Source organism: Euprymna scolopes, chromosome 36 (genome assembly GCF_053919585.1).
Source record: "Euprymna scolopes isolate OS-2025 chromosome 36, ASM5391958v1, whole genome shotgun sequence".
Classification (NCBI taxonomy): domain Eukaryota; kingdom Metazoa; phylum Mollusca; class Cephalopoda; order Sepiida; family Sepiolidae; genus Euprymna; species Euprymna scolopes.
In genome coordinates this window covers 6,175,543-6,319,721 of record NC_136517.1, presented here as the reverse complement: position 1 = coordinate 6,319,721, position 144,179 = coordinate 6,175,543, and the positions used below count along the sequence as shown (strand labels likewise).

The following is a 144,179-nucleotide window of genomic DNA, read 5'->3' as shown; positions in this document are numbered from 1 at the left end:
AGATTCTCGAGTTCGACTGAAAGTTTCTCGAGTTCGACAGAAAGATTCTCGAGCTCGATAGAAAGATTCTCGAGCTCAGTAGAAAGATCCTCGTGTTCGACAGAAAGATGCCTGAGTTCGACTGAAAGATTCTCGAGTTCGACAGAAAGATTCTCGAGCTCGATAGAAAGATTCTCGAGTTCGACTGAAAGATTCTCGAGGTCGGCAGAAAGATTCTCGAGCTCGATAGAAAGATCCTCGAGTTCGATAGAAAGATTCTCGAGTTCGACTGAAAGATTCTCGAGCTCGACAGAAAGATTCTCGAGCTCGAAAGAAAGATTCTCGAGTTCGACAGAAAGATGCCTGAGTTCGACTAAAAGATTCTCGAGTTCGACAGAAAGATTCTCGAGCACGATAGAAAGATCCTCGAGTTCGATAGAAAGATTCTCGAGTTCGACTGAAAGATGCTCGAGCTCGACAGAAAGATTCTCTAGCTCGACAGAAAGATTCTCGAGTTCAACAGAAAGATACTCGAGGTCGACTGAAAGTTTCTCGAGTTCGACAGAAAGATTCTCGAGCTCGACAGAAAGATTCTCGAGTTCAACAGAAATATTCTCGAGGTCGGCTGAAAGATTCTCGAGCTTGACAGAAAGATTCTCGGGTGCAGCAAAAAGATTCTCGAGTTTGACAGAAAGATTCTCGAGTTCGACAGAAAGATTCTCGAGGTCGACTTAAAGAATCTCGAGTTCGACAGAAAGATTCTCGAGTTCGACTGGAAGTTTCTCGAGTTCGACAGAAAGTTTCCCGAATTCGACAGAAAGATTTTCGAGTTCGACAGAAATATTCTCGAGTTCAACTGAAAGATTCTCGAGTTCATCAGAAAGATTCTCGGGTGCAAGAAAAAGATTCTCGAGTTCGACAGAAAGATTCTCGAGTTACACAGAAACATTCCCTCGTTCGACAGAAAGATTCCCGAATTCGACAGAAACATTCCCGAGTTCGACAGAAGGATTCTCGAGCTCGACAGAAAGATTCTCGAGTTTTACAGAAAGAAATCTTGAGTTCAACAGAAAGATTCTCGAGTTCAACAGAAAGATTCCCGAGTTCGACAGAATGATTCCCGAATTCAAGAGAGATTCTTGAGTTCGGCAAAATACACCTTAAGTTGACTTATCGTAACACGAAAAATATTTAACGGTCAAGATTTTCAAGGTGTCAGCTTAACTTAAGGGGTTAACTATGATTTTAGCAGAAGTTTTGTTTGGAGCGATTCCATTCTCTCCATTCTTTTTTTTGTTTTGTTTTTGGGTTTTTTTAATAATTATTATTATTATTATTATTATTATTATTATTGTTGTTGTTGTTGTTGTTGTTGTTATTATTATTATTGTTATTATTGTTGTTATTATTATTATTATTGTTATTAATGTTGTTGTTGTTATTATTATTATTATTATTATTATTATTAATATTATTATTATTATTATTATTATTATTGTATATCTATTTCATGCAATAGCCCGACAGATCCTCATGCAAAATTACGCGTGGCAAAACTGTCATATATAGTTCATAACCAACTATATCTATTCTATTCTGTTCCAGATAAAGTTATTCTAAATTTTGACGCAATACACCTTCATCGTTACGAAAGCGTTGACCGTTCGAAATCGCAACTTGTGCTCGCATGTTTATAATTACGTAAGCGAATTATGAACGAGTATGAATAGCACTAGTTATGAAATGGCTTTCGACCTGAACATAATTGACTCGTATTATATCTGATGTTTTGTCTATCGTTTAATTGCCTCCAATGTGCGTCAAGAGATAAGAACGACGGATCGAACTGAATACGTCTTTCATTTCGCTTTCAATGCGAAATCGCTTTCTCGGCAAAGATCATCCAAATGCCCTTTGTTCGTATTTGTTTTGTATTGCTACAATCGACTAGCAGTAAGCACAGAGTGCAACAAAGAGACACCGATACTAAAATCTGTCTGAAACGATCACAATAGAAGAGAACAGATTTAGAAATTTTATTATTCTTGAGTCTTTATTTGTTTATTCGAAACGGCATTTAGCACATGTGTAGCGCACTTTTCTAGACCATCTCCAACCATTAATTATAAAAATACAAATTATCTCCCTTTAGTCACATTGATTTGCTTAAAGGGTCCACTGAAGATAAACAATAATGAGCGCATATCCAACTTGCGGCGGGTTTTTTATTTTTGTTTTTTGTTGTTGTTTTTTTGTTGTTTTTTTTTTTGTTTTTTGTTTCTTTTTTTTTTTTTAAATAGGCGACAAACGAGAGGATAGTCAAAAAGCAATTTAAAAGAGAGGACACCTTCACCGGTGTTTTGATTAGACGTCCGCAATGAATTTATACAAAGCGAAGACACTGAGAGAAACGATTACTTCTGAACCATGCAACAAGTGCTTTTAAAGGGAGTTGACGGTGGCTGAGTGACTAATGACACGAACTTACAACCTGAGTATGCCAATTCCAGTTCGTTCCCCAGGAATACTTTCACTTAGGATGTTGGCAATCTTCGTGCGGTCCATCCCGTAAGCACAAAGTCTTTGTAAATATTCTTCTAACAAGAAATATACCTGGGAAACAAAGTTTCATCCCTCTATTGCATATATTGACGGTGTGAAACTCTAAGAAAGCAACCCGTCATGGACGTGCATCGGAATCAGAGATGCGTCAAAGAATTCCTGCCAAAAGCGCGTTGAAAATGGTAGTAACTACGTAAAAGAATAAATTCTCGAGCACAAAAGGTTGCTCGTTTCAATGATAACACTTCCGTCTTCGTAGTTCTTCGACTTTTGGAGTTAAAACAAATAAAGAGGTTTTGCTTTCACAACGACTCTCATATTATGACACGAGACCTACCTTATTCTAGAATCCTTATTCCAATTTTTATCACAATCCATTACATGATTTTGATTCTAGAAAAATGTCTAAAATTTAAGGCTTATATAATATATATAAAAAGGGTCTTAAGAAGATATTTAAATCCAGGGAATTTTGCTTAACAGGTGTCTAAAAAAAATGTTCAAATCAAAAGTTGTACCCAAATTATGCCCGTTACAACTTTTTAACCAAAGACTTTGGCAAATATCTGATCACAAAACTTGAATGCATCTGAATTATTTCGAATGGCTTCTCATTTTTGGATAATTTTCATAAGACTAAATTTAACTAAATATAGTCCACATCACTCACCTTTGAACATAGCAGTTGTGTTCCAAAATTCATGATAATCCGTTAATCATTTTAAGAGTGAATCCTATATAGTGACGTATATAAACACGAGCAGGGTATGGTCCGGCATTGCCCGGGAGTAATATAAAATAATGATTTTACAATATGAGACATTCATACGTTTCATTCGATAAAGCAGTGACAATATTGTTAAATGGGAAAACGTTTTCATTGTTTTGTTGTTGTGGTTCTTGTTGTGGTTGTTGTTGTTGTGGTTGTTGTGGTTGTTGTTGTTGTGGTTGTTGTGGTTGTTGTGGTTGTTGTGGCGGTGCTCATCTTACTGATAACAATCACCTTTTCCATTTACCATTAAGCCTGGGAGAATATAATTTATGCACACTTGGCAGTCGGACTGACGTATAACCGCACTCTTTAATTGGTGTGTTTTTTCTTCTCTGTTAAATATATTTTGTTTCCACCAAATACAGAGTTGTGGCTTTCTTCGAGACACTTATGAGAATGTAACGTTGTCCGGGAATCAACACGTTGTATACTCAGTCGCAAAGCAGACAAAGAATAGAAAAGAAATTCAACTTGCTCTTTCTGGTTGCACAGCGACAGCTGACGATTCCAAAAATGGAAGTAGATGTTGGTAGGCCGGACATCATATCATCTGTTATTTTATCGACAAAACAATCGCAAAGTAATAAATTCCCGTACATGATCAGAAAAAAATGGCTAAACAAATCTCAGTGGATTATTTCTAAAGGAGACAACAGACATTAAAATCTTTGCTTTCAAGTGAAAACATCATAAACCCTTCAGTTTTATGCAAAACTTGTTGAATAAATGATTCGTTTTCTCTTTAAACTGTAAGTTACAGGGCGGGGAGAGAAGAATCCTGATTCGGTAGAAGGTTTTTGTAAATACCCCCCCCCGATAATATTGTTCCTTTCGAAAGCTTCTTCACATGCTTGAGAACAGCATGCAATTATTTTCTCCTTTTTCTACTTTCTCATCATTTTTTTCTAATTGGAGACGTGGCATCCTACCGGATACCATACATTCACTCGCTATCTCAGACATGCTAACTGAGAGATATTTTTATTTACAGATTTTGACCGTCCCTTTAAGTGCAATTGTTTGTATCTCTATTGCATTTGGTTCATCGGGTATATTTGCCAGGTAGTTTTTCTTTGTTTGTTTTGTTTTTTTGTTTTGTTTTTTTTTTTTTTTTCATGAATCCGGTTGCACCTCTAATTACTGGAATGATGAAAATCTTCCTAAGATTCCAGTTTCTTCTAATGTCATATCTAAGACCTTGGTATTTCGATATCTTTCGTTTTCAGCTCTGTTTTACCAGCAGTATTAGAGAGACCAACTTTTAATAAGGTTGCTTCTTTCCCTTTTTTATCTCCTATTTCACTGTATCAAGTGCAATAGGTCCGTTTTCTATGTACGTAGTTATAGGAATTGCATAGTGATAGTATTGGTGTATGACTTATTTCCAACTGTTCTTTCTGGTAAACATGTTCCCATAATTTGCTCCTACACTGGATATATTTACACACTCCATTTTGTTACGGTGTATAGTAGCCATCCAATCACCGAACATTACAACCGGATGTTAGAAGGCTTATACTCTCTACTTCTGTGCGATAGGACTTGCACTTGTGATTGCTGAGACCATTCGAACAGACACGTCGTAATATGAGCTAATCAATCGAAACAATTAGGAATCTATAATTCTCTTCTCCCTTTACCGCGTCCAAATATGAGATCCCAAAATAAAAAATACTATGAATATGAGAATTGATCTTGTTTACCTACGATAAAATGCGTTTTCGTAATGAGTTCGATTTCAGATTTCCGACAGTTCGATTCTCAATCATTCATCAATTATGATGATCAGAAGCGGCAAACATGACAGAAGAATTCGATACATGAAATCGATAATCGATAAAGACCACACTCAATATTCATCATCTAGCAGATAATATTTCATTGACCCCTAGAAGTATTCGAACGAATATCTCACATTGTTCGGTTGGATAGTTAAATAAGGGTTAATTTTTTAATAGCCCACCTGTTATCAAAGCTAAAACCAACTCAGAGTGTCGCTCAACTTTATATATTTTAATTTTGATATTTGTCCGACCATCTATTTCGTTGTCAGTGTGTGTTTCTCTTTTTTACCGAGCCTTGTAGGATTGTTTCAGCGAGCCCTTTAGATCGTCTAACGTTCACGTAACCAATTTATTTTTCGTTTTATTTTCTGACTGTGGTCAAGAGGTCAATGTAGGATTCAAATATTTAAGAAATCGTTTTCAGCATTTCTTTGCTGGTGACGGGATCACTATAGGAGACACGAAGTCTCAAAGTCGAGTCGCACTAAACTTTGCTGAATTTGCACTGAAGAATCTCCCCTCTTGTCATTGTTCCTGTTTTATGGAGAATATTTCGGGTGTAGTCCCTCTCATCAGTTGTTTCGCCATTCAGCCTAATATGTTAGCGCTGATTTCTTCTTCTTTTCTTCTTTTCGTCCTGACGGGGGGGGGGGTGATGAGCAGCAGCATCGTGCATTGATTTCGTATGAATCAGATTATTATTGTTATTATTTGTTATTATTATCATTATTATTTTTATTATTTTATTTTTTATTATTATTATTTTATTATTATTATTATTATTATTATTTTATTATATTATTTTATTATTATTATTTTATTATTATTATTATTATTATTTTATTATAATTATAATTATTTTTATTATAATTATTATAATTATTATTATTATAATTATTTTTATTATAATTATTATTATTATTATTATTATAACTATTATTATTATTATAATAACTATTATTATTATTATAATTATTATTATTATTATTTTTATTATTATTATTATTATTATTATAATTATTATTATCTTATTTTTATTATTATTATTATTTTATTTTTATTATAATTAGTTTTTTTTATTTTTATTATAATTATTATTATTATTATTTTTATTATAATTATTATTATTTCTTTTTATTATAATTTTTATTATTATATTTATTTTATCATAATTATTTTTTTATTATAATTATTATTTTTTTATTATGATTATTATTATTATTTTTATTTATTATTATTTTTATTTTTATTATAATTATTATTTTTATTTTTACTTTTATTATAATTATTATTATTATTATTATTTTATTATAATTATTTTTATTTTTTATTTTTATTATAATTATTTTTTTATTATAATTATTATTATTATTATTTGTATTATTATTATAAAATAATAAAAATATTAATAATAATAATAATAATAATAATAATAATAATAATACGTTCCCAGATCTCTTTCTAGTATGATTTTCTTTTAAGATATCGGGTACATACGGGAATTAATTGAAGGTTGTCAACATCTCTAAGTGAAAGTGTTTCTGTGGAACGAACTGGATTCGAACTTAGCACAAACAGATTATGAGTCCGTGTCGTTAACCAGTTAGCAACTGTCACTTCTATGGTGTTTGTTGAACTGAACTAAATGATGACTTATGTTCCTGAATGTTTGAAATGAACAAATAGAATATTATTTAAAAAAGATCAGTATCGTTCGAAATAATATGAGAGAAATTTCTAGTGTTAAGTTAACATGACAGATTAGGATACGTGGTGGTCAGTAAACTCGAGGTTTTAACGATACAACAAGACCAACAGTCAAGCTATGTCTAAAGGTAATGGTAGAGGGATGCAGAAAATTTGGTAAACCACTGAAAAAACTGCGTTTATCAATGATGGATCATATTGTATAGTATGTCTAGAAGGAATTTTGGAAACGTGCTGAACACGAGATAAACCATCTAGAAGATGATGCCCCATACGATATTATTTTATTGCTAGCAGGGTCCAAGCAAATTCCACGGATTGAGATATATATTTAATCAACAAATACGATTTGATAAAGTTGATATTTTCTGGATAACGCAAAAAAATCAGTTTTTGGATAGAAAAACAAATAATAAGCAAATATGAGCGTATAACATTCCTATGAAAATAGTGTCCGTTGTATTTTAAATGTAGAACTGACACAAATGAGATAAATTAATAAATACTATTAAAGACTCAAGAAGGAATTATGTGCTACATAGTTCAATACGAAAAATAAAATCACATTGAAAGAGACAATGGACGTGACGTAGATCACTGTTGAGCATGACGTCACGCTTGTTGATTTGAGAGAAAAATGTTTTGAGATGAGTGTGTCTATAGAAGTTGCACGGGACACATCGCCCTTAATGCTGAAATGAAACTTTGAAATCGCCAAGAGCAAAATGTCCTTCCTAAGACCCCTGTTCTTACTTCACTTTTTAGTGTTAAAAAGATGAGTTACATAATTAGCTGAGAGAAATTTAGCTTTAGTCACTTTTGTGCGAGTCAATTCTTCCGAAAATAAAAACTTAGAAACTCTTAGCGAACGTCCCTTGTTTCCAGGCGAAGAGAAGTTTTATTTGTCGAGCCGGACTGATGAGACGATCATATGAAAAGAATGTGAAGAAGAAGAAGAAGAAGAAGAAGAAGAAGAAGAAGAAGAAGAAGAAGAAGAAGAAGAAGAAGAAGAAATTAATGGATGAAATGACGACGAAGAGAAACGGCAAAGTTAGTCAGCAATGGAAGAAAAGAAGATTATTGCATTGTGGGGTCCATATAGATTGTTTGTTTGTTTTTTGTTTTGTTTCTTTTTATTCACATGATAGTCATCACTTATCAATGCCCGGAAGCCACTCGGGGTTAAGAATTATTGTGTGTACAGTAATTAATGGGATAATATCGTAGTAATCGTTAGTAATGGAGATTTGATAAAGTGTCTTACTTAAGGGGGCGGTTTATCAGAAATTTGTTTATGTTGGACTTGAAGACATCCAAGTTGTAGTCAGGTGGGAAGCAGGCCAACAGAATAGAGTTCCACATGCGTGCACTTCTAAGAAAGAAACTTTATTCATGGAATCTACGTTTTGATTTAGGCACGGATAAAGAATGGGGAAAATTATTGACAGTGGTTTCAGCTAGACGGGTGTTTTTCGTGAAAGATTGGCGAGAGGGGACCAGAGATTGAAGCTCAGACGAGCACTGGCCACGGAAATAGCGATAAAACAAAGACAGGCTCGTAACGTCTCTTCTGTGTGAGAGAGGTTGCAGAAAAGAGAAAAGGGTATCCCCCACTAAGCCACGAAGTCTATTTTGTACTCTGTCAAGGCAGGCTAGGCTGTTTTTAGCAGCTCCTACCCAGATGTGGCAGCAGTACTCCATCCTTGAACGTACTTGGCTTTTATATAGATAGAGAATTGCATTAGCAGTGAGATATCTTCTGGAGCGGTAGAAGGATCCCACCATTTTCCCAGCGACCTTGGTAACCGACTTGATGTACGTGTTCCATTTCAGATCAGGAGTAAAGGTTAATCACAGAAGCTTGTCAAAACATGGAGCCTCCCCAAGAGTTAGTGAGTATACGTTTGTATATACGTGTTACGGTCATTTATATGACGTATGTATGCACCTGTGTTCGTCTATGACTGTCTGGCGTTGTGGTCGTCTATATAAAGTTAGTTGTGGTTTATGTACATTTATTTACAGCTTATAACGAGACAAGAATATACACGAATAACTTTACAACACAAAGGACGAATGACACTTATCTGGGCTTGTAACATCAGGCCAAATCTGAAACACATCTGGTTCATCGTTGATCTCATTTGACGAAAAGTGAAAAATGGAAACTCTTTTCGACAACATTATTTTCGGCAACTTTTATTTTCGATGTTCTCCCAATTGGAAAAGATCCTAGATATGACCGTAAACTATATCCGATTGTAAGGCCCCACCTTGCGGGCTTTGGGGAGAGTGGAGCCACTCCTTAATTGGCATTGCTCCCATGTCCACTCTGACCCGGAGTGGCAGTACCTGTTAAGGTCCCAACTATGGGTTAAATAGAAACCGACTTTAAAAAATATACTCTATTAAAAAAAATTCTTCAAAGTCACTGAATTGGGCATTAAATAACCTGAAAAGGGTTGATATGCCGTAAAACAAAAAACAACCAACCAACCGACCATCCAATTGGAAAATTACCGGAGATCCTAGACTAACGCATTCTGATCCCCTCTGCTGGTAGCCATCTCCGTCCGTCGCGAGTAGCTCTCTCTCACTTCAAATCTCTACCTCCGTCTGCTCCCTCTCGCTTGCGATCTCTAACCTACAGTCATCGTATCTTTTCAGTAAATCTAACTAAGGTCCACGTCACTTAATAATGCTATCTACGTCAGAGTCAACAAACTCTAGAGATCAATTTATTTTAAATTATTGTTTACATTCTATATTCTTTACATTTTAACATAAATAATTTTCTCTGTAAACATTTATTTTGCTAGGCTGACATACTATTTTTACAAATATTACAACGATCATAATAATCGACTATTATAATTTGTTTCCGGTGTTTTCCAGAAGAAGAGAAAAGGGCCACCAAGAACAAGAAAAAAAAGCTATGTCACATACGCATATATCAATAATAAAGATTTAAGTTGTCGTTTTAGCGTAAAACAAACAAAGGAGACTTGGTAAACGTTCAATAGGCGCAGATAAACGTTGATCGTTTCAATTCTTCCTGCATGAAAAAAAAATAAATGACGCATCTCTATTTCACACAATCATGACAAGAGTTGCTTTCTTAAAATCTCACACTGTCAATATCTGCAACAGAGAGATGAAACTTTCAGTTCATGAATGCATAAGTTCAAGCATCATAACAATGCAATTTGCAATCCTCTCTGATCTATTCGGGCGGAATAAAAATAGGAGGCATTACTTTTGGAACGTCCCTCGTATATCATTCTGTAATGTGTCTTGAATGCATGGTGGAACGGGGCGGAAAACAACGTGAACAACGTGAAAGGATGTGGGAAAAACGTTTGATGACGATCGTTGTATTAATCTCTACTCTATCCTTATTTTCATGGCGAGTGCTCGACTGAACTCCAATCTACAGTTCCCCCTTATCAAACTTTCACAAAAAAACATTCGATTAGTTACAGCCACTATATACGATTTCTCCCTCTCTGTCTGTGCCTAAATCTAAACATAGATTCACTGAACAAAGTTTCTTTCCCAGAACTGCCCGTCTGTCGAACTCTGTTACGCTGTCCTGCTTCCCGGTTGCCTACAACATGGCAACCTTCAAATCCAATGTAAACAAGTTCTTGTTGAGCTGTCCCCATAAATAATCAAATTCTACCCAATTTACACCATTAATGATTACTACACTGTAACCTTACATTCACTAGCCTTTATTCTCGAGTGGCCTTCGGGCCTTTATAAGTGATGACTCTCAAGTTAAAAAATATGTTGCTTTCAATATTTTCAACACGTTTCCTGTATCTTAATGCAATTTATTTTCTTCACTTTTTTAGGGCTTCACTTTATAGTTTTGTTTTGTTTTGTTTTGTTTTGTCTTGTTATGTGTATTTCCCTCTTGACCGTTTGCAATCCTAATCCACTAATTTTGTTTTAAATGAAACGTCAATTTAAAAACAACTTTAGTTTGCAAAAAATGTGCAAAGTATATTGTACATGTTTTGGTTTTGCAGTTTTTATGAGGAAAAAATCGATTATTTCACCGGGGAATCCATCAGCTGTTTTAGTCAATTTGCTGTTGTTTTCCGTTGAAATCATAATTTTTTGGCGCTTATTTGCGTCATTCTTTAAATTCTTCCTGGTTTGATTTGGTCTGGTTTTGCTTATAAAACTATTTGAGAAGAGAGAAAGTGCTTTGCAGTTTGTTCGTGGCGTGTTTAAACCGTTATACACTCATCGGATTCTTCATAGTCTGTGAATACAATCACTCGAATACCGATGTTTACTTTTTATAATGGGTTTATTTTAAAATACTATGTGTTTCCCGGAAAATATCGGTTAGTCTTGCTGGTAGTTGACTATGGTGATTAATGTTGCTTATGTTTGATCCCCAAACATAGTCTGTACAAATGGGTGGAAATGATTGAGATAATTGGTTAGAATACAAGGAGTCTAGTTGTTAGCCACACCCATGTGGAAGAGAAGGTCAGAAAAACGAACAGACGAGAGAGTCATCGAGTTGATGGGAGGCAAAAATGTGACTGGAAATAAACAGTTGATATCGATCATACCTACACCTAAATGGAAATGTCATAAAACCAAAAAGATATTCGGTCGAAGTGAAAATAGGAGTGGTCAGCGGATAAAGACTAACCAAAGAAAAAATAATAAGGAGGGGGTGACCTTTTTCTTACCCGTGGGCTGTGGAAAATCTAAGGATCGTGCCTAACTGTAATAGGATGGGTGTTTAGAAAAATGCATGTCATACATTTTGATAAAATAGAAGGGAAAGAGTGTTATGTTATTTGCTTCCCGGAAAACACCCGTTAATCTTGCTAATAGTCGATTGAGATTGTCGGACTGACTTCCTCATCTTGGTTGTTATTGTCACAACGTTTCGGCTGTTTTGCCCTCCCGCCTTCGTCAGGTGTTTTGTATCGAACTGGGGAACCGTTTGTTGGGAGTATCGAACCCAACCTTTATTATTATTACGGGGGTACCGTGTTCGGACTCCAGCTAGGTTTTGGGACATAGTTGCTGATTCTCTGTTTTGAATGTTACTTTTTCACTTCCTTCGTTCAGGATTGAACTTAGCACCTTTGGATAACTGTAAACTTTGATACAACGTCTAGGACCACTCGGCCATATGTCACTAGGAACGACCGAAACGTTGTGACAATAACAACCAAGATGAGGAAGTCAGTCCGACAATCTCAATCAATGAAAACATCTCATCTCAAAAATACAGACAATTACTTGCTGATAGTTGTTGTTTAGAAAGAAAATGTTATGGATACAAAATTTGTCTGAGAAGAATGAAATATTTACGTTAAATATGTTCCAGCAATGTTAACAAGATGGATGAAATGTCATTCTGATAGTTATGTTTTCACTGATGTTAGAAGATAAACAAAGATACGTGACAAAAAATCGGCAAGGATCTTTAAGCTACGTGTAGTGATGACATAATGAATGAAATCTAAATTTACACGTAAAATGTTACTTAAGTCAGTCTGTAACTGGGAGTTTTGGAGTAGAGAAAGACGATGGCAGTGCTGGACTGGTAAATGAACATATATAGTTGTGGAGAAGAAAAAGGAGTGTCGCCTCGTAACCAACAACTCGCAACCGCAATAAATGTACATATGGAACAACTTGTTTGCTTGAGATTTTCATGGGGGACATTTTTGTCTGTTTCGGAATGGTCCTGAAATGTAGAATTTCAGGAGCATTCCGAAACAAACAAGAATGGTTTTGATACAAGGTACATCATTATTTGTTCATCACAAATGTAGAAGATGTTTATCCGTTCTGTCTATAAACTGCTTAGTATATCGACACGTACAGATAACCATTATACACACATCAACACGAGAAACACTTCTACACCAGATGATAACATATTGGAAGACGTCACACGAATTCAACAGACAAGAAATACATGAACACAAATAGGTAATACATTAACAATATAAAGAGACTCATTATGTACAACTCACGTACATATACTTGTTATATAACCCAATATACAACAAAAAGACAGCTTGGAACATTCGCAAATAGGATTAGTGATCACTGGGCGAACAAGTGATAAAGGGAGGAATCGACAAACAGCTTTCTTGTTATACATAGTTACATTGTGCGCAACTGCTTCTTCTTTCAATCAGATCCGCTTACTTCAGTTGTCAGCCAGTAATTGGAATGCCTCTCTTACCTCAGTAGTTCATGTAGTCTCGCCATTTCTGTTTACTAAAAGGTTAGTTTCTGACCTCCCGTTTGTCAATCGCTCACCCATTCAATTAGCACCTCTCTTAATCTAACAACGACATAAAATAATAAAGAAAATAGAAACATCAGGTACTTACATTACGTTGAAAATTTTACAAGGAGATTTTTAAAGGATTCTTTGTTAAACATCACATGAATTCGTTAAAAAAACGAATAAAAATTGTTGTAATAAAAATGATGAGAATCAAATCAAATTACTTTTTTTTTTCAATAAAAATAGCAAAATGCAACAAGCCATGTAAAGCCATGAATTTGAATGTTTTTCAATTCCGCTTTAAAATTAGATGTAGTCGTTTCACAAACTCCTCTGATTGTTCCACGGGGCAGTAGCACAAACAGAGAACGCTACCTACCTTCTATTGAGCTGAAAACTATTTCAGTATATTTTTTCCAAATGGTCAGGGAAATAAAGACTTTGCGATCGGGTGAAATAAACCTTGAAGTTAATTTCCCGTCGATGATGTTGTACGTCAGCATCAATTTTCCTTGCTTCATTTGTTGCTCGAGTGTGAACAGATTTAGTCTTTGGTGCCGCATGAAGAGTCTTGTCACCATTCTAGACATGGTTGCTTTTTTGGCATGTTGCTATTGCATATAGGTGTTACGAAGTCACTGGCATGTATGCAAGTGACCAAGCCGTGACACTAGCGTGACGTCACAGAAATAAAAGAATATATAATAGACATCGAAATCGAGAAAGAAAGAAAGAAAGAAAGAAGAAAAAAGCACTCTGAACAAACTGCAGAACTTGTCAATGCTCCGAACCTTTGTAAGATGTCGGACGACCGTGAACTGTAGAATGAACGACAGACATAACAGCTGTAAACTAAAAAAAATGTTAATTTACTCAGAGAGGGAGAGGCAAGAATTCGAGTATATTCTGTTGGCTTTGAAAATACGTGTCAGATGCTTCGTGTGGAAACAACAGGAAATAAATATCCTTTCTTTCAATAGAAAAAAAAACTCGTATCGAATTTAGTTTTCTTTGTTTCTTTGCGAGACTTTTATGCACAACGTCGGGTACCCTATAGATTTGAGATCGCTTACATTGCTTTGTATTTTTGTCGGTGACCGTTATATATAATATTAATTTATCCAACAAGGATATATTTAAAGGTTTAAAGTAGGTTCGGCCCCTATTAATCTCTTAGATCAGGAGGGCACTTACAAATTCGCAACCACTACCATTGGCATAAATTTCGTACATAGGAATTAAATTTTATTTAAAAAAAACACATATATTTGAAGTTTTAAGGTTTATACTCTCAAAGTTTCCCTGTGGGAGAACTTTGACATCTATTACTACTTTCATTGTTTTTACAAGAAAATATTACACATATATTTTAAATTACGTTTCTAAATTTTTTTAGATGAGGATAAGTGATACCTTCAACCTCCAGAAGAGTGTAACTTATTACAGAATTTTACTAAACACTTTATCTGGTCGACCAGAACATTGTGAAAATCATACTCAAGATAAGAACAATAGTCCGAAAAATCCAAATAATACGAATAATCATTACTAAAAAATTACAAAATATGCATTCAGACATTGAGTTTTTTAGAGATATAATTACCGTATATTTCCGCGTATAAGACGACCCTTAAAGTTAAAAATCATTTTTAAAAACTAATATTTTATAAGATACCGGGTATTGCGATCTAGCCTAGGCTAAACAAATATGTTTTCGTGATTTAGCAGTCGTCTTATACAACCGATATATGATAAATTTATTAAACTTTGCTCCAATTTTGTAACTCGCCTTATCTGACGGTCGACTTATACGCCGAAATATACTGTATTTAGCATTTGTTTAAAATGCTTCTCACATATAGAAATGGAGAGTGGAAGAGAAAGAAAGGCGAGGGCAGCTGAATAGTTTAAATTATGTACATCGAAATGCATTGAGACAGTTGTTTGTTTCCCAATATCAACGTGAATATGCAAATAAGGAGATGTGAGAAATCGAATTTAAATAATTGTATGTAAACAAAAAATTACTGACTCTTGTTAAACAAATCTTATATATAAAACCTACTATGTTTGTTTGCCAGTCTCCACTTTTTTTCAAATTGTGCCCCCGTCTGAGACGCTACGTCGCAACGCGGCGCGAGGCGGGTGAAATGATTGTAACTTTTGTTATGGGATTTTAGCCGATAAAAATAGCTGCTTAGGGGTCAGAATTGAAAAAGGGGCCAAAAGTGAAAGAAATTGAAACTTGACAGGCGAAAGTCGACTTACTGTCCATTTGAACGCATGCGCATATATATATATATATATATATATATATATATATATATATACATATACATATACATATATATATATACATATACATATACATATACATATATATATACATATATATATACATATATATATACATTCATATATATATATACATACATATATATATACATACATATATATACATATATGTGCATTTATACTACGTTAACGTTAGTTAATTTTTAACTATTTCATATTCAATTGATGATAGCTCAAACGGTAACAACTAAGGCTGGAGTGCTATATATTTTGGTTTCACTTTCGATTCTCGCTGATGGTACCCAAGGTAGATGTTTTGTTTTGTTTTTTTTTTACTTTTGAAATCAATACTATGTATTGGATGCAATAGAATAATCAATAGAGAATTCGCGCTATAATAATAACTACGAAATTTGCATGAATTAAAATATCATATTTAAGCATGTTTTACGACTGCGCAAACCATGCTGCCCGCTAGTCTTTTAATAGATCGTTTGTATTCACTTTTACGATCGCAGGTAAAAATGGAAATTATCTCAAGATTAAAGATAAGCATTTAAATACTAGCTTTTTTTATATAAAAGTGAATAAAATAAATATACAAAAAAAAAAGCAAATGCTTCGATGAAAAAAGTGTAAGTTCTGCCACACAGACGTAGAGAATGTTAGCAACCTTACATCTGGTTGTAAGGTTTGTACAACACAATAAAGTGTGTAAATATCTTCACTTTACAAAAGTAGAATATCGAATACAGCAGCAAGTCCTGGTAACATGTTTATCAGAAAGAACAGAATTTCCCGCCTGTGGAACTCGGTTCTTCTGACATACTTTCTGGTTGACTACAACATGGTCGTCTTCAAGTCTAATGTAAACAAGATTTTGATGCGTCGTCCGTTTAAATAATCAAATTCTATAACGCATCAATGCACCAATGATCAACTTACACTTATTAACCTCGAGTGGTAGTGTTAAGAGGGGATTTTCATGTAAAAAAAAATGTAAAAATAAAACCGAAGATGAGAAAAGTAGTTCGAATAACACAAATAATACAAATTACCAAACCTCATCTAAAAATTCAGAGACGTTTATCAGATTTATAGTAAATGTTGCAGTTTTGCATTTTAAAATATATTTAAATGTTGTTGTTTGTTTTAATCTTTTTCTAATTGTTGTTTTGTTTTATATATTTTTGTTGTTGTTTTGTTTTATATATTTTTTGTTGTTGTTTGGTTTTATATATTTTTTGTTGTTGTTTTGTTTTATATATTTTTTGTTGCTTTGTTTTATATATTTTTTGTTGTTGTTTTATTTTATATATTTTTTGTTGTTTTGTTTTATATATTTTTGTTGTTTTGTTTTATATATTTTTTGTTGTTGTTTTGTTTTATATATTTTTTGTTATTGTTTTGTTTTATATATTTTTTGTTGTTGTTTTCTTTTATATATTTTTTGTTGTTGTTTGGTTTTATATATTTTTTGTTGTTGTTTTGTTTTATATATTTTTTGTTGTTGTTTTGTTTTATAAATTTTTTGTTGCTTTGTTTTATATATTTTTTGTTGTTTTGTTTTATATATTTTTTGTTGCTGTTTTGTTTTATATATTTTTTGTTGTTGTTTGGTTTTATATATTTTTTGTTGTTGTTTTGTTTTATATATTCTTTGTTGTTGTTTTGTTTTATATATTTTTTGTTGTTGTTTTGATTTATATATTTTTTGTTGTTGTTTGATTTTATAAATTTTTTGTTGTTGTTTTCATTTATATATTTTTTGTTGCTTTGTTTTATATATTTTTTGTTGTTGTTTTATTTTATATATTTTTTGTTGTTTTGTTTTATATATTTTTGTTGTTTTGTTTTATATATTTTTTGTTGTTGTTTTGTTTTATATATTTTTGTTGTTTTGTTTTATATATTTTTGTTGTTGTTTTGTTTTATACATTTTTTGTTGTTGTTTTGTTTTATATATTTTTTGTTGTATTGTTTTATATATTTTTTGTTGTTGTTTTGTTTTATATATTTTTGTTGTTTTGTTTTATATATTTTTGTTGTTTTGTTTTATATATTATTTGTTGTTGTTTTGTTTTATATATTTTTTGTTGTTGTTTTGTTTTATATATTTTTTGTTGTTGTTTTCTTTTATATATTTTTTGTTGTTTTGTTTTATATATTTTTTGTTGTTGTTTTGTTTTATATATTTTGTTGTTTTGTTTTATATATTTTTTGTTGTTGTTTTGTTTTATATATTATGTTGTTTTGTTTTATATATCATTTGTTGTTGTTTTGTTTTATATACTTTTTGTTGTTGTTTTGTTTTATATATTTTTTGTTGTTGATTTGTTTTATATATTTTTTGTTGTTTTGTTTTATATATTTTTTGTTGTTTTGTTTTATATATTTTGTTGTTGTTTTGTTTTATATATTTTTTGTTGTTGTTTTGTTTTATATATTTTTTGTTGGTTTGTTTTACATATTTTTTGTTGTTGTTTTGTTTTATATATTTTTTGTTGTTGTTTTGTTTTATATATTTTTTGTTATTGTTTTATTTTATATATTTTTTGTTGGTTTGTTTTATATATTTTTTGTTGTTGTTTTGTTTTATATATTCTTTGTTGTTGTTTTGTTTTATATATTTTTGTTGTTTTGTTTTATATATTATTTGTTGTTGTTTTGTTTTATATATTTTTGTTGTTTTGTTTTATATATTTTTGGTTGTTTTGTTTTATATATTATTTGTTGTTGTTTTTTTTTATATATTTTTGTTGTTTTGTTTTATATATTTTTTGTTGTTTTGTTTTATATATTTTTTGTTGGTTTGTTTTATATATTTTTGTTTTTTTGTTTTATATATTTTTTTGTTGGTTTGTTTTATATATTTTTTGTTGGTTTGTTTTATATATTTTTGTTGTTGTTTTGTTTTATATATTTTGTTGCTGTTTTGTTTTATATATTTTTTTGTTGTTTTGTTTTATATATTTTTTGTTGGTTTGTTTTATATATTTTTGTTGTTGTTTTGTTTTATATATTTTTTGTTGTTTTGTTTTATATATTTTGTTGTTGTTTTGTTTTATATATTTTTTGTTGTTTTGTTTTATATATTTTTGTTGTTGTTTTGTTTTATATATTTTTGTTGTTGTTTTGTTTTATACATTTTTGTTGTTGTTTTGTTTTATACATTTTTTGTTGTTGTTTTGTTTTATATATTTTTTGTTGTATTGTTTTATATTTTTTTTTGTTGTTTTGTTTTATATATTTTGTTGTTTTGTTTTATATATTTTTTGTTGTTGTTTTGTTTTATATATTATGTTGTTTTGTTTTATATATCATTTGTTGTTGTTTTGTTTTATATACTTTTTGTTGTTGTTTTGTTTTATATATTTTTTGTTGTTGATTTGTTTTATATATTTTTTGTTGTTTTGTTTTATATATTTTTTGTTGTTTTGTTTTATATATTTTGTTGTTGTTTTGTTTTATATATTTTTTGTTGTTGTTTTGTTTTATATATTTTTTGTTGGTTTGTTTTACATATTTTTTGTTGTTGTTTTGTTTTATATATTTTTTGTTGTTGTTTTGTTTTATATATTTTTTGTTATTGTTTTATTTTATATATTTTTTGTTGGTTTGTTTTATATATTTTTTGTTGTTGTTTTGTTTTATATATTCTTTGTTGTTGTTTTGTTTTATATATTTTTGTTGTTTTGTTTTATATATTATTTGTTGTTGTTTTGTTTTATATATTTTTGTTGTTTTGTTTTATATATTTTTGGTTGTTTTGTTTTATATATTATTTGTTGTTGTTTTTTTTTATATATTTTTGTTGTTTTGTTTTATATATTTTTTGTTGTTTTGTTTTATATATTTTTTGTTGGTTTGTTTTATATATTTTTGTTTTTTTGTTTTATATATTTTTTTGTTGGTTTGTTTTATATATTTTTTGTTGGTTTGTTTTATATATTTTTGTTGTTGTTTTGTTTTATATATTTTGTTGCTGTTTTGTTTTATATATTTTTTTGTTGTTTTGTTTTATATATTTTTTGTTGGTTTGTTTTATATATTTTTGTTGTTGTTTTGTTTTATATATTTTTTGTTGTTTTGTTTTATATATTTTGTTGTTGTTTTGTTTTATATATTTTTTGTTGTTTTGTTTTATATATTTTTGTTGTTGTTTTGTTTTATATATTTTTGTTGTTGTTTTGTTTTATACATTTTTTGTTGTTGTTTTGTTTTATACATTTTTTGTTGTTGTTTTGTTTTATATATTTTTTGTTGTATTGTTTTATATTTTTTTTTGTTGTTTTGTTTTATATATTTTGTTGTTTTGTTTTATATATTTTTTGTTGTTTTGTTTTATATATTATGTTGTTTTGTTTTATATATCATTTGTTGTTGTTTTGTTTTATATACTTTTTGTTGTTGTTTTGTTTTATATATTTTTTGTTCTTGTTTTGTTTTATATATTTTTTGTTGTTTTGTTTTATATATTTTTTTTGTTGTTTTGTTTTATATATTTTTTGTTATTGTTTTATTTTATATATTTTTTGTTGGTTTGTTTTATATATTCTTTGTTGTTTTGTTTTATATATTTTTTGTTTTTTTGTTTTATATATTTTTTGTTGTTTTGTTTTATATATTTTTTGTTGGTTTGTTTTATATATTTTTTGTTGCTTTGTTTTATATATTTTTTGTTGGTTTGTTTTATATATTCTTTGTTGTTGTTTTGTTTTATATATTTTTTGTTGGTTTGTTTTATATATTTTTTGTTATTGTTTTGTTTTGTATATTTTTGTTGTTTTGTTTTATATATTCTTTGTTGTTGTTTTGTTTTATATATTCTTTGTTGTTGTTTTGTTTTATATATTCTTTGTTGTTGTTTTGTTTTATATATTTTTTGTTGTTGTTTTGTTTTATATATTTTGTTGTTGTTCTGTTTTATATATTTTTGTTGTTTTTTTTATATATTTTTTGTTGTTTTTTTTATATATTTTTTGTTGTTTTGTTTTATATATATTTTTGTTGTTTTGTTTTATATATTTTTTGTTGTTGTTTTGTTTTATATATTTTTTGTTGTTTTGTTTTATATATTTTTGTTGTTTTGTTTTATATATTTTTGGTTTTTTTGTTTTATATATTTTTTGTTGTTTTGTTTGATATATTTTTGTTGTTTTGTTTTATATATTTTTTTGTTTTTTGTTTTATATATTTTTTGTTTTTGTTTTGTTTTATATATATTTTGTTGTTTTGTTTTATATATTTTTGTTGTTTTGTTTTATATATTTTTTGTTGTTTTGTTTTATATATTTTTTGTTGTTGTTTTGTTTTATGTATTTTTGTTGTTTTGTTTTATATATTTTTGTTGTTGTTTTATTTTATGTATTTTTTTGTTGTTTTGATTTATATATTTTTGTTGTTTTGTTTTATATATTTTTTGTTGTTGTTTTGTTTTATATATTTTTGTTGGTTTGTTGTACATATTTTTTGTTGTTGTTTTGTTTTATATATTTTTTGTTGTTGTTTTGTTTTATATATTTTTTGTTGTTGTTTTATTTTATATATTTTTTGTTGGTTTGTTTTATATATTTTTTGTTGTTGTTTTGTTTTATATATTCTTTGTTGTTGTTTTGTTTTATATATTTTTGTTGTTTTGTTTTATATATTATTTGGTGTTTGTTTTGTTTTATATATTTTTTGTTGTTGTTCTGTTTTATATATTTTTTAATGTTGTTTTGTTTTATATATTTTTTGTTGTTGTATTGTTTTATATATTTTTGTTGTTGTTTTGTTTTATATTTTTGTTGCTGTTTTGTTTTATATATTTTTTGTTGTTTTGTTTTATTTTTTTTTGTTGTTGTTTTGTTTTGTATATTTTTTGTTGTTTTAGTTTATATATTTTTGTTGTTTTGTTTTATATATTTTTGGTGTTGTTTTGTTTTATATATTTTTTGTTGGTTTGTTTTATATATTTTTGTTGTTTTGTGTATATATTTTTGTTGTTGTTTTGTTTTATATATTTTGTTGTTTTGTATTATATATTTTTTGTATTTGTTTTGTTTAAAGTATTATTTGTTGTTTTGTTTTATATATTCTTTGTTGTTGTGTTGTTTTATATATTTTTGTTGGTTTGTTTTATATATTCTTTGTTGTTGTTTTGTTTTATATATATTTTTGTTGTTGTTTTGTTTTATATATTTTTGTTGTTTTGTTTTATATATTCTTTTTTGTTGTTTTGTTTCATATATTTTTTGTTGTTTTGTTTTATATATTCTTTTTTGTTGTTTTGTTTTATATATTTTTTGTTGTTTTGTTTTATATATTTTTTGTTGTTTTGTTTTATATATTTTTGTTGTTTTGTTTTATATATTCTTTGTTGTTGTTTTGTTTTATATATTTTTTGTTGTTTTGTTTTATATATTTTTTGTTGTTTTGTTTTATATATTTTTGGTTGTTTTGTTTTATATATTATTTGTTGTTGTTTTTTTTTATATATTTTTTGTTGTTTTGTTTTATATATTTTTTGTTGTTTTGTTTTATATATTTTTTGTTGGTTTGTTTTATATATTTTTGGTTTTTTTGTTTTATATATTTTTTTGTTGGTTTGTTTTATATATTTTTTGTTGGTTTGTTTTATATATTTTTGTTGTTGTTTTGTTTTATATATTTTGTTGTTGTTTTGTTTTATATATTTTTGTTGTTTTGTTTTATAGTTTTTTGTTATTGTTTTGTTTTATATATTCTTTGTTGTTTTTTTTTATATATTTTTGTTGTTTTGTTTTATATATTTTTTGTTGTTGTTTTGTTTTATATATTTTTGTTGTTTTGTTTTATATTTTTTTGTTATTGTTTTGTTTTATATATACTTTGTAGTTGTTTTTTTTATATATTTTTGTTGTTTTGTTTTATATATTTTTTGTTGTTGTTTTGTTTTATATATTTTTGTTGTTTTGTTTTATATATTCTTTGTTGTTGTTTTGTTTTATATATTTTTGTTGTTTTGTTTTATATATTTTTTGTTGTTGTTTTGTTTTATATATTTTTGTTGTTTTGTTTTATATATTTTTTGTTGTTGTTTTGTTTTATATATTTTTTGTTGGTTTGTTTTATATATTTTTGTTGTTTTGTTTTATATATTATTTTTTATTGTTTTGTTTTATATATTTTTGTTGTTTTTTTTCATATATTCTTTGTTGTTGTTTTGTTTTATATATTTTTGTTGTTTTGTTTTATTTTTTTTTTGTTGTTTTGTTTTATATATTTTTGTTGTTTTGTTTTATATATTCTTTGTTTTTGTGTTGTTTTATATATTCTTTTTTGTTGTTTTGTTTTATATATTTTTGTTGTTTTGTTTTATATATTCTTTGTTGTTGTTTTGATTTATATATTTTTTGTTGTTTTGCTTTATATATTTTTTGTTGTTTTGTTTTATATATTTTTTGTTGTTGTTTTGTTTTATATATTTTTGTTGTTTTGTTTTATATATTCTTTGTTGTTGTTTTGTTTTATATATTTTTTGTTGTTTTGTTTTATATATTCTTTGTTGTTGTTTTTTTTATATATTTTTGTTGTTTTGTTTTATATATTCTTTGTTGTTGGTTTGTTTTATATATTTTTGTTGTTTTGTTTTATATATTCTTTGTTTTTGTTTTGTTTTATATATTTTAGTTGTTTTGTTTTATATATTCTTTGTTGTTGTTTTGTTTTATATATTTTTGTTGTTTTGTTTTATATATTCTTTGTTGTTGTTTTGTTTTATATATTTTTGTTGTTTTGTTTTATATATTCTTTGTTGTTGTTTTGTTTTATATATTTTTGTTGTTTTGTTTTATATATTTTTGTTGTTTTGTTTTATATATTCTTTGTTGTTGTTTTGTTTTATATATTTTTGTTGTTTTGTTTTATATATTCTTTGTTGTTTTTTTATATATTTTTGTTGTTTTGTTTTATATATTCTTTGTTGTTGTTTTTTTATATATTTTTGTTGTTGTTTTATTTTATATATTTTTTGTTGTTGTTTTGTTTTATATATTTTTGTTGTTGTTTTTTTTATATATATTTTTGTTGTTTTGTTTTATATATTTTTGTTGTTTTGTTTTATATATTTTTGTTGTTTTGTTTTATATACTTTTTGTTGTTTTTTTGTTTTATATATTTTTGTTGTTGTTTTTTTATATATTTTTGTTGTTTTGTTTTATATAATTTTATTGTTTTGTGTTATATTATATAATTTTGTTGTTGTTTTGTTTTATATATTTTTTGTTGTTTTGTTTTATATATTTTTTGTTGTTGTTTTATATCATATATTTTTTGTTGTTTTTTTGCTATACTTTTAATATTTTATGTATTTTCCTGTTTTCCTTGTGTGATTCCAACAATAGCTGAATGGCGATCAATAGAATACATCATGTGATTCGGGATTTAGGCCATTTGATATTAAGTCAATCTATTCATAATATAGATAACATCTCTTTTATGTTTGCATAAAGTATGCACACACAACGATGCACACACATGTATGCTTGTGTGTGTATGGTTGCATGTGTTATGTACGTGTATATGTGTGTATACGTATGTATAATATTTGTATTGATCTGTATGTGTATGTGTGTATGTGTGTCTGTATATGTGTATATGTGTTATGTGTATGTGAGTATGAGTGTGTGTATATGTGTATATGTGTTATGTACGTGTGTATGTGTCAGCGTGTGTGTATGCGCATGCATGCATGTATGTATATGTGTACGTGTGTATGTGTGTACGAGTGTGTGTATATGTGTTGTCTATGTGTGTGTATGACTGTGTTTCTTTATATATGTGTATATGTGTTATATGTGTGTGCGCGCATCGTGATCAAAGTTATATTGACAATGTCATCGTTTTATCCCATTGTTTTCCTCAGAGTCTAGTGCCGTTGGTATTGTTATTATATTAAAAAAAAGTAACGAATATATGTCTCATGGGTTAGATACAACATATTTAATAAAGAAAATAAGTATTGTACACCAAATCTAGAGTTATATTAAATAATATATTTTAAAAAAGCATTAGTGCGTTTTGAAACGGAAATATTATTAAGGTGCTTGGTAAAATCCGAAACTATTGAACTTATATTATGAATTATAAAATATATATTCTATGAGAATCGTCCCAAAAGCAATTCCTCCTATGCTGAAACAGTTGTGTAATACGAGGCTCCTTTAATAAGTTTCCATTACTTTTTTTCGTATGGGCACTTTTATTGATGAAGTAATCTCCTCTGGCTGCAATACACTTGTACCGTTCTAACAACATAAAAGACCTCTGTATGCGTGTGTCATCTTCTCAATTGTCTCATAACGACAGCCTCTAAGGTTTTTTCTTGCGCTTAGGGAATAACCAAAAGTCACAGGGAACAAGGTCTACATTATAGGGAGGATGAGAAACTGTCATGATGTCATGACAATGTCTTTCTTTCTGATCTTCTCTGAGCGCCATTGGGGCAAACTTTGCGCAAATCTTCCGCGTCTTCAGTTCCTTGCGAATAATTGTGTGTACAGTTCCCACACTGACATCAAACTGTTCACTTATTGTCCCTATACACGCACGATGGTCCTTATCCATGAAATTCTTTATTTGGCCAATCAACTTTGTGCGTATAAATCACTTTTTTAGTTCCTTCTTCATAAGTTCTGAAACAGCTGAGACTGTCTTTTGCAAATCTCACACAGAGGTAATTTATATTTCTGGCAGTGTTCTTATCCGGGTCTTGATAAGTGGTGACTCCTATGTAAAAAGAAAAACGAATAAAAATATTAAATAAAAAAAATAACGAATTAAAATATTAAATAACGAATTAAAATAACGTGCCTGACGAAGACTCATGAGATTCGAAAACGTTTGATGTTCTATCGAGTTCCTGTGCTCGAGCAGAACATTAAATCATTGGCTAAACTGAAAGGATGAATCGGAAGAAAAACAAACAGAAATTGTCACTTTTGTACAACGAAAAATGCATAAAAGAAAACTTGCTGTCCAAATCTCTGTTGTGTAGCCAAGTACATATTTAGACAACATATAACGGGGGATAATAATGACATTTATATACTGTATACATCACGACGACAACTATGACAATTCTTGGGGACTTCATATTACTATTACGGAGCTGGTAGATACATTTATACAATTCTTGTTAACACAGATAGAGGGGAAGAATCATTATTGGTGATTTCGAAGGAGGAGACAGACAGTTAACACTTCAAGGGATTTATACAACGTTCGTTTACAAGATGATAGACAAAAAACATTTACCTTTTCCTTTTGATGAAAGACACAGACAACAGTTTACAAATATAGATGATACTTTAATCATACCAGCTGGATGATTAATGATGGTCAGGGATTCAAGCCTTTTCGATTACATTGTCCTATCTTCTCCCCTCCTCTCGCCTTCAAGAGGGCGTTAGCTCCCGGTGTGGCCGACGAGCTCTCTCTCTCTCTCTCTCTCTCTCTCTCTGGCTCTGGCTCTCACTGTGACTGTCGAACCCTGTCTCAATATATTGAGAAGCTCCTTTTTTGATAACGTCAGAGGCATGCTTCGCCACGTGAAATTTATTCACGTTCATTTTACCTGGATGTCCAAGCACACTTTTGGCAAACAAAGAATTCCCAATTTGAATTGTTCAATATCTAACCTATTTGTTAATTATTCTTTCTAAACTCGTATTGTCCATTCTTTTAACTGGCATATTTAATATCCAGTTACTTCTAAAAGAATGAACAATTGACTACATTCCTGAATTAAATATCTATCTCTGACAAATAATATTTAGTTATTTGCGAGAACAACGACAATCGTTCTGCATTCTTAGCGTTTCAATGTGTATTTTTTTTTTACTTTTCTTACTGGGTTCGATTCTAGCCTTTTCCTAATATCATTTTCAAACTTATCTAGTTTTGCTTTCTTACTTACTGGGTTCTCTCCCTTTTCATAATATCTCTACTATTATATAAAATAAACTTTATGTGCGTCTGTGTGTGCGTGTCTGTGTGTGTGTTTGCGGGTGAGTTCGTTCCCTATGGACTCGAAAACGGATGGGCTGATTTGTATGAAATTTCACACGAAAATACTTTATGTGTCTAACAGTGTTCTTAGATAAGTTTTGCATCGGAATATCTTCGATAAGTATCAATAATCGATAATCAAAATAATCTAATGAAAGAAGAAACAGGCGATTTAAACGATAGTTAATATCTTGTACAGCCTAACATAAGTTTTATTACCACAATAGTTGAAAAGCCCGACATATACAATCATTAATAGGTTCTTTAATATGACAAGAACGCGTTCGAAATGAATGCTTCTGTTTAAAGCACAATTACGCCATGATACTTTACTTTTTCATTTTAAACTTAAATTCTAGCAATTATCATTGCACAAACAGTAAAAAAAAATCATCAGTAGGTTCTTTGATATGACAAGGGCGCATTAGAAATGAATGTTTATCTTTTAGAGCACAATTGAAGCATGGATACTTGACTTTTGCATTATAAACTTTAATTCAAGCTATTATATAAAAAATAATGTCATAAAATCAATAATAGGTTCTCTACAGTACAATGTAGACTACAATGTATTGTGGACTAAGTCACTGCGGGGAGGCATGTGAAGCTTTTTCTCGGTGCACCGCGATGGGTTCCTAACAAGAGCAGGAAATCAATCGATTTGATTAAAAAATGGTCAATTTCATCGATTTCAATGACAATAAAAATATGAGATTGTGAAGCTTTACTTGATCTCTATTCAATCCAATGCAATGTCGGGTCCCTGGCTAATATATATATATATATATATATATATATATATATATATATATATATAATTATTATTATTATTATTATTATTATTATTATTATTATTTATTCGAGGGTAAACAGTTACATTTGGTCGTTACACACAGGCATCTGTTTCAGTCAATGAGACTTCGTCGGGCGACCCTGGACCATCGAACCCTATAGGAAAAAAAAGGGAAAAGACCCTATTTTTCTATAGCGTCGGATGGTTCAGTGTCGCGTGACGAAGTCTCATTGACTGAAACAGATGGCTGTTTGTAGCGACTAAATGTAAGTGTTTACCCTCGAATAAATAAAAAAACATTTTGCTCTTGTTATCGAGCACTATCTAACAACCTCGCTGTATTCATTAGACCCTATTTTGAACATCTCAAACCTGAATTATATATATATATATAATGTATATACATATATATATATATATATATATATATATATATATATATATATATATATAACGTGTAACGACCAAATGTAACAGTTTACCCTCGAATAAATAATAATAATAATAATAATAACTGAAACTATATATATATATATATATATATATATATATATATATATATATATATATATATAGTGTAAATCATAGACGATATTAATATTTGTATGTAATCGGAGTAAGTACTGCTGGTTTCAGTAATAGACGATCTAAATATTCAGATCCTAGTGTGATTCCGGCAATATGAAATTCAAATTGGCCTCGCAAGTGTCCATAGATCCCGCTTCTCAGTATTCAAATCTAATTCAAATGTTCGACCCAGACGCATAAAACTGCGATTGCCAAAACACTTTTCGTAATCGATGAATTCGCGTGAGAAGTTTTACGAAAATAGAATATAAAAGTGCGTCGTTTGCAACCAATATTGGAACGACACAGTCGAAACGAAATCAAAATCTTTTGCTTTTATGCAATGCGTCGTTGTACAAATAATCTTCGGCTGCTTTTGGCAGTTTTAAACGCATTTCCAAATATTTTATTTGGCACGCCAGTCTATATCATAAAAGTATTGAACCGTCATCATCATCATCATCATCATCATCATCATAATAATAATCGGTTTAACGCCTGTTTTACATGCTGGTGTGCGTTGGACGGCTTTATGAAATTGACTTCCAATCTAATTTAACTATCGTTCTTTCTCTCGGGTGAAATGAGGACGGAAATGTAATGATAACATTTAATGCTACTAAGATTAAACTTGTTTCCTTTAAAAATTACAAGAAACTTTCTCAACCACCGATTGCCATGGCTAATGAATTGAGACAAAACACATTGAAGACATTGCTCAGACTGCTGTGAAAAAGGTGGGCTCCTTCTATCATGCTAGTAAACTACTCACACACTCCAGTATCCTCTATCTCTTTAAAGCCACCATTCGTTCATGCATAGAGTCTTGTTGCCACGTGTAGACTGATGCAACTACCACTGGTCTTTCTCTGTTAGACAAGATCAAAAAAAGAGCCTTCAATCTAACAGGTCCAGTCTTATCATATGATATTATTGATAGTACTAGTGTTATCGTCTTATCGTGTAATAGTATTAATAGTACTAGTCTTATTGTATAATATTATCAATATTATTAGTCTTATCGTATAATATTATTGATAGTACTAGTATTATTATTGATAGTACTAGTCTTATCGCATAATATTAATAGTACTAGTCTTTTTGTATAATATTATAAATATTACTAGTCTTATTGTATAATATTATTAATAGTACTAGTCTTATCGCATAATATTATAAATATTACTAGTCTTATCGTATATTATTATAAATATCGTATAGTATTATTAATAGTACTAGTCTTATTGTATAGTATTATAAATATTATTAGTCTTATCGCATAATATTATTGATAGTACTAGTCTTATCGCATAATATTATTGATAGTATTAGTCTTATTGTATAACATTATTAATAGTACTAGTCTTATCATATAATATTATTAATAGTGCTAGTCTTATTGCATAATATTATAAATATTACTAGTCTTATTGTAAAATATTAATAGTACTAGTCTTATTGTATAATATTATTAATATTACTAGTCTTATCGCATAATATTATTAATAGTGCTAGTCTTATTGCATAATATTATTGATAGTATTAGTCTTATTGTATAACATTATTAATAGTACTAGTCTTATCATATAATATTATTAATAGTGCTAGTCTTATTGCATAATATTATAAATATTACTAGTCTTATTACATAATATTATTAATAGTACTAGTCTTATCATATAATATAAATATTACTAGTCTTATCGCATAATATTATTAATAGTACTAGTCTTATCGTATAATATTATAAATATTATTAGTCTTATCGTATATTATTATAAATATTACTAGTCTTATCGTATAATATTATTAATAGTACTAGTCTTATTGTATAATATTATAAATACTATTAGTCTTATCGTACAATATTGAAAATATTACTAGTCTTATCGCATTAGAATTACTTTTGTATCCTTATTGTTGTTATTTCTTTATATAGAAAAAGTGCTTTACATCCAAGTTGCAATACGTTTTTGTTAAATATCAACAAATTACTCCCTTCTTTTCTTTCAGCGTGGCAATACATGTGTTTGAATTAACGGCATATTTAGTGACAGCTTTCATTTTAAGATGTTAGATATTCACCGGACAACGCCAGGTAATCTGGTTGGTTATTATTATTATTATTATTATTATTATTATTATTATTATTATTATTATTATTATTATTATTGGTAGTAGAAGAAGAAGAAGAAGAAGAAGAAGAAGAAGAAGAAGAAGAAGAAGAAAACAATTATATTTTAGAAAAATGTGTATTTTCAGTTTGAAATGCTTATTCAGGAATTTCAACAGACATTAAATAAACAAAGTTGATTTAGGAATTATCGGAGTAGATTGGAATTTGGTTAGTTTAAGTCAGTTTGGGTTACATGAACGACACGTTATTTGGTCTGTTTTGCTGACGTAATAGTTTTAGCTTTCAGAGATTAAACTAATGAGATGGCGGGAAACACGCTGGCGAACCGACGTGCAGATGAATTTGTTAGAAGCGGACAGACAACGAAGAACATGTAGAAAGAGACTCGGCGTGCCAAACTTCGACAAGAGGATCCATAAGATGGAATAAAACCTATGTAAAGATGACTCGTTGTTATGCCTTTTCTTTTTAGGGTTTGGACAAATAAACAGGTATGTGATTCCTTTGATCTGAGACAAGCAGACATATTGTGTATTGTTTGATTGTAAGTTTATGTCTATGAAAGTTTATGTGTTACGTTTGTTGACTACGTTAATTTGTGAAGGGGGCCGCATATTTGATATACATGCAAGACAAAATGTATATTTCTACACTCTGTATATTCACATCTGTTTTATCAAAGAAACTGGTATTTATACAACTAGACGATACACGAAGACAGGCATATATATATATATATATATATATATATATATATATATATATATATATATATATATATATATATAACTCACGTATACACCCAAGTACACAATAAAAGTACGAGTATATCAGAGTCATTTGTCTCTTAGAAGCTTGGGGGGAGTTCTGTGTGTGTTTTCTGGAAAAGATGCTGCATCTTGATGATTTAGTAGTTGCATGCGAAACAATAGATCGTCTATAATATAAATCTTACTTGTCTGCTTAAATGTATGTATGTATGTGTGTATGTTTGTGTGCATATATGTATATTTGTATGGTTTGGCGATGTGCACAATAGTAAAGCCGTCACGCTTTTTTTCACGTTCTTTTCCTTTTTCGCAGTACAAGTTCGAGCCTGCCTGCCTACTACCACTTTTTTTTTTTCAACACACACCTCCAAACACCCGGGCATCGTCGAGCACCCAGACTAGTCTATAATATAAATCACACCTTTCTGTTTAAATGTATGTATGTATTATGTGAGTATGTATCTCTGCCTAAAACTTTCGACACAGGCGACGGATTTTCCCGATATCGGTATCGTTTTGAAGCTCGACCCTCCAGACGACAAATATCGGACAATTGGCTAAAAACATTAATTCTTTTACCCTCAACTGGGCACTTTTTTCGCCAATATTTTCGAAAATCATCCCCTCTTTTTGATAGACTAGCCTTAATTTAAATCTTCGCCACTTCCGTTTTTGCAATGGGCGCAACAGCAAAGACGTCACGTTTTTATTTTTTTTCACATTCATTTTTTTTTACTTTATTTTCCCCCTTTTGACGGTTCAAGTTCGAGCCTGCCTGCCTACTACCACTATTTTCTTGCCCAACACACGCCTCTAAACACTCGGGTCACGCAGGCTAGTCTATAATATGGATCTCACTTGTCTGTTTTAATGTATGTATGTATGTATGTATGTATGTATGTATGCATAAAACTTTTGACAGAGGCAACAGATTTTCATGAGATCAGTATTGTTTTGAAGCTTGACCCTTCAGGCAGCAAATATTTAAAAGTTGGCCAAAAATGTTAATTCCTTCACCCTCAACAGGGCACTTTTCTACAGGAAGGGGTCACCTTTTTTCGCCGATATTTTCGAAAGTCATCCCGTTTTCCGATTGATTAGCCTTAATTTAAACTTTCGCCACTTCCGGTTTGGCGATGGGTGCAACAGCAAAGACGTCACGTTTGTGTTCACTTTCTTTTCCTCCTTCGCGGTGTGGGTTCGAGCCTACTTGTCTACTACCACTTTTTTGTGCTAACACACACCTCCAAACACCCGGGCAACGCCGGGACCCCAGGCTAGTCTGCTTATAAGTTAAAGACAGAGAGAGGAATGTTATGAAAAGTAAATATTTGAAAGTGAATGTTACTAGGATCAAAATGACGATCAATTGTTGTAGTGTTGGAAAGCTGCTCAGTTTGTGAAAAATGGAGTCGGGTGCAATTCTATGTAATGTGCTACCTGTAAGCATTGTAAGATATACAAGAAATGCCATTAAATTACTGGTAAGTTAAAGAGGAGACAATGAATTTCTCCAATTAACTATGATATACAGTATATCTTCATAGTAGTCTTTTAGTCTTACCTGATTTCAGAACAAAACTCATCTGGTGTAATGGAGTATACGATTTAATGCTGTTGAGTTAGCATCGCTAGGATGTGCGACATTCATCATCCCAATGTATAGCTGTGTTGAGAGAATTTTGTTTGGGATTAAAATATTTTAATTTGAATATTTCTAAGGTCAAGTATCGATATATCAGGTTGTACTGATAAACCGATGAACAGAGAGACCGAAGACAACCGAGAATGGTGTCTAATAGGTAATTCAAACTTTCCTATGTGATTAATGCACGTGTGTATGCCAAAAATGTTTTACACATACCGTAAGTCAGTGATTCTACGAGTTGGGCAACATTGGGAAATCTTGAATAGATGACGGATTCTTCTAATAAAGTTTTCACTCGCTTTGAAAATGAATGTTGGAAAAATATGAAGGCGTTCAAAGATAGTTGCTGAAAAAATGAACAAGACTAGAATAATATTGGCAGCAGAAAATGTCCGTCTGAATTCATAGATTGGATATAATTAAGAGAATCACATTAAATGGAACTTTTCAGCTTTTATTCGCGCTTGTATTGAAAACGAGACTGTTTGGCTTAAATAAGATAAGCAATATACGTCTGAAATCATAAAACTGAATTTCTGTCTTTCATCTTTCATATATATATATATATATATATATATATATATATAGTAATTTATAAAATAGATATGGCGATTAAGCTACACTGAATATTCCGCGTTTCATCCACTCTAGGACTCTTCAGGCTTATGCGCGAATTCTGTGGTTGTTTATCGTTTTTATATGCTCCTCTTCTATTGAGATTTTAGTTAGCCAATCAGCTTTCTAGTATCCACCGCGCCCTTCCTATCAGCCAATGGGCATGAATTTATCGGACAAAGGATCTGTTTTAAAACTAGGTTAGTGTTTTTTTTGTTAGTTTATATATAAATATATATATATATGTGTACATAGATATATGCACATATATATACATATATATATATATATATATATATATATATATATATATATATACATACATATATGTGTGATCGTTTATGTATATTCATGTTTATTTAATTTATTTATTTGTTTATTTTCTATTGTTTTTGTTAGTTTTAAAACTATTTTGTATCGCTATCCTAGTGTGTGTGTGTGTGTGTGTGTGTGTGTGTGTGTGTGTGTGTGTGTGTGTGTGTGTGTGTGTGGTTTCATTTTTTCTGGAGATGGGGCATCCTATCAAATGGTACATATTCATCCACTATTTCAGACATTCCAACTGAGAGATTTTTTTTAGATTCTAACCGCCCACTTAAGTGCAGCCGTTTGTATTTCTCTTGCACTCATGTGATTTTGAATATTTGGTCAGGGTTTACTTGTAGCGTGAGGTATTCTCATGCTAGGTTATCCTATACATATATATACACACATATATATATACACATATATATATACACACATACACACACACATATATATACACACATATATATACACACACATATATATGCATATATATACATATATATATACACATACATATATACACATATATATACATATATATACATATATATATGCATATACGTGTGTGTGTGCGCATGCGTGTCCTGAGGCAGTTGCTTGTCTAGCCGCACTGAGGAGTTATGATACAGCGAAACAGTACTGACTATAATGCTCCCTTTCTTGGATTGAGCATATCGGGAAATGATAAACAAACTGCCATTGGCGTATTCAGTGATGCTCTTTGTGTAAACAAATACAGCTTAGGCATTTGGACAATGTTCGAACATTGTTAATTCAAATGCCCGTCTTAGAAGCAGCTGAATAGTGTAATGGTTAGAAGCGTCGACTGTCGTCTAGGCGATTGAGTTTCAAACCTAGTTTAAGGTGGTTGCTTGTTTAGCCGCACTGAGGAGTTGCGAAGCAGTACTGTATGAAGAAGACTATATATATATATATATATATATATATATATATATATATATATATCGTTATTTATAATTCCAAAACCATATATTTATCTCACATTCGTAGCATTTCATTTATATGTTAATATAGTATATCTTACACGTGTTTCGTTTAATAACAGAAATTCACCAAACAATTGGAGAGTTGAAATTTAACCCAACCATTTTGTAAGAATATACACCGCTTGACTTGGTCTTTGTAATTAATTTTTCAATTAATCCGATGGACCCGTCAGTTAAATGTAAATACTTCCCTTTATATTATTATAAGATTAAGTTGTCTCTATAATTAATTGTTTTATGCATGCTCTTAACCCTAATTGTTCTATGTAATTCAGCTACCTCAATGCCTAAGCTTTGATATATAAAGATACATAAACCATAAAACTGATATTAATTATGATACATAAACATAGATATAAATAAAATAAATAAATTTTGGTTAGTGGTCTTTTACATTCCAGTATTACTTTCTTTGCTGAAAACTTTGGAGGAGTCATACCGGAGAACACTGTTGATGTACATCATAAACGAACGACATAGATTGCAAGAATAAAAAGAAAAAAATACACCGAAATGTAGATAGAGACAAGAAAACAAGGATGGAAACAAAATAAGCGAGCAGGGAAGTTCCTAGAGGAGCTCAACCAGGAGTACATAGATAAGCATGCTTCACTCCAATGGTTAAAGAGTGGGAGACTTCGATTTGATGAGGAAAGAGCCGGGCAAGATCAGGGCTTACTCACAAATGGGTTTAAAAAAATGGCTGGCCTACAAACAAATGGCCAGTGTAGGTTTTGCCACTCAGCTATTGAAAGTCCAAGCCATCTAATGTCTGCATGCCCACTCTTATTAGCAGATGGCCTTTACACTGTCCGTCACAACAAAGTATGTAAGTACCTCCACTGGAAGATCTGTGGAGAGATGCAACTTGACAGAGCAACGAACATCTGGGAACATGAACCACCACCAATAACATCACACAGAAATGTACGAAAGAGACCCTAAAAATTTTGAAATATGAAGATATAAAAAATACAACCACCCTATTAAATTCAAGAGAGGAACTAATCTTCACATGCAGCCATAAACGTTGGTTTAAATTTAATTAATAAATATAAACCACCTTAAATCATTAAAAATTACTTATTAGTATTCAATATTAAAATTAAACGATATCGTGAAATGATTATTAATAATTTTTTTTCATAAATATTATTGTTTTTTTTTGTTTTTTTGTTTTTTTTTACAAAGGCATCACCACATTATCAAGGCCCAGAGGCCACTCAAGGATAAGGGTTAAAGAGTGTACAGTAGAAATTGGTCAATATAGTAATCATTAGTAATGAAAATTTGGTAAATTTAATAACTTATATGGAACGGCTCATCAAGAACTTATTTACTTTAGACTTGAACACAACCATATTGTAGTCAGCCGGAAAGCAGGAAAACGGAAGACAATTCCACAGGCGTGCAGTTCTAAGAAAGAAGCTTTGTTCATGGAATCTACGTTTAGGTTTAGGCACAGATAAAGAGTGGGGGAAATTATTGATAGTGTTTACAGCTAGACGAGTGTTTCTTGTGAAAGTTTGGCGAGGGGGGACCATAGATTGAAGCTCAGTTGAACACTTTCCATGAAAATAACGATACATCAGAGACAAACTCGCAACATCTCTTCTGTGAGATAGAGGTTGCAAGGAGGAGAAAAGGACATCTCCTACGAGGCTACGAAGTCTATTTTGAACTCTATCAAGGCAGGACAAGTCCTTTCTAGCAGCTCTTGCCCAGATGTGGCAACAGTATTCCATCCTTGGGCGAACCTGGCTCTTATATAGGTAGAGAATAGCATCAGCAGTGAGATATCTATCGATAGAAAGATCCCACCATTTTTCCAGCGGACTTGGCAACAGATTTGATATACGTGTTCCATTTAAGATCAGGAGTAATGGTCAAGCCCAGAAGCTTGTAAAAACTTGAGGCCTCCTGAAGACGAGAGCCATTCATTTCAATTGATGACAAATGTGAATTAGAATGTTGATGATGTAAAGAGAGAAGCTTGGTTTTAGATGCATTAAAAGTAACCAGCCACTCCTTTCCCCATTGTACTACGTGCTCAAGATCAGAGGAGAGAGAATTGGAGAGAACTTGGTCGTTTACTGTCTTAGATGTTATTATTAATTAATCTGATATATCGACCATTATTATAGATTATTAAAATATATTCTTAACATTAACCTATGATATATTTTAATTTCAATAAATAAATAAATTATCAGATATTAAATTCAATAATTTAAAAATAGATTACAATATTGTTTTATTATTCCGTAATAAATTAAGTTAGACTAATTATCTCCCTTGCATTCTTTAATTAAAGAAATATGACTAATCATCTCCCTTGCATTATGTAATTATACAAATAAGATTATCTTCCCCTTTATTTCGAGATTAAATTTTAGCGTTTTTTAATCAAACGTATGCTAACGGATATAAAATATTCCATTAGCGTTCCTTTGGAAAATTTATCATTTCATAAGCTGAAAAGCTATAACAAACATCCATATCAGTGCTTTGACCTTAGTTCCTGATTTCAAAAGGCGAAAAATTAAAAGGTAAATAGTTGTATGTATATATATATATGAATTTATATATATATATGTATGTGTATTTATGTATATATGTATGTATATGTGTATATGTATGTATGTGTATGCGTGTATATATATATATATATATATGTGTGTATGTGTCTATGAGTTTTATTAGAAATATATTATTATAATATTGTACTTAAACCAAATTTAGATTTATAATTTTACTCTATTTTATTTCTACCTTTAACCCATATTAATTTTCTTATCAAGTAAATCCATACTTTTATTTTAATTTTTTCCAGATACATCTGCCTTACTTTTAATGCTAGGTTAATTTATGGTGTCTTTTACATATACTAAAAACCCTTCCCAATACTTTGCTGATGAGGAAACTTTGTTTGTTAAAAACACTATATGTAAAAATTATTGTCCGTAGCTTGATATCTACCACAATAAAAACATTGTTTTCCGAAACGATCGTACAAATTATTGATTTTGTTGTTGTTCCTCCTTATGAAACGGATTTTTAATTTAGTTCTAATTTGATTTTTAAATTATCAATCACATTACTAAATATTAAATTAGCTCTAGGATATTTACCTATCGAGCTTATTATATATCTAAATTACAACGAGCACTTTTTCTTTCCCTGTATTTTAATTAAACTAGTAATTTTACTATTACATTAAAATACACTCTGCTCTTTAGACTATTGTCCTAATCTCCTTTATATATATATATATATATATATATATAATATATATATATATAACTACTTCATTTACTCACATAAAATTAATATACGAAAGTATAGATTTATGCGTAAACTTAAAGTATTTACTTCAAAAGTGCTCAATACGTAGGTAGAGCTAGTTAGTAATTTATAAAATATATATGGCGATTAAGCAAAGTGCTCAATACGTATGTAGAGCTAGTTAGTAATTTATAAAATATATATGGCGATTAAGCTACTAACTAGCTCTACCTACGTATTGAGCACTTTGCTTAATCGCCATATATATTTTATAAATTACTATATATATATATATATATATATATATATATATATATATATATATATATATATATAGGAGCAAACAGTTAATAAAACATGTTAAAAAACACTTTGAAATGAGTTAAAAACATATTTAATCTGAAAAGGAAACACTAGATTAGTGGATTTTATTTTATATATATATCAGAAAACCTTATACGCGCGTGTGCGTTAATTTATTGGAGTGGTATTTATTAGTACTAGTGGGACCTGTGGAAATTCCACAGCTACATCTTTCATATGTAATATATTGCTGCTAGGTATTCTGTGGACGTTCAGCGTGAATTGAGACCCCGCGATATTATTGTGCATATTTCGATTGTATGAACGCCCGGAAACCCCACGATATCATTATACCATATGTAGACAGAACAGATATTACCCTTGCATCCTAGCCATAAGACCAAGAAGGTATATTTTAGCCCCACGTAGGGCCCAAAAGCGACATCATTAAAAAAAGTTCTTCGATGATCGGGAGATCCTTTTTATTAAAAGGGTGATAATATACTACAAACATTGAGTTAGCGTATCTATATACTAATTTTATTGTTCGTATTATGTTACCACCAACTATCCTTTGTTAAAATAAATAAGATTTCCTGATCAAATAATTTATCATCTGGAAAGCGTGACACGCGTACGTACGTACGTTAAAGGTACTACGGTATTGTATTAAAAATGGCAGGTAATGGTCTGGAACTAATAAGGTTGTCTGAGAGATTTAGAAAGAGTCACGATGGACGTGAAGAAACACGAAATACAACGTGACATCATAGCAAGATGTTTTTGTAAGGGATGCTGGTTTGACGTTTCAAGTAACTTGAGTTAACAGTTAGCAAGAAATAAAAAAGCTAAGTAAATGTACGTACTGTCCATTTTTGTAACGTGTGTGTCGCTCCAGTTTCGAGCAAGAATATGAAGTAAAAAGTAGTTACACACTATTTGAAGACATTTATTTTGAATAGAAATTAAGGATAAATTTGAAAATTTTGAAAACTTTAAATGTCAGGAAAATGATAAAATCATTTTTGTTTACTTTTGTTGGGGTTGTAAGTCCAATATTTCGCTAGAAATAGCTTCATCAGGGTAATAAGTCCAGTCCGTAGTTTTTTTTTTTTTGTTTTTGTTTTTTGTTTTTTTTTTTTTTCATTTTGTTGTTATGAAGGAGGTAAGTTCTTGGAGAAGAAAAATTTTTAAAATGGACAGCACGTACATTTAAATTTTTCTTCTCTAAGGACTTACTTCCTTCATAACAACAAAATGAAAAAAAAAAAAAAAACTACGGACTGGACTTATTACCCTGATGAAGCTATTTCTAGCGAAATATTGGACTTACAACCCCCAAAAAAGTAAATAAAAATGATTTTATCATTTTCCTGACATTTAAAGTTTTCAAAATGTTCAAATTTATCTTTAAATTCTATTCAAAATAAATGTTTTCAAATAGTGTGTAACTACTTTTTTACTTTATAAAAGCTAAGTAAATTTCTCTCATCCTTCTCCACTTCTCTTTCGTAATCAGCTCAATATATCCTTACATCTATAATATAAATCTCAACTGTCTGTTTAAATGTATGTATGTATGTATGTATGTATGTATGTATGTATGTATGCATGCATGTATGAGAGAGTTAGGTCATGTCATGTGCTACTGGTACCATGTAACCCAGTACTACCTGCCTCATGGTCGGGTCACCGGCAACTAAACTGGTTCCCCCACCAGACTTGTTTGGTGAGGAGGGCGGCTAGTCTCCCTGAAGGATTAAAAACAAGACCTTCCAAAGGGCGAATGAACTCTTTTTCTGGGTCAACGGCCAACTAGCACCGTGTATATTTGTGTGTGTGTGTGTGTGTGTGTGTGTATATGTGTATTGGGGTGGAGAGGGCTCCCGTAAGCCGTGGTGAAGGCAACCTTTCTAGGAGAAGCAAATCTCTGATTTAAAAAACCATAAAGCGGAAGACCAGTACCCGCATTAAGCTGGTCTACAGTTTAATTTGTTGCTGGCTATCTTGCTCTTGCTTGTTGCTGGATCTCAACATTTTGAACCGAGAGAGCTGCCGTACAAAGCTAAGACTCTTTAACATCATATTTGTATAGATACTCCCTCAGACATTTGGGCTTATGGATTTTAAATGTCTGAGGGAGTGGCACTCGTCTGACAAGACGTTGCAATCATCATCATGAGAGAGACAGCTGTCGTACAAAGCTAAAACTCTGTAACATTATCTTTGTATAGATACTTCCTCAGGCATTTGTCTACAAAAATTGTCCGTGGCGATGGAAAAAGTGTCACGTGTGTAGCCCTGAAATGCTGGAAGCATGTAATAATTGATCTGCCATCATTCTATATATGCATATGTGTGTGTATTTATGTATGTATACATGTTAATATATGTACTAGTATATGTATGTGTATGTATACCTATTTGTATATGCATGTATATATGTATGTGTGTATATATTTTTATTTATTTATTTTTTTTGTGTATATATGTTTAGTTGAGTATGTATGTATATACGTATATATATATTTGTGTGTATGCATATGTATATGTATATATGCATATATATGTATGCATATAAGTGCATATATATGTATGTGTAGGTATATGTAGGTAACTTTATGTGTATGAATCTATATGTGCATACATGTGTAAGTATATGTATGTGAATATGTATGTATATGTGTGTATGTATTTGTATATGATATATATGTGTATGCATATATACGTATATGTGTGTGCATGTGTGTGTATATGTTTGTATGCATGTGTAAGATGTATAGTGTATGTATGGATGGATGTGTGCATGTGTGTATGTTTATGGGTATTTTTGCGTATGTATGTGTGTATATGTATATATACATGTATATATGCCAAGGACCGTCTTCAATGTCATGTCTGCTTGAGCGTGTGAATTCGCTGGCAGGACTAATAAAAAAAAGGTTATCTTCGGGCTCATGGACTTTCAGTGACTGAGGGAGTGGCACTCGTCTGACAAGACGTTGCAATCATCATCAATCATCATGTATGTATGTATGTATGTATTATGTCAGGTCATGTCATGTGCTACTGGTACCATGTAACCCAGTACTACCTGCCTCATGGTCGGGTCACCGGCGACTAAACTGGTTCCCCCACCAGACTTGTTTGGTGAGGAGGGCGGCTAGTCTCCCTGAAGGATTAAAAACAAGACCTTCCAAAGGGCGAATGAACTCTTTTTCTGGGTGAACGGCAATCTAGCACCGTGTATATTTGTGTGTGTGTGTGTGTGTGTGTGTGTGTGTGTGTGTGTGTGTGTGTGTGTGTGTGTGTGTGTGTGTGTGTGTGTGTGTATTGGGGTGGAGAGGGCTCCCGTAAGCCGTGGTGAAGGCAACCTTTCTAGGAGAAGCAAATCTCTTATTTAAAAAACCATAAAGCGGAAGACCATTACCCGCTTTAAGCTGGTCTTCAGTTTAATTTGTTGCTGGCTATCTTGCTCTTGCTTGTTGCTGGATCTCAACATTTTGAACCGAGAGAGAGACTTAGCTGTCGTACAAAGCTAAGACTCTGTAACATCATATTTGTATAGATATTCCCTCAGGCATTTGGGCTCATGGATTTTAAATGTCTGAGGGAGTGGTACTCGTCTGACAAGACGTTGCAATCATCATGTATGTATGTATGGGTGAAGAAGGCTCCTGTAAGCCCTGATGAAGGCACCCTCTCTAGGAGAGGGAAAACCCTGATATAAAACCTGCGGTGACTGCTGCTTCCAATAATGTTGACTTGCTCTTCTATTTGGTTCAATGTGACAGTCGTTTAGAGATTGAGATTGTCTCGGTGCAAAGTCTTTCCTCACTATAAAAAGCTTCAAGCACAGGCATTACTTAATATATAATGGAATACACACTTTGCAATTGGTGTGTATCTCGATAACAAAAAAGGCTGGCTGTAGCCTAAAACGGTAAACGGACATTCAATGAGGACTGTTGCAGATATGGGCGTGAATGGCAATAAAGGTTCTGTAACTTCCAGATTCTGGCCTGGTAGGTGTTGAGGGCACCACAGCTTGGACCCGGTTAGTGGATGTGCTGGACTATAGGAGGTTCATAGAGGTGGCCGTCTGGCACGTGCTGCTAGTTGCGCTCATGTTTGCGTAATTTAAGTCATGTTTGAGTCATTGATGGCAATACTCGAGAAAGAGTTGCTGCCATTATGCATGTATGTGTGTATGTATGTATGCATGCATGCATGCATGCATGTATGTATGTATGTATGGATGTATGTATGTATGTATGTATGTATGTATGTATTATGTATGTATGTATGCCTAACACTTTCGGCAAAGGCGACGGATTTTCACGAGATTGGTATCATTTTGAGGCTCGATCCTTCGGACGCTAAATATCGAAAATTGGCTAAAAACATTAATTCCTTTACCCTCAACTGGGCACTTTTCTTCAGGGAGGGGTCGTTTTTTTTTTTTCGCCGATATTTTCAAAAGTCATTGCCTCTTTTCGATTGTCTAGCCTTAATTTAAATATACTTTAACTCCAGTCTGGTGATGGGCGCAACAGCTAACGTGTCACGTTTTTTGTTTGTTTTGTTTTGTTTTGTTTTTCGCGCTCTTTTCCTCCTTCGCGGTACGGGTTAGAGTCTACCTGCCTACTACCACAACACTATTACACACCTTCACTTTGTTTTCCGCCTTGGTGTCATGGGTTCGAGCCAACCTGTCTGCCTATTACCACTTTTTCTCTTTGTGTTTCTTTTTTCTTTTTTTTTTTTCTTTTTTGCTCAACACACACCTCCAATTACCGGGCAACGCCGGGCACCCAGGCTAGTCTTTAATAAGCACTATATTCCGCACAAAAACATATTGACATTTATTACTGCGTCTTATGTTTTGAACGAGAAAGATTAAGAAAGTTTGCCACAGTTTCACCGAATGAGAAACTACCAAAGACCGCCCAACTTGCAAGACAACCGCCAAACAGGACAAGCAGATAATGGAGAGGTGAATTGAGATCCAAGAACGCGTGTGTGTATGTGAGAGGAAGAGAGGAAGAGAGAGAGAGATAGAGAGAGAGAGAGAGAGAGAGGGGGAGAGGGATAACTCTCAACCTATACACTCAACAAATATTTGATCTACAGACTTGAAATTTGGTATATAGGGTATTCAGACTTTTTAACTGGTTTTCATTCGTAAAACAAGGTGCTGCTAATGTGTCAAAATTGAAAAATTGGTACTTTCGGGGGGGGGGTCATCGAATTACCTGTTTGCCAATTGTTTCACGACTGCGCATGCGCGAATCATTCACATGGCATGGTCCTTATTAATAAGTAGGTTTGAAAACGCTTTTTAAAAATCGTGGTAAGCTGGTCTAATGTTATCGTATTTGACTTACTGTCTTTAAGTTTTGGTTTCGATCTCAGCTCGAGTTTTCTTTTTACAAGAAGTGAACTGTTCAGAAAAACATAATTCTCGCAAGCACATGTCTTACTTGCTTTATTTCATTTTTTTAAACGAGTTTAATTTAACGTTTACCACTGGGCAACGCTGGGTACATCTGCTAGTTAAAGAATAAATTAGTAATATAACATACATATAATCTAGGCTCCTAGCTAAGACACTGTTGGAAGTTTCATATGCCTCCTCGCCTGTCATATCAAAAAACCTACTGTTGATTTTATATGCCTGGCTTTACTGCTTGTGCGGTGATAATGACTTGATTTAAGTTTAAAAGTCAAGTACTAAGGTTCAACTATGATTGAAACAGAAACATTAATTTTGAGCGAACCTACTGTTGATTTTATATGGCGAGCCTTTCGGCTTGTGTGGTGATAAAACTTTTCAGGTGCATTTGTGATGTTAGACTGTATGAGGTTTTAACTATGGTCAAAATCGTCTGTTCCTTTTTTCATCGGATTATTTTGATTTTCGATACTCGAAGACATTTCGAGACAAAACCTAGCTATGAACACTTGCCAGGCATATAAAGTATATACGTGTGAAATATCATAACAATTGGCTCAGCCGTTTTGGGGCCCATAGGGAACGAACTCACAAACTTCCTTCAATATAAAAGTAGAGATTAATCTCTCTGGTGTTTAGTACCTCAACTAATTAATGAGATGAAATAATTCCACACATTTATCCACACTAAATTGTCATATGTTATCTGTTTCTAAGATACAGGGTGGAACGATAAAAGTGTCGCCATAAATAAAACAACACTACAGCTTTATTTTAAAAATTCAATTCAGGTAACTTGATTATGTAGTAGAGATGATTCAATGTAGTCGCCTTCAGCCTAAATAACCGCCTCGATACGGGTCCGGAACTGGGAGCATACATTTTCCACAAGCGCCAGCGAATACTCGGTAGATGCGGCGGTCAGGCTAACTTTGGTGTTGTGGGAGGTCATGTTGGTGATGTTCTCGACGTATGACTAAACGAAGTAGTCCAGCGAGTTAAAGTCGGGGAAGTATTATGACCAGTGAGAAAAGGGTACAAAAGCCAAGCCTGGGTCTCTTTTGACTTGTGAGCCGGCGCAGAGTCCTGCTGCCACACCCAGGGTCTACCAGCGGCCACCTGATTGCACCAGGGGATCACCACACTCTTCAGCAGATTCACGTACACTTTAAAGTCGACTTCAAAAATGTGAGTTAGCATGATGTGGTCCTCACTTGAAACCACACCAAAGACTATGACCATGGCCGGAAATTTTGTTTTCTTCACCCTGGGCACGTCTCTGTTATTCGTCGCAATCCAGCGATGTATTTTGAGGGTGCAGGCAATGGTTCTGTTGTTATAACTTGGACGGTAGAGAGCATGAGTTGTACAGTGGCGCATCTCAGATCTCGCTTGTTGAACATTGTGTCAATTTCAGACATGATAGAAGGCTCCTATCGCTCTTGGGATTTGTACATAACTGGTAACTTAGTAGATGATTTGTAGCAAAAAATGAAAACTGATTTTCTTTAAATGGAACTGGAATCCTGTCGTCTTTTCTATGGCGACAATTTTATCGTTCCACCCTGTACAGCAGATATAATTCGAAAGGGATTCTACAAGGATAGTTAACAAATCTCAAAAAAAACTTGAAATGTAAGCTATTCTAACGTTACACACGCGTTAACATGTAGACACTAGGGACCCAACACGTTGTAGCAGATTACGTCGCAAGGAACAGAAGACAAGTAATAACTCCACTTTTTTTAACAACATTTATTTCAGTGTACTCTCCCCAATAAAATGTGATTGTTTTCCTTCTCTCTGCCCTCTGACCTCTCGAACGTCATCCAAATCTTTAACGCGATCTTCTTCACTAACGTGCTCTTTCTCCCTTTTATAGAATATTTCTTCTTTCTTGCCTCGGTGTTTGCATATAGCCGCTATACGCGTTTACACACACTATTGCACTATATCATATTATGAGAACTCAATAAGAACAGCAGACCTACTTTATACGGTTCGTTATATTGGACGTTTATTCAATTATTTATAACAATCTCCTTCGTAGTTTTGCGGGAATATACCAAAATAACACATTTTCCCGATGCTCGTGTTAGCTTCGGTAATGTCGTTAAATAAACGGTTAATTTAGTCCACGGCTCTGGGACTAAACAAAGAAACCCATAAAGTGAAACATGCGACTCGTACAGAATTCGAATCTACAACTTCGAAATAGGGTGAAAACTAATTGTGGTTAATCTTTGTTTACGTTTTACAAGCAAGATAGCAATGACCTTGGCCTTTTGGCTAGGAACAAAGTGCAGTATCTGTTCTGATACTACACTTGACATTTTTCTGTCCTCGATCAGTGGGTGGGAAATCTTTCTAGACTTGGGCGATTTTTATTTTTGTTTCTATCCAGAGTGCCCCTTTATGGCGAGCTGGATTTTCTTCGCATTAAAAACTGACCTTGTACCTAACTCTACTCTCATGGCGAGGCAAGTAAACAGGAGCAATGATCTATGCGGAATTACGTCGAACAGCGAATACGAAGAACTTGCTAACAAGCATTGGAGTTTATTTCTGACATGTATGCGATTATCTTGACGTTCGTGTTTGTTCATATAATATCATTAAACAAACGGTTCATTTTGTTAACGCGGGTTCTTATGCAAAAAAAATAATAAATACGATGTTTTAATTCGAAACAATTTAATTGAAACGAGAATCGCTACGTTTGCACAAATTGAATAGAAAAAGTAATATTTCCCAAAAAGAAAGAAATTGGTTTCTTCTTCGAAGTTAAATTTAAATTTTAAAAAAAGGCAATAAAACAGCGTGATTATTACTTTTAGAAATAACTTCATCGATCGAGAGAACAGAAAATAGAAAATACATTGTATGTGGTTTTCATCGTTGGTAGAGTAATTTTATTCTGGCTTTCTTTTCATCTAAGTTTGTGTAAAATAAACGAGTTATTTTTATTAAGATATATCAAATGTACTCGACGCCAGCGTTCTATTACAGTTTCGTTGTTATGAACATAATATGTTTCCAAATGATACCAATTGAATATATATATATATATATATATATATATATATATATATATATATATATATATTACTAGCAAAAGTACCCGTCGTTGACTGGGTTCAAAAACAGCCTACAGAAAATGGACTGTGATTTATGAAAGTATGATAGGTTATGTAAAGGAAGGGTAAAATTGTGGGGTCTGCGTTCACGCCTGGTCTCCATAGAATGAAAATAGGCACAAACTTTAATAAAGACTTTTCATATCTATCTGCGTATGTATACTTTGATAATTATGTTTCAGTTTGAAGAAATATGGTATAATAAAATTATGAGATGTTCGTTCGCATAGAATGTCACAAAGTTTAACAAGGTTTTTTAATATAGATCTACAGAATATTGTGATAAGTGTTTCAGTGTGAACAGGTATGGTATAATAAATTATGGGGTTTATCTATTTTATTTTTACTTTCATCATATTTTGCTTTGGTTTTGATACCCCCAAATTCAACCCAAATTTACAACCCTTCCTTTTCATAACCTATCATACTTTCATAAATCAGAGTCCATTTTCTGTAGGCTGTTTTTGAACCCAGTCAACGACGGGTACTTTTGCTACTATATATATATATATATATATATATATATATATATATATATATATATATATATACTCTTATGAATTTGGCTTTTTGTGTATTGATATTCTTATTAAAAACCTATCTTTCCATTTATTTAAAAAGAAAATACAACTTTGTTATATATGAGTCGTGGAATTGCATTCATCTGTTAAATATCTAGCTAATTTTCAGATTCTTTTAAACATTCATTTTAATTAATTCTGTATTAGTTTTTTTGGTTTTGTTATGGGATTATTATCTTTAGTTAACTATTACGTGTAATTAAATTCATGCAGATATTCTACATGATTTATATTTGCATAATATTTGCATAGAGAGGTTATAGTAAACAGAAATGTCTTTCTATCATATATTTATGTATGCGTGTATATATATGTGCTTAAAAAATTTCCTAACAAACTCCTCTGTCAGTTTATGGTCTGTAGACATGAAACTTAGTATATAGGGTATTCGAACCCATGCGAAATTTTATATTTGGTTTTAGCCGGGGAAAATCGGTGCAAAAGTCTGAAAATTAAAAAAAATGGAACTAGCCAGGTGAAGATCGAAAGGCAGAATTACAGATATGCATGCGTAACGTAATAGCTATTGGTTCATGCTTTAATTTTTAGCCTTGCAGCAAACATGTCATCATAGCTCATGCATTAAGCCAAAGGAAAAAGTAAATCGTAAGCAAAACGTTTTGGTTTCGATTCTCAGTAGTGGCGCACGAGTCATTTTTTTTTTTTTTTTAACTTTTTTAATCATTATTATATATTGGATCCAATATAATGATATGGAAAATATGAAATCTGCATTAATCAAAATATCATATTTAAGCGTATCTTACCATCGGGCAATGCCTGCTGGTATATATATATATATATATATATATATATATATATATATATATATATATATATATATATATATATATTTGAGGAGTTTAAAGGATAAATATAAGATTGATTTTTTAAGAGGAGACATATCGGGATAATGCAAAGCTCAACAAATTGTTTTGCAGCTTATATAGATTATTAATAAAACAAGAAAATGTCATTCTCTTATTTTTTGTAACTCAACTTACATATATATTTACATATATATACATATATTTAAATTTTAATGTTTTAAAGACTAAACAATGTCAGAGTTTCTTTTTAATGAACGAACATATTTTATTAAAATCAAATTCATAACATAATCTTTATCAAGGAATATAAGATGTTTTTTTTTTTGTTTTTTTTTTACGTAACATGATGTTGGGGGATGTTATGTCTGGCATGCCTCTCTCAGATGTTGTTGGTGAGGGTAATGTCCAATTTAATAGAAAACGCTGGTCCGGCGTGTATTATAAAATGATAAAAGTCTACTGTATTAAAAGCACTGTTGATATGAAATTCAAATTTTAACGGTTAAAGACCAATCAATCGTTTAAAGACCAGATTTTTTTAATGAACAAACATATTATTTTAGTAAAATCAAATTCTTTATTTCGTCTTTTAGGAAATTTTCGACGTTTCGTCTCCATTTTTCGGGGGACTTCTTCAAGAAATGATAGAGATGATTGAGGAATAAAACAAAAGCTTCGCTGTTTGTTTGTTTGTTTGCAAATAAACAAGCGGCTTGAGCACTATAAAAGCGGTGAGCGTGTGTCTATTTAAATTTACATTTGATGAGGTCATTTGCGAGCATCGATCTGATGGGCCGGAGCTTAGAACTGCCGACTATAAACGCGATGGTTATAGGTTCAGTCCTTGGTTAGGGAAAGGTACTGGTCCAGTCGCACTGGTGAACTGTGATACGGCGAAATGGTATTGCCTGTGGAGGACTATCAGACCCCGTCTCCAGGCGTTGCCCGGAGAGGTTAAAACGTTCTAACTAAAAAATGTTAAGTATTCTTCTTTTTAATGAAGATATCCTTAAAATTAATTTCTTTGTGTTTAGATGTACAAAAATATAATTTATGAGCTTTATTTCCGTGCTAATTCTTATTTGAGCTTCGTAAATTAATGAAATTTTATTCTTTTGTATTAAGTGATCAATAGGGGCTCCTAATTTTTGTCATAGAATCGGTGACGTCATTATTTTGTGTGTTTTTCATGTAAAGTTATTTCTACGCATTGTTTATTAACGGATAAAATAAATATAAGTTCAGTATAAGATAATGTTAAAATTCTGAGGCAATTTCATATATTTGGGTCAGATTTCATGAAATCTGAGACGGAAGGGAGGGGGGCACACGTACAAAAAATAATATTTCTAAATCGTCGAACGCACACACACACAATGGAAATATGATCTGTTACCGAAACAGTATTGGAAAATGCTGAAGCTCTTTCAAATTGGTTGAAAAGGGGGGGGACACTTTCATACGTTTAAGATTGGTAAATTGGCTTTTTAAAGAGTTTTTTTTCTGAATCTTGCTATAGTTTTTATATCAACTCATTGGATTTTACTAATATTTTAACTTTTATAAAGAATTTACAAATACAGGGTGGGACGATAAAAATTGTCGCCCTAAAGAAAACAACACTACAGTTTTATTTTAAAACTTTTATTCAAAAAACCAATCCAGATAACTTGATTATGTAGCAGAGCAGATATCTATTCGATGTAAATGCTCCTGAGCTCAATCGCCGTCTCGATACGAGTCCGAAACTGGGAGATGCCTTTTCCACAAGTGCATAAGGGAGCTCGGCGAAAACTCGGCGGATGGCGGAATAAAGCTGGCTTTGGTGTTGTGGGAAGTCATGTTGGTGATGTTCTCCATGTATGACCAAACTAAGTAGTCCAGCGGGTTTAGGTCGGTGGAAAAGGGGAGTGTCAGTGGGAGAAGCACTCTTTCTGAAGCCAAGCCTGGGTCTCTTTGGACTTGTTAGCTGGCGCCGAGTCCTGCTGCCAAACCAGGGTCTTCCAGCGGCTACCTGATTGCACCAGGTGATCAGCACACTCTTTAGCACAACCAGATACACTTTTAAGTTGACTTCGAAGATGTGAGGTAGCAGGATGTGGCTCTCACTTGAAACTACGCCAAAAACCATAAATTTTGTTTTCATGACTCTGAACACGTCCCTGTTACTCGTGGCAAGCCAGCGATGTGTTTTGAGAGTGCAACCAATGGTCCTGTTGTCATAAATTGCATAACTTGGATGGGTAGAGAGCATGAGTTGTACAGCGGCGCATCTATCTCGCTCATTGAACATCGTGTCACTTTCAGATATGATAGAATGCTCCTATCGCTTTGGGGATTTGTAAACAACTGGCCAACTAGTAGATAGTCTTCAACAACAACAAAAAAAAAAGAAAACCGGTTTTCATCAAACGTTTAATTCCTTTAAATAAAAATAAAATAAAATAAACGGAAAAACTTGAGAGATGTGCATGTGAGCATTACGTTTTTTTCTAAACAGTTCACTTATTATAAGTTAAAAAATACTTAAGCTGAGATCGAAACCAAAACCTAAAAACAGCGAGTCAATCACGATAACCATTACACCGGCTTGCCGGGACTTTTTAAAGAGTGTTTAAAAAAAAAAAACTCATACTTAACATAAAGAAGTTGTCATGTTTCATGACCGCGCATACGTAGTTGTGTCATATTTGAAAACAGATAAAAATCAAGTGGTCTCCCACGTGCCAATTTTTTTCAGTATTGACCCCTTAGCATATCCTTTTTTTTCTGGATGAAACCCGATTAAAACGTTTGTCTGAATACCCTGCATACCAAATTTCAAGTCTGTAGTTCAAAACTTTGTTGAGTATATAGGTTGAGAAGTGTCCTTTCACACACAAACGCACACATTTTCACTTTTATAGATATATAGATAACGATATTTAAATTATTAATTAAATTGTACGAGTACCTGAACGTAACACTTCTCATTTTCGTCTCAATGCTTGACATCTCTTGTTGTCGACAAGCTTTGGTATCTTATTATAAATTTTCGTAGTCTGTCTGTGTGACGCGGTTTATCTCAGCCTAAAGGCAACCCACCCAGGCAAGTAAGTTACCGAAATGAAGCTTATGACCCAGCAGATGTTTTAGTTATATTTATATCCATGTTTGGTGTAAAAAAAAATGCAAAAAAATAACGATTTACTAAACAACGTTTTATTTACTGGATATTTTTCCGGTATTCACTGGAAGTTATTATCTCCCATAGTAAGTTCGATTTACTCTGTGTGTGTGTGTGTGTGTGTGTGTGTGTGTGTGTGTGTGTGTGTGTGTGTGTGTGTGTGTGTGTGCGTGTGTGGCGCAGAAATGCAAAAAAATGCAAAAAAAATAACGATTTACTAAACAAAGTTTTATTTACTGGATATTTTCCGGTACAAGAACCCAAGTTTTCCCAGCTAGGCAAACTTGGGTTCTTGTGTCTGTTGAAATTTCTATGCAGTTCTGACTTTTATCAGAGACGACAAGTGAAGATCAGTCAACCAAGCTCTCTGAAAAGTAAGAATGTTTGTAAATCCTTCTCGAGTTTCCATAATGTAACTGACTGTAACTCTTTTAATGATCTAATATATAAAAGGATATATGCCTGTCTGTCTGTTTCCATATTTTCAAACCCTATCTCTTCCGGAGCTAAATGTCACAGTTTTTTTTTTAATAGACCGTTCTTTTATGGATCTTCAGCCGGTTAAAATAGATGTTAAGGGGTCAAAAATGGGTCAAAATTGAAAAAAAAAATCGTTATAGATTGTGTAGTTCATTTTTAATTTGAAATTTTTAATCAGCTCATATGCGTAACACGTTGGTACAGTGGTAACGTCACCAGTTTTGAATGCTACAGCTTTGCTTTCGGTTTCGATTCTAGCTGATGGCACCCAAATATTTTTTTTTTTTACTTTTGAAATCACGACTCTAATAATATATACAAAATCTGGACTAATTAAAATATTATATTTAAGCGTATTTTACGACGGGGAAACCCCCCCCCGCCCTTCCCCCTACATCATCCCGCTAGTATAGTGATAACTCGAAAATCGTGGTGTCCGTGACTTTCTAAATTTTCGATCAGTTGATTTAATGTCGAACAAAAACTTTCTAAACTGAAGATAAGTGATGCTCGTTACTTTTCCAACATATATTCCGTATTTTGATATGTTTCTCTTGCCAATACAGTTTTCAAAGTTGAGGTCTGTGCGGCACGCAAACAAGCATGTAACGTACTACACAAACGTTTGCATACCCGTTAACATGCAAACATGCACCTAACATGTTGTAACATAGTACGTCGCAAGGAACAGAAGACAAGTTATAACTCAACTCAGATATTCGTGATGTAACAACATTTCTGTGTTGTAACAACAACATTTATTTTCGTGCTGTAACAACAACATTTATTTCTGTGTTGTAACAACATTTATTTCCGTGTTGTAACAGCATTAATTTCCGTGTTGAAACAACATTTATTTCCGTGTTGTAACAACATTTATTTCTGTGTTGTAACAACATTTATTTTCGTGCTGTAACAACAACATTTATTTCCGTGTTGTAACAACATTTATTTCCGTGTTGTAACAACATTTATTTTCGTGTTGTAACAACATTTATTTCTGTGTTGTAACAACATTTATTTCCGTGTTGTAACAGCATTTATTTCCGTGTTGTAACAACATTTATTTCCGTGTTGTAACAACATTTATTTTCGTGTTGTAACAACATTTATTTCCGTGTTGTAACAACATTTATTTTCGTGTTGTAACAACATTTATTTCTGTGTTGTAACAACATTTATTTCCGTGTTGTAACAACATTTATTTCCGTGTTGTAACAACATTTATTTTCGTGTTGTAACAACATTTATTTCTGTGTTGTAGCAACATATATTTCCAGGTACTTTCTCAAATAAAACATGATTGTGCTCCTTCTTTTTGACTTCGGCCCTCTTGAACGTGCTCTCGAACGTTCGTCCGTCTGTGCACACGTTCTTTCTATATCTTTCCTCTACCGTGACGTCTCTTCGCACACAGCTCGGTATTTAAATACGCGCGTTCGAGCTATATTACAAGTATGTAATGGGCTGTATGCGACTCGCGGGCAGCAATTTTGATATGGATGCACTAAGATATATATATATATATATATATATTTATATATAGTACAATATAATGCCTAAGTTTTGTATCCAACAGAACATGATTATTTTCCACTAATCTCTGACCAAAACACTTGGATGCCAGTTACTTCCTCTACGATTATTATTTTAATTAATGGGTTCATCTACTTACTTATTAGTCTTCTGCTGTTTCAAAAGAGAGGAAGATTTTATTGGGTAAGACGCGAAAAGCATTCTTATCTCGGCCGTGCAGGCAGCAAGTCTTCTCTAATCTTTCCTTCACAGACTGCAAATAACTGACCAGTTGTCACACTTTTTTTTCTGGACATCAGTTTAGAGTTAGGACATCGGTATTGATAACTTCAGAAAAGACACTTGCTGGTAAATTTGAAATATTATAAAAGTTATTAAAGTTCAATTCAGGTTAAAAGCAAATTGATCTTTTGAAAAAGAAAGAATTATTTCTTTTGCGCGCGAAGAAGGGAAAAGAAAACGAAACAAACGACAGAGAATCCATATCGTTAAAACACAAGCATATCAAAACACTGATACTAGTATGATATATGCCATTTGCCTATCTGCAGTATATATATCTAATATATAAAATGTTATATGTCTGTCTTCATATTTTCAAACTGAATATCCTCCGCAGAGCGACACTCGCGGCCTCAAATAAATGAATTTTTACGGGTCGTTCTTTTACAGGCCTTTAGCCGGTTAAAATAGTTTTTAAGGGGTCAAAAATGGGTCAAAATTTAAGTTATATATTTTGTACATTCGTCTTTGTTCATTTTTAATTTTTAATCAATTCATATGATATATATATTAAAGATACTATGTTTGTCTGTCTGTCACCGTATTTTTAAACTCCATCTGAAACTTAAAGCTGCAGAGCGGTGGGCTTCAAATGATTGGATTTTTTATGTTCTTTTATGCGTCTTTAGTTAAAATAGTTTTAAGGCATCAAAAAAGAGTCAACATTGAAAAATCGTTATACATTTTGTATATTCATCTTAGTTTATTTTTTTAATTTTGATTTTTAATCAGTTCATATGCATGTCACGTTGATACAGTGGTAACGTCACCAGGTTTGAATGTTTCGGTTTCGATTCTAGCTGATACCACTCAAATACTTTTTTTTTTTACTTTTCGAATCAGAACTCTCTAATAATATATTCGAAATATGGACAAATTAAAATATCACATTTAAACGTATTTTACGGCCAAGCAAAGCCGGGCGCCCCTTGTTCCACCAATATATATATATATATATATATATATATATATATATATATATATATATATGTATATCACCTTGTTTGATACCATTGTCAACTGGGATTTTATCAGACAATTTTCTGTTAAAGGAAACTCGAGCTTTCATGTCCCTGTGCAATTCCTTGAATATTCTAACAAAAGTTAGAGGGCACCCTACTTTCCCTAAGATCAAGCAAAGAGCATCCCTGTTAACGGCGTAAAATGGCTTAGGTTAGATTCACAAGTACTTGATACAACAACATCTGTTGCTCAATGCATTTCTTCTGTACTTGCTGGGCCAAAAAAAAAATTATATCCGTAGTCCATCTGCCAGACCTAAAGCCAATTTCTGACTCTAGAATAGCATTAGGACAAAATTCGTGCGAGAACTTTCCCAGCAGCTTCCGACAGCGTGATCTCACGGTAGTGGTCACAAACATTCTTGTGTCCCTTTACTCTAAATAGGGTCACCAAGACACTATCAATCTAATCCTGTGGAACAGGAGCACCTGCCCAGATCTCCTCAACAAAAGCAACTAGGGCATCAGCAATATTCACACCTTCAATCAAGAAGTTCCACCAGAAAGCCATCCAAACCAGGTGTCTTGCCACCGATGACTTGTGCAATAGCCAGGTGCACCTCATCCAGACTAGGCAAACGATCCATTCTGAATAAGACATCACACTGTGGTAGGCTATCAATTGCATCAGCATCTACTGCTGAGGGATTGTGAAACACATCAGTAAAGTGTTTTTGCCATCTTTTCAAAATATTTTCTGGATTCTTAATGCAATAGAACCATCTTTCGACATCAGGGGAGATATTGAAGAGGTAGGAGGACCAAATACTTGGCGCAGGAGTCCATAAAATTACTTCAAATATTTTGTGTCAAACGCTTTTTTCATCTGCTCCGTTGTATTCATCTGCGATTGGTTTTTCATTTTTCTTAGCTCACGTTGCAATGTGGTTTTTACCTCTTTGTATTGTCGCACATTAGTTGTATGATCAGAATGATCTTCACAAAGTAAACATTCATAAATAACTTGTTTATTCATCAGCAATTGATTAATTTCAAGATTATTGTCGTCGAACCAGTTACTGTTCTTATTCCTTTTAAAGCCAAGAACTTTAACACCAGTAGAATAAACATGTCTTGAAATTCGCCTATGTGCCATCAAATGCAAGATTATCAAGCTTTTCCACCATATATTTTTTTGAATATCAGTCAACTTAAGCTTGGCGACGTCAATGAGGCTAGGCACCCTAACACCACTATGACGAACTTTTTTACGCATTCGTAGAATAAACTATCCTCTCACCAACTTGTGATCGGTGTCACATTCAACACTGCGTATGACGCCAACAGTTTATACATTTCGAAGGTCGCGTTTTTGAGTTATGATGAAATCAATAAGAATGACCATGCCTTGAAAGTAGTTTTATGCTTCAGTTTACGGTGAAAAAAGTGTTGCAGATAGCAAGATTAAATTCTGAACACAGCTCTAGTAGCTTAAGGCCGTTAGCATTCATGGCACCGATACCATAGCGGCCAAGAGCACTCCAGGTCTCATAGTCTTTCCCAACACGGGCATTGAAATCACCAAGAATAACAATATTTTTATTAATTGGAGGATATGCAACAACAGAGCTCAGAGACTCGTAGAAATACAAGATGTCATCTTCATTCGCTTGAAACGTTGGTGCATAGTCTGAAAGAAAAGTGATGAATCTGTTGTGTCAGAGAGGAACACGAAGTTTCATGATGCGGTCACAAATACTGGAAGGAAATTCCACAGCATCAACTAAGGACTTTAATCGCAAAACCGACTCGATTATCTCTATGGACACCCTCCAGTTTCCCAGAAAAGAGTGTAGCCTGATGATACCTCTATCATTTGGTCTTCTCCCGAGAGACAGGTTTCTGAGAGAGCAGCAATATTTATATTAAGTCTCCATAGTTCTGCAGTGACAAGCGCTGTCCTGCGCTCTGGACTGTTTGATAACTTTTTATCAAGATGGGCACGTACATTCCAACAGTATAAATTGAGTTTTACTCACTTTTTGAAATAATTTTTTGTTTTCTTACTGCTTACGTGAATTACTGTTAGCCGTAAAAGACTAACCAGTTAGAGTATGGCAACCTAGAGTGCGACTGTTTGCTTCAGATCAACAGCATTGAATCGGTTACTTGTGTAAATAAAAAAGGCCGATTCTTTCCCTTAAATATCTCGAATTCCTTGTTTATATAAAACGTGCGCAGTCTCCGGTTCCACTGTTTATATCGACGAATATCGCATTAAGATTGCATGGCGCATTAAACATTTGGGGCAGAGGGGAAATTAATTAAAATACGAGCCTGCAAAGTAAGTCATTCATATAATTTCTTTTAACAAAATATGATACAAACTAAATGTTGGACTGGTGAAACTATCACTAGTCTCTCCGACTTAGACAGGGATAAAAAAAAAAGGTGTCTCTAATCAATTTTTTTATGGAAATAGCTCCAGACAAGACTTGAAGTCATTTGATGTAAGGTACTAAAAAGTACTACTTCAAGGTCAAACGCGGAAACAGCATTTCTTCACCCTTTGTCAGAAACATCATTCATGGAATGTGAGAACTAAAAAACAAAATAGACTCCACACTGTCAACCAAGCTCCAGCACCTGTCCCATCGCCGTAATTCTACATCCTTGTGCTTATTTTACAAATACTTTAGTTGAATGTGCTCTGATGAACTCATATCACTTGTGCCCCTCCTCAGCGTACATACTACTGACTAACCCAAATGGCAGCAAAATCTTACCCTTTCACTGTTGAGGGCTCTAGATACCAGAAAGCCTTCGGCTTTAATAGTTTCTTCCTTCAGACTGCTAAACTCTGAAATTCCCTCCCTGGTTCCTGCTTCTCTGACCCTACTAACATGCAGAAGTTTAAATGTAATGCGAACACATATCTCGCTGCTCAACTCCCTACCCTCTATGGACATGATCCCAAATAATAGCCCTTTACATGCAAGTGGCAATATGCTTTGTTTAAGGTGAAAAGAGTAAAAACAAATATTAATTCAATTAAAAAAGGATTATCTCTTTAAAATCTATATTTCTTTCATCTGATGCTGTTTGAAGATATCAGCTTCCTGATCTAAAATGCAACAAATATTGTTTTTCCTGTCCCTTTATAAAACTCAATCATGTTCTGCAAAGTAAAAAAAAATTAGCTTCTATAAAACAACCAAATCAAAATCAATTAATATTTGAAGATATTTTTAATTTGAAACGTAAAAATTTATCCCAAAATTACTAGATTTGACATAAATAACCGCAAAAGGGTTGATGTGCCGCTAATCTTTCATAATAGTTATAGTTTATTAAAGTCATTCGAACTGTTGGAAGTATTGTTGTCGCGTAGTTAAATTAATCTGAAACAAAAAATACTTAGCAAGCATAAATGACGTTTAATAATGACTAACAAGACGGAATCCAATTGATATATATCTATATATATCTATAAAAGTGAAATTGTGTGTGTGCCTGTCTGTGTACATTTCCCTACCAAATTACTCTGTCAATTTTCGGTCTAGAGACTCAAGATTTGACATAAAGGGCTATTGAGATTTCGGAAAATCTTTTTAATCGGTTTTCGGACAGAAAATTGGCTGTCAAGGGGTCAAAGTTCAACAATTTGACCTTTGAAAACACTACCAAACTCTTCCGCCAATTTTGGATCTAAACACTCGAAATTTTAGACGTATGTTACATGGACAGGGATCAAACTTTTTAATTTGATTTGAGCCCAAAACAGTAAATGTTAAGAGGTCAAAATTGGAGTCAAAGTTTTAAAAAATTGACCATTGACCTCTCAGCCAATTTTTGGTCTAAACATAAAGTGTGTTCAGATAAAGGGCAAACTTTTTAATTGGTTTTTGGCCAAACATTTGGCTATCAAAAGGTCAAAATTGAAAGAGTTGACCTTTGCAGACTCTACCAAACTTCACCGTCAATTTTGAGTCTAAACACTTGAAATTTTAGATTTAGGTTACCTGGACGTGAGATATATATATATATATATATATATATATATATATATATATATATATATATATATATATATATATTACTTGTTTATTGTTATATAAACATGGTCACATGGTTATATAACAATAAACAAGTATTATCAGCTCTTTTTATTGAGCACTATCTAACAACCTCGTTGAATTCATTAGTCCATTACTTTTGAATTAAAAAAACCCGAGTATATATATATATATATATATATATATATATATATATATATATATATATATATATATATATATATATATATATATATATATATATTATACAATTGTGGATTATCCGGCCGTGCTGGCTAGAATTTGGTCTTCGACTATTAGGCAATTCCATCTTTTAAAAAAGGTGTGTGTGTGTGTGTGTGTGTGTGTGTGTGTGTGTGTGTGTGTGTGTGTGCATAATGCATATGAGCGCGTGGGAAAATATCAGTAGCGGAGGACAGCTGGCTTGCGAAGAGATTATCAGCAGTAGCAGCAGTAGCCGAAAAGGCGCATATACAAATTAGGAAGTGTGCCGAGTTGGCGTGACAAGAAAAAGAGAAAAATAACACCACGTGCTCGGGAGTAGCAAAGTGGACGTCGAAGAAAACGGACGTGTCAAGACGAGGACGATAATGAGTCGGTTGTGGCCGGCATGCGTTCAGAGGAAGAACCAAAGTGTACACCGGGCGAGATAGACGATCGCGAAGGACTTTTAATTGGCGTTGAGACGGAAACGTAAAGGTAGTAAAAACTTTTGTTACACAAGAAAAAGAATGACGGATTTTTTTTTATTTCCTTGATTGTATGTAGTAGCAACGTTATATAATTTTTATAGGCGTGACTCTAGAGGGTAAGGAATAAAGGTGGAGACTTGTATGTTTGGTTTCGATTCTAGCTGATGGCACCCAAGTCATATATATATTTTTTTTAATTTTGATCTCACTACTATATATTAGGTTCAATATAATAATCGATAGAAAATTGTTTCTATCTATATATTAATAGGATAGCGTGTGTGTTGTTTATTTTGTGTGTCATGCTTACATCCGAGTGACTGTCGTTTAATTGTTATGGACTTCCATTTCTTGTAATGTTTTGTAATTTTGCCACCAATTTTCATAAGTTTTGGTTTTGGTTTCGATTATAACTGATGGCACTTAAGTCATATGGAAATAGTTTTTTAATTGCAATTTTATAATATATAAAAATCGATAGAACATTAACTTTATAATAATATATATGAAATCTGCAAGAATTAAAATATCATATTTAAGCGCACTTCACAACCCAGCTATGCTGGGTGTCTCTGCTAGGTTAGATAAATACTTTTGTAGTTTTAACAAAAGAGCTACAATAATATCAGAGCATCTTCATCTACGCTGAACATCCATAGAATGCCAACATCAATATCTCTACAATTATATAAATGCAATTTTGTCTCTATGTGTGAGTTCGTTCCTTATAGACTCCGAAACGGTGGAACAGATTTTCTTTAAAATTTACAGAACTTTAGTGTATAAGCTGGGAGTGATATTAGTTAAGTTTTGTCTCAGAATACCCCGATAATTACCAATAATCGATAATCGAAACCGCTATTTTAACTTATATATCATCGGTGAAGACATTTTTTACATGTCGTCGTTTAACAACAATGATAGAACAACGGGCCGTGAAAATTCTGCTGTGGGTAAGTTGATAGCGCGTTATTTATTAATTTATTTTGCATGGCGTGGTCTGTAAGTTCAAAGTTCGCCAAAAAAAATTTTTTTTTTTCATTAACTGCAAAGAATTTTATAAGACTTGAAAATAGACGGGGTTTTGTTTTTGTTGTTGTTCTTTTTGCATGACGTAGTCTGTAGATTCGAACCCCGCACGTAAATTTCTTAATGTTTTTTTTTTTCGTTAACTGGAAAGAAGTTTATTTATAAGATTGGAAAATTTACTTGTGTTTGTCTATTTTTCAAATATCTATCATTTTTGCAATATTAAACTGGAATATTACGATACTTTAATTAAACTTTATAATCGACAAGCAACCGATCTTGAAGAAATTGCAAAACACATATTTAGTGAAAATGTGATTCAGAGGTTTCTTATACCTCGGTTTAACAAACATACGCCTCAACAACTAAGCACAAGTAGTATGCCCGGCAACATAAGATAAGGAATTTTTCAACACAGTTGACTAATTGTAGAACTATACAACGACAACCACATAAATTCTTATAACGAATAGAAAGTCGATGTTGATCCTGTGGTTTCTTTCACATACGGTTCAAGAAATCATGACCTCCAAAATCTCTCTAAAGTAGTTGGTTTTGAGCTGGAAGAATAGCTGGTAAGGGGACAAATTAGAGAAATTGGATTGTTGCTGGCACGTTGCATCCACTATGTGGGGGCTACGTTGATCAGTAAGGTGTCAATATAACCGAAATTTACTAAAATAATTTTAGGATTACATAAAGAAAAGAAAATATTGGAATTACCAAAGATACAGATGAAAATAAGCATAAAAAAGGCATCAAAGCAACCCCCCCCCAAGCAAGGCCGAGTAATACTGCTAATATTATATATAAATGAGTCTCCTGTGGAATTTCCACAGGTCCCGCTAGTAATAATAAATACATAATCTGCATGAATTCAAATATCGTATTTAAACGTATCTTACGACCGGGCGACGTCGGGCGGTCTGCTAGTATTTTTCTTTTAGATTTCAATGCATTAAACAAGTGGAAATACTTCTAGTTAGAACTCACTCATTTAATTAACGTATATATTCTTACGTCTATTTTTACTAAGGTTTTATTGTTTGTCAATGCCCAAAAGCCACTAAAAATAAAGTTTGAACGAGTATCAGGTTGACAAGGTGAGATAACTCCGTAATGATTGCTGAAGATAATGATCATTCGCAGAAGTTGATTATTTAATATGGCAGCTCAGCAAGAATATTTGGTCCTTCTTTGTTACAGCAGCGGAATTCGAAAATCGAAATATTGAATTTCAAGTGAAACCAATGGTATCTACTAAATTGGTATGCCACAGTAATGAACATATCCAAAGATTATGAAAAAAAAAACGATTAGCTCGAAATAAATTATTAATGAAAATAGTTTTCGAAGACAATTAGCGAAAATTAAGGTTTGCAAAAAAAGAAACCGGAGAGTTCGAATCGTAGTAAAAGGGAGGTAAATCTTTTATGAAAACTGAAAACTTTTGACTAACTTAGCAAAACGTAATTTTCGCTAACTGTTTTCATCAATAATTAATTTTCTACCTTATAGCTTTTCGTAATTTTTAGATATTTTTATTACTGCGACATGACAGCTTAGTAGATACCATAGGTTTGACTTGAAATTCAATATTCCAATTTTCGATCTTCGATACAATAACGAAGAAGAATCGAATATTTTACATTATACTGTAAAGCAACCCTGTTGTAGTCGGCTTGGAAACAGCTCCGCAGTATTGTGTACCACAGATGGACAGTTCTAGAAAATAAATTTGGATCATTTCGTTTAATTTTAGGTAGAGATAGAGAAAAAGAAAATTATTGACAGTGGCTGTAGCTTGACAAGTTTTTTTTGTGAATGTTTTACGGTGGGTGACCATAAATTTTCAACATTTTTAAACACACGTTTACTATTTCCATTGTATTTGTTTTTATTGCATACACCAAAGAGTAATTACTAACACCAGTTTTATTCAGAATATATGGCCTTTTAATGGACGGTCTAGCAATACAAAATCGATTTCTGCTCTCTCGGTGGATGGACGTAGCATTTTCAATGTCACACAATCAACATTATCATGGGACTTTTTAACTTTATCGCCAATGATATCCATCGTATGCAAGTCGTTTTAGCGATGGCCTACAAATCTATGACGGCCTTAACCCATAAATTTGAATCTGATTGGAAACTAATATTTAATCTATTTCTTTTATTGTTTTTTTTTGGGGGGGGGGTTGCTTTTTCTTTTTTTTAATTTTATATAATTATATAATTTGATTTGCAAAAGAAACTTTTGCAAATCAAATTATATTGTTTTATTGTTTTTGGTTTTTGTTGTTTTGAGATTTTTTTTTAATTTATTTTATTTTCGTTTTTTTCTTTTATAAATCAAATTATATTGTTTGTTTTTTGTTGTTTTGTTTTTTATTTTGTTTTTCTTTTGCAAATCAAATTATATTGTTTTATTGTTTTTGTTTTTTGTTGTTTTGAGGTTGTTGTTTTTTTTTAATTTTATTTGCTTTTTTTTTTCTTTTTCAAATCAAATTATATTTCTTTTGTGCGTTTTAAAACAATAAGCATCACAGCGAGAAATAATAATAATAATAATAATAATAATAATAATAATAATAATAATAATAATAATAATAATAATAATAATAAATAAATAATAATAAATAATAATAAATAATAGAAATAACAATCTTTCTTTTTCTCTTTCCGTACTATTTTCAAATAATGTTGGCGACGAATACGTACTTTTTAGTTTTTATCTGATAAACAAGCCAAAAACCTATATGGTCTCATGATTACTGCCTTTGACATGTTTTTGTGGTGGGACGGGAAAGAGTAATGTAGTAAACCTTAGAACTGATTAACTCAAGCGAACACTTTCTCTCAAGGATATGGAACATCCAGCTGTTTTTGTTGCAGCTTTCATTGGTATTGCAGCCAATAAAATAAACGGCACCATAGTTCACACGGCTTTTCATGTTCCTATTTTTCATGGCAGATCAAGAAAAACCCTTTCTGATGAAACTCGAAATGATCTAGCTACAAAGCACAAACATTTGAAGATCACTTATCTTATCATTGACGAAATCTTCATGACTGCCTATGAACGCTAGCTGAGAGTCTATTATTTGAACTTTTCAGCCTAACATTCACAGGTAACAAACATGAATTGGAAAAAATACATAGTAAATTCGAATTGTAAAAAAAAACACATGTTGTTATTTACTTTCCTGTCCACGAGGGTATAGTAAGATAAAGGTCGGATCTTCATGTGTAGAAGGCGCTTAAAAAATGAGTTGCCTGCTTACTAGTGGGCAACCTTATATTGTGAACCAATGGCATATATTAAAGTTCAGTCTATGAATATATAAACAATATTTGTAAAATCGAGTCGGCAATAGTTACTTTCCTTCTACTATTAGTCAAAATTAGTTGTAAAACTGTTAACACTTTTGACCATTTAAACCCAAGCCTAATGTAAAACATTGGGCTAAAGCAGTCAAATTACTCCGTTTCAAACAAACGATGCCTTCGTTTTTTTTTTTGTTTTTTTTTTTTTGTTTTTTTGATTCAGTACCAAAATATCCCATATCCTGAAAAGTGCTATTTTTGTCCATTTTGATCCTTTTTTACCTCTTGAGGACGCAACCAGAATTTTTCCAGGGTCAAATATTGCGTTTTCAGATGTATATCCATGTACTTTGAGGTAATTTTCACCAAAATCTAATGGTCGGAAAAGATTCTATGTCCCGAAAAGTGCTAGCTTGGGCCATTTTGACCACTTTTGACCTCCTGGGAACGCAACCAGAATTTTTATCAAAAATCCGAGAGTGTTACATTTCCTTCCTTGGGTAGTTGTAACTTCATGCAAAATTTCAGAAAAATGTAATGAGTAGTTATTGAGAATTTTGGGAACGGACGGACAAGGGTGAATTCTAATGTCCAAATCCGACTAAGTCGGTAGACTAATAAAAACAACGCAATTAGAACTCATTAATGTTTGAAATATAAATGAGAGAAAGGATTTTTTTTTAATATTAACCTTCTTTTCAATTTTTTAATATTAACCTAATATTTTTTCTTTTCAATTTTTTTTTTAGAACAACGATGAATTCTGAAGATATGACCAGTGAAAGAAAATGTTAAATAACAATTATTATTGTCTAAGTTGTGATGCTTTTTAATGAACGCCTTCTTTTCTGGCGAGAAATCATGATTTTTTAATGATTTTTGTAAGAAAAAAAAAGAGTAAAAGAGCAATAGATTATAATTTTGGATTCGGAGATTCTGGAATAAAATGATCTGAAACAATTGGGAACATACAATGCTATGAATTTCTTTTGGGATTCTCTTATATATATATATATATATATATATATATATATATATAGTAAGTTATAAAAATATATAAGCCTGACGAATTCTCACGAGAATGAAACGCGGAATATTCTGTGCAGCTTAATTGCCATATATATTTTTATAACTTACTACCTGGCTCTACCTATGTATTGAGCACTGTTGAAGTAAATGCTAAAAATTTACGCATAAAATTATATTTTCATATATCAATTTATGCGATAAAATTAAGTAGTCGTGTGTGTGTGTGTGTGTGTGTGTGTGTGTGTGTGTGTGTGTGTGTTGAAAATGGAGGTATAAAAACATGAAAAACTATATAGTAATATATATCGATTTATTCATTTATTTAATGAAGGTATACATCAATTAGGGGTGTTGCGGAAGTAGGAACTTTTTATACCATGGTATTTCGAAGACTAATGCTTCTCATCAGAAGAGTAGAGAAGATGCTAGGTAACATAATAGAGACGCGCTGACTAGATATAGTTACATTAGGGGCAAAATAAATTATTGAGGCTGTTGGGGGGAACTCTATTAATCTCTGTGATATAGGAGGAGTATCGATTGTAATATATAATGTAGGTAGGTATGTAGCATATCTGATATAGTAGGTTTAATGCATGAGGGCAGTATGTGTGTTTAAATTCTCGGGGATAATATAGGGTAAGTTTCTTATTTAACCATGCGTGTGAATGTGTTGTAGCTATAGAGGGGTTTAAATGTCGGTATTTTTAGCATGGGTATAGGATAATTAATGTGAGGGAATGAATTATACAGGGTGCAGTGTACAAAGATTTGAATTGAGGATAAAGAGGTGGTAAAATAATGGGATAAAAATACCAAGAATTATGGGATGGATAGTTATAAAAATATAAGAATTATGGGATGGATAGTTATAAAAATATAAGAATTATAGAATAATTTATATATCTACAAAAGTGAAAGTGTATGTCTGTCTGTGTCTGTCTGTGTACATTTCTCTACACAATATCTCTGTCAATTTTAAGTTTACAGACTCGAAATTTGATATACAGGGTACTGAGATTTGGGAAAATCTTTGTAATCAGGTTTCGGCCAGAAATTTGACTGTTACGGGGTCAACGTTCAACGATTTGACATTTGAGAACTCTACTAAACTTCTCTGCCAATTTTGGGTCTAAACACTTTAGATTTTAGATATAGGTTAGATTTTAGATATAGGTTCCTTAGACAGGGATCTAACTTAATAACTTTATTTGAGCCCAAAGCAATAAATATTAAGGGGTTATAATAGGGGTCAATTTTTAAAAAAATGTTACCTCTGCGATCTCTTCCAAATTACTCAGACAATTTCAGGTCTAAACATCTGAAATTTTACATAAGGGGTATTCAGAGATAGGGCAAGCTTTTTGATCAGTTTGGGTCGAAAATTTGAGCTATCAATATATAAATCTATGTATGTATGTATGTATGTTTGCATGTCTACCTAAAACTTTCGACAGAGGCGACGAATCAAGATTAGTATCGTTTTGAAGCTTGACCCTTCAGACGACAAATACCGAAAAATTGGCTAAAAACATTAATTTTTTCATTCTCAACTAGGCACTTTTTTACAGGGAGGGGTCGCTTTTTTCACCGATATTTTCGAAAGTCATCCCCTCTTTTCGATTATCTAGCCTTAATTTAAACCTACGTCACTTCCGGTTTGGCGGTCGTCGTAACAGCGAAAACGTCACGTTTTTTACCGTTCTTTTCCTCCTTCGCGGTGCGGGTTCAAGCCTGCCTTCCTACTACCACTTTTTTATTTATTTATTATTATTTTATTTATTTATTTATTTATTTTTTTGCTCAACACACACTTCCAAATACCCGGGCAACGCTGGGTACCCATGCTAGTAATAGATAGTAACAGTTCTAAGTGCTACGTAGTTATTAAATATAGGAAAATAAAAAATAGGTGAATAAAGTGGATAAAAAAATCAAAATACAAGGATATAGAGAGCCAAAAGACAGAAAGAAAGAAGTAAAAATAAATAAAAGAAAAAGATATAGAAAAATAAAATAAAGATGGAAAAATAAAAAATTTATAGAAGAATATCAAATAAAATAAAAGTTTAATAAATGAGAAAATATCCAGTTGGAGAAAGTTCTTTAAGGCCAGAGTTGGAAACGTAATGTCAAGCCTTTTAATCAGGTCCTTGTTGAATGCAAAGCAAATAACAAAATATATGCAAAAAAAAAACAAATGAAGAAATATAAGTTCTTTTGTGGGGGAAACTGTCTTCGTCGAGTTTAGATAGTGATTCAAGGCAGCGTGTTATTGTTGGTTGTAAAAAAATTGCAATATTTTGGATATTTGCCCTTAGATGAAAAATATAGAGAAAAAAAAACATTACCTCTCTCTTTAGGAAGACAAAAGATTTGGAACGGCCATTAACTCCAGGGTGTAGTTTAATGTTTCCGCATTTATCATTTCCGGAGTGACAAAATGTGTTTTCCTAGGTAGAAGGTGCTGATATTTCCTGTGTTTCTTCTGCGTATGCAAAAAACGATCCAAGTGAAGATATAGTTAGGATTAAAAATTAAAATGCTGAGGAGAATAGGCATAAAAGCGTGGGGTGGGGTTAAAAGAGTGCGCTAGAGGTCAATGAATAGGGAAGGCGATGGACCTTAAAGATTAGGTCTGTTTTTGTTGGGGGAGAAGATAGTTATCGAGACTTTATTTTCTTTTTTTATATCGGGAGTGCTATTTATGATGGGGGTGTATATCTTTGGTAGTAGCCGTCATAGTTTTATTAATTTAATTAAAAATATTTCAGATTTGAGTAGGCCAAATCTATTGATAATTAATGTGTGTTTATAAATGTTTAATGTTTTATTCTATTTGTAGGGGAAGGTTAAATCATTGGGGGGTACCAAGATGATTTTTTCAGGTATTAGAGCTGAAATCTGGGGGAGGGGGTAATCACTTGTAAATTTAAATTTTTGCTTGATATATATATATATATATATCAGATTAAAGGTATTCAAGAGTGATAATTAATGGATTTAACGAGGTTATTGAGTTCAATAAAAGAAGAGCAATATATATTTGTATTAATACACTCTAATTAGGCCCCGTGTTCTGTCCGAATGAAATGAAACTTTGGTCATAACTAGTTTATTATATTCAAAATATCACATTAAAACACTAGGGTTTTTGGCCTTTTTTTCTCCGTTTTACAGCATATGTTCTAGATGTCCTCCATTTAGCTTTTGTTTTTGTTTTTTTTTGTTTTTTTTTTTGGGGGGGGGGTCACCCTGTATAAACAAATTTACATAGTCGCGACACAGGACATGCTTGTCTTATGTTTCTTGCGACGTACTCTGCGATAACGTGTTTGTGTGTAAAACGTGTGTACTACGTTATATATTAGGATAACGTGAGTACCGATTCAAAAGGAAAGCCTCCTATTTTTTAACTCAAAAAGTTGAAGAACTACGAAGACGGGAGTGGTAACATTAAAAACGAACGACTTTTTGTGCTCCAGATTTTGTTCTACATTGTCACCACCATTCTCACGTTTTGCTATAAATTCCATGACGCATCTCTGCGTTTGACGAACGTACATGGCAAAGATTGCTTTTTTGAAGTTACACACCGTCAATATCTGCAAAAAAGTTATGAAATTTTCAGATCAATAATGCATATATTTAATCGTCATAACAATTCAATTTGCAATTCTGTATTAATTGGGGCGAAATGAAAAAGATAGGGGACAATAGTTTTGGAACGCCCCTCGTAGATTGACCTAATAACTTACAAAGTCTCGTGAATAAAATACTTGATAAAATCCAGTTTTAAGTTATACTCTTGTGGACGTTGAAGGTTCAATCCTTAGTGCGGGCGACAATCAGAACACAACTGTGAATTACTTTAGTACTACAACCCAGTCACGGTTGCCAAAGCGAGGGCATGTGACGTTACAATTATACCAAGGTAACACGCATATGAACTGATTAAAAATAAACTAAGATGAATGTACAAAATGTATGACGATTTTTATAATTTTGACCCCTCTTTGACTTCTTAAAAACTATTTTAACCGGCTAATAACCCATAAAAGAACGGTCCATAAATATCCAATCATTTGAGGGCCCCTAACACCGCTCTACGACTTTTAGTTTCAGGAGAGATAGATTTTGAAAATACGGAGACAGACAGACGAACAGACAGACATAGTATTTTATATTCACTTATTTAGTTTTATTTTCTTTTGTTTTATCTTATGTATTATATTTATGATTAGCACTGTTAGTATATTTAGAATTAATCGTGTTATTATTTATTTAGTTTCTATAGTTATCTTTATTATTTCTAATTTTGATTTCATTATTTACTTTAATAGTTTCTCTATTTGATTGTCCCAGATATAATGTAATAAAGATTGTGGTGATGTGCCAATCGAACATAAATTGTTACATGTGCGCGCACCCCCCCCCCATATATATATATATATATATATATATATATATATATATATATATATATATATATATATATATATATATATGAAATTTATTACTGTGAGTCCAGAATGAGTTTACATGTTGTTTAAGCTAGGGGGAAATCCTCGAAAAGAAGAGGAAATATCCGACTAGCTTCGTCAGAATTCATAGAGTTTATCTATGAATTCTGATGAAGCTAGTCGGATATTTCCTCTTCTTTTTTAGGATTTCCCCCTAGCTGAAACAATATGTAAACTCATTCTGGACTCACAGTAATAAATTTTCTATATACTGCTCTGTCTACACATTGAGCACTCTAGTCCGGTTTTTTCACTACTGATAAATAAATATGTATGTATGTATGTATGTATGTATGTATGTATATGCATGTATGTATGTATGTATGTATGTATGTATGTATGTATGTATAATGTTAAAAGTCCACGTATGCTTCTAGGATAGCGTCATTATAATAAAATGCTACATTGCATCCTAGGAGTAATACTATCACAATCGCAACATCTTCAGAGGAAAGAGGTCCTATTTTCCCCCGTAAATATTTAGTCATTTCACCACTATCAGCCAAGTATCTTTGTAAATTTACTATTCTAAATATTATGCGAATGAGATTAGATTTAAAGTACAAAATATATTTGGCATAAATATATAATGAGTTTGGTGTAGCGCGGGTACCATCAAGAAGGTTTTAGCTATATTGTAAGCTAAAAGAGGATTAATAGTGCATATATAATAATAAAGTATAATGATCTAGAAAGATTATGAGGGGAAATAGTTATATTATGAAAGGGAGTAATTTCAAGTCTATTGTTGATGGAAGGTGTGTGTTTTGAGATGAGAAGTGCTTCGGAAATCCTTAGGTTACTAAGGTTTCTTGCTGGATGTTCGAATGGTTATTGTTACATGATGTTATGTATTTGTAGAAGGAGGAGATACGTATGTTCAAATGTTCTTGGATGCGTAGGTGTAAATGTCTAGTGATACTACCTATGTGAGAGTTATTACACATATCATATTGCAGGTTGTAAACAATATTAGTGCGTAGGCATAACCCCGTGTAAGAAATTGAGCAATTGGTCATGGAGCAGTTTTTAGGTACGTAAGTAATGTTTTTAGAGAAGGTGTTGTCGTAAGGAGGTACGAGTGTGGATGAGTTGGATGTTTAGGTTCTCACTATGAATATCCTTACGAATTGTGGTGGAGATTCTGTAGTTTAAGAAAGGTGTTAAAAGGTGTCTGCTTATTTTTTTTATTATTTTTTTTTACTTTTGAGCCTGGATATGGTAGAAGTAGGGTAACTATTCCTAGAGACGGATTGGTGTATTTGATTTTTCAGCTGTTGTTAAGCATTTGTTTCATATGCGAATAACTTACGCATGCGCATAACTGAGCTTAATAAACAAGTTTCTGGAGACAGGTTTCTTTTAGAATGCAAAATGTATGAAGCCATTTACGTTGAGGTTAAAATCAAAGAATGAAGCGAAAATATCAGGATTTTCTATGATAAAACAATTTAAATCATTGATAGGATGGAGCAAATTATCGAATTGATTTTCTTTTAAATGTAATATACAAATAAGGTAACGTCTTTGATGTAGATTGCCTTTTGAATAAATAATATATATAGAAAACATGTTGGAATAAAAATACATAAAATTCGTATATATTCGTATGTATATATATATATATATATATATATATATATATATATATATATATATATATATATATATATATGAATGAGTGTGGCGAAGAAACAACAGAAATTTTTAAAACAAGCACCCATGTTTGCCCAGCAAACCCGTACCCGAAAAATATCCAGTAAATAAAACGTTGTTTACTAAATCGTTATTTTTTGCATTTTTTTTTTTTTTTTTTTTTTGTATTTTTTGCATTTCAATACACAAAACATGGACATAAATATCATAAAAATATCCGCTGGGTCATTAGCTTCATTTCGGTACCTAACGTGCATGAGTTGATTGCCTTTAGGCTGAGACAAACCGCGTCAGACACGCACGCACACAGACAGACGGTACGAAAATTTATAATAGGATACATTTTGTATTCGTATATGTCAACAAATGCAAAATAAATAGAGAAAAATAAAAACGTTTAGATAGATAGATAGATAGATAGATAGATAGATAGATAGATAGATAGATAGATATAATTGTTTAGAGTTCCACAAGTATTCCTTTCATTCTTCTCATAGATGAAGACTGCATTACGATAATCTCTTCTTGTGTAATAATTCCAAAAATGATGAAGAGAGAAAAATGTTCGGATAATAAAACAGTGCAAATAAAAGAAGTAAAAAAACAGAAACAAGAAAGCATATTCTTAACATGCGTCCATTCAATGTACACGTTTGGCGATGAAAATGCTATTTTTACATTGAGTATGACAGATCAACTGGTCGACTCTTATAGAAATGCGTGGACGTAGGTTATAGATAGCGATAGGAATATGATATTCAGTGTTTACAAGATAATCACTTGCTGATTTGTTATGGGATGAGGAGAATGGTGAAGTAGATTTCGAAAGAAGAAGAAGAAGAAGAAGAAGAAGAAGAAGAAGAAGAAGAAGAAGATTATGATGATGATTTCAGAAGTTTTAAAAGGAAAAAGGAGGAGGGGGAGAGAAGATAAAGAAGATTTTAGAAGAAAAATAAGAAAAAGAAAATAAGAAAAAAGAGAAAGCAAAATAGCAAGAAGAAGAAGAAGAAAAATTCAAAAAAATTTTAGAAGAAGAAGAAAGGGAAATAAAGTAGGGTGAATCGGATGTGTCAAAATAGCGATGGTTGGTAGTGGCTGAATGGTTCGCACTGACCAAAATCTCCTACTAAAAACAGAAGCAACATTTGTATTGCAGTTTTATATTTGAGTCGATTCATCGGTAAACCAAACAAGAGCGATTATTCTTAAGTTGCATCCATTCAATCTACGCGGTTTTTTTTGTTTTTGTTTTTGTTTTGTTTTTTGTTTTTTTTTTGTTTGTTTTTTTCTTTATTTTTCCTTTTTGTTTTGTTTTTTCTTTGTATTTGGTTTTTGGTTTTTCTTTTTTGTTTTGTTTGTTTGTTTGTTTGATTTTGGAGAGGGGGGGTGCGATCAAAATGCTATTCCAACCGTAAGCGTAGCCGACCGACCGACAGAGCTAGAAATTAGTGCTGAGACGATTCCACTATCTTTTCCGATTCCAATACAGTTACTGATTTCGATTCTAAAATTGCATAATTGTTTAAAAAAAAAAAAAAAAAAAGAACCTGAAAAATAGAACATAAATAAAATAGCGGATAATCTTTTCTGCCACCGTAGCGCAGTGGATAAAGGCGTTGAATCTACGGTTGCAAGTAAGCATTATCTGAAGATAGTAGTTTCAATACTACTCAAAGCCGACCAGAGGATTAATTTGTCAAAACGAGATGAGACAACGACAACTATGGAAGGCAGTAATTATTGGTGATACAGTTACATGACTCATCATTCCTATCCCGCTGCTGTTAACCACCTGACGAAGGCCAGAGGATAGGTTGGTCGAAACGTGAAACAACAATGAAGATGAGGATAACAGTCCGTAAATAAATAAATAAATAAATAAATTACTCATCTCAAAGAATTCCAATAATAAAATCTTATATTCTTCAAATATTCAGTTTTTATTTGGATTACTGTTCTCAGCTTGTGTGTTATTCTTACAACGTTTCGGCCGATGTAACCCTCGGATGGATCCGTGGCGTAACGGATAAAATACTGGGTTAATTTGGTTCTAAATGACACTCTTCTGGGGGTTGAAGGTTCAACCTATCAGTGCGAACGATTAGTATTCTTAGCAAAATACAACTGCGAATTGCTTTAGATGTGATTGATGAACTGAGAAGCTGCTCCGTTCGAAATTCTGTGCCAATTTCCGAGTTCGACCAAAAGATTCCCGAGTTCGACAAAACCTGGAGAAGTTCAAAAGTTACACTGTCAGAACAACACTCAAGATGAGAACACTAGTCCGAATAATCCGAAACATCTATACATTAATAGGATAGCGTGTTTGTTATTTTTTTTTGTCATGATTACATCCGAGTGACTGCCGTTTAATTGTTATGGATTTCCATTTCTTGTAATACATAATTTTACCAAGAATTCTTCGTGAGTTTTGGTTTCGGTTTAGTTGATGGAACTCAAGTCATTTAATTTTTTATAAATAATTTTACCAAGAATTCTTCATAATTTTGGTTTGGATTTCTATTCAAGCTGATGAACCCAAGTCATATGGATATATTTTTTTAATTTTTTCAATCGCAACTTTATAATATATAAAAATCAATAGGATATTAACTCTATAATAATATATACGAAATCTGCAAGAATTAAAATATCATATTTAAGCGTACTCTACAACTGGGTGTCCCTGCTAGCTTTATTCCATTATTATCGTTTCCTGGGAGTGTTACTTGGTTGAAGAACTCCTGGAAACGCAACTAGGTCCCCGGGTGAATAAACGATATCACAGAATAGGCACATGGAAACATCAACGCAACCAGTCGATATGTCGTCGGCTATAACCAGCTGGCGTGGGTCGCTTCTCTAGTCTTCATTGTGTCGTTATAGGCAACGTTTCTATCGTTGGCATTAAATGGCTGGAACCTGAAATTGAACGCGTGTATAAAAATAGCGAACAAATGCATTTTTATAAAAATATATAATTTATTTTACGTTTAACTTTTATAAACACCAGTGGAAACCAGATGCATGCAGCTAAACTGATATGTTGTCGGTCGACCCCAAAATGTAAGTGTTAACTTTAAAACGATACAATCATTCAATTCTTTCTTTCTTCATTGAAAGAGAGAGAGAGACAGGGAGTGAAAGAGAAAAATAGAGAAAGAGAGAGAGATTCATACATAACTCGTAAACATTGTTTTGTTTTTGCCTCGATGACGAGTTCTTTTAGGTTTGACCTTTTGAATTCAGATCGTTTTGACATGGTCGAATATAATAAACAACTGTCACTCTTGGATCTAGTCATACCAGATTGATATATTCTAACATTTTCAAAATCACAAAGCACCTGCTTAACACATCTGCACCTCACAAGTACAGACAAGTCAGGCACAAGGTTCGTTAATGTAGAAACCCTCAGCTCCCCCAAAAAGTTTTTTAGTTAAAATAAAAATAGGGTTTTACTTTTTAGTTAGTAGTTTATGATATCTCCACTTGTCACGTGTCTGGTACTGAACAGGCTCAACATCGCTTAACTTATGTGATCTAGCGAAAACCGGAGTTTTAACGTGATTATATACTGGATTTATTCACGATATAGGAAAGATTTGTAAACAGAACTGTGGTTCGTTGATTACTGAAAACAGTACTCAGATATAAAAACTAACAAATTTAATTAATTAATGTTTCTTTTGCAAAGCAGTATACAAATTAGTACACGTAGGTCGCATATATATATATATATATATATATATATATATATAGAGAGAGAGAGAGAGAGAGAGAGCGAGCGAGAGAGAGAGAGAGAAACGTGGTCTTTTTCTATCGGAAAGAAGTTGTGGTTTTGTTATATATTGGTAGGACAGTGCAACAACGTGCTTGTCGACGATTATTACGATCGTTATATTTGTAAAAATAGAATTTTATCATAACAAAATAAATATTTACAGATAAAATTATTTATGTTAAGATGTTTTAATAGAAAATACTGTTAGAACACAAACAATAATTTAAAAACAGGCTGACCTCCAGAAACTGATGTAGCATTATGTAGAGATTACTTAAAATAACGTGGACTTTAGGTAGAGCTTGAAAAAGACACGTATCATTTGATTAGTCAAGAATAGGTAGTAAGCGAGAGTAGATGCAGTAGGAATTGAGATAAATAAGATGACCCAGAGACGGTGATGACTCCCAGTACAGCGGATCAATTTTCCAATGGGGAAACATCGAAAATAAAGTTGCTGAAAAGACAACCCGAATTAAACCCCCAGAGAACTGTTATTTGTCTCTTTCTGCTGTAAATGCTACATGTCCATTGTTAAACTGTATTTGTTAATATTTCAACACTGTCGGGAGTGTTATACACGAATCAATTCAACGAACAATATAAAAACTAAATTAGACGAACGCGCGTATATACACATCATATAGATAACTGTGACACGAATATACAAACGTATATACACTTTGTATACACAGATTCATTAGAACATTTTATACAATTAGACAACGCACGAGTTTAGACACGTTTACAATATATATATACATATATATATACATATATATATATATATATATATATATATATATATATATATATATATATATATATGACACACGTATACATAATATATATTTCCCGGTATACAACTGTTTTAATATCACTGTTAGTGCAATAAATGGTTCAAGCATTTTGAGTAAAAAGCATCTTCCGATCTTTTCTTGTCACATATTTTTGCGGTTGCGTTACTTGTTTTTCTAAATTTGCCCGGGCAACGCTGGGATACGGGTCGTGCCAGTGATAATAGGAACGAATATTCTTAAGGTGCGTCTATCCAATCCGCTATGGAAATGCTTTTTCAAACTTTAGCTTGACAGACACGCGCCGCATACCGACGGACGAAACCGTGGCTACCGAGAAAGAAGGCCGATGCATATGACAGCGTAACGTCACTTCCTGATTAAGTTGTAGGTATAGACAGCTTCCGGTATTCAACCACGTGGTCATGCTAACAGGCATAAAAAAATATGGCTACCAATATGTTACCGATTGTCCATGTATGTTCTAAAGAGAAAGAACAATTCTCCATTTGGATAATAATTATTATAATTGCACATTTAGGATAATTTTAATCAAAATATCGTAAGTGAATTCGTGTTTGTACATTTATTTTTATCGGAGAAAGTCGAATATTTCATTTTATTTATTTTTTACTGCAAAACAAACAATTTTTATATAATATTTTTCAGTCCGTTCTTTTAATAATAAATAAAACTTTTCACTGAGTAGTTTCAAATATTTTAAAGTAAGCATTTTTCACGGCAGTTTTTTTTTTTACGATTGGTAAATTATTAATATTTTAACACCGGGCGTAATTTATTTCTTTGAAATATATTTTAAACTTAATTTTTTTGTTTTTTATAACATTTCAACTGTAAATAATTTACATGACGGGTTTGTTTTACTATACACATAGATTCGAAAAAGTTGTCAAAAAAAAAACAAATATATAACAAATAAATGTTATCAAAGGTAAGATAAGTTACTTTTCTAACAAACATGCCGACATTTTTCTTTTTAAGATATATCGATAAACATTGTATGCTTTTCGAAGCGATTACACGTTTTAAAGTGAGTAAACCCACTAAAAACCTTTCCAGATAGGTAGAAGAGTAACATATCTTGCCTTTGGTAACATTTATTTGTTATATATTTGTTTTTTGACAACTTTTTCGAATCTATGTGTACGGTAATACAAACCCAAAATTTAATTTAACTTGAAAATAATATTTAAAATACATGTGCGTACACTGCACAAGCACCCTTATTATTATTATCATAGTAATAATAGTAATAATAATTAAAAAAAAACTAGTGTAGATGACATCGACTGGCGCCACACCACACCAACATGTTGTGAAGGGTCAGGGGGGATGGAAAGACCGAGGTGAGAGAGTACTGACTAAATCTCCACTGGAAGTGTGCACTTCAAATCTGGTACCTTGGGGAGGCATTTTGTCACCCAACCCCCAGGAAACACCAATGGCTGCCGATGCCAACGAGAAATCAGTGACAACGGCTGTTGCGATAACATGTAATCATCTGCACAAGTGGTCAAGAGGTGGAGAACACTGGAAATCTGGGGAGACCTGTTGTCACTTGCTCTCCAGGGAACACCACAGGTTACTGCCAGTGAGCGATCACTGATGATGGCTTGTGAGACAACTAACACGCTACACATTTTGATGAAAAACATGGGGAAAAAATGGACATAGAAGAACAGAAAACCAAAACTTTAAATATGATTTCTGTATTTAATGTAATAGTTATTTAAATATTTCACCATATAATCTTGTGGGCAAAATCCAGCTTCCCAATAAGGGGCACTCTGGATAGGAACAAAAATAATCTCAGTCACGAAAGATTTCTCCTCCACCGACCGGAGACAGAAAAGGTAAAGTGTAGCATCAAAACAGATACTACACTGATCTTGTTCCGAAGACCAAAAAATATTTGTTTAATGTTTCTTTAATTGTTTGTTCCCTAAATTCATAATTCAGTTTTATCAATATTAAATTGTATATTGCTTTAAAATTACTTAATTTTACATAGATAATATTTATATTTTATATTGAATAAAGTTCAGTTTCAGTATTAATCGAATTGTGTTCCTTTTTCTTTTTAAAAATGTTTTATTGCTCTTTTTCAAATGGCTTTCATATAGTACTGACAGTCTGACAAATGTTACCTACATTGGCTGCAGACATTTTTCAGTTAACAGGCCTTCTTCTTACTCTCGGTGGCCTGGACGAAACTCTCTAGAGAGATGTTTAGACGTATCTGTAAATAAAAAAAACTGTTAAAAACACGATCAATTAAACTTAACACTATGCAGACTTATGCGAAGCAGTTGAGAGTTTTATTTGCATATGGGCGTAACAGTTGAGCGAAGTAGGCGTGGCTTTAGGGAATGAGACGCGATTTCTCCTGAAAGGATTTTTATTAACACCTAAGATATCTAACAGAATGGGCAACGGGCCAACGCACGTCCGTAGGGTGATGAGAACGGTCTCCTTGGACAGGGCGAGTTACCGTTCCAGACACGACCAAAGTGAACAGCTCCGACACTATTTGACCTCCCATCAGGTGCAGCTCATTAAGGACACTTGGAACATTCTCAAAGAAGACCTAATGACAATTGGCGCCACGATTTTCAAAGAGTAAGTACCAAAAAAGAACCATTTTTTCCATTTTTTTTTTCATGTGAATTGGAATTGGTCGCGATAATTCATTTCTATCTTTACCAGAGATAAAACAGGAAGTCACTATAAAGCACATTTAGTTAGGTTTAATACTCCTATAAACAATTGACAGCGTTGTCCGGGAATAGACGCGAACCTCTCGTTCCCAATCCTTAACCCCTGATTACATTTTTTTTTCTTTAAGTTTCCATGTTTATGGTTTTAGTTTGTCAAATGAAATAAAGTAAAATGTCATTTTTGCTCTTTATAGAAGCCTTATATGAACGCAGACTACGCGATATTTTTGTAAGTATTGTATTACTCCTAATAGAAAAATTAATATCAACACTGCATTCTTTGTAATAATTTATTTGAAAACAAAAGTGTGTGATCTTTATGTAGCACTTTGTTTAAAATTGCATCCTTGGACTAAGAGACATACGTCACATCATATATATATATATATATATATATATAGAGAGAGAGAGAGAGAGAGAGAGAGGGGGGAGAGAGAGAGAGCGTGAGCGTATCAATACAATAAAAAAGCTCAATATATTAGATAAGGCAATTAAAGAAAAAAATCGATGATCAAAATAAAATTAAATAATTTACAATATTTATTAATCCATCAACTTCAAACATCAATTCCAATTCCTAGATTAATTTTTACAGATAAATAAATATTGTAAATTATTCAATTTTATTTTATTATATTTTTACTATTATATCTTCTATTATATAAAAGTCACTTTGTGAGGGGTGTATGTCAGGGTGAGAGAGTTCCTCATAGGTTCCAAAACGACTGAGTCTATCTTTTGCAAATTTCACACAAAGGCAGTGTTTTTATGTTTTGTGTTTCACCTGATAAGTATCGAAAATGGAAAAAAATCCAACATTCCACGATTGGACGATCGAGAAAGATTGGACTGCAACGGGCAAAAATTAGAGTGATGCTGAAGATCTAACTTCAAATCGAAAACAACTGTATACTTTTTACTGCCTCACGCGTCACAGGATGCGGGAGTTTTTATGTCTTAGTCTACATGCGGACACATAAGCAAACAGGATATAGATAAAAGAAAATGTTTACATGAGAATATTTACGTTACAACATTATGCGTATAACTTTGACCGGTGTAACGTAAAATATTTTCCAGTATTTTTTTTTTGTTATCGATAAGAAAAGGAAAACTATTTTTAAGATCAGCTGAAGTGATGTTGTAAATAAACAAGTACAAGCGGAATTTGATGAACGACATTATCATTATTATTTATTTTTATTTATTTATATTTATTTATATTTTTATTTATATTTATTTATTTATATTTTATTTATTTATATTTTATTTATTTATATTTATTTATTTATCTATTTATATTTATATTTATTTATATTTTTATTTATTTATATAATATTTATTTATATATTTATTTATATTTTTATTTATTCATATTTACATTTATTTATATTTTTATTTATATTTATTTATTTATATTTTATTTATTTATATTTTATTTATTTATATTTATTTATATTTATATTTATTTATTTATATTTTATTTATTTATATAATATTTATTTATATATTTATTTATATTTTTATTTATTCTTATTTATATTTATTTATATTTTTATTTATATTTTTATTTATTTATATTTATATTTATTTATATTTTTATTTATTCATATAATATTTATTTATATATTTATTTATATTTTTATTTATTCATATTCATATTTATTTATATTTTTATTTATATTTTTATTTATTTATATTTATATTTATTTATATTTTTATTTATATTTATTTATTTATATTTATATATATTTATATTTTATTTATTTATATTTATTTATTTATTTATATTTATATTTATTTATTTATATTTTACTTATTCATATAATACTTATTTATATATTTATTTATATTTTTATTTATTCATATTTATATTTATTTATATTTTTATTTATATTTTTATTTATTTATATTTATATTTATTTATATTTATATTTATTTATATAATATTTATTTATATATTAATTCATATTTTTATTTATTCATATTTATATTTATTTATATTTTTATTTATATTTTTATTTATTTATATTTATGTTTATTTATATTTTTATTTATATTTTTATTTATTTATATTTATATTTATTTATATATTTATTTATTTATTGTTTTTAATGTATTTATTTATATTTATAATTATTTATTATATTTTTATTTATTATTATTTCATTTATTCATTTATATTTATATTTTTATTTAATGTTATTATTTATTTATTTATATTTATTTATATTTTTTATCAATTATTTTTTAATTTATTTATTTATATTTATATTTTTATATTTTTATTTGTGCATTATTTTTAACTGTATTCATTTATATTTATATTTAGTTATTATATTTTTATTTATTTATTATTTTGGCGAATTAGTCCACCGGGAAAATTATTCTTCGTAATATATAACATTCAATAGACGATTCATTCTATAAGAATACATATTCAATCTGCATGAATTAAAATATCATGTTTAAGCGTATTGTGCGACCGGCAAGTCGTCATAGGTTAATTTTTGTCCTCTCTTCTGTATTATTTTTTCTCTCTTCATCTTTCCTTTCCCCTCTCTCTCTCTCTCTCTCTCTCTCTCTCTTTCTCTTTCTCCTTTCTCTCTCTTCTCTTTCTTCTCTCGCTTTTATGTATTACATTATTCATTTTACGTTAGTCACTTCTCTTCACTCGCCGATCTTTTTCGTGGTTCGTTCTCCCCCCCCCCATCTAAAACCTTTATTCTTTAATGTTATGCCAATGGTCATAGTAAAACACCTTGTTTGTGTTGTGATATTGTTTAATCGTTGAGATAGAAAGACGAGTTCTAGCTTTGAATGTCTTTGAAGAAATAACTAAAGCATGGAGCCCAGTCGAACACCTTTCATGGAAAGCAGTGACTCGCGTGAAGGTGGTGCTATGAAAGGCTGTTTAGTTCTCTCTCGCTGCAAGAATGATCCTGGATATGGCCTTAAACTATATCCAATGGTGAGGCCCCAGTTTGCCGGCTCTAGAGAGTGTGGAGCCACCCTTTAATTGCCATAGCTCCCAGGTCCACTCTAACCCAGAGTAGTAGTATCTGTTAGGGTCCCAACTATGGGTTAAATAGAAAATGACTTGCAAAAAAACAAATATATTCTATTAAAAAAATTTTATTCAAAATCACCGGATTCGGCATTAAATAACCTGAAAAGGGTTGATATGCCGTAAAACAAAAACAACCAACCAACCAACCCGCTGCAAGAACTTAGACATCAGAGTCGGAAAGTGTGATTGAGAAGTCATCACCCCCGAGGAGTGGCATTCTGACTTGCAAAAAGTGCATAGTCAGCCCAGTCGGCATTCCAATGAGGGCGCCTCAGACGATTAGCAATAAACTAACCCCTTTCTTAAAGAGAGAACACAAAGCTTGAGAGGGTGAACCTCCTAGAACTGCACAGAACTAAACTCCCACCGCAAAATCAACAGGAACCAGGTCATTACAGGAATGGTCTAATCTCTGTTGATTTGGGGAGCTGAGAATAAAAATTCTGAGCCGGACCCGACACTCCAGGTGGTAATTCGAGGGTGATATCCACGTCACCAGCGCCATCAGCTTTGATAGATAAAACACGTTTATCGCTATTTCTTTCGGCGGTTAATCTGTCCTAGTTTTAACTTGTTTTATGAGATTATTCGGTTATTGGTTTGCTAAGAATAATTTATACGTTGAATTTAGAAGTCGTGAGAGGTCAGTTACCGTCTCCTACGGATAACCTTTTTTTCTGGGGAGGTTATCACAAGTATCCGGAACACTTAAACATACTGAAAGATTCTTAGGCTTATTTTAGTATCAACTTCATCAGAAAATAGGTTTCTTTAATCTATTTTCATAATACGCGCTCTATGTAGTTTACAGTTTGTTCTGTAATACGCGAGGGATAACAATAAGGAGAATTCTTTAAATTCTCTATCGTTGATTTCAAACATGGCTGCCAATGTGAAGTAACAATTACTTTGGTTAGGATAGAAAATGGACATGAGATATTTGAAACATCGGGACAAGATAAAAGTGTAGTATCTGTTCCGGCAGATACTGCAAGCAAAGACCATATCACGAGGTTGTCTCCTCAGCAACCGACAAGGCTAACATGCTTGCCAGTCGGTTTGCCTCAAACTCCACACTGGACCCTTCCAACCACCCCTACCTGACTTTCCTATGCGGACAGACGCCACGCTAGACAATCTGAAAACCACCCCTGCTCAGGTGCATGCTATCATAAAAAACCTTGACACTTCAAAGGCATGTGGACCCGATCTTATCCCAGCTGTGCTATTTTTTTTTTTTTTTTTTTTTTACATTTTCACCCCAAACAAGGCAAATTGACACTTTGGTGTAGGGGGCTACTATCAGGGGCAACAACTACCGGGGTACTATGTAGGGATTTGGGCAGCAAGATGTCGGTTCACGTTACACTTGAACTTCTGCACGTCAGTACTGTTGGGGAAGCAGAGACCTGGAATGGAATTCCAGAGTCTAGCGGTTCTGGGGAAGAAACTATTGGAGTAAAAAGATCTTTTACATCTAGGGATCTCTACAGTGTGGGTGTGGGATTTGGCAGCCTGTCGGGTTTGTCGAGGGTGCTCTCGTCGTGGGGGCACAAGTGATTGCAGTTCGTCAGAGCATTCACCACTAAAATACTTGTAGAAAAGGCAAAGGGATGCAACATTTCGTCGATGGGACAGAGGCTGAAGCTTAGATGCCAGTTCAGGGCCTATCAGGTTTGCGACTCTCTTTTGAACCTTGTCAAGGAGCGAGAGACTAGTAGCAGATGCACCAGCCCAGATTTGGCAGCAATACTCCATACATGGGCGAATGGTGGCCTTATAGAGGTACAGGATACTTTCGGGTGTTAGTAGTTTTCTAGCACGGTAGAGAGAGCCCACCTTTCTTGCAGCGGCCCTGGCAATGCCCTCAATGTAATTGCTCCAACTCATGTTTCCTGTGAACGTTAGGCCAAGGAGTTTTATATTAAAAAAGTGCTCAGCCGAAGTAGCTCCAGTTCTCTCCAAACTCTACAACAAATGCCTTAATGAAGCTTGCTTTCCGGGCTGTTGGAAAACTGCTTCTGTTGTACCAGTATTCAAGAATTCTGGCGAAAGGACTGACCCATCAAATTATCGCCCCATTAGCCTCCTCCCACTTTTTGCCAAAATATTTGAGACCTTAATTAACCATGCTCTAGTCTATCATCTTACAGATGCTAAACTTCTGACTGACAAACAATATGGATTTAGACAAGTCCGTTCCACAGCAGACATCCTAACTGTGATCTCTGAACGTATATACCATTCACTGGACAAAGCGGGGGAGGGCAGAGCGGTAGCTTTAGATATATCTAAGGCTTTTGACAGGATATGGCATGAGGGTCTCCTCAGGAAAATTAGATCATACGGTATCACTGGTAGAATACTTAACATAATTAAATCCTTCTTAGATAAGAGAAAAATCCAGATTGTCCTCGATGGTCGTACATTTAAACAATATGATATAAATGCGGGGGTACCCCAGGGTTCTATCCTTGGACCTCTATTGTTCCTGATATTCATAAATGACCTCCCCGACAAAATTGCTTCTGAGATGGGTATATATGCTGATGACACTACACTCTATGGCAGGCACGACAGGAAGACGAATGAACACATTTCTAAAGAAATGGCAGAAACACTAGAGGAAGACCTCCAATCTATGGTGGAATGGGGACAAAAGTGGTTGGTCGCGTTCAGTGCTGCCAAGACTAAACTAGTTTCATTCAATAATTACAAGAAACCCTCTCTACCACCTATAGCAATGGCCAACGACTCTTTATCTGAGAGTACATCTTTCAAACTCCTTGGCCTAACGTTCACAGGAAACATGAGTTGGAACAATTACATCGAGGGCATTGCCAGGGCCGCTGCAAGAAAGGTGGGCTCTCTCTACCGTGCTAGAAAACTACTAACACCCGAAAGTATCGTGTATCTCCATAAGGCCACCATTCGCTCATATATGGAGTATTGCTGTCACATCTGGGCTGGTGCATCTGCTACTAGTCTCTCGCTCCTTGACAAGGTTCAAAAGAGAGTCGCAAACCTGATAGGCCCTGAACTGGCATCTAAGCTTCAGCCTCTGTCCCATCGACGAAATGTTGCATCCCTCTGCCTTTTCTACAAGTATTTTAGTGGTGAATGCTCTGACGAACTGCAATCACTTATGCCCCCACGACGTGAGCACCCTCGACAAACCCGACAGCTGCTAAATCCCACCTCCACACTGTAGAGATCCCTAGATGTAAAAGATCTTTCTACTCCAATAGTTTCTTCCCCAGAACCGCTAGACTCTGGAATTCCATTCCAGGTACCTGCTTCCCCAACAGTACTGACGTGCAGAAGTTCAAGTGTAACGTGAACCGACATCTTGCTGCCCAAATCCCTACATAGTACCCCAGTAGTTGTTTCCCCTGATAGCAGCCCCCTACACCAAAGTGTCAATTTGCCTTGTTTGGGGTGAAAATGTAATTTAAAAAAAAAATTTTTTAATATGTGGGGGTAACCCCACATATCAGATCTTGGGCAATCTAGGGGCAATCCTTCATACCAATTGTCACTATCCAACTCCCATTTCCCACCCATCGGGAGCTGGTCCCCTTTTCCATCCCCCTCCCTCTCTCTCCACATTAAAAAACGGCCTTGTGCCTAATTTGCTCAGTGGGGAAGCAAATAAATACATACTGCAAGCAAAGACCATATGTGGGAGCAATCCCACATATAAGACCTGGGTCAATGTAGGGGCAACCCTTCATACCAATTGTCATTATCCAGCTCCCCTACTCCCCGGGGAGTTGGTCCCCATTTCCCCTTCACTCCTCACATTAAAATCGGCTTTGTGCCTAATTTGCTCAGTGGGGGAGCAAATAAATACCTCAAAGTGTAGTATCTGTTCTTCAGATGCTACAATTCAATTTCTTGTTCTCTGTCATTGGAGGAGAAATCCTTCACGACTGAGACAATTTTTTTATTTTTGTTCCTTTTCTCCACGTTAAAAAACGACCCTGGTGTCTAACTCTGTCCCGTGGGGAGGCATTGTAAAATAGGAACAATAATTCTGAAAAATATTGATGAGTTGTTATTTTTTTATTTATTTTTTTTTTTACGGTTTTGAATTTTTGAGATGAAAATTGATTATTTACATTCACTACTGTTCACATCTTGAGTTCTATTTTCACAACGTTTTATAGAGAGGTGAGAGATATATATTATAAAACAGTTATATTGTGTTGAGATGTGGGATGCGGAGATATTTAAAGGATGATATTTTCTTATAACATCCGTTATTAAACGTATCAATTGTATGTATTATTGTTTAGCAGTGAATATGATATCGACGTATAAACTGAGTCATGTTGTATCAGAGAGTTATCACATGGGTATATTTTACAATTCATATTTACATAAACGTATCATTTGTTTATAAGAAGAATAATATATGCTTCATACCTTTCTTTCTTCAAGAGTTTTTTTATTTTCACTGCTGAGCTCCGTGATGAAACATGAAATGGCCAACACCATAAACAATTGAGACCTCTTTTCTTTTTTCTTTTGTGAAACTATAGAACGACACTTTATATTTTTAAAATATAAATTTATTTCAGCTGTCTCAAATGGTCTTCACAAAGAGTCTGCATTTCGTGTCTACATGCTTGTTCTTCGCAGCCTCGCTTCATGACTTTTTGAAGAATGTCTGTTAACTTTCGTGACCAAACCCAAACTCTTACTTCTTTCTCTAACGTTCCCGACCTCTTGACCTCTTGACCTCTTGACCTCAGTTCCGTTACGTCATCGTTAAAAAATGCACACGTATCTTAACGTGAATATGATATTGATGTATAAACTGAGTCACGTTGTATCAGAGAGTTATCAAACCGGTATATATTACAGTTCATATATAAAAGGAAGAATATATGCTTCATACCTTTTTTCTTAAAGAGTTCTTAACTGCTGAGTTCCGTGATGAAACATGAAATGACCAACATCATAACCAATTGAGACATCTGTTCTTCCTTCTTTTGTGAAACCACAGAACAGCACTTTATATTTTTATAATATAAATTTATTTCACTTGTCTCAAATAGTTTTCACAGGGTCTACATTTCATCTACATGTTTATTCTTCCCAGCCCGCTTCCTGACCGTCTGTTCACTCTCGTGACCAACTCCAACTCTCCGTCTGTTCACATCCAAGTTGTAGTCCGGAGGGAAGCAGGCAGACGGAACAGAGTTCCACAGGCGTGCAGTTCTAAGAAAGAAGCTTTGTTCATGGAATCCGCGTTTTGATTTAGGCACAGATATAGAGTGGGGGAAATTTTTCACAGTGGATTCAGCTAGACGGGTATTTTTCGTGAAAGATTGGCGAGGGGGGGCCAGAGATTGGAGTTCAATAAACAATAAATAACTCCCAATATAAACTATTTTAAGAATATCATTGAATAGATAGACAGATAGATTTTAAGAATATCATTGAATAGATAGACAGATAGATTTTAAGAATATCATTGAATAGACAGACAGATAGATCGATAATAACTAATTCACTTTTAACAATGTTAATTATTTAACAGAATTTTATCAATAAAGTACTTGGTAAAATTCACTCTTCTGGAGGTTGAAGTTCAATCTTCAATGCGGACGACACCCAAAGTATGATTGCGATTTATTTAGGACTTCTACTCAATCATAGCTGACGGAACGAGAACATGCTATTCCCGTCAATCAAATAAAACGTTCCGTTTCAAGTGGCATGCAGATTCTCGAGTTCGACAGAAAGATTACCCTGCACGACAGAAAGATTACCCAGTTCGGCAAGATAGACCTGAAGAGGGTCGGGGTTACATCGATAGAAACGTGAAAATAATACTCAAGGTGAGAACAATAGTTCGAAATATCCAAAAATTAGTTTTTTTGTTTGTTTGTTTGTTTGTTTGTTTGTTTGTTTGTTTGTTATTCTTGTTCATTTGAATTATAGGAATAATGTTAATATTTGCAGTATTGAGTTTAGTTTTGGCGTGCAATTAGTATAAACGAAAAATGATCGCAATTTTAAAAAAAGAAATAAGATAATAATTTTCACCCAAAAAATTAAGGAACATCTCCCTCTCTTTCTCTCTCTTTCTCTCTCTCTCTCCCTCCCTCTCTGTGTCTGCGTATGCGTGTATATATATATATATATATATATATATATATATATATATATATATATATATATATATATATATCAAAATGACAAAAGTCTATATTCAAAATTTCAAGATGTTGACCATCTTACTGTTTATTTCTTTTAAGTACGTTGACATGCACAATTCTTAACATCACCTGTTTCGTAGCACAAAATCATTCATTTAATTATTATATCAATAAATGAATCTAGTCTGCCCTTAAGTCCTCAGAAGAAATAGCACCTATCAATCCATTAAAAGAAAATAAAATGCATATGAGCATGATTACAAGATCCGAAAATTGGGAGAGAAGTTGCAATTACCATTTATTCTATCTTTTATTACGCCATGTTGAATGTTTAATAAAGTCACTTAAATTTAAGTATTTGTCTTAATAAATTGAATTCGTTTTGACATACTAATAAAATATTTTATTAATTTATTATTTATAATGAATCTATATATTAACTTATATAATATTAGTAATTGTAATATCGATAACACATATCTATGTATATATTTTTTATACGAAACTAATTATTTAATATATATTGAATTTTATTAATAAACAACTGTTGATTTCGCCTAAATTTTATATCCATATAGAATTTTAATATTTTGAGTAAATTTATTACTACATTAATTATAATTCTTTTATTGTCATTTACTTATTTCTACCTGATCATACTAATATATATATATATATATATATATATATATATATATATATATATATATATACTAGCAAAATACCCGTCCTTGACTGGGTTCAAAAACAGCCTACAGAAAATGGACTCTGATTTATGAAAGTACGATAGGTTATGAAAAGGAAGGGTTGTAAAGAGATAGCTTCGAATTTGGGGATATCAAAATCAAAGTGATGAAAGTAAAAATAAAATAGATAAACCCCATAATTTATTATACAATATCTGTTCACACTGAAACACTTATCACAATACTCTGTGGATCTATATTTAAAAACCTTGTTAAACTTTGTGACATATTTCCATTCTATGGAGGTCAGGCGCGAACGAACACCCCATAATTGTATTATACCATATTTCTTCAAACTGAAACATAATTATCAAAGTATACTTACGCAGATAGATATGAAAAGTCTTTATCAAAGTTTGTACCTATTTCCATTCTATGGTGACCCGGCGCGAACGAAGTGCCCACAGTTTTATTATCCCATCCCTATTTAAGTTAAAACATACTTATCTAAGTATTATTATGTACATCTATATCAAAAACTCTTGTAAACGTTTTTTTTTAATTTTTAAATTTTTTATTTCCATACTTTAGGGGCCAGGCGCGTTCGCCGACTCCACAATTTTACTGAATCATCATTATGCCAGATCAAACATACCCATTCCTGTGTCTTGATACATCTTCTATCATTATATCTGATCAGTTTTCTATAATAGTCAACCATATAGGAGCCTATTCGTGACCAGACACACACACAGACGTTCAGCTTTATATATATATATATATATATATATATATATATATATATATATATATATATATATATATATCGTTTATGCCTTTATGAATGTTTAAATTCACTTCATCGCATCATCTTCATCATATGGCTGTGGTTGGTGGTGACCCTGTGGTTATGTTCCTTGCAAATGCAGACAGCGATAGCTTTGTTGTGGGATTTGAATCCCATGACCAGTGGCAATCGTAACTTCCTGCACTTATCATTCCAGGAGGATAAAACACAAGTGTCTGTAGTAGGTATTAAAAATGACTAATTATATATATATATATATATATATATATATATATATATATATATATATATATATATATATAGTAAGTTATAAAATATATATGGCAATTAAGCTACACAGAATATTCTGCGTTTCATCAACGCTAGAATTCATCAGGCTACCTAGCTCTACCTACATATTGAGCACTGTTGAAGTAAATACTTAAAGTTTACGCATAAATTTATACTTTCGTATATTAATTTATGTGATTAATGAAGTAATCATATATATATATATATATATATATATATATATATATATATATATACACTCTTCTTATCTCTCTTCGTGCATAATACTAGAGACCCTACTCTAATAAGTAGCGATTAAGTTAGCTCGTGTGAATTTTGATATGGGTCACATAAGTACATAGCTGTAACCATGAATTATATCCAAAGACAGGTGACGGGAAGTGGGACTGGACATGAGGTCAAACTCCGTAGACAAAACAAAGATATGAGTTACATGTTCGAGCAAGAAAAAAAAATCTTAGCAGTCTCGCTCTGGAAGCATATGCAGATAAGACACGACCGAATAATGTAAAATAATCTAAGGCGAAAGTCACTTGGATGTCTGCTCGTCTGCATCTCTTAATTTTTAAGTTAGAAAACTAAGTTAAAAAGGAAATAATTTTAGTTATCCAGTCTCTCTTTTCATAAGTAAATTTTCCCTACTAAAACCTTGAAGAACTCAGAAAAGTCCCCTTATGTTTTTCATGCGTAAGTAGATTTTTCGTTTTAGTTTAGCAAACAGACGACACATACGCTCGTGAAATGGCGAAGAGAAACAACCGACGACAAAGAGAGCAAAACGACCAGCATATAACCTCGCATTTATGTATGAATATATTTGTTTGTGTGTCTGTTTGGCAAAAATATATAGATGGTAGAAATCATTGTAAGAGTTAGTCACAGCTAAAAGAAGGCATGTTTGTAATAGAATGGCGCCATAAATGGATGGCAGCATTTTATGCTACTAAGCCTAAACTTCTTTCCTTTAACAATTACAAGAAACATTCTCAATCACAGATAGCCATAACTAATAACACCCTATTTGAGAGTTCTTCCTTTAAACTTCTTTCATCCAATATGAACTGGAACAAGTACATTGAGAATATTGCGAAGGCTGCTACGAGGAAGGTGGGTTCCCTCTATCATGCTAGAAGATTACTCACACCTGAGAGTATCCTGTACCTCTACAAGGCCACCATTCGCCCATGTATGGAGTATTGTTTCTAAATCTGGGCTAGTGCATCTATCTCTATTTTCACCCTCTTGGACAGAGTCCAAATAAGAGTCTCCAATCTAATAGATCCCGCAATGTCAACTAAGCTCCAATTCCTGTCCCCTCGCCACAAGGTTGCATTCCTGTGACTGTTTTACAAGTATTTTCGTGTAATGTGTTCTGATTAATGCATTGCACTTGTACCCTCTCGAACTGCGTACCCCCGAAAAACCTGACAAGCACCAAAATTCCACCCCTACACCATAAAGATCTCTGGATACCGAAAGCCTTCTGCTCTAATAACTTCTTTCCTCGAATTGCTAAACTTTGGAATTCCTTCCCTGTTATCTGCTTCCATTTGCGTACTAACATGCAGAAGTTTAAATTTAAATTAAACCGACAACTTACTCATTTTTTCCTAAAAATGGTTCAAAATCGTAGACCCTTGTGTCCAAGTGGAAATGTGCCTTGTTTGGGGTGAACATGACTTAAATATACATACATATATACAATCACATCTACAATGCCTATTCTATTCATACACTGTTACACGTAAACGTACACGGCGCCAGCCGAAATGAACATAAGTACTTAAATTCTCCTCACAATCAAAATAAAATCTCTTCACTTTGATCGTTTTAAGACTCTGAAATTTCGTATTCTACCAACTTTTTTACTTTACTTTATGTCATACTGACGTGTGTCGAATTTTTTGCAGACATACAAACATACACACACACACATACAAATAGACACACACATACAAAAACACACGCACATACAAGCACACACACACACATACATACAAACACACACACACATACAAACACACACACACACACTTTCCCTTTTATATAATAGATAAAATGTATTGAAAACTTCTTTTACTTTTTATATTTTAATGAGAAAACTCATTTTGTTTTCTATATAAGAAGAGAAAATGACTTCACGGCATATAAAAGAAACTGACCTTACATTATATATAACTAGCTGGACGTCCGGTGTTGCCCGGTCGCACAATACACTTAAACATGATATTTTAATTTATGCAGATTGCATATGTATTATTATAAAATCAATCATCTATTGATTATTATATATTACGAGGAATAATTTGCCCGTTGGACTAATTCGTAAAAAAAGTAAAAAAATAAAAATACAATAAATTCCGTTTGTGTTTGTTTACAATATCATGTCAGCTGATATTTGGGTTTGACGATGAATGCCCTGGAAAGTCACTTCTGACGAATGGTGGCCTTGTAGAGGTATTTGTACAAAACATATTTAAGTTTTAAAATATGCAAACGAAGAAATGATTTGCGGCAATTTTAAATGGGGCTTTTCTTTTATCGTAAATTGAACTCATTAATAAAAAAAATTAAAATAAAATGGTGAGGTACACCCGGGCTTGAATAGGGAATCATTCGATCTGTAGTCGAATGCTCTACAACTAAGATATATCTCCAGATGGCAATAAATCTGTTTTTTTTTTTTGGGGGGGGGGGGTAAAGAAGAAATAATTTGCTAAGATTTTATCTCCTTTGCCGATGTAACATAGAAAAATTCCCTTGTAAAGATTCTTTTTATTTATAAGAAAAAAAAAACTATTTTATGGATCGAATTATTTCGATTTTCAATACTAATCGAATGAATTTTTGTACAAAACATATTTAAGAACACTGCTAGAGATAAAAAATCACGTGTGTGAAATTTGCGAAAGATACGCTCAGCCGTTTTGGCACACATGAGGAAGGAACTCACACACACACACACACACACACACACACACAAAGTGACTTTTATATAATAGCAAAGATAGAGATATTTAGGGATAACTTGGAGACCTCTGGCATAAACCATTCATTCTTAGTCAACGGACTATGACCTTTGCTTGTTTTTAACGACTAAAGAGTCTATAAATCTACAGGGACATTTTCTCTCTTTTTCTTTTCAGCTTTTTTGAAACTCGTCAGGAAATTAAAGTCTATTTTCCGAAGATCGTTCGAATCAGCGAGTCGAATAAACTGGAATGGGGGGACATCGATGGGAACATGCTTCGGCTGCACGGCTTGACTGTGATGGAAGGAATTGGTGCAGCCGTTGAGAACATTGACGACTGCCGATTCTTGAACAAAGCCTTCTTCGCCATCGGCCAGGAGCACGTCAATCGACAAATCAAACCACACATGCTCAAAGTAAGAATCAAATTCCGGTTTTTCTGCATTACATTAACCGGTACTTCACATCGTACCGAACAGCTTACAATAATAAAGAAATGAATTTTAATGAATAAACAGTTTACTGTTAGGAAGATAGCAAATATGGCGTAATGCAGTGGTTATATCAGCCGACTGGGCGTCCGACGTACCGGGGTCGAGTTCTGTTAAAACGACTACATTATTTTTACCAAAAGATTTACTAACGGTATGAAATTATATATCTTCCCTGGTCCTATGAATTAAAGTAGGTAGGCTAAACTCGCAGACCTTTGTTAGACAGCTAATTTAGAAGGAAAACTCCGAAATAACACTAGTATTTCTTTGCTTAACCTGGTAGTGCTTCCAGTTGTGCTGGATGGATTTTTCCTTGCTACTAAAGCCAAACGGTTCAGTCTACGAGAGGTATGATTTCCTAAAATTCAGAAAGAACCAAAACAACTTGCATTGGACTATTTCTAGTGGTCTGCCATCTTGTTCTATCTATCTATCTATCTAAAATACAAACAAATTTATCTTTGCTTATCCTGGCATTGTTTCCCATTGCCCTAGACTTATTTTCGCCGCTGAACTTAATGTCAGTTTATGAGATATGCGGACAGTTTTCACAACCTTTGCTGCATTATAGACTCCGCACCAAGCACGCTTATAATGAGTATCCATTCTCTCTTGAAACTGAAAGAAGGCCACAAGAAAATAGCGTTTCATGTTGGGAAAAGGGTATGAACCCATATGTCGTCCTTCCAGTTATGAGTGTAATAGAGAAGAGGAAGGAGAGCGCAATAAAATAATATCTCTACTATTGTATAAAAGGAACGTTGTTTGTGTGTTTGTGTGAGTTCGTTCCCTATGGACTCAAAAACGGCTGGGTCGATTTTTATGAAACTTCATACAAAAATACTTTATGTGCCTGGCAGTGTTCTTAGATAGTCTTCGATAAGTATCCATAATCGATAATCGAAATAAATCCGATGAAAGATAGAACAGGCGACTGTGAACATAGTTAACACCTTACACAGCCTAACATCACAAGTGCATTTGAGGAGTTTTATTGCCGCACAAGCCGAAAGGCTCGACACATAAATTCAACAGTAGGTTCTTTGATATGACATTGGTGCATTCAAAATTAATGTTTCTGGTTAGAGCACAACTGAAGCATGATACTTGACTTTTGCATTTTAAACTATAATTCAAGCCATTATATGTAAAAAAAAATAATTTTATAAAGTCAACAGTAGGTTCTCTACAGTGCAATGTAGACTAAAACGTATTGTGGGCTAAGTCACTACGGGGAAGTATGTGAAGCTTCTTCCTGGTGCACTGCGATGGGTACCCAACTAGAGCAAGCAATCAATCGATTTAATTGAAAAATGGGCGACTTCGCCGATTTCGATGACAATAAAAATATGAGAGTGTGATTATCATTCAACCCCGGGAAACGTCGGGTCTCCTTGCTAGTTTTATATACATTGAGAGGAAGTTTCTAGCAATGTTTTATTCTCTGTGATCATTTTAAAAATGAAATAGATATTCTTTGTATTCAATTGTTCTGTCCAGGCAACTGTATTACTTACACTAATACTGCATGGTGGGGGGAAGGGTATGAACCCATCTATTTTCCCCCAACTATAAATTAATTAGTAGGGTAGACTAGACTCTCAAGCCTTGATTGTGCAACTAGTCTAGGAGAAAGAACAACTTCAAAACAAAACCCAGCCTTTCTTTGCTTCTTCTACCATTGTTTTTAGTTTATCATCCTATTTGGTTTAACATGCGTTTTATATGACGACATGTGTTGGATGGCTTTTTTTAATTGACTTCCAAACTAAACTAACTCTGACCACGTCTTTATTTATCCCGCTTTCTCTTCCTCCCATGTTTTCTTTGACCTTTCTTTTTAAACTGACCCTGTTACCTCAAACATTCTACGTCTACTAATCTACTAGTTCTGGATCTGTCCTTGCCACTGGAATCAAGCAATGTCATGCCAGGAGAGGTGCAGTTAGAGTTGTGGAATATTTGCTTCATTATTAACTCTCCAAACAGGCACTCTAAAAAGGTATATCCATTATTTCTCTAGATTGCAAAGAGGCCACAACAAAATAACATTTCATGGAACGGGCTTCTAAAAATCTTTAATTCTCTATGATCATTACTTTAAAAATGAAATAGATTTTCTTTCTACATTTCTGTTTTGTTGAAACTACAGTCTTACCTTTACTAATATCTTTGGCAAAAAAAAGTTTTACCCACATATTTTCTTTTCGGTTATGGATTAAATACAAGGTGGAACGATAAATTTGTCGCCCTAAAGAAAACAACACTACAGCTTTGCTTTTAAACTTTTATTGAAAAAATCAATTCAGGTAACTTGATTATGTAGTAGCTGACATCTATTTAATGTAGCCGTCTTCAGCCTCAATCACCGCTTCGATACAAAGCGATATTGCTTCGAGGGCAATGAGTATTTGTTAAGCAATCCTCAGGAATTATAGTCAGAAATGGGTTCAGAAGTGAGGCTAGCTACTCCTGACGATCGGGGAAACGGATCGGGAACGTTACTGTCTGTGTCAAGGAATGGGATATAGAAAAGCTATGTGTTTTGCTACCAGCTGTGTCAGTGTAGTTAGAGAAGCCAAGACAACTACGGTGATGGACATTGAAGGCATTAAATACATGTATTCGGGCGATTGTGTCTAGAAAGAGTGCCACATATATATTGTCAGAGACGTGATTGATTAAGGTACAGTCCTGGGTCGAGGGAGAGCGATAGGGAGAAAATAAAAGCAGCTAATGCAATGTTGTATAACACATTTGCTCTCAACTGCTCACCATGCAATTCTTAACCTTTAAATGCGTAGGTTTAAAATAGGTACGGCTAAAACGAAAGGAGGAAGTATTTTTTGACGATGTCTCTCTTTAAAAATCTACGAAAAGTCAAGTAATTATCCAATCAATACAAAATTTTCACCGATTATTGAGTGCAGAATAAACTTTATAATGGTGTGCTTTTTTCATGATCTGTATAAATATAAATACAAATACATATATATATATATATATATATATATATATATATATATATATATATATATATATATATACTAGCAAAAGTACCCGTCGTTGACTGGGTTCAAAAACAGCCTACAGAAAATGGACTCTGATTTATGAAAGTATAATAGGTTATGAAAAGGAACGGTTGTAATGAGATAGCTTCGAATTTGGGGGTATCAAAATCAAAGCAAAATATGATGAACGTAAAAATATAATAGATAATCCCCATAATTTATTATACCATATCTGTTCACACTGAAACACTTATCACAATATTCTGTGGATCTATATTAAAAAACCTTGTTAAACTTTGTGACATATTTACATTCTATAGAGGTCAGGCGCGAACGAACACCCCATAATTTTATTATATCATATTTCTTCAAACTGAAACATAAGTATCATTACGCAGATAGATATGAAAAGTCTTTATTAAAGTTTGTGCCTATTTCCATTCGATGGAGGCCAGGCGCGAACGCAGACCCCACAATTTTATTATACCATCCCTATTTAAGTTAAAACATACTTATCAAGATATTATTATGTACATCTATATCAAAAACACTTGCAAACGTTTTTTTTTTCATACTTTGTGGACCTGGCGCGAACGCAGACCCCACAATTTTAGTGAATCATCATTATGCCAGATCACACATACCCATTCCTGTGTCTCGATACATATTCTATCATTATATGTAATCAGCTTTTTTTTTAAATAGTCAACCATATAGGAGCCTATTCGTGACTAGACACACACACACACACACACATGCACACACAGACATTCAGCTTTATTTATATATATATATATATATATATATATATATATATATATATATATATATATATATATATATATTGCCTACAACCCCCTTCTTTATTTGTAGGTATGAATGTGTTTACAATAAGCAGGCGAAACTGAACAAAATATATTGTATTGTGGGGAGGGTGAGGATCGCAGACAAAAAAACTGCGCACGTATCAGATATAAAGGTTGAAAATCTGAATTTTGAATGTGTTTTATTTTTCCTCTGTTGTATTTTGAAGTGTGAAATTCGTTGAATACGTTTATTATTATTATTATTATTATTATTATTATTATTATTATTATTATTCAGATTAGCATATATATATATATATATATATATATATATATATATATATATATATATATATATATATATTCATTATTTTTGCAAAAAAAACACTACTTTTAAATATTTGAAAAATAAATTAATAATTTTCTTTTAGTGAGCCAATATTACTAATATACCATTTGCTAAAAATACGATAATTTCGTTCGGCAATTTCTAGCCTGTTTGCCTATAGGGACCCAACCGTGAGAGAAGATGCAGAAGGTTTTTTTCAACACATACGATTCCTAGCATTCTCAAAATGATCACTCATCTGGTACTGACCAGCTTCGTCGTTGATTAACTTAGGGGATTATGTATGTAACATATATATATATATATATATATATATATATATATACATATATATATTTTTATATATATATATATATATATATATATATATATATATATATATATATATCGTTTACGACAAAAGAATTAAACTTTTCACTTAATCGTCAAATCAAGCGTTAAAAATACATGGCTAAATATAGCTTGTTTAGAAGCCTCCAGGCATTCATACTTAATTTTAAACTAGAATTAAATTTTGTTTTTTATTAATTTCGCTACGCAAACTTATAGAGTGATATAAAAATTTGTAATTATTTGAAATTCAGGTACTTATTATATTTTTGCATATTCTTATAGCAAATCATTCTAAATCTTATTTAGACGAAAAAAATTATTTGGTTCAAAAACCTTTTTAAAAAAATATTTCAATGTTTTAGCGATCGAGACAAAAATCACGGTGAATGGTGTCGAGTTGGAAAATTTTTAATTTAAAATTTAAAATTCTATTAAAACTCGTAGAAAAGGTTTCGTATCATGTTTTTCATATGATAAAATTGAGACTTTCCTTTTTCTGGAACAAAAAAAGTTGCTCAAGAATAATGGATTTTAATAGATTTTAATTCGTTTAAAAAAAAACAACTTAGTTTTTCTTTCACCTTTTGGATGTGCCTTATTTAAACTATTAGCTAAGTTTTTTATATGTGGTCAATAATTTATATATATATATATATATATATATATATATATATATATATATATATATATTAGTGTATTTAGGAAGCATTCCTTCATTCAGGCAAACATTATTAAAAACAACAGAGATACCTTGCTTAATGATTCTTTTTTTCATTTTTTCGATCTTTCGTAAGATTTTTTTAACATCAAGATGGAAGGTATTTACAAATGTTCCATGGTTCACACGAGCGCTTACGATTCTTTCTTGAATCATCATCAGGTGGAGATAAAATATCAAAAATAGAAGTGAAATATATAGTTACGAATGATAAAAAGAGTCAATGAAAAGTCGATTAAAATATACATTTGTAAATACCTTCCATCTTGAAGTTAAAAAAATCTTACGAAAGATCGAAAAAATGAAAAAAAGAATCATTAAGCAAGGTATCTCTGTTGTTTTTAATAATGTTTGCCTTAATATATATATAGCAACCTCGACCGCTGATAGTCAACGCTTCTCACCGTTACGCTATACGGCTGCTGCTATGCGGGTAGTGAATTAACGATGTTTTGACATTGTCCAAATGCCTACTGTAAATTCTTATTCCAGTTACCACAAAAAATCAATCTACGGTTATTTTTATTGATGTATATCTAAATTTACTTTTTTCCATAAATATCTTACACGTGTTTCATTTATGTACTTAACCAATGCTGCCATCACACAAATCATCAGAAACAAGAAAATATTCTAAACAGTCACATATAACTGAAAAAGAAATCAAACTCGTCAAAGAAATAAAAACCATAAAATTCCGGAAATTAAAAAATACTTACTCAGAAATGATATCAGAGGGAATATATTTCTACAACAGATTAAAATATCTCCTTAATCGCGCGCACGCACGCACACACACACACACACACACACACACACGTATATATATATATATATATATATATATATATATATATATATATATATATATACTGTGAAAGCAAAATAAAGACTTCAAAAAAGGTGTTGATGTCAACAAAAAGTGTATTTTATTTTACGTTATAATTATTTCCATGTCCAGTCGACAATTTCAAACATTATATCGATTGAAAATTTTCAAAAATCAGCATTTCTTCAGACTTTATGAATAAAAACACTTTTTACAATAGAGCATTTTGAAGAGAAAGAAAAAAGGAAGAAAAAGGAAAAATTCCCTTAACGGGAAAAACATGTGAGAAACATTTACCTTTGCAGTAGCTACAGAAAAGCCCATTTCGTATCCTTATTCAAGAACAGAGTCATTAGACGTTTCCACAGAAAACCCTAAGCCATTTAAAAAAAATTTATATATCACATTAAGTTCCTAAATTAGATCTTGCTGTTTCTTTATTTCACAATAATTAATTTTTTTATAAAAAGAATTTTTTAATTTTTATTTCTATATTTATAGTATGGCCGTAACAACTTTGCAATAACGTTACGGTTAATTTTAGTTTCGTATTAGTGGCAAGTAATGTTTACAGATTATCGTTATTTTAGGTTTAAAGTTTAATTGAATATGAGAATAAATAAAAAGGCTGTACTATATATATAAATCCTTGTACAACATTTAGGGTAAGGCATTCTAATCTATTTATTATTGTTTAATATTTTAAAATTCATTGTCATTCTGCGTGAATATGTTTTCATATCGTTACTAAAGACAATTATGAAGGTAGATAATCCAATTATGTTGTTAATTGCTACTAGTTAATTATGTTGGAAACTGGGCCGATTTTATTAATGCTCAATTATGAAATATGATAAGTTTGTAGTTTACTCCTTAAGTCAACTCTTTTTGGCATAAAACTCATTGGTATATGAAAATTTACTGAATTACACGAACTCAGTATATTACATACAAGTATATATATATATATATATATATATATATATATATATATATATATAGAGAGAGAGAGAGAGAGAGAGAGAGAGAGAGAGAGAGAGAGAGAGAATAAATGACAAAAAGTTATATTCCAAAATTCATGATGTTCACCATCTTATAATTTATTCCTTTAATTCAATTGACTTTTTTTTTTAATTCAATTTTCACCCCAAACAAGGCACAGTGCCACTTTGAAGAAGGGGGCTACTATCATGGACTTAATTAGCGGGGTCATTATGAAGGGAGATGAGTAGAAAGATGTTTGTTAACATTACACTTAAACTTCTGCATATCATTGCAGTTGGGAAAGCAGAATCCCGGAAGGGAGTTCCAAAGACCCGCAGTTCTGGGGAAGAAACTATTGGAGTAAAATGCTTTCTTGCACCTAGGGATCTCTACTGTAAAGGGATGAGACTTAGTAGCTTGTCGGGTTTGTCGGGGGTAGTTACGTCGGGGAGGTACAAGTGTTTGCAGTTCGCCAGAGCATTCACCATTAAAGTATTTGTAGAACAGGCAGAGGGATGCAATATCTCGTCGATGGGACAGGACCTATCAGGTTGGCGACTCTCTTTTGAACCCTGTCCAGGAGCGAGAGACAAGCAGCAGATTCACCAGCCCAGATGTGACAACAGTAGTCCATACATGGGCGAATGGTTGCCTTATAGAGGTATAGGGTAGTGTCAGGCGTAAGTAGTTTTCTAGCACGGTAGAGGGAGCCAACCTTCCTTGCAGCAGCCTTGGCAATGCTCTCAATGTATCTATTCCAGTTCATATTCCCTGTAAACGTTAAGCCGAGGAGTTTAAAAGAAGTACTTTCAGGCAATGTGTTCTTGGCCATTGCTATTGGTGGTAGAGAAGGTTTCTTGTAGTTATTGAAGGAAACAAGCTTAGTCTTAGCAGCATTGAATGTGACCAACCATTTTTGTCCCCATTCCACTACGGATTGGAGGTCATCCTCTAGTGTTTCTGCCATTTCCTTGGATATGTGTTCATTTGATTTCCCCTTATATCTGTTATAGAGAGTGGTGTCATCGGCAAATATACCCATCTCCGAAACAATTTTATCAGGGAGGTCGTTTATAAATATCAGGAATAATAGAGGTCCAAGGATAGACCCCTTATGATATAGACTTATACAATTCTTATAAAAAGAGTAAATTATAAGATGGTCAACATCATGAATTTTGGAATATAACTTTTTGTCATTTATTCTCTATATTTCTCTGTAATTACACTTAGCTTCTTAAATAAGGATTGATATATAATAAGAAAATATATTTCTACAGATATATATATATATATATATATATATATATATATATATATATAACTACTTAATTTGCTCACATAAAATTAATATACGAAAGTATAGATTTATGCGTAAACTTTAAGTATTTACTCCAAAAGTGCTCAATACGTAGGTAGAGCTAGTTAGTATATTCAGTGTAGCTTAATCGCCATATATATTATATATATATATATATATATATATATATATATATATATATATATAAGTGATGGGACGATTCCAATATTTTTCCCGATTCCAATACAATTACTGATTCCGTACTAAATTCTTGATTCTGATATAATTATCGATTCCGATTCCGATACTTCATAAACCTCAAAATATTTAACTATATGAAGTCGTTATGTTGTCAGGATTACAGTAAAAACACGTGTTAAATGTGCACATATTTTCTCGAAACGTAAAAAACACATTTGTGGGGTTGATTTATAGCTTTTAGCTTTACTGGCAGCTTATAATTAATAAATATTTATAATTTCATTATTATTTTCAATAGTGGAAGATTTTGTTTCAAACAAAATCAAATGAAAAAAAGATAAATAAAGGAATCGCTTTCGGCATCGGAAAGTAGGCACACATTTTTTCGATTCCGATACCGATTCCGATACCACTAAAAGTTCCGATTTTCCGATTCCCGATTCTGATAGAATTGTAAATTACAAAGGACTTCTACCCAGTCATGGCTGACGAAACGAGGGCAAGCTATCCCCATGAATTAAAAAAAAAAGGTTCCGTTCAAAATTTTGTGCAAATATTCAAGTTCCATGAAAAAGAATATCTAGTTCAACAAAACATACCCGGAGAAGGGGGTTTACATCGGCCTAAACGTTATACGAATAACATTCAAGAACAATAGTCCGAATTATCCAAATAATCCGTATCATATTTTTGTAATTCAGTAATACATGCTGATATTATTTGTTGTAGTAAACCTCGTTCGTTTTAATCGACAAGATTTTTAAAATGATGGTGACAACAACAAAACAAAAAAAATATCGTTTCTTATTTAACGTATCACATGATTGGATGAAAGTTTTACGATAATCAGAGCGTTTCATCTTTTTAACATAAATCACATCTCTTCTTTCTTCAGAGTGTGGCGTCTTGAACTCTTACGCTTCGGGATCAACAAACACAGAGGTTTTACTTTGCACAAAGTATCAACAAATTAACCGGCGTCTTCAGATAAATGAACTAAAGTAGTTGTAGTGTGTAGTGTGTACTCTTTTACGAAATGCTTTTTAATCTGCAACGATCTCGTAGAGTTAGTCGCGAGAGACAGATGTGGCGACAGGGTTGAATGCCGGTATTATGTCAGATACGTATGTTTACGAGGTGTCTACTGAGTGACCCACTGTCTAAACTCTCTTTATCACAAAGCGCTTTTCACTTGCTAGTTAAGTGAATATCAGTGTACGGACTTAAATCAAAACATCTTACCAGACTGGTCGACGTTTTTTTTTTTTTTTTTTTTTGCTTGTTTTGTTTTTTTGTTTTTTTTTTTTTTTTTTTTTTGCTTTTTTTTGGGGGGGTGGGGGTTCGTTGTTGTTTGTTTTGTTTGTTTTTATTTGTTTTTTTTTTGTTTTTTTGTTTGTTTGCTTGTTTTTTTTAGCAACAAACATTTCTGTGAGAGTCTTTGTTTGCCACGGTTCAGTTTGATATATCACTTTCGTTTGGTCTGTCATAACTACGTTTGAAATAGCATTTTTGTTGGTCTGCCACAGTTAAGTTTGTAATAGCGCTTTCGTTAGTCTTTCACGGCCAATTTTGAAATAGCATTATCATTGGTCTGTCATAGCTAAGTTTAAAATAGTATTCTCTTTCGTCTGTAACGGCTATATTTGAAATACCGGTTTCGTTTGTCTGTTACATCTAAGTTTCGAATAGCATTTTTGTTGGTCTGGCACAGCTAAGTTTGAACTAGCTTTTTTTGTTGTTGTTTGTTACGGCTGTTTGAAATAGCATTTCGTTTGTCTGTCACGCTAAAGTTTTAAATTGAATTTTTATCGCTGTGTCATGTATACATTTTAAATAGCATTTGCGTTGGTCTGTCACGCTTAAGTCTGAAATAGTTTATTCGTTATCTGTTATGTATAAGTTTGAAATAGCATTTCGTAAGTCTGTCTTGTTAAGGTTTCAAATCGCATTTTCGTCGGTCTGTCATGCGCCAGTTTTAAATTTAATTTAAGTTGGTCTGCCATGATTAAGTTAGAAATAGCATTTTTATTGATTTTGCCGAACTATCACAAACCGGTACTACTTGGTTTTGATATTAGCTCCTAACGGGCTTTGCCGACATCCTCCAAAGGAGGAAGTTAACAGGGAATATCAGATTTGCAAACGGTTCTCAGCCGCATATATATATCCCAATCATTGGATGACATATAACGCCTAGCATTGCCCAATGGTCACCAATCTGGCATTGGCCAGATTCCACGTCGCTTAACTTTGGTGATATTACGAGAACTGGTGTATTTTCATTAGTCTGTCATGCATGTTTCAAATTAAATATAAATTACAAGATGTGCATATTTAATGGACATATCTTAAGAAATTACGTTCTTGTTATTTTTTTTAAGTTAACTTGAAATTCCAACGAAGAAGCAAAAAGAATTAAATAAATTATTTGTTTGTTTACTTCCTAGAATTTTTACGATTTTCGTTTTTTTCTTCTTCTTTTCCATTTTTCGTTTAACTGAAGAAACTTTGTTGATTTCTTGTCGGTCGCTAATTTATACGGCACGTGTTGCATTAAGATAGTGCTAGCAGAAAGATAATAAAACCACACCGACGTAGTTTGGCGCGACCTTTGTAAAGTAAGAAGGCCTGTGCAATTGACTGTGGCGTCATACAGTTTAGTGTAAGACATGGCCGTATGTCAGGCTATCGATAATGAATGATAGCGATTTTCAACTATAAGAAAACATTTTAAATTGTATACAAAACAAAAAAGAAAGTAACATGATCAGATCTAAAGTGAAACTGAATTTATGCAATATTAGCACGCTACCAGGTGTTGCCCGACTGTAAAATACGCTTAAAAATGATATTGTAATTTATACAGAGTTCGTATTTATTAGCCTATGTTCTATTGATTACTATATTGTACCCAATATATATTAACAATTTCAAAAGTTTTGTTGTTTTTTTTAAATATGGTTCGGGTGCCACCAGTTAGAATTGAGACCAAAACATTTAGTGTTTCAGTTTTATTCGTCACCATCTGAACTAAGTCCATGTGTGTATCAAAACTTTTAAAATTAATGTAGCTAAACGTATAAATGTATATTTTGCGCATACGTAGAAAATAAACGTTTAGTCAACTTACGCATTCCAAGTTCAAATTCATTCAGTTTTGACCTCTTATCAGCTATTTTTACTAGCTAAAAAAATAAATAGAATTTGTTCCACGGGTACGAATTCTCTATATATCAAGTTTCAAGTCAGTGGATCAAAAATTGGCAGAGTAGGTTTGTAGAGATCGTTTTGCACACAAGCAAACAGAACAGAAAGTTCTCTACAGTGCAATGTATACGACAATGTAGTGTGGACTACGTAACTGCGAGGAGGCATGCGAAGCTTCTTTGATGGTGTCCGAAAAGGACTAAAGAGTATTACGAATTGAGCGTTGTCAGACCTTACTCATGGAGTTCTCACAAAATGAAGAATCTAGGTCGTCCTGGGAATCAACGGTCCCGGATAAGAATTAAATATCTGCTATTGTTTTTGTTTTTTGTTTTTTTTTTCATAATTGTCAATCTATCTAATATTTTGCTAGTTCCTTTTTTATTTTATTCATTTGTTTATTTATTTTCTGTTGTTATTGTCAATTTTAAAATTATTTTGTTTCGCTATACTAGAGTAAAGTTTATCCTGTGCAAGCAAGCACATGTAGGGATCTTGACGACACATGTAGATTATGCCTGAACGAAAAATTTGCTATCCTCTACTTTAAAGAACCCAACATCTATTAAACTGTATGAGAGAAATAACGAACAACTGTGTGCATATGATAAACTTTACTCTAGGATAACGATACAAAATAATTTTAAAATTGACAACAACAAAAGAAAATAAATAAATATAATAAAAATAAAATAAGAATTAAAATAAAATAAACATACATATACATGAATAATTATTTATATATATATATATATATATATATATATATATATATATATATATATATATATATATATAAACTAATCTCTGAATTATAGGGAAAAAATCACTTATTTAATGTCGTCGTCATCGGTTTTTTTAAATAGCTTAACTACACCTAGGTTAAAAATAGGTCAGTTTACTTAGATAGCTACTCTCCCTATGAAAAACACGCATAAAGGAAGGGGTGAACCTAAGGCCAATTGTACTTTTGTTCTGATAATTGCCCGCCCATTGGCTGATTAGGATGGGCGCGGCGGTGGAAACTAGGAAGCTGATTAGCTAACTAAAATTTCAATCGACTGTGCGTATATAAAAACGCGAGTTAACCACAACTCTTTGCATAATCCTGGCGAGTTCTCTCAAGAATGAAACGCGGGATGTTCTTTGTAGCTAAATTGACATATATATTTTTATAACTTACTACCTAGTTCTACCTATGTATTGAGCACTGTTGAAGTAAATACTAAAAAATTACGCATAAAATTATATTTTCGTATATTAATTCATGTGATTAAATAAAATAGTCATATATATATATATATATATATATATATATATATATATATATATATATATATATATATATATATATATATATATTACTATTGTGAATCAAAAACTGATATTGAAAAAAATCGGAACTTTTCGGGGTGTCGGAATTGAGATCGGAAAATTTTTGTGCTTATTTTCCAATGTCAAAAACGATTCTTTTAATTGTCTTTTGTTATTTGATTTTATTTAAAAAAATATTTTCTACTGCTGGTAGTAATAATAAAATAATGCATATCGATTTTAAATTATCAGTAAAACTAAAAGTTATAGATTATATCTGCACATTTATCATGAGTGTTTTATGGTAATCCAGAAAAAAAAAACACGTTTGTGGGGTTGGTTTATAGTTTTTAGCTTTACTGGCAGCTGAAAATTAAAAAATATTTATTATTTTATTATTTTTACCCGCAGTGGAAGATTTTGTTTCAAACAAAATCAAATCAATAAAAAAAATAAATAAAGGAATCGTTTTCGGTATCGGAAAATAGGCACACAGTTTTCCGATTCCGATACCGATTCCAATACCACCAAAAGTTTTGATTTTCCGATGATTCCTGATTCCGATTCTGAGTAATCGTCCCAGCACTAATATATATATATATATATATATATATATATATATATATATATATATATATATATATATATATATATAAATAAGACAGGCATTCAAATAACAAAACTAAACTCTTTAACAATTAGGGATCTAACACGTAAAATTATAACTGATACCAACATTAACACCAAAGCCGGAATATATTCCATACCCTGCCTTGATTGTGGAAAAATATACGTAGGAGAAACTCAACGTAATTTAAATAAAAGAATATATGAACACAAAAGAGATGTAAAAAACAACAATACACTCAACGCCATATTTTGTCACATCATGGAAAACGACCACCATTTTGATTTTAACAAAGCAACTTTCCTTAAACACATACATAACAGATCCACACGACGTTTAATTGAGTCAGCTATAATCTCCCATTCCAGCAATATAATTAAGCAAAGAAAATGTTTTTTCCACGTTGCTCCCTTTCTGTCGAAAATAATTATCAAAGAAAACAACTTAGACACCGGTTAAACGCGAAAAAAAAAAAAAAAAAAAAAAAAAATTCGTAATTTCACTTAATTTTATTTTTATTTTACTTATTTACTGTATTTTATCATTATCTATTTTTAGACTCCATTTTATCACCTCCTATTCTTATTTTTAGATACCATCTTTTAAGTTACTGCGCTATTTTATCCCAATTACAATTATTTCTAATTTAAAAAAAAAAAAAAAAAGATTCTTTCGTAATCTCGTGTCATTTTATTTATTTAATCTATCACCGCTATATTTCCAAACACAATTTTTAATCTCTACGATATTTTATCTTTTAGACGTAATCCACTACACTAGTTTACTCTAATTAGTTCTTCTCTCATAAAATGTATATACATGTATATATGACATCTAATTTACATAAGGAAAACACGCTGCTCTCCCCCATCATTATATATAGCCCCAATCCTCCGACTCTCTCGTCAATGACCATCCCTCTTGAAGAAGCCCGCATAAATCGGGCGAAACGTTGAGTATCCAGGTCCTTCCACCTCCATTTTATTTCATATCGTCGGATTTAATCCAGCTCAACAATCATATATATATATATATATATATATATATATATATATATATATATATATATATATATATATATAAACTGACTCCTTCAGTCTTGGACAGACTAAGGATACACACGAAGGGTTGTCTGCGCGTGAAATTTTTGTGGCAGGAGGCGCGTAATCTCCAACCACACCTCTCTTGAGACAACATTGTTAAATACCAGTGGCAAGTGAAGTACAGGACGACTGGAAACAAATGCCGAGATAAGCAGAGAGCACATACAGCGCCTATAATTCCCAAATGGTCATCCATCTGGTACTAATCAGGCTCAACTTTGGTGATCTGACTAGAACCGGTGTGTCAACACGATTATGCCGGATATATATATATATATATATATATATATATATATATATATATATATATATATATATATATATATATATATATGTTGTCTTTTTATTACCGTTTTATCTGTTGAAACATATGTAACTGGGCAGATAAAATGGTAATAAAAAAATAAAACACATATTTTTCTGCAATAGTATTGAACACTCTCTTCAGGTTTTTACTAATTCCAAATTTTACTATATATATATATATATATATATATATATATATATATATATATATATATATATATATATATATATAAAGCAAATTCATTTAAGTGAATGCATCTTCTTACTGATCATCCGTAGCCTCGAAAAAGAAATAAACTGAGGAATCAAGAAACGATGTATCTATTTTACTTTTTAACCACATCAATTTCCTGCCATGACGTAACTTCCTGTACATCACGCTCGGGTGAAGCATAAGGGTGAAAGCAACAAAAACGAAATTTCGTGAACTGTAAACTAATAAACTCACGAGTTGCCCCCTCTGTATCCGAGGTAAGTTGTATAGAGCTGTGGTAGGGGCGTTATATGACAATGGTTGCTACTCACTCACCCAAACCTTCCATTTTCTTATGACAAATGAATCTGCAGTGTGAAATCTGACCAAACCTAAGACAGGATTTACCAAATGCACTACATTTGCCCAGCATAGAGATTATCAAAAGGACGAATCGTATATTTATTTTATTTTATTTTATTTTATTTGCGGACTGTTGTCCTCATCCTTTAGTTGTTGTTGAACTATGTTTCGGCCAACTATTCCTATGGCTTTCCTCAGGAGGTTAACCGCAACGGGGTGGGAATGCTGAGTCCCTTTAACTCCATCTTCAGTAATTACTGCCTTCCATAATTGTTGTCGTCTCAACACGTTTTAGCCAACTAATCCTCTTGCCGACTTTTGGTAGAATTGAAACCGCTATCTTCAGATAATGCTTATCTGGAATCTATCCCGTCGTGGTTAACTACGGAAACATCGGGAAACAGCAGTTATGAAGATGAGGATTAAAGTCCGCGAATAAATAAATAAATAAATAAATAAACAAACAAATTACTCATCTCAAAATATTCCAATAAAAAATAAAGGACGAATAATCGGTAACGCTGGTATAATTATATGGGGTATGGTTAAAATATGATAAAAAAAACATGGATGTCTTAAATAATAATAATAATAATAATAATAATAATAATAATAATAATAATAATAATAGTAATAATAATAATAATAATAATAATAATAATAATAATAATAACGAAAAACAAAAATAAGAATCTAGCTCCTTAATTTTACTCAAGCTTAATTTCTGAAGCATTTCCTATAAATGTGTATGACCGCATAGTAACGCAGGCTTGAGATCAGAGTTTTCATTCTCTTAGATGAGTTGTCTTTCTAAACTGATCAGTCTCATTTAGTGAAATCATCTGTTTTAAGGCACCAAGTAGCCCGTCTTCATCTTGTTGATCATATCAGTAGTAACACTGCCGTCGAGATTACATCTAAGCCATGCAATCAGGCAAGGAGCTGGACTTAGTTGTTACAGGCTGTTAGCGACGCACGTCGCAAGGGGAGATAAATATTGGAAGCTTGTCTCCATATCATGATAACTTTGAAACGTGCACAAATTAACAAATAACAAAGAACAAGATTCGTTTAATCAAAGATCTTCTGTCTTGTTGAAAAGTAAAAAGTATGTGTCTATTATATAGTCAAATCTATCAGTCTCACTTAGGTTTAAAATAGTATTTTCGTTGGTATGTCACGCTTAAATTTGAAATAGTATTTTCGTTCGTTTGTTATTCTTAAGTTTGAAATAGAATTTTCGTTAGTCTGCCACGCTCGAGATTAAAATAATATTTTCGTTGCGTAGATTAAATGAGCGCATCTTAAGAATCGACTTTTTTGTATTACGTAAGCATAACCTTCACCTGCACATTGCTTTAATCTGAAAGAAATGAAGAGAAGACGCAAACGAAATTGTCAAGAGGAAAACGGTGGAAGAGAAGGATGGCATCGATCGAAAGCAAAGAATGTCAGAATCGAAGGAATTTCCGCGGAAATCAAATGTTCAGTTTTGGTTTCTATCATCTTACAATTCCGACGTAACATTCTCAAACTTTGATCTGTCTAGAATCCCTACAAAAGAAATCCATTCAAAACCTCGGTTCCGCAATGACGAGAGTTAGCTCACATGTGCTTCAGAAAGCCAAGAACCTTTGCATCCGACGCAGGTGCAGAGACGAAACTACTTACCCCTCCCCTCCCCTCCCGAACTTCTGGGCCAGTAGATGAATCCCTGATCTTTTCATTTTCTGAACCCTTATTTACCAAAAATTCTTATAACGAGATAAATCTTTTTTTATTATTTCGCTTGGAGAGTCAGCACTTATCAAAGACCGGAGGCCACTCAAGAATTTGGGTAAAATGTTAGGTAGACGGTTACACAAGATCAGTCACAGTCGAATTTGGCTATGGCTAGATTATCTAAATAGGCGGCTCAATAGGAATTTATTCACATTAGACATAAAGGCGACCATGTTATAGTCAGACGGAAAGCAGGTAAAAGGTATTGCGTTCCACAGACGGACAGTTCTAAGAAAGAATCTTCGTTTAAGTTAATATTTTTGTTATTTAGAAGCGCTGGTTGAGTTTGAATAAAATGAATACGTATTATATACGTTTGACGCCAAAACAACGCATTATTACAAAATAAACAGACATTTAACAAACAAAATAAATATCTGTTTATTTTGTAATAATGCGTTGTTTTGGCTTCAAACGTATATAATACGTATTCATTTTAATTTTCGTTTAGTTAGATAGAGGGTGAGGAAAGTTGTAAACGGTTGTTTTAGCTAGGCGAGTATTTGTTGTGAACGTTTTAAGGGGAGGGATCATAGATTGGAGCTCAGTCGAACACTTACCATAAAAGTATCGATGGAGCAGGGATAGACTCACAACTTCTCCTCTGTGAGAAAGGGGGAGTAGGGAGGCGAAAAGGTCATCTTCCACTAAATTTCGAAGACGGTTTTGTACCCTGTCAAGACAGAAAAAGAGGTGCTCTTAGGAGCTCCTCCCCAAATGTGGAGACAGTACTCCATGTTAGAATGTATTTGGCTTTTCCACAGGTAGATCATTGCGTCGGGAATGAGATACTTTCTGAAACAGTTTCAAAGATACTGCACATATCTGGTCACAATTTAAATCCTTTTTTTCTTTTTTTCTAATTTGTGAAAAAAAAATTTTTTTTTTTCTAATTTGTGAAAAATTGAGCTGGTTTCCTTTTTCGGGGAAAGTATCTAGGGAATATCAATTTCACAAACGATTTGAACTTTATCAAGGCAGGATAGGGTGCACTGAGACGCTTCTGCTCACATGTAGGGTGACTACTGTATTTTAGGGCGTACTTGGCTCTTGTATAAATAAATATAGGACTGCATCGGCAGTGAGATACCTACTGGAGCGGTACAATTATCCAACCATTCTTCCAACGATCAAACTGAATTTTAACAAGCAAGGTGTGTTAATTCTGCGAAAACATACTGCAACGTTGTGAAATGGATTGAAGAGAAATTGTCATTTTCTGAGTAGGAACAGTTTTCAAATCGTGTTAGAAAATTCAAGTCGTTCAACTAGGTTTAAGTAAACTTTATTTGTATTTTTTTTTTTTATAATTTTTTTTTTTCTTTCGTGTGAGATGTTACCAACTTATCTCTCGGTAACAAAAACTAAGATTTGGTAAGAAAATGAAGTTATTCTTGGCACATGTTGCGTTATTTTGCAGGGGGGGACATCGGCGTCTGGCAAGATAAATTGAATAAACATGTTCATTCTGGCGTTGTTTGCATGTTGCAGTATGTATATTGTGAATAAGAGCATGCATGAATTGTGTACATGAAATCGGTTTGTAGTGTCTATATGCTGTTGCTATGTTTAATAGTTCGTGTGTCTCTCTTGCTAAAGATTTAAACGAGATTTGCCGTACGAAGAAAAAAGGAAAACAAGTGCTTAGTTTGTTTACTATGTTTATATACATATATATATATATATATATATATATATATATATAAACATACATAACATTAACACTACGCGAACGCCAGGCAACATATACACTTATATTGGAGCCACTACAACATTAATAAAGGTTAAAATATCTCACCAAGAATGAAATCACTGATAATAGCCTGGGAACTTCCCTTACCACTTTAATAAAAAAAACTTAAATCTAAAAGTACCCTTTTCTCTATAAATTATTAGAACTGCACGCCTGTGGAACTCTGTTCCGTCTGCCTGCTTCCCACCTGACTACAACTTGGATGTGTTCAAGGCCAACGTTAACGAATTCCTAATGAACCGCCCCCTTAAGTAAACACTTCATCAAATCTCCACACTAACGTAATGTACTTGCAATAACCCTTATCCCTGAGTGGCTTCCGGGCCTTGATAAGTGGTGACCACTGTGTAAAAACAAAATGGGCTATTCTTATAAAATCAAAGTTTTCTACTCCAGGTTCTAAGTCTTGTCGCCTTTGCATATCTGAAGCTATAAGTATAATAATTTCCCCTAAGTATTAACATAATCAATTCCAAAAGCGAACTTATTTCATAATGTAAACGTAAGAAAAAATCAAATAAAACCAATTCGAAATTACTTAGTTCTATTCTTAAAACTTAGGCTATAAATTTATTTAATGTAAGAGATTTCTTCTGTTCCTCTTTATTATTTTTTTTTCGTAAAACTAAAGTAGCTACTGTATCTCTCGCCTATATGTAGCTAAAGTAGCTACTGTATCTCTCTACCTATATGTATGTTTCTGCTTTTATACATAATGAGTGAGTGTAAGTTTGTGTATAAATGTGTGTGTATGTATGCATATAAATGTGTATATATATATATGCATTTATATACGTATATATGCATATATGTCTGTGTGCCATTACATGTTTGTGTGTCCATATTCGTTGTGAGTGAGTTGACTCCTTTAGTCTCACCTCTTATCCTACATTATTTTGTGATATTTTATTTTTATATACGTGTGTATATGCAGTTTTTCAATTTCAACCTTTTATTGTTATCTTTTGAATCTTCACTTCAACACTTCCATACCTTATCCGCTACTTAAAAAAAAATTATATTAAAAAACTGGAACTGCACTTCTCCGTGGTCTGATGTTTTTTTGTTTGTTTGTTTTTTGTTTTGTTTTTTTTTTTTTGGTTTTTTGAAGCTTTAATTTACCCTGGGCATCTTTAATTATGTTTTTTCCGTTGTTTATGGATTACTAATGGATTATCAATTGACTCATTTTGCATTTATGCCTCGAGGAAAAAATAAGAATCCTGAAGTACGAACACAATAATCTCTTAATTAAACGAGATGAACTGATGGCCAGATGCAGACATAAATGTAAATTTAAAATAACCAATAACTCCAGATCCGACGAGCAGATAATTCTATAACGGTAAAGAGACCGAATTTAATACCACTAGATTATTTACGATGAACCCTCCCACCCCACCCCACTGGCAATTATAGTGCTGTCCGGTATAAAGTCGGTTATAACGACTTGATGATATTTGTTGTCCGAAATTTAAGTTGGGTGTACGTATTCCGAAGTACCTGTTTATCCAAATTACTTATAAATAAATGAGATAGCATTAAGAAAAAAAATTTCTCTGCAGATAATACATTAGTTATTAAACTGATTTAAGTCAAAAAGATCAAATACTACCACTAGACATTATTAGATTTAATATAAATTAACACAAAACTTTAAAATAATAACTATTTTATTTATTTATTTATTTATTTATGCGTGCATGAAGGTACTTTTGTGTACGGAATGAATAAAAGTATATATTAACCGAAACTAAATACGTCCTATGGAATTGGGGGCGACTAATAATGCAATTTTCTGCATCTTAATCAATTAGGAAGTGAAATATTAGTGAGCAAAATAACAATGACCGCTATAATCACCAATAAAATTAATTACATAAAAATATATAAAATATTAACTACATAAGAATCAATTTTTTGAATTCATAGTAATATATTACAAATACAATATAGAAAATTTAAACGTATTATAAGATAATATTTATTTCAAACTAATTTTAACATGAAAACATACAGATAGTTTTAAAACTTTGTATATAACTTTTTTATATATCTTTTAATAGACTTATTTTCCATGACTTAATTAACTCCATGACGCGCGTATAATCTTCATTTTCTATCCTTTCCCTTCTCTTTCTATGAGAGTCTAGACTAAATTAAACCATATGACAGGCAGCGGATGGTCACTCTCTTCTCTTCCTTCTTTTTTCTTTCTTCTCTTTCCCTTACGCGCAGCCGATTGTCAGTTTATTCCCTCTTCTTCCTAGGTTAGTAAACGCGTGTCAAGTCATTTACGGTTAAGAACGTGCATATTTAGGTGTGTGTGTGTGTGTGTGTGTGTGTGTGTGTGTGTGTGTGTGTGTGTGTGTGTGTGTGTGTGTGTGTGTGTGTGTGTGTGTGTGTGCGTGTGTGTGGGTGTATGTGTGTGTGTATCTGTTGTTACGTCGGGTTACCGGACAGTCGTTTAAGTGTCATAATGTTCTTGTTGTTTTTTAAAAAAATCCCTCCCATACTAACTTAATTCCCACCCTCTCTATAAAATCTATTAAGTGGATTGCTACTACCACTCCCTCTGGTTTTTGACGGTCGGGGCCCGATTCTTTTTCTTTTTCTTTCTTTATTTCAGTATCAAAAATGTAATTGTCTAGCTTAGATGCTTGAAAATACCATAAGGTTGAAATAAATTATTGCATCGACAATTATGTAATTTCCGTGTTATATTTTTATGTTATTTCTCTGTTTACCACATTGAGCTCTCATACCCGGATTTCCTCCTGGAATTATTCCATTATAACACTATATATATATATATATATATATATATATATATATATATATATATATATATATATATATATATATATATATATATATATATATTAGAGAAGGTCAGAAAAATATCATTACTGTCGATTTCAAGCTCGGTACGTTTATGGTCGAAAAATATCGAACTCTCTTCAGTCAAATTTTATATCTGCTCTCATGAAGAAAATGTGAGAACAGATATAAACAAACACTGAAGAGAGTCTGATATTTTGGCCATACACTTGTTCGCTTATATCGAGCTTAAAACCGACGGTATCGAGTTTTTTTTTTTTTACTTTCTGTAAAATTTTAAAATAAATATTATGCTTTTATATTGAATTCTTTAAAATTGAGCACTTTGCTGGGGTTCTTTCCCACAAACACCACACAGGACATATATATATATATATATATATATATATATATATATATATATATATATATATATATATATATATATATATATTATTTTATTTATATAAACAAATATTACATGTAATAATTGTCTATATAATAAAAATATTATATTTTGCTCTTTTGTTATTGAGCACTCAGCGGCCCTGTCGTTTAACAGCGTTGATGACCATGACTCTCCAATATAGGCGACTATCCATAGCCCGAAACAGCTAAACTTTTGACAATAATCCCGTCCAATCGATCAAGTTGTCCATCCAAGTGCGTCTTGGTCGCCCTTGCTTTTTCGATCCTCGCATTCTACCAATCAATACCCGATGTTCCATGTAAAAATGTCCTAAGAAAGTCATTTGTACTTCCTTTATTGCATTCACATCTAGTCCATATTTCCTCGTTAGAAATGATATCTTTCCAAACGATCCTTAACATTTGTCTCACAAACAAAACTTCTGAGCTATTAATGCGTTTCTGCATTTGGGAGCAGATAATCCAGCTTTCACAACCATATAACAAGACAGACCAAATATCCGCCTTAAGAATGTCTTGAGCGTGATGGTATTGGATCATAAAACTGAGTTAAGTTTGATAAATGTTTGTTTATCTGAGTTATGCGTTATCATATCACACCACGATCGTTCTGTAGATGTCATCCATGATCTAAGGTTATTTCCTATATATATATATATATATATATATATATATATATATATATATATATATATATATAGAGAGAGAGAGAGAGAGAGAGAGAGAGAATGCATTTTCCATCAAAAATATACATATATAGATAGATAGATAGATAGATAGATAGATAGATAGATAGATAGAGAAAGATATATATATATATATGAGAGAGAGAGAAAGAGAGAGAGAGAGAGAAAGAGAGAGAAGGGAGAGAGAGCATTTTTGCCATGTATATTCTCGCTTCGCTGGTTAGCTGAAAGAAATTTTGGATTGAAGAAAGTCGATATGTAAATACAACATTCGATACCGCTGCTGCTTCCAATAAATATACGGTAACACCTGGTAGGACTGATTATTTATTAATAATACGTATAAGAACTTGTACATGTATATAACATAAGAGACAAAGTGTAGTATCTGTTTGAATACTACATAATCTTTTATGTCCTGGATCAGTCGAGGAAAAATCCTTTTAGATTTAGGCAATTTTATTTTTCTTCCAATCCAGTGTCCTTTTTGGGGGAGCTGCATATTCCTCCGTATTAAAACCTTTGTTTTCGTGGGAAGTTTGTTTTTTACTTGAGTGTTGTCAAGGTCCAATGGTCGCTCGAATGCCAAGTTATTTATAATAATCAGTAACGGTGGAACTTGGTTAGGGTTTGATTGTTTATGAAGACGTTTGAACAAGAATTTTACATTAGACTTGAAAACGACTGTTATAGTCAGCCGGGAAGCAGCCCTGCGGTATTTACTTCTAGATACAGACAGTTCTAGGATAGAAGCGTTTAGTTTGAGGCACTGATACAGAGTGATAGTTGATATTTGTTGTAGATAGACGAGTAATTGTAAGGAATGTTTGCAAAGGTTGAGAACATAGATTTAAGCTCAGTCGAGCACCTGCCATGAAACAATATATAGAGCAAAGATCAAGCAAATAAAAGCAATAGATATTGTATAAAATACAGGGTAGAACGATAAAATTGTCGTCATAGAAAAGACGTCATGATTCCATTTCAGTTTGATAAAAACCGGTTCACTTTTTTGCTGCAGACCATCTGTTAGTTGGCCAGTCGTGTACAAATCTCAAGAGTGATAGGAGCCTTCTATCATGTCTGAAAATGACATAATGTTCAACGAGCGAGACCCAAGTTAAGACAACAGGACCATTGCCAATACCCTCAAAATGCATTGCTGGATTGCCACGAATAACAGGGACGTGCCCATGGTTATGAAAAAATTTTCCGGTCACGGTTATGGTCTTTCGTGTGGTTTCACATCATACCACCTCACATCTTCGAAGTCGGCTTGAAACTCAACATCAAAGTGTACCTGGATGTTCTGAAGAGTGTGATGATCCCCTGGTGCAATCAGGTGGCCGTTGGCAGACCCTGGCAGACCCTGGGTGTGGCAGTAAGACTCGACACCGGACAAAAGTCCAAAGAGACCCAGGCTTGGCTTGAGAAGGAGTGCTACGACTTTGTACCCTTCTCTCACTGACCTGCACTCCTTCCCCGACCGTAACCCGCTGGACTACTTCGTTTGGTCATATGTCGAGAATATCACCAACATGACCTCTCACAACACGAAAACCAGCCTGATTGCCGCCATCCGCCGAGTATACGCCAAGCTCACGCCGGCGCTTGTAGAAAAGGCATGCTCCCAGTTCCGGACCCGGATCGAGGCGGTGATTGAAGCTGAAGGCGGTTACATTGAATAAATATCAGCTCTACTACATAAAGTTACTTGAATTGATTTTTTCAATAAAAGTTTTAAAATAAAGCTACAGTGTCGTTTTCCTTAGGGTCACAACTTTATCGTTCCACCCTGTACTCTAAGATATTTTTTTTTGAGAAAGAAGTTTTGTAGCATTTCTTCACACTTCGCTCTGATTTTGAATTTGATGATGAAATAATTTTTTCACCCCCTAAAATAAGGCGTTTTGACCGTAAGGGAATAATATTTGGAATCGTGTCTAACAGAGAACTGTAAGGGGTTGATCAGCAAAATTTTTTAATTTTAATTCAATTTTCACCCCAAACAAGGCACAATGCCACTTTGAAATAGGTGGCTACTATTGGGAACATAAGTTGCAGGGATATTATGAAGGGAGTTGAGCAACAAGATGTCTGTTCACATTACACTTGAAATTCTGCATGTCAGTACAGTTGGGAATGCAGAATCCCGGAAAGGAGTTCCAAAGTTTAGCAGTTCTGGTGAAGAAACTATTGGAGTAGAAGGTTCTCTTACATTTAAGGATCTCTACTGTGAAGCGGTGATATTTAGCTACTTGTCGGGTTTGTCGGGGGTATGCAACATTTCGTCGATGGGACAGAGGCTGAAGCCTACATGATAGTTCAGGACCTATCAGGTTGGCGACTCTCTTTTGAACCCTGTCAAGGAGTGAGAGACAAGCAGCAGATGCACCAGCCCAAATCTGACAACAGTCATCCATACGTAGGCGAATGGTGGCCTTGTAGAGGTACAGGATACTTTCAGGTTCACATTACATTTAAACTTCTGCAGGGTAATACAGTCAGGGAAGCGGAAAACATAGAAGGAATTCCAAAGTTTAGCAATCCGAGGGAACAAAAACTATTAGAGAAGAATGCTTTTCGGCATCTACAGACCTCAACATTTAAGGAGTGGGATTTTGCTGCTTGCCGGGTTAGTCGGGGGTATGTACGCCGAGGAGAAATTATATGAGTTCATCAGAGCACACTCTATTAATGTACTTGTAAAACAGCCAAAGGGATGCGATAGGACAGGGATTGGAACTTGGTCGACAGTGCGGACCTCTTGGATTGAAGACTGATTGGAACCCTGTCTAAGAGTGAGATGCTAGTGGCAGGTGCACCTGCCTAGATTGTTAATTCTTTGTTTTCCTTGGCACAAATTTGATGAGATATTGTGCTCTGCTGCGCAGGTGTCTGAGTGCCAAAAAAAATAACAGAAGAAAAGGTCAGTTTCTAGACAGACGCCGCAGGATAAAGATTTGCCGTTGAGCCCCGCTGTTTACAAAGCAGTGTATATTTAAAACACGTTTCCCTGTTAATGGTTTTAATGTCAGCTTTTAGAATTCACAAACAAAACGAGGATGCTGGAAGTTTATTTACCCTAGAAGAAAGGGGTTAGAAAAAAAAGGATGCTCTCTCTCTCTCTCTCTCTCTCTCTCTCTCTCTCTCTCTCTCTCTCTCTCTCTCTCTCTCTCTCTGGCTCTCTCTTTCTCCCGGTCTCTCTCCCCCTCTATCTCTCCATATATATATATATATATATATATATATATAATGTCTTGCTCCCTCTTTCTCTCTCTCTCTTTCTCTTTTTCTCACTCTCTCTCTCTATTTCTCTCTTTTCCACTCTCTCTCTATATATATCTATCTCCCTCGCTCCCTCTCACTCTCTTTCCCTATTTATCTATCTATCTCGCTCCTTCTCTCTCTCTCTCTCTCTCTCTCTCTCTATCTATCTATATCGCTCTCTCTATCTATCTATCCATCTGTATCGCGCGCTCTCTCTCTCTCTCTATATATATATATATATCTCGCTCTCTCTATATATCTATATCGCTCTCTCTCTCTCTCTCTCTCTCTCTGTATATATATATATATATATATATATATATATATATATATATATATATATAAAATGAAAATTACAATTGAATTTACCAAAATGATCCAAGATTGTAAAATTAAAGTAAATTATAAATATTAAAGAATTAATATTTATAAAATTATCTCAGCCAGATATAAAAGCTCGATAAAACCAAATAGGAAATAGAGCTTATAATATGAGCAAACAGTTAATAAAATATGTTAAAAAAAACACTTTGAAATGAGTTAAAAACATATTTAATCTGAAAAGGAAACACTAGATAAAAGGATAGTCCTTAATTCGCGGAGTTTCGAAGAAATACTCTCCTTCTCATCAGAGGGTAGGAATTACCAAAATGCGGGATCGGATTTTGCATGCAGAAGTATTTGATGAAACAACAAGTAAATCAAAGATCTTACTTGAAAACAAAATAAGTTAAGCAGAAGGAATATGGTAAAGAAAAAGGTGATTACACATGAATGGACAGTCCGGTGGAAGAACAAAATCCAGTGATGGTAAAATCCAAATGTAAAACTTCAAGAAAGTTAAAAGAATTTCCATTTGTACAAGCAAAATCCAAAGAAATCCCGCAACCGGAAGAAGATGGTCCATAATAATCCAAAGGCAGAAATCCATGGAACAATTCACAAAACTGTGTACAAGGAAAAAAATAATATTAATAAAAGAAAAATAAGATGTGCTTTTCACTCTACTTCCGAGACATAACTATAAATAAAAAAGATCTGGGAAGAGAAAGGAAAAAAAATTAATTAGAAAGGTTTTGCCAGTTACTTCTGGTGTTGTTCAAGGTAGCAGTAATTTCCAAATAACTTCTATTCTCACAGTCAGTGAATTAGGTGACTAAAATAAGATTTATCCATGTTTTGACAATGCCTTATTCACTGTAATTAATTTAGGAGACTAAAATAGGATGAGGGATTAGAGATGGACAGATAGAGAGGAAGATATATAGATAGAAAAGAGAAAGTGAGATGAAAATAGAGAAAGAGAAGGAGATAGAGAGATAAAGGGATTGATAGATAAAGAGAGAGGGGGAGAGTTAGAAACAGAGAGGGATGAGACAGAGGAAAGGAGAGGGATAGAGGGAGTTAGAGAGAGAAAGGGGCTCAAAGAGAGATGGAGAGGGTGATATAGAGAGAAAGATAGATTGAGAGAGGGAAAGGGAGAGATGGATAGAGAGAGATATTAAGAGAGGAAGAGAGAGGGGGAGAGAAACAGGTGAACTACACTTCGCCGTTTTTTTCCTCGTTCAGTAGAGAAGAAATCTTTCGATACTGAGGCAATTTTAATTTTTTGCTACTATCCAGAGTAACCCTTTTTTATTGGGGGGGGCTAGATTTTCCACGCATTAGAAACCGACCGGGTTATCTGTACTTTCACCTAACATATTAATAAAAGAAAAAGATTTTGGAAAATTTGAATTTAACATGAAAATACTATTTTAAAAAATAGCACGATAACATAAGTGCATAAGTGCCACTTTATGTACTCCTTGGGCGTTGAGTTCCATGGCGACCAGCATAATTATTTAATGGTCGCTCCCTTAGACCCCCCCCCAGTCAAGGCTAATGCATGCGCACGTAACATTTTTTTTTATTTATTGAGGTTGGCTTAGTAACTAAACGATTTATTGATAATTTCGTAACCCTTAAACGCATGCCAGAAGATTTAAATTGGTTCATTATTGTTGTAATGAAAAAAAAAGTTTCATTCAACACAAAACCAAAAACACATATTAATGATAAATGATTTATTATTCTGTTCATTGAAATTTAATAATTTTTAGATAAAAAAGTAAAAAAGTTAATAAAAAATAGTTGCTTATGTGCGCATGTAAAAATGTTTGTAAAAGTGAGAAATTAATCATTTAAAAAACTTGTCTTATTTTTTTTGTTTTATTTTTAGATTAGGTACACCTTATAATCACCCCAACATCCTCATCTTAAGAACAGCTTCCGGAATAAACACCATTTTTGGAGGAGGGGGGCTATTTACAAAATTTAACTGATATTTGTTGTCAGCATACCCACCTGAAAATACTATTAAAAAAAGGGGAGGGTTCAGTGGACGTTGCAGAGAAGTAGATTTATTTATCAATAAAAGTTGCGAAGAAGTGAATTCATTTATCAATAAAAGTCGTCATTGAAAAAAGAAAATTGTGGAGGTGGACCTAAATGTAAATATTTACCCAAAAAACTATCCCGAAGTTTATTACAAAAACGTTTTGTTTTCGCACTATTCAACAATTTGTTCATCCGCGCATGTAAATTAAAAAATATTTGTAAAAGTGAGACGTTATCAGTAAATGATTTAGTTTTTTTATTATTTATTTATTTTTTTTTTTTACATTAGGTCCACGTCCACAAATGTTAAGAACGGCTTTCAAAATAAACACCCTCAACCTCTCCATGTTAACAACGGATTTCGGAATAAACACCATTGGGGGGGGGGATCAACATACCCATCCGCAAATACTATTAAAAAAAAATCGTCATTTAAAAAGAAATTTAAAATCAAATGTTTGTAAAAGTGAGAAATTATTAATAAATGTTTAGTAACATTTTTCGGTGGTAATACAGAGAGTGATCCGCGCTATTTTTTAAATCGTATTTCCACGTTTAATTAAAGTTTTATGGGTTTTTTTTTATTCAATTGCAAGGTTAAAGTACAGAATAGGTACAAAACGCCCTCCCCTCCCCATGTTAAGAATGGCTTTTTAAATAATAACGTTATTATTTCAACACGGATCACTCTCTGCATGAGTACCCATTTTTCTTTTAATATTCATAAAAAGTAAAACTTTTTTTCAAAATAAATAAATAAATAAATAAATGTTTGTAAATGTGACAAATAATCGTTTAGTTACGGCAACGTCAGTAAATAAAAGATGTTGCGTGCGGGGTGGGGTGGGGACTAAGGGAGCGACTATTATTTTTTTCTGCTAGTCGCCATGGACCTCAACGCCCAAGGAGTACCAAACTGTAATTTTTTTTTTTGTCAAATAAATAAATTTCAAGCAATTTTTACAATAAATAATAGATAGCAACTTCGTTAATTTTACGACTCGCCCCAGCATATTATAAACACCCTAACTTCCATATGTTAAAACGGCTTTCGGAATGAACACCCCCCAATCTCCCCATATTAAGAACGGCTTTCGAGGTTTATGGAAGGGCGTATTTTTTTTAACATGGGGAGGTTAGGGTGTTTATAATACGTTGAGGCATGTCGTAAAAATGAAACAGTTTAGAAAAAGTTAAAACAAACGTTTTTATGTAAACAAAAAAATAAAAGAAACTAAACAATTAAAACGTAATGTTTCATGAGTGAAAAGCCTTAACATAAATAAAGGTATTTAAAATTTAAAAATTGATAAGTACATAAATTAATTTAAATTTTCAAAATATGAGGGGTTTTTTGTGCTGATGCAGAGAGTGATCCGCGCTATTTTTTAAATCGTATTTCCGCGTTTAATTAAAGTTTTATATGTTTTTATTCAATTGTAAGGTTAAAGTACAGAATAGGTACAAAACACCCTCCCTTCCTCATGTTAAGAATGTCTTTTTTAATAATAACGTTATTATTTCAGCACGGATCACTGTCTGCATGAGTAACTTTTTTTTTTACTTATCTTGTAATTCGAGAGTAGTTGAAATGGAAGTTACCAGAAATATTATCGGGCAGTCTCGCAGAAACGACTTCGAAAAATATTTATATTTTAATTAATATTTTTATAATTCGCAATGTAAAATTATTTTAATAACATGCAAACATTCATTGACTTTACAGATAGATTTTCTGAAAATTTCAATTAAATTGGTAACGTAGAAATATGGTTTTATTCACTTTTAACGAACCAAAATTACATTTTATATATATATATATATATATATATATATATAATAAAAACGTTTGTACTAATGTCCAGGTTACCTACATCTTAAATGTCAAGTGTTTATACTCAAAATTGACGGAGGAGTTTGGTAGAAAACCGACTAAAAAGACTGTCTCAAATCTCAATATCCGTTATGTCAAATCTCGAGTCTATAGACTAAAAATTGATAGAGTATTTTCGTAGGGAAATGTACACACACGCACAGACAATTTCACTTTTATAGATATAACAGATAGATTAATTTACTATTAATCTCAAACCCAAAATTATTTGCTATTAATTTACTATTACTCTTGAATCCAAACTTATTTACTAATTATTCACTATTAATCTCAAACCCAAAATTATTTGCTAAATTGACTATTTTTCTCAACTCTAAATTTATTTACTAATAAGTCACTATTAATCTCAAACTCAAAATTATTACTATTTGCATTTCTGCCCGGTTCCGCTCAGGCTCTTTGTACTGTTTATAACTTGCCATATGTGTAAGTACCCTTTTATGTAAAATTTCAAATGTTTAGATCGAAATTTGTTTGAGTAATTGGGTAGAGATCGCAGGGGTAAATTTTTTTAACATTGGCCTAAATTCTGGCGCTTTAACATTTATTGTTTGATTTCAAATCAAAATATAATGTTTGACCCATGTCCAAGTTACCTACATCTAAAATTTCAATTCTTTAGACCATAAAATTGGCGGAGGAGTTTAGTTTGGTTTGGTTTGGTAGAATCTGCAGAGGTCAACTCTATCAACTTTGACCTTTTAGCAGCTAAATTTACCCCCAAAAACTTATCAAAGTGTTGCCGCATGTCTGAATACCCGTTATGTAAAATTTAAATGTTTATACCAAACATTGGCTGAGTAGTTTGCTAGAGACCGCAAAGTTCAATTCTTTTGAACTTTGACCCTTTGGCAGCTCAAATTTTCGACCCAAATCAATTAAAAAGCTTTCCCTATCTCTGAATACACTTTATGTAAAATTTCAAATGTTTAGACCAAAAATCAGCTGAGTAATTTGATAGAGACCGCGGGGGTCATTTTTTTAAACTTTGGCCCCAATTTTGACCCCTTAACATTTATTGCTCTGGGCCCAAATCAAATTAAAAAGTTTTATCCATGTCCAAGTAACCTACATTTAAATTTCAAATGTTTAGACCCGAAATTGATGGAGGAGTTTGGTAGTTTTCAAAGATGAAATCGTTAAATTTTGACCCCTTAAATTTCAGGCCGAAAACGGATAAAAAAGATTTTCCCAAATCTCATTACCCCTTATGTAAAGTCTCGAGTCTGAAGACTGAAAGTTGACAGAGTAGTTTGGTAGGGAAATGTGCACAGACAGACACACACACGCAAAGAATTTCAATTATATATATATATATATATATATATATATATATCAAAAGGTATTACAACCTCAAGTATATTAACTTACTTCATTAAAATTGTTTAAATAGACAGGACAAAATTTATCCTTCCATATCATCAAGTGATTTAAGTTTCAATAAAATAAAAAAGACAGATATGGATATTAAAAGCCAAGAGAATAGAAGTAAGAGAGAGAAAAGAAGGAAAGAAAGGGGTGGAAAGAAACGGAAAGAGAGGAGGAAAGCAATTTAGTCAGCAATCGTATATGGCGACGATGGTGGTGAGGGTGGACAGAAAGAGCTAAGATACGTCCAGTTTAAATGGGTAAACAGCTGCGTCTAATATAACTTATATAAAATTTCTTTGGGTAAGAAATCAGTTATAAATTCTGTTGGGTAGACTTTAGAATTGGAGTCGAGTTTAGGGAAGAAGGGAAATGCATAAAAATAAATAAAATAAGAATAAATGAGTTGTTTGGAAAAATATAAAGTGGTGTTGAGATTTTCTAGGATTATGGGGTTGTGAAAATGTTTGGGAATAAGGGTGTTAGATTACAGGGCAGTGTTAAGAAAGGATTTTGAATGATGTGGAATTTCTAGAAAGGTGGGATTTTGTAATGGTTTCAGGCATTTAAAGTTTTAACTTCATAGCTTTAGTAATTTTATTTGTAAAAGTTTGGAGTTATTAATGAAGAATATTACGCAGAGATATAGAAGATGAGGAATTTGAAGGTGGACCGTAATTACATTTCCAATCATTTTTCGGTTAATAACAAAAATGTGGTAATTAAAGGTGTAAGGAGGATTAGATAATCTCAAAGGAGTAAAATAGATAATTAAAAATTAAGAATTAAAGTAATGTGCTTGAAAAGTAATAAAGTACAATTGTGTTGTGAGTTTCGATGTAATAGCGTTAAGAGTGTGCAATTGTTTAGGTTGGGGGTTGTACCATATAAACTTCAGTAGGATTGCTAAGAAGGTGGCATTTGTAATGTCTACAAACAATTGACGTTTCATTTCTAATGTTTAATATTTTATCTCTATCTTTCAATAAAAAATTTTCATGTAAACAAAGGAAGCAGTGGGAATATAAATATTTACATGTATTAAATTTTTGGAGAATTTCCCATTTAATGGTGGGTGTGAGATTATTTGAATCAGGTTTAAGTAGTTGGTAGTTAATGAGGTTTTTCTGGGATAGTTAGGGTTATTGAAGGAGCATTTGTGGACTCTAAAACGGTATTGAAAAGAGGGTTCAGCAAGTCCAATGTAGTATTTTTTATCGTTTAGCTTTTCTATTGGGGCGATAGTGGCTTTCTATACAACTTCAGTCTGTAGGCATTGTTGGTCGAGTAGACAATCTGATTTATTTGTACAGCTGCAGTTTTTTGTGTTACTGATATTATTGTAATTGTTGTTGTTGTTCTTGTTGTTAAGTATTCTATTATTATGGTTTTTTAATTGTTCTTTCTAGGTTATCACTGCAACTGTAGCTGAGTTTTATAGTGTTTTTATTAAAAATTTTATGTAGTATGTTATTTGGGAGGAAGTGGGTGTTAACTAAATTGAAGAATTTTTTCTAGTTTATCTTTAATCGTTAAATTTAAAGGAGGGTTGAACCAAATTTTTTCTAGATCTGTGTTTATATATATATATATATATATATATATATATATATATATATATATATATATATAGAGAGAGAGAGAGAGAGAGAGAGAGAGAGAGAGAGACTTGTTTGTAATATTCCGAATTTTACTGGGTTTGTATAATTCAGTAAATTTTCATATACCAATGAATTATAAGCCAAAAAGAGATGACTTAAATTGTAAGTTACAAAATTATCATATTCCATAATTGAGCATTCATATACTGTATTAACAAAAACCAAGACGTCAAAAAAAGAATTGATATCAACAAAAAGTGTATTTCATTGTTAGTTACAATTGTTTCAAGACTAATTGGACAAATTCAAACATTATGGCGTTTAAAAATTTTCACATAAATAGCCTTTCTTCAGACTTATTGTATAAAAACACTTTTACAATAGAACATATGTAAAGACATTTCCCTTATTCCCTTTGTTTTATTTGCTTTATTTTCTTATAAGGGAAATGGTTTCCATAATGTTCTATTGTTAAAGTGTTTTTTATTCAATAAGTCTGAAGAAAGGCTATTTATGTGAAAATTTTCAAACGCCATAATGTTTGAATTTGTCCAATTAGTCTTGAAACAAGTGTAACTAACAATGAAATACAGTTTTTGTTGCTATCAATTCTTTTTTGAAGTCTTGGTTTTTGTTAATACAGTATATGTGTGTGTGTGTGTGTGTGCGTGTGTGTGTGTGTGTGTGTGTGTGTGTGTGTGTGTGTGTGTGTGTGTGTGTGTGTGTGTGTGTGTGTGTGTGTGTGTGTGTGTGTGTGTGTGTCAATGTGTAAGAGTACTTCGACATCGTGCATGGAGTTTTTTTTTCGTTTGCTTTTCTATCTTTCTTTCCGTCGTCGTCTTTAAAGCTCCACATTTAGTGTTTGACGGGTGCTAATTTTTTTTTTTCTATTATAACGTAATATTTTATATTATTAATACTGCTAGCGGTGAAAAATTAAAATTTCTTTAAATGTTATTTATTTTCAACTTTTGGATATCGCATGATGTGTATTTTGTTAAAAGCGACTGTTTTCTTGTTTTTTGTTTTTTTTTTTCCACAGAAATTATGGCCGAGTATAAATCGATGTTTTCGGCACGCGCTGAAAGAGCATTACACCCAAGATGTCGAAGAAGCCTGGCGACTGACGTTCCGTTATATTTGCGGTCATATGAAAGATGGAATGCGAAACGAAGCCGAAAAAATCCGAAACAAAACATCGTGAACAAAACAATACAAAAATTGAGTAATTTTTTACTTTTTTAATTTTAATTTTTATTTTTTGCAATGAAACTGACATAAAAAAAAGCGCCTTTGTTAGTAGACGGGTGGGATAGGAGGTACAAAAAATGAGGATTTTTCATTTTTATTTCATTTTTATTTTTATTTATTTTAAAATATTTTATTTTATTTTATTTGCAATCAAACTGGCATAAAGACGCCTTTTTTTGGTAAACGGGTAAAGTGGGGAGTACTCTCATTGTCGACAGATGCTTTACAATTATATCATCATAAAAATAATTGAGTATTAGTAAATTTTTTAGAAATGTCAATCAGTGGCTCTGAAACTCGAATCGTAATACACTCTTATAATCTTGAATAATGTCTAGGTAATTATTTACAATCACACCGCTATGAGTATAGCGATATTATCTATATAAATTAAACAGTATATGTATGCGCGTATGCCCGCCTGTCTTTGAGTAAATATTTAACCAATAAACTTTTAAACTACTGGTCAAATAACACTGAAATTGACAGGAAATTTTATTCATACACAAAAGATGGTTTATAACGGGTAAAACCTTTGTTTGAACGCATGAGTAACGCGTACAGACATACACAGGCAAGTTGAAATGCGAACCGTTCATTTCAACTTGCCCGCATATTTTTACTTCTTTCTGCGCATGCCCAAATTCAATTAATTTCTTAAACTTCTTAAATATAATGCCTTTCTTACCTATCTCTCGATAGCAACTTCGGTAGAAGACGCGGCTGGAGCACTTAATGTTTTGGTTTCGATTCTAGCTGATGGCACCCAAGTCATTTACTTTTTAACTTTTGAAATCACTACTATATATTGGGTACAATATAATATTCAATAGAGAATTGGCTTCGTAATAATGAACACGAAATATGCATGAATTAAAATATGTTTAAGCGTATTTTACAACCCGGTTAGGTCGGGTGCAGCCCTCACCCCACCTGCTAGTGTTTAAATATTGCAATGTGGAAGAGGGTGATTGGTTGTTTTTCAAACATCCTTCCAGACGACTTCATACCATACCTAAGACACCAACTACCACCGCAACTACTTTAGTTTTAATTTGATGCATACGCCTCACCTCCAATAATAATAATAATAATAATAATAATAATAATTATTATTATTATTATTATTATTATTATTATTATCCACGTAAATTACATCTGCAGACTCCATTACTGTGCTTATATAAAAGTGCGCCATAATAAATCGTCTGTTTACTTGGTATAATAACTTCTTTATTTATACAAACATTATTTTACTTGGTAGATATGTAGCAATGCATTAAAATCGATATTTGTTTCTAACTAGTCAAGTTTTATTTATTATTGTTGCATCATGTTGTTGGCAATAAAATCGGTACATCGTTTCTTAAAAGAACATACTTCTTCCAACTCGGAAGATTTGTAATTGTTCAATAATGTGCTAAAACGAAAAATCAGCTTGCGTCATTAATACATAACAAATTTCACCATTGCGCTATTTTAGCAATCATATAAACAATTATATTTGTTTTAAATAAATATTGGCCTAATCATTTCTTAAAATTATATTTTACTATAATAGTAGTTTTTTTACCTTAATAACAACTATTTAGAATTTTGTTTTTATGTAATGCTGTATGCTGCTGTCATTAGAAATTGTTGATAGCTGATACGTATTTATTTGTATTTTTCTATATAAACAATTTTAATACATATACAGCATTACAATTTTAGATTTGTTGAATGAAGTATTTCTATTTTCAATTGCATATGTTTTAATTAAAGATCTGTTGTTAAATAAACAGAATTAAAAAGTCGCTTAAATTTCTAGATTAACGTCTTGTTAAGAAAACATAAAAAAATATTAAAAAAAAAACACAAAACAATGACTTTTCTGTTTCATATCATTGCATTACTCCATTCACAGGCTTCACTTTTAGAAAGCAACATTTTCGACTATCAAAATAGTAAAATGTAAATAAAAACATGAGACTGTTTTATCTTTCGTGCTACAAAATGTTAGCTCTTTTCTTAGCAGTTAACGTTTTCTACTAGGGAGGGATACATATGGCCAAAGCGGCAGCTCTGTCTACTTACCTTCACTCACGGTAGTAGCATTCATCACACCTTTCACTTGCAATAATAACCATCATCGTCATCAGAGGGTCTAAGACGCCTCTGCTCTTTATATAACTTATGGCTTCTTTCTACCTCCAAATATCAGCAGCAGCAGCAGCTACAGCAGCATTGCAGATAAACAAGTTTTAATGAAATCCAGACATTTCCAGACATTTCCAGTCATTTCCAGACATTCGTGCATAATTTCGCATTTTCATTCATCATTATTTTACTGTTACGCAATAAAATTTATACAAATTTTATTCCCTTTTTGTTTTTATTTTATTTTATTTCTCATTATTTATTTATTTATTTATTTATTTATTTATATATTTTGCTACTATACGCTTCTAATAACGTCTGATGTTGCCCGGGTGGAGATAAAATCAATATATTACAGTCAAGGAACTTATAATCCAGTTTCATGAAGAAGATGAATGCAGTCCGAGGGCGTAAAAAGCTGAATGGATCCAATGTCTGGAAATTTTCTGACATCTCTACAATTTCCAGTTCACATAATCCAAACAGGAAAACGGTCAGAAATTGTAGCATGGTCCGATTCAAAGAAAAGTGTCCTCCTCATAGAAATGACCATCCCCTGGGAGGAAAACTAAGAGGGGACACACGAACGGAATAAAAACTAATATGAGGCATTGTGTGCCGACTGCGTAGAGAAGGGTTGGAGATGCCATGTGATTCCTATTGGAGTTAATCGTCGTGGATTTCTAGGACACTCAGTCATTTCGTTTCTTACAAAAATAAGAATCACAGACCGAAATCTGAAAGTAGTTGTAGCTTCTGATCGTCTTAAGAACACAGAACACAGAACACAGCTCAGTATGCACCAAGCTGGATTGGGTCGAGAGCAAAAAAGATTTCAGCATGAATAGACGTTATAATTTCTCTTTGTTGAAGTGTGTGTGTGTGTGTGTGTGTGTGTGTGTGTGTGTGTGTGTGTGTGTGTGTGTGTGTGTGTGTGTGTGTGTGTGTGTGTGTTCGTTCCCTGTCCCTTGGCAAAAGCTGGTTGATAACATGATGGGGTGACAATACTCTAATGAGCAACCGAAACTGTGTTATCACCCTGGTTGGCGACTGATGAGAGCACTTGTTGTATGATGAAACTTTTCATTTAATTTGATTTACTATTCTACCCGTTTCTTATTATATTTGATTTTCAGCAATGAATAATGGATTTAAATGTTTGCTTTTAGTAACACAAATCAAAGATTTATTAATGCACGATATATATATATATATATATATATATATATATATATATATATATATATATATATATATATATATATATATATATATTCAAGCAAATATTATTAAATGCAACGGAAACATTTTGCTTTATGATTCTATTTTTTCATTTTTCGATTTTCCGTATAATCTTTTTTGTATCAAAATCAAGAATATTAATAAAAGTTCCATAATTGTTGCTGTCACGAGTGCTTTCGATTCGTCCACGAATCATCATCAGGTGTTGAAGTAAAAGTCCGAGAAAGCGAAAATGAGAATTAAAAGTGAAAACTAAAATATACAGTAAACGGCGATAAGTTAAAATATATAGAATCGATGAAAAGTCGATTAAAAATATAGGTCGATTTAAAATTTTAGTATTAAAATCAGCAAGTGCATGGACATCGTTAACGAAGTCCGTCCAATACGAACTATTCAAGTGTTGGAATTTTTTTTTTCGTACCAATAATGGTGCATCCCCCTTGTTTACATTTATTATTTTTTATCTGGTTCTTATATATGATTTTCTGTATTTCGTATCCTTTATGATTTTTAGTTTCGTATATTTTAGGTTTGTACGAAACTCCTTTTAATTTGGAGAAAAGAGAAATACTAGCTCCGTGATGACGTCACGAGCCCAGCGCGTATTTTGCCCTCTTTTGAAATTCCGCTGACGTGGAGATTGGACGTTTGTTCCATTGCCCGGTGCTGAGAATGGAATTTTGATGAGCCTCCTTCAAAGAAGAAAACCCGGCAAGAATACCCGAATATGTGACGAGACATACTTCTGAAAACTATCTACGTGATTACGGTTTTGCACGTATTTTAGAAGGAGTGAAATTATTTTAAAGAAAATACCTTATTTTACGCGACAAGGAATTTTGGAACCTCCTACAAAGAAGAACCCCCCAGCAAAGAAACCCCCGGACAAGCGACGCGGTCTTGCGTCTAAAATCTATCTGTGTCTACGGTTTGCATGCAAACATGGAGGGAGAGAAAATCCTAAAAGGACTTTAAACAAAAAAAAAGAAAAAGGCACGTGCCTGAGTGGCTTTCAATTTGTGAGTACGCTCCTAAAATTTATTTCATATGCGAGTGTGATTAGGAGATACTATTTGAATCTTATTATTGTATTCGTTAATGGATACAACATCTTCATTATGAGAACCAGTGTTATTTTTTTTCATTACATGTTACTTTGGCGTTTCATAAGTTTAATGCCCGCAAAGGAAAAAATTTGCAACTAAATTTATTGTGAATAAAATCTCTTCTTCGTTTCAAAGTAAGACCTTTATATTTCATTCTTTATCCCCCCCCCCTTTTTATTCCAATTTTTTTCAGGTTACTTACTTTAGCTTTGAATTTATCTGAAAGCAAGATAAAATTCCGACACAAGAGATTTTAGAACGTTACTGCTTTTCTCAAATGCAATATCATTTTAGAATTTTCTCTCCCTCCATGTTTGCATGCAAACCGTAGACACAGATGGATTTCAGACGCAAGACCGCGTCGCTTGTCCGAGGGTTTCTTTGCTGGGGGTTCTTCTTTGTAGGAGGTTCCAAAATTCCTTGTCACGTAAAATAAGGTATTTTCTTTAAAATAATTTCACTCCTTCTAAAATAACCACAATATGGTTTCCGCTCTGCAAGATCTACCGCAGATGTGCTGACGGTTATATCCCACAGGATTAGTGAATCTCTTGACAAAGGCTTCCTTTCTAGGGCAATTGCTCTTGACATATCAAAGGCCTTCGACAAGGTATGGCATAAGGGTCTACTTCACAAGATTTCCAGCTACGGTATAACTGGAAATGTTTTCTCAATCATTAAATCATTTCTCTCCGATAGGCTCATAAGAGTAGTGGTCGATGGACAACAATCGGAGCCTTGCAATATAAATGCTGGAGTCCCTCAGGGGTCAATCCTAGGCCCAACTCTCTTCCTGATCTACATCAATGATCTCCCTAAACACATACTTAAATCATTCGTTGACATCTATGCTGATGACACGACCATCTACGGCAACACATCAAAGGCTGTAAATGACAAAGTTCTCTCTGATTCTCTCTCCTCTGATCTCGAGCGAGTGGTTCAGTGGGGGAAGATGTGGCTGGTTACCTTTAATGCATCCAAAACCAAACTCCTATCCTTACATCATCAACGCTCTGATCCCCAGCTGGCATCAATTGTGATGGATGGCTCTCGTCTGGGTGAGGCCCCGTGTTTTGACAAGCTTCTGGGTTTGACCTTTATTCCAGATCTGAAATGGAACACGTACATCAAGTCTGTTGCCAAGGTCGCTGGAAAGATGGTGGGATCCTTCTACCGCTCCAGAAGATATCTCACTACTGATGCAATTCTCTATCTATATAAAAGCCAAGTACGTCCAAGGATGGAATATTGTTGCCATATCTGGGCAGGAGCTGCTAAAAATAGCCTATCCTGCCTTGACAGAGTACAAAATAGACTTTGTGGCTTAGTGGGGGATGCCCTTTTCTCTACCCTGCAACCTCTCTCCCACAGAAGAGACGTTGCGAGCCTATCCTTGTTTTATCGTTATTTCCATGGCAGGTGCTCGTCTGAACTCCAATCTCTGGTCCCCCCCTCGCCAATCTTTCACGAAAAACACCCGTCTAGCTGAATCCACTGTAAAAAATTTCCCCCACTCTATATCTGTGCCTAAATCAAAACGCGGATTCCATGAACAAAGCTTCTTTCTTAGAGCTGCACGACTGTGGAACTCTGTTCCGTCTGCCTGCTTCCCACCGGACTACAACTTGGATGTGTTCAAGTCCAATGTTAACAAATTCCTAATGAACCGCCCCCTTAAGTAAACACTTCATCAAATCTCCACACTAACGTAATGTACTTGCAATAACCCTTATCCCTGAGTGGCTTCCGGGCCTTGATAAGTGGTGATCATTGTGTAAAGAAAAAATCATTTATAGTGGGTTGAAAGGTTCTAATATATGACGCTTCCAGAATTTTTAATCTATATAATTGTAAAACGCAAATCATCTTGTAACGATGTATGTAACCCACTTTCCGGTTTACGACATCCGGTTGCGCATGCGCGCATGTGCTGCGCACTGAAATATTAACGTTATTCTTTCGAAATTATTATTTAACATGGGAAGAGTGGGGTTTAAAATAACTTAAACGTAATACAGAAATGAACGATGTAAAAAAAGCAGACATATCAAAATTTGAATTTAACTATAATAAGTATTATGGTATCTGTTCAGTGCACATTTACCTATAAGTATGGCCAACCACTTATAATTCAGTAACTGTATTATTTTTTTTTTTTTTCAAAAATAATCAATTATAATAAACAGAACGACTCATAGAAATCTATTTATATTCTTTTTTCATTTTAATATACTTTCATAGAAATGCTTCTGTTATGTCAAAAAAAATACTATTTTCTTTACGTCACAAGTGTCACGCTCAGACATGAATTCCATAGCAAATATAACATACTGACCTAACGGGTCACGGGTAGTCTAGTATATATATATATATATATATATATATATATATATATATATATATATATATATATATATATATATATATCTACTTAACTATACTTAAACTGTTCTACGAATCTCTTGTTATTTTTCAAATTTTACAATGTTGTATTCGAATTCTTTCAAGGCTGTTGTGTACATAAAAATGATATCATTTGTTGCTGGTTACGAAATTAACAAAAACACTTCGTATGAACATGAAACTATTAACAATAGAAAAAAATAACTTTACAAGAATGATTATTATAAATAATGTGAGTCTGCCATCTTAGTTCGGTCTGTCCCCTAGAGGAGACAACCCTACTTTTTTTTTAGATTTATTTCCCTTTATTCCGATTATAACAAATGTATTTTTAATTAAATTACAAAAATTGAACTAGCAAACTTTTAGTCACAATTCGTAACATCCTACTTAAACCACTTCCAAGGGGAGATCGTGAAGCCGGAAATTTCCGTTCAGCCATCGGAAACAATAAAATATGGTATTCACTCAATACTATACAATGAAGATTTTGCTTTAATCATTGGTTTCATGCATTACATAATCCCCCAAAGATTTTATATATTCTCAAACAGATAAACAAAACTGAATCTTTTAAATATTTCCAACCGCTGTTGTTGGTTAGGGTTAGGGTTTGGGTCAGTTGCTGTTGGGACTGGCAATTTAAAAGAAACGAATTCTCTGTTGCCGTACTCTTATGGAATAAGTAAGTGTTAAACTTTATTTTTTTTATACTCGAACTTTTGTTTAAGGTGTTAAAAACAGTCCGTCGCTAAGTTAGTGTTAACGGCATGTACAAGAAATCAAAACAGAATTGTAGCAGATTTCACCTCTCCCTCTCTCTTCTCTCTCTTCTCTCTCTCTCTCTCTCTCTCTCTCTCACACACACACACACACACACTCACTCACTCTCCCCCCCTCTCTTCATATTAACAAATGATGTACAGCCGCTAGTGTCATAAATCAAAAAATAGAACAAAATAATCTTGTAACAGGAAATAAATATGAAATAAAGGCTTTTGTATTTTGGTTTTTATATAAATACTAGCAGGCCGCCCGGCCTTGCCCGGTCGTAAAATCCGCATAAATATTATATTTTAATTAATACAAAACTGAAACGTGCATGCGAGTATTATGATTTTTTTTCAAAACAGTTCACTTCTTGTAAGTAAAAAAAAAAAATACTCGAGCTGAGATCGAAACCAAAATCTAAAGAAAATGAGTCAAGTACGATAACTTTTAGGTCAGATTGACACTATCTTTGAAAAGTGTTTTCAAATCAACTTATTCTTAACATAAGGAATCTGTCATGTGAACCGAACCATTCAAGCATACGCATTCATGAAACAGTTGACAAACAGATAAAAATCTGATGACCCCCCCCCACATACCAATTTTTCCATTTTGACTCTTTAGCAGCTCTTTTATCGGATGAAAACCAATTAAAAGGTTTCCCACATGTCTGAATACCCTATATACCAAATTTCAAGTCAATAGATCAAAACGTCTTTGAGTATATAGGTTGAAAAATGTCCTCACACACATCCTCACTTATATATATATATATATATATATATATATATATATATATATATATATATATATATATATATATATATATACACTTAGTTATAGTTTGGAAAAAAAGGATTCCAGCAGAGTGCTCTATTATAAGGAAAAAAATTCCAAAATAAGAAAGTATTATTTATATTTTTATTTTCAGAAATTTTAGATGAGATATTTAGATCCCCTTATCAAGCTCTCTTCAGCCGATATTCATCTCTTCAATTATCTAATCTAAACTTTCCGAAAATAAATATATATATATATATATATATATATATATATATATATATATATATATATATATACTACTACTACTACTACTACTACTAGAAGAGAAACTCGACGTTGCCCGAGATTAAATTAAAACCAAAGAAGGGCACATCATATCCTGCTTTGATAGTTTAAAACAGATTTCAAAACCTGCACTTTATTCTTCTCTGCAGCCTCTTTCCTACATAAGAGAAGTCATGAACCTGTCTCTCTGTTCTACCTCAGCAAAAATAACCTTCTTTGTGACATTCAATATGGTTCTTGTTCTTCTAGATCTACATATGTGCTAACGGTTATATCTCATAGGATTAGCGAATTTCTCGACGAAGACTTCCTTTCTATGGCAATTGCTCTTGACATATCAAAAGCCTTTGATAGGGTTTAGCATAACAGTTTACTTCACAAGATCTCCAGCTACGGTATAGTTGGAAATGTCATCTCAATTATTAAATCATTTTTCTCTGATAGGTTCATAAGAGTAGTGGTTGATGAGCAGAAATCAAAAAGCTCACAGTATTAATTCTGGAGTACTTCAGGGGTCCATCCTCTTCCTAGTCTACATCAATGATTTCTCAAATCACATCTTAAGATCATTTGTAGACATTTATGCTGACGACACTACCATCTATGGCCGTAAATGACCTCTCTGATTCTCTCTCCTCTGATCTTGAGCATGTGGTACAATGGGGTAAAAGTGGCTGGTTGCTTTTAATGCATCTAAAACCAAGCTTCTATCTTTACATCATCAACGCTCTGATCCTCATCTGGCATCAATTGAAATGAATGGCTCTCGTCTTGGGGAGACTATGTTTTGACAAGCTTCTAGGTTTGACCTTTACTCCTGATTTGAAATGGAACATGTATATAAAATCTGTTGCCAAGGTCACTGGGAAAATTGTGGGATCCTTCTACCACTCCATTAGATATCTCAGTGCTGATACAATTGTTACATGATAAGGGCTGTCCCCTTTTCATGTAAGTATAAGAATAGAGAGATTTAGTTAAAATGAAATAGAATAGACGAAATTCGAACCTCGTAAATTAGGTTTGGAAATAGATTACGTGAGAGAATTAGAAAATGCAATGTAAAACAAACGATTGTTTAGCTTAGAGATAAAATAGTTTCAAGAAAAGAATGTGCACTGTCAATTTTGTTATGAAAATTCAATTGAAAGAATGCAGCTACAAGATAATTTAATAAACATGTTTTTAACATATTGGAAATATAGGTTACTGAGAATATAGGTTAAAATTCCTTTTGTAAACAAAAGAAAAAGTTTTGGACACGCATTTCGAGAACACGTGAAACAAGACACATGTTTTAACATGTGTATGACGTCATGGAAAATGGGAAGTTCTCGATATAGTTAGAAAACTTTAGAGAGAAGGAAAAACTGGGGGAGAGTCAGAGAGAGTCTGAGGGCGACAGACGACAGTCGAGTTGGGATTCGAACGTCTAGAAGTGAGACGGTCACTTTTGAAACTTAGAATGTGAAGCTTTGAATTCTTGATGATGAAAACCACGGCTGGTCGTGAGAAGAAATAAACCCATCATGTGTTTTTATAAACGTCGTCTTTGTGTTGTGATTCTACCAAAAGGTAAAGTGAAAATTGTTATTATATGTCTATGTATCTGTGTTATAAAATGTCTTTACATAGACATCTCATATCAACAATGTGAACACTACATCTCATATCAACAATGTGAACACTACATCTCATATCTACACTAAGACTGTCTACACAATGTCTCAACACTATCTCCTCACTCAGAGCTTCTATTACAAATCTAAGTATGAACAATTTTATAAATATGAATCTCTTCATAAAACGAACAATCTCTCTTTTACAACACATCTTTCTCCAAGACACAACGACAAACTCTTAATAAGACTCTCTTTCTAAGACACACTCTTAATAAGAAAACCTATATATAACACAATTCTCTATATAAAAGCTAGGTACATCTAAGGATGTTGCCACATCTGGGCAACAACTGCTAGAAAGACCTTATCCTGCCTTGACAGAGTTCAAAATAGACTTTGTAGCCTAGTGGGGGATGCCCTTTTCTCTTCCCTGCAGCCTCTTTTCCACAGAAGAGACGTTGCGAAGTGACCCAGTAACATGCAACAACAGTTTAAGGATTCTCGTACAACCGTCTCCAAAGATTCTTGTAATCGTCTGTTTGCGTTCTCTCTGCAGCCTCCTTTTATACAATGAAGCAGTGAGATTTTGTGTCACTTTGTGAGACCGCTAGTTATAAAAGTTGTGGGCACCACCATCTTGATTCTTTCTTCACTCCCTTTGATAACTCCATTTCACATGATGTACACATGCGAAGACGCTTTAACAGTAAACAATTTTCTTGGTTTCCACAATGTTTCATAGATTTTTTAAGGATCCAGCACCTTTTTCCAGCAGAAGATGACTTTGTTATGCCCAACACTTACCTTAAGTCTGGGTTTGCAATTATACTTCCAAATAAGTCTAGGTAAAGTGTGTCACTCACACCCTACCTCCAAAACATGTTTTACATTAGCTTAGTGTGGTCTGCATTCACGCCAGACAATCATAAGTAGCAGATAAATCAATAGTTCAACATTGGGCTGGGAATTTTTGGAGTTTATGTACTTTCCGAGTCAGCACCAAAACATGGATCCCACTAGGTTATATATAATTAAATAAATGTACTTTTATTCTGTCACACAAAACATAACAATTAAAACACGTGCATTGTTGTAGCCTTCAGGCAAAACTATTTTCAAGTGGTGAGGGGAAGTGAAAAAGCAAATAGCAAGTCAGACACCTATTTCAAACTTCCTCCATTGATTCAAATGAACTCGGAAAGAAATCTACTGTATAAGAAGAAGTCACCAGTGGGTCTTTTTATTGATTGCGTCTAACTACAAACACTACCAACAATTTTCCCTGCTCTCTATCTGTGCCTATATTTCAACGCAAATTCCATGAACAAAGATTCTTGCCCACTACTGCTGGCTTTAGAACTCCATTCTGCTGGCCTGTTTTCCAGCTGACTGCAACATGGTTTTCTTCAAGTCCAATGTAAAAAAGTTCTTGTTGAGCCGTCCCCTTAAATAATAAAATTCTATCCAATTTCCACCACTAGCAATTACTGCACTATTATTTCAGTGACCACCATACACTCATTAACCTTCATCCTCAAGTTGCAATTTTTTGCAAGCCATTTTTGCAAGTCATCATATCGGTTGGATTGACTTTGCCTAATTTTAATGATCCAAACTTCCGGTTATGTGATGGGGTGGGTGTAAGATGTCAGGTTTTCTTTCACTTTCTTTTCCGCTTTCATGTCACAGGTTCGAGCCTGCCTGCCTACTACCATTTTTTTTGGGGGGGGGGGGGGCTCTACACACACCTCCAAACACCGGGCACCCAGGCTAGTCTAGAGATATAGCTCAGTGGTGGAGCATTTGACTACAGATCGAATGATCCTCTGTTCAAGCGCAAGTGTACCTCACTATTTTTTTTTTTCTTAATAAATTCAATTTACGATAAAAGAGGTACCATTTAAAATCGCTGCAAATCATTTCTTTGTTTGCATATTTTAAAACTAAACATTAATCAGAAGTGAGTTCTCTAGGGTATTCATCGTCAAGCTCAAATATCAGCTGATGTGGTATTGTAAGCAAATACGGACAGAATTTGATGACGAACATTATCATTATTTTTTTTTTTGCAAATTAGTCCATCTAGCAAATTATTCCTCATAATATATAATATTCAATAGAGGATTGATTTTATAATGCATATGCAATCTGCATAAATTAAAATATCATGTTTAAGCGTATTGTAGCATCCAGTTAGTTATTTCATAAAATCAACTGCAGGTTCTATACAATACAATAAAAACTATAATGCAAAGTCAGGTTATTTCATGTTAAATCTTGGTAAAAGTTTTTATTCTTCAAGTTCTTTATGTTTTCAAATATTCATTCATAAAGTTTGGTTTGGTTGTTTTGTAGAGGAAAATTACTGGTTTTGTTTTTGACTTTGCAAAACATGATTGAGTTTTGCAAAGAGAAATGAAAAAATTCAATAAAATCGATGTTTGGTGAATTTTTAGGTCAGAAAGTCGACATTATATGTTTACAGATGCAAAATTTATAAATACATTTGCCAAACTTTCACAAAAAGCACTCGTCTAGCTACAAACAATATTTCCCCCATTCTCTATCTGGTACTGTGCCTTGTTTAGGGTGAAAATACAATTTAAAAAAAAAAAAGAAAGAAAACTCTTCCTATTTACATTAATCAATTTGTAAAAGACTCTGGATGTCACCTAAAGGACCTGCCGACAGCAATGTCTGACAAAGATGGTGAGAGAGAACGAGTTGGTACAATATGAGTGTTAGAAACTTCTTTAGGGCTGCAGTAGAATTTGTTTTACTATACGGCTTGAAAGTTCAGACACATGAAGCAAGAAGCATCATTTAACCGAACATGCACATAGCAAGCTGCATTGGAAATTATTTGGACGAAGAACTCAACCAAAAAAAATGCCTTCATGAATATTTTCATCTTACCGCAGCCTTGCCCAGAGAGAGAAGTCTTCGGTTCATTGGTCACTCTTGAAGAAGTCAGAAATTGTGAGTGACATTCTCTTATGGAATCTGTTATGTGGCCAAAAGTCATTTGGAAGATCTCATCACACAATGATCAACTTGTAGAAAACTTTGTGTGCTATCTAGAGCTCCTGTTGGCAGCAATGTTTAGCAGACATAATAGAAGAAAATGACTGAAGAATTTAAGAAGCTTGATTTTGCATTTTTGTTCCTAAAAGAAAAACAATTTGGAGAAGAACTTCTTTAGCATTAGGAATTTCTTTAGTGCTACAGTAGAATTTGTTTTATTTTACAGCTTGAAAAAGTTTGGACACTGATGAGACAACAGGAAGCGTCATTTAACGGAACATGTACAAGGATATAACTAGTTGCACTGGACATGAGCCAGAGGAAATATCTAACCAAGAAACATCTTCATGAATACCTTCTTCCTCTCTTAGCAAAACTAAGAGAGAGAATTTTTTTTTTTTTTTCATTTTTCTTAAACTTTTTCTTCTAGGGGTTGGGACATCCAACCAGATGTCTGACATTTACCCCTATTTTAGTGAGTCCAACCAAGAGATCTTTTCAGGATTCTAGCCGTCCTTTTCAGTGCAATCGTTTGTATTTCACTTGCACTTGGTTCACCGGGTATTCTTGCTATGTACTTTTTAAAGTTCTTTTTCATAAGCCCAGTTGCTCCTATGATGACTGGTATAATTGAAACGTCTTTTAATTTCCAATTTCGTTTCATATCATACATAAGTCCTTGATACTTTGTTATCTTTTCCCTCTCAGCTCTGTTAAGCCCTGCATCATTGGGTACACTGACTTCTATTACGGTCGCTTTTTTGTTTGCTCTGTCCAAAATCACTATATCCGGTACTGTTCACACGTGGGGAAGCAAGTTAAAACTTGTTAGTGACAATCTCTTATGGAATCCATTACATGACAAAACATAAGTTGAAAGATCTCATCACACCTACATTGCCCAGCTTGCAGAAGATTCTGTATGCTATCTGGAAGACCTTCAGGCAGCAATGTCTGACAGAGATGGTTGGCGAAAATGACTCAGGAGAATTGCAGAAAATCTCATTGATTGCAAGTATTAAAATTTACACTTAAAAACAAACTTTATTAGAAAACAAAATGGCTCTTAAGAATGTTTCGTTCAGCCGTGCTTTTAAAGCGTAGTTTTATCACTCCTTTCAAAAAGCCTGGAGAAGGATGGGCTCCACCAGGTTATTCTTGCTCAAGACACACTGCATGAAATAATGAAGGGTCCCACCACCACGACTCCAGAGAGTTAAAAGACTCATCCATAATCCTCCAAATAGTTTTAAGTAAAAATGTCAAAAAAACAAAAAAAAACAAAAAAGTAATTAAAGTTTTCAAAAAAGACATTTACAAATTAAAAAAAAGCAAAAAAAAAAAAAAAAACTACTGAAACAATAAAAATGGATGAAAAATCATTTATTTATTAAAAAAATAATTTTATACGGCAAAAAAAAAAAAAAAACTCAATTTTTGTTGGCATTCTCGCATTTAAAAAAAAAAAAATTTAACCCTTCACTCAATTTGTGTTTTTAGGAATTTAATATGATTTGATATGTTTGACGTAAATTTTTTTAAATAAAATGATAATTTAAATGAAAAAGATTTTACACGAAAACAAAAATGAGAAATTGTGAATTTTATTTAAATCAATTATTTATTCATGCCATTTCTGCAATATTAGTTTTTATTGATCTACATCAATAAAACAGTAGATGTATGTCTGTGTGTAAATATTTAACCGATAAACTCTTAAACTACTGGTCACATAACACTGGAATTGACAGGAAATAGTAATACACCAAGAATGGTTTATAATTAGTAATAAATGCTTAAATGACTGAATAACACATACAGAAATATTCAGCAAGTTGAAATGCAAAATGTTCATTCCAACTTGCCAGCATATTTCTATTACTTTTGTGCATGCGAAAATTCATTCATAGCTTAAAGTGGTTTAATTTTAAATCTTTCTTATCTATCTCTCGATAGCTCAATTGGTAGGGAACTCAGCTGGAGTGTTTAATGTTTTGGTTTCGATTCCAGCTGATGGCACCTAAGTCATTTTTTTTTTATCTTTTGAAATCAGTACTACATATTAGGTACAATATAATATTCAATAGAAAATTGGCTCTGTAATAATGAATGTGAAATCCATATTAATTCAAATATATTTAGATATATTTTACAATCAAGCAAGGCAAGCCCCCACCCCTTGCAGTAAAAAATAAAAAGTGGTACAATTCAGTCAATGGTAATCATTTGAAAACGATATCTCTGATGATGTCTCCAGTGAAGTTTCATTCATCAATGTTTGTTGTAACTAGAAAAGACGTGACATGCTGAATCACCGACTGAGCTCCAGTTTGAATTAAAAGCTCTCTTCCTTCTCTATCGTTCCCTTTCCGATTCTTTTATCCTCCTTTTACTTATTTGCATCATTCCATTTCTCCTACGAGTTTTCTCATTATTCATCCTTTATCTATGCTATTTGTCTTTCCTGTAACATTCATGTACAGACGGAAAACATGCAGTGACAAGCAAGGAAGATAACAAAATCAGAGTTTTATATAAAACTATATATATATATATATATAGTAATTTATAAAATATATATGGCGATTAAGCTACACTGAATATTCCACGTTTCATCCACTCTAGGACTCTTCAGGCTTATGCGCATAAGCCTGAAGAGTCCTAGAGTGGATGAAATGCGGAATATTCAGTGTAGCTTAATCGCCATATATATTTTATAAATTACTAACTAGCTCTACCTATGTATTGAGCACTTTTGAAGTAAATACTCAAAGTTTACGCATAAATCTATACTTTCGTATATTAATTTTATGTGAGTAAATTAAGTAGTTATATATATATATATATATATATTTTTTTTTTTAATCCTTTGAGATGAAGTTTTGTGTATTCAATTTTATGCACACTTTTATCCTCATCTTTATAGTTGTTGTTTCACCACGCTTCGGGGGCAGTGGTGCAGTGGATAGAGGCGGTTCCAGGTGAGCATTGTCCGAAGATAGTGGTTTCAATCCTAGCTAAAGCCGTCCAGAAGATTAGTTGCCAGCCAAAACGTAGTGAGACGACAACTATGGAAGGCAGTAATTACTGAGGATACAAGACTCAGCATTCCTATTCCGTCACTGTTAACCACCTGGAGAAGGCCAAAGGATAAGTTGGTCGAAACGTGGTGAAACAACAACAGGTATGAAGATGAGAATAACAGTCTGCATCAGTTTTAGTTTTTTTTATACTAGAAATATTTTGGTCCATTGGGTCACCCCCTGAGCTTAGGATCAGAACAATCTAAAATGGAAGCTGCTCAACTCCCCATGTAGTATCCCTGCAAATTTTGTCCCAAATAGTAGTCCCTTACATCCAAGTGGCACTGTACCTTATTTGGGTTGAAAAAACAAAAAAAGTTTTTTTTTCAAATGCTTAGCTGACCTCATTTATTTCTGTTACTTTAATCAAAAAAAAAATAAAAATTCAATTATGGATTAAGGCATTTCTGGCAAAAG

General features: G+C 32.6%; 1 protein-coding gene across 1 annotated transcript; it reads left to right on the top strand.

Moving 5' to 3' along the window:
- The first annotated feature begins 77,536 nt into the window (after window positions 1-77,536).
- LOC145260312 (globin, minor-like) lies at window positions 77,537-141,034 on the top strand. Its single transcript, XM_080118199.1, has 4 exons — window positions 77,537-77,832; window positions 92,102-92,342; window positions 127,090-127,272; window positions 140,906-141,034. Exons 1-3 carry the CDS (start codon window positions 77,639-77,641, stop codon window positions 127,249-127,251), a joined length of 597 nt encoding a protein of 198 aa, XP_079974325.1. The 5' UTR covers window positions 77,537-77,638; the 3' UTR covers window positions 127,252-127,272; window positions 140,906-141,034.
- Window positions 141,035-144,179: the final 3,145 nt, after the last annotated feature.

Bases quoted from the DNA above. Each gene is read 5' to 3' on its own strand.
- LOC145260312 (XM_080118199.1), top strand. From the start codon at position 77,639: ATGGGCAACGGGCCAACGCACGTCCGTAGGGTGATGAGAACGGTCTCC. The intron at 77,833-92,101 runs GTAAGTACCAAA...TTTTCTTTTCAG, and splicing joins GGCGCCACGATTTTCAAAGA to CTTTTTTGAAACTCGTCAGG. The intron at 92,343-127,089 runs GTAAGAATCAAA...TTTTTTCCACAG, and splicing joins TCAAACCACACATGCTCAAA to AAATTATGGCCGAGTATAAA.